Source organism: Physella acuta, unplaced genomic scaffold, assembly GCF_028476545.2.
Source record: "Physella acuta isolate Inbredline_101_S28 unplaced genomic scaffold, ASM2847654v3 ptg000115l, whole genome shotgun sequence".
NCBI lineage: Eukaryota > Metazoa > Mollusca > Gastropoda > Physidae > Physella > Physella acuta.
In genome coordinates this window covers 233,820-364,930 of record NW_026731635.1, presented here as the reverse complement: position 1 = coordinate 364,930, position 131,111 = coordinate 233,820, and the positions used below count along the sequence as shown (strand labels likewise).

Genomic DNA, 131,111 nt, shown 5'->3' with positions numbered 1-131,111 from the left:
TGGCTTACAATATAAGCCTCCTTAGGGGCAGTTTGTTTTTAAGCCTTATAATACAACGGGGGGGGGGGGGGGTTAGAGATGCCTGGAAGAAACTCTATGTAGGCCTAAGTGTTATCAATTTTATGTAATGTTAGTGCTCAATTATTTAAAAAAAAATAAAGAAAAAAACAAAATTGAATTTAATAAAATTGAGACAGCATATAAATATTTTGCTTTTATTTACACAACACTGCATCGTTGTTTGATCTTTGAAGAAAACACTGGATTTAACAAGAGAATGGGGATTTCAGTCCCTCTCACGTTCAACAAGGGAATGGGGGTTTCAGTCCCTCACAGGTTCAACAAGGGGATGGGGATTTCAGTCCCTCACACGTTCAACGAGGGAATGGGGGTTTCAAAACCTCACACGTTCAACAAGGGAATGGGGATTTCAGTCCCTCTCACATTCAACAAGGGAATGGGGGTTTCAGTTCCTCTCACGTTCAACAAGGGGATGGGGATTTCAGTCCCTCACACGTTCAACGAGGGAATGGGGATTTCAGTCCCTCACACGTTCAACAAGTGGGTGGGGATTTCAGTCCCTCACACGTTCAACAAGTGGGTGGGGATTTCAGTCCCTCTCACGTTCAACAAGGGGATGTGGATTTCAGTCCCTCACACGTTCAATTCGTATAGTTGTGATCTTTCAAGTCAATCTCAAGTGGGATTAAAATAAGCGTTTCATGAGCACGAAGGTTGTATTATCATTAGTGTCTAGGTTTTATTATCATTAGTGTTTATTTTCTCAGGGTTCGTCCGAACGTCCTTGAGAGACGTCACTTTCCTGAAGTTGAGCGTTAGTGTGATGTAATTTTATGTGTTGTGAATCTGACGATGGGAGAGGGGGATTTCGGCAAAATAGAGTAATGTCAACTATGGACGACCCATTAGTACCCGTGTTTTGTTAGCACCCGTGCTTTATGAGCATATGTATTAATACTTTAAAACACAACCGTCCCACGGATCAATATTTTGCGATGTCATTCCTGATCTTAAAGAAAAGTCCAGTTTCCAAAAACAAATGACCCCATCAAGTTCTGCCACAAACTGACCCCATCAAAAATTTCGTCATGTCTTTCCTGATCCCATAGTGGGGGTGGATTTTCCTGCTCTTGCAGGCGATGGTGAGGTCAGAGGTCGGGAAGTAGATGACCTTGTCCTTCAAGTCCTCGAACACCTGATGCTGTATGTCTATGATGAAACGGTTCAACATGTCTCCGCCGCGATAGTAGCTTTCGTTTAGGACAACATGGGGGCCCTGCATGGAAATTACTGTAGTCAACATGGGGGCCCTTCATGGAAATTACTGTAGTCAACATGGGGCCCTGCATGGAAATTATTGTAGTCAACATGGGGGCCCTGCATGGAAATTATTGTAGTCAACATGGGGGCCCTGCATGGAAATTATTGTCAACATGAGGGCCCTGCATGGAAATTATTGTAGTCAACGTGGGGGCCCTGCATGGAAATTATTGTATTCAACATGAGGGCCCTGCATGGAAATTATTTTAGTCAACATGGGGTTGAATACTTGGCTAATCAGTACCCGAAGCAGGACTACTGAAATGATTACAGTTCTAGTCAGTACTGAGGCAGGACTACTGAGATAATTACAGAGCTAGTCAGTACCTGAAGCAGGACTACGGAGATTCTAGTCAGTACCTGAAGCAGGACTACGGAGATAATTATATTTCTAGTCAGTACCTGAAGCAGGACTACGGAGATAATTACATTTCTAGTCAGTACCTGAAGCAGGACTACGGAGATATTACAGGTAAAGTCAGTACCTGAAGCAGGACTACGGAGTTGAGGTTTCGAGCCAGTAGTCGGATGATGGAGTCTCTCAGGACGAGCATGCTGTTGACGTAGGCGCTGAGGTGCTGGGAGGACAGGTGCAGGTGCAGGTTGATGATGATGATGTGCTTGCCCGTGTTGGGGATGGCGTCTATGGCCTGGCTGGATGGTACCAAGTCTGCGACGTGGTCTGTCCATCCCACCTGTAGAGATTACCACAGTTCTAGATTTAACCGTTGTGTGCGTGTGTGTGTGTGTGTGTGTGTGTGTGTGTGTGTGTGTGTGTGTGTGTGTGTGTGTGTGTGTGTGTGTGTGTGTGTGTGTGTGAGTGTGTGTGTGTGTGTGTGTGTGTGTGTGTGTGTGTGTGTGTGAGTGTGTGTGTGTGTGTGTGTGTGTGTGTGTGTGTGTGTGTGTGTGTGTGTGTGTGTGTGTGTGTGTGTGTGTGTGTGTGTGTGTGTGTGTGTGTGTGTGTGTGTGTGTGTGTGTGTGTGTGTGTGTGTGTGTGTGTGTGTGTGTGTGTGTGTGTGTGTGTGTGTGTGTGTGTGTGTGTGTGTGTGTGTGTGTGTGTGTGTGTGTGTGTGTGTGTGTGTGTGTGTGTGTGTGTGTGTGTGTGTGTGTGTGTGTGTGTGTGTGTGTGTGTGTGTGTGTGTGTGTGTGTGTGTGTGTGTGTGTGTGTGTGTGTGTGTGTGTGTGTGTGTGTGTGTGTGTGTGTGTGTGTGTGTGTGTGTGCGTGCGTGCGTGCGTGCGTGCGTGCGTGCGTGCGTGCGTGCGTGCGTGCGTGCGTGCGTGCGTGCGTGCGTGCGTGCGTGCGTGCGTGCGTGCGTGCGTGCGTGCGTGCGTGCGTGCGTGCGTGCGTGCGTGCGTGCGTGCGTGCGTGCGTGCGTGCGTGCGTGCGTGCGTGCGTGCGTGCGTGCGTGCGTGCGTGCGTGCGTGCGTGCGTGCGTGCGTGCGTGCGTGCGTGTGTTTGTGCGTGCGTGCGTGCGTGCGTGCGTGCGTGCGTGCGTGCGTGCGTGCGTGCGTGCGTGCGTGCGTGCGTGCGTGCGTGCGTGCGTGCGTGCGTGCGTGCGTGCGTGCGTGCGGGTGCGGGTGCGGGTGCGGGTGCGGGTGCGCGTGCGCGTGCGCGTGCGCGTGCGCGTGCGCGTGCGCGTGCGCGTGCGCGTGTGCGTGTGCGTGTGCGTGTGCGTGTGCGTGTGCGTGTGTGTGTGTAAGACGCGGGGAAATGACCAATCTGTTGGAGTACTGTACATAGAGGACTAGGGGTTCATTATCTCTACACTACGCTGCTAACCCGAAAGTCTCGAGTCAGAAGAACGTCCTGAGTCCACCCAGCGGGTGCTGGGAAAGTAAACGTGATAAACTCTACTTCATCTGCCGAATGAATCGTTAGGCTAAAGAGAAATCTTTAGCATTTTACTTTTAAAGAATAGATTAATGCCCACACGAACGTGAAAGGAAAAACATAATGTTTACCAAACTAGGCGGGGTAAAAAAACAGATGAAATCTGCTTCATCTGCCCAAGGACTATCAGGGCTGAAAGGGAGATTTGTTTGGCTAAAAATGTTTCGCTAAACACACATGGGCCCCCGTGATTTACATATGGAATTGTTTCGCTAAACACACATGGGCCCCCTTAGTTTACCTATGGAATTGTTTTGATAAACACACATGGGCCCCCTTGGTTTACATATGGAAATGTAAGGCTAAACACACATGGGCCTCCGTGATTTACATATGGAATTGTTTGGCTAAACACACATGGGCCCCCTTAGTTTACCTATGGAATTGTTTTGATAAACACACATGGGCACCCGTGATTTACATATGGAATTGTTTGGCTAAACACACATGGGCCCCCTTGGTTTACATATGGAAATGTTTGGCTAAACACACATGGGCCCCCTTGGTTTACATATGGAAATGTTTGGCTAAACACACATGGGCCCCGGTTATTTACATATGGAATTGTTTGGCTAAACACACATGGGCCCCCTTGGTTTACATATGGAATTGTTTGGCTAAACACACATGAGCCCCCTTGATTTACATATGGAAATGTTTGGCTAAACACATATGGGCCCCCTTAGTTTACATATGGAATTGTTTGGCTAAACACACATGGGCCCCCTTGGTTTACATATGGAATTGTTTGGCTAAACACACATGGGCCCCCTTGGTTTACATATGGAATTGTTTGGCTAAACACACCTGGGCCCCCTTGGTTTACATATGGAAATGTTTGGCTAAACACATATGGGCCCCCTTAGTTTACATATAGAATTGTTTGGCTAAACACACATGGGCCCCCTTGGTTTACATATGGAAATGTTTGGCTAAACACACATGGGCCCCCTTGGTTTACATATGGAAATGTTTGGCTAAACACACATGGGCCCCGGTTATTTACATATCGAAATGTTTGGCTAAACACACATGGGCCCCGGTTATTTACATATGGAAATATTTGGCTAAACACACATGGGCCCCCGTGATATACTATTGTTTACATATGATTGACATACGACGCTGGTTTTAAAGGGCAGCGAGTGTGGCAACCACTGGATGGTCAAGTTCCTGGCCAGGTCCACACAGAGAAGCGGCTTGTGCCAGGATGCGTGTTTAGCCTCTAGGACAACTCGACACTGGGCACGCTGAATCTCGATGCGGTAATGTCCCCTGACGTTTGAATCTCCCAAAAACAAAATCTGGCGAAAAATTGTAACATGTGAGTCATTATTTTTACATGGCTGAAACACGCCGAGGTAGAATTGACTAAAAGTATTTAAAGATTATTAGAATGCAGACAGTTTACGTATTCAAAATATCAAAAATAAGAAATTTCCGGAAATAGAAAAAGTTCCGGAACTAAAATAAATCTGAATTCTTTTCCTTAAGCAGACAAATTTCCGATTTCAGGAAGTAGACCGAAAGTAGAAAAATTTCCGATTTCTAGAAATATACAATTTCCGGAAGTAGAGAAATTTCCGGTAACATCATTTAATTTTACCTGGACGTCCTTGAAACAGCCAAGGTCATAGTTTTCTCTGACCTGACACTGCAGAGAGTGCCATCGACTCTTGTAGAAGTAGCCTGTGGGGTGGGCTCGCTGCCAGGTCTGTCGTGGGGGCAGCTGGTTGCAGGGTATGGGCGGGGTCAGCTGACTTGTGGTCACAGGTCCCGATACGGCTGAATAAGTTTGTCAAGGATTGGGATAGGTGATTAAGTTGGTTAAGTTGGTTAAGTCGATTCGAATAAAAATAAATAAATCGACTGTGTAAATTGTCTAAAAAGATGTTGCATCAAACAGATAGAGGGGTAGGCTATAAGTTAAAGGATAGGCTCATAAGTTAGAGTAGAGAAAACAAAAACAAAAATAAAATAAAAAACGAGTTGAATTTAAAGATGACCCATTGAAACATCTGAATACAATCAGATGAGAACAAATGTGTAGCCTAAACGATAGAGCTCACTGAAGACTCACACGCCTGAACCTTGATGTGTATTGCTGCATGTGTCCCACCTATTGGACCAGACCTGTGGAGGAACATTGGAACAGTTTCAAGAACATTTTCATGTCAGAGGTGGTATTTTACTGTGAGATAAGCTATCAGCAACTGATGGCACTGAGTAAATAACACTCCGTACTCATGGTAATCCACTGAGTTAGTCTAACCTCCATGGTAATCCACTGAGCTATTCTAACCTCCATGGTAGCCCACTGAGTTATACTTTATTCCATGGTGACGCCACTGAGTCATACTAACCTCCATGGTGACGCCACTGACTGACTAACCCACGACCCATACTGACGCCGCTTACTCACTTCCCTCAGCCATGTTGACGCCACTGACCTAATTACACACTACCCCCCCCCCCAACTACGGTGACGCCACATACCGACTTACCCCAACCCGTGGATGACGCCTCCCGATGACTGACTTACCCGTGCTTATTCTGTAGAAGTTTGATCTCAGCATCTGTCAAGGGAGGTAAGGCCGAGTTTTTTATCAGACGGGTGTACCTGTAGTCCCCACACCCGAGCAGCCCCCTCTTTACCGGCCTGCCGCAGTACCAGGGGGACCCGTTGAGTGACGTCAGATTACAAACCTCGTCAGGATCGAATCCCGGCAAGACGGGTGAGCTGAAGCAGGGCGTGGCCTCGCTGGCCTGAACAGATTGGTATCACAGAGTTGTAAGGGAGGGAGAACATGCTAGAAAACTTTGTTGTGTTAGTGGGTTGGTAGAAAACTATGGTGTGTTAGGTATTGGGTGAGTAGGTTGGTAGAAAACTATGGTGTGTTGGGTATTGGGTGAGTAGGTTGGTAGAAAATTATGGTGTGTTGGGTGTTGGGTGAGTAGGTTGGTAGAAAATTATGGTGTATTGGGTATTAGGTGAGTAGGTTGGTAGAAAACTATGGTGTGTTGGGTATTGGGTGAGTAGGTTGGTAGAAAACTATGGTGTGTTGGGTATTGGGTGAGTAGGTTGGTAGAAAACTATGGTGTGTTGGGTATTAGGTGAGTAGGTTGGTAGAAAACTATGGTGTGTTGGGTATTGGGTGAGTAGGTTGGTAGAAAACTATGGTGTATTGGGTATTAGGTGAGTAGGTTGGTAGAAAACTATGGTGTGTTGGGTATTGGGTGAGTAGGTTGGTAGAAAACTATGGTGTGTTGGGTATTGGGTGAGTAGGTTGGTAGAAAACTATGGTGTGTTGGGTATTAGGTGAGTAGGTTGGTAGAAAACTATGGTGTGTTGGGTATTGGGTGAGTAGGTTGGTAGAAAACTATGGTGTGTTGGGTATTAGGTGAGTAGGTTGGTAGAAAACTATGGTGTGTTGGGTATTGGGTGAGTAGGTTGGTAGAAAACTATGGTGTGTTGGGTATTGGGTGAGTAGGTTGGTAGAAAACTATGGTGTGTTGGGTATTGGGTGAGTAGGTTGGTAGAAAACTATGGTGTGTTGGGTATTAGGTGAGTAGGTTGGTAGAAAACTATGGTGTGTTGGGTATTAGGTGAGTATGTTGGCAACAATGGCTTACACAACTTAAGCACTTAATGTAAAACAATTTTCTTTGAAAAGATGTAATTGGTATTTTATAAAAATACATGCCAACATAAAACTTACATCACACAGTTCATTTTCCCACCAGATACGCAAATCCTCACCCCAATCGCCACACGTAGCCGACCCTCCCCTTAAATACAAACACAAACACACACACGCACACATACACACACACTCACACACTAACACACTAACACACGCACACACAATAACACACGCACACACACATATACACATACACACACGCACACATACACATGCACACACTCAGACCCATACATACACTAACACACACATACAGACACGCACACACACTCACACACATCTTACCACCGCGTTAAAGAAACCACCAACAATTTGCAGGTAGCTTTTAATTAACAGGTGACTCGTCAAAAGGGCGGCGAAGAATTCTCTGGAATAGACCAACTCCATGTTGATACTGGGGAGTAGATTGGACTTGTGAAGCACAAAATATTTGGAAATCTCTTGGCTAACATTTCGTTGGAAATGTAACTAAATTTAACTTCTTTAGCGACTTAAGCTTAAGTTGATTATTATTGATTAAGTTGATTATTATTCATCGGACACGATTTCTGTTTTATCTCACCTGAGTCGACCTTCCCAAGGTAGGACAGCTGTAACCAGGTAAGTTCCATTGTTCAAATCTGTCACCTGACCTGCCAGTTTGCTGTCGTGATCCAAATCCTGGAACCAGGCTCTGATATCATCGCCACCTTTGACCTTTGGCTGACCCTCCTGGTCCTTGACCTCCACACGGAGAGCGATGGTGTCGCCCACGGTGAAGGTTTGGCTGGGGATATAGCGAACTTCGATTGTTTTAAAAAAACCAAAGAGAATATCTTAAGTATTGTTAAAGAATACGTAGATAATTCTTTGTTTTTCTAATTTATCTCTTCAACCAATTACGTAAGACTATAAGTCTAGGACAAAGAAACACAAGAAAGGCAATAGCAGTATTAATTAGCCAAATCGTGTTTGACTCGCTATAGACACCTGGAGTTGAGCAAATGTGGATGACGTTAGATGGACATCTTACCTGGAGTTGAGCAAATGTAATGACGTCAGATGGACATTTTACCTGGAGCTGAGCGAATGTAATGACGTCAGATGGACATTTAACCTGGAGCTGAGCGAATGTAATGACGTCAGATGGACATTTAACCTGGAGCTGAGCGAATGTAATGACGTCAGATGGACATTTAACCTGGAGCTGAGCGAATGTAATGACGTCAGATGGACATTTAACCTGGAGCTGAGCGAATGTAATGACGTCAGAGGGACATCTTACCTGGAGCTGAGCGAATGTAATGACGTCAGATTTGCATCTTACCTGGAGTTGAGCAGAGCAAATGTGGAGTGCGGGCCACTGGACACAGCACTCAGGTCAGTGAGGGGCGGGTCGGAGAGGTAGAACCTCTCGAAGTCGTACGTCACTGGTACAGGTGGTGTTCTCAGGTACTCTGGAATCCACTGTCCACAGCTGTGGGTGGGGGGGGGGTAGAACAACATTACATGGGTGTTTGGTGTGTGGGTGAGGGGGAGTAGAACAACATTACATGGGTGTTTGGTGTGTGGGTGAGGGGGAGTAGAACAACATTACATGGGTGTTTGGTGTGTGGGTGAGGGGGAGTAGAACAACATTACATGGGTGTTTGGTGTGTGGGTGAGGGGGAGTAGAACAACATTACATGGGTGTTTGGTGTGTGGGTGAGGGGGAGTAGAACAACATTACATGGGTGTTTGGTGTGTGGGTGAGGGGGAGTAGAACAACATTACATGGGTGTTTGGTGTGTGGGTGAGGGGGAGTAGAACAACATTACATGGGTGTTTGGTGTGTGAGTGAGGGGGGGGGGGGGTAGAACAGCATTACATGGGTGTTTGGTGTGTGGGTGAGGGGGAGTAGAACAACATTACATGGGTGTTTGGTGTGTGGGTGAGGGGGAGTAGAACAACATTACATGGGTGTTTGGTGTGTGAGTGAGGGGGGGGGTAGAACAGCATTACATGGGTGTTTGGTGTGTGGGTGAGGGGGGGGTAGAACAGCATTACATGGGTGTTTGGTGTGTGGGTGAGGGGGAGTAGAACAACAATACATGGGTGTGAGTGACGTAGAAGGGGGCTTTATGTAAATGTTAAAGTAGATAAAGGAAGTCAAACTATTGGACAATCTGTGGTGAACGTGAGCAACGTTAAGTTTTGAAATAACGTAAAAAATAATGGACTTGTGAGCAGCAGACTAGTCAAGATAATCTGGCCTTGTGAGCAGCAGACTAGTCAAGATAATCTGGCCTTGTGAGCAGCAGACTAGTCAAGATAATCAGGACATTAATTGTGTTCGTGTGTTCACATGGATAAGATAGACTTAAAGCTTGAACGGAATCTGTGCTCTTGTAGTTAGGAGGAAACAATATATCTGAACTTTGAACCTCACTTAATGGCCGCTGACATCCTAGCGTGGTCCTCGTCTGCTGTGAAGCTGCCATTTAAAGATGGCCGACTGCGCCAGGCAAAATGCGATTCTCCGACAAATTGTGCACATTCCGGCAGTGCAACGGTTTTATTTAAACTCTCAGCTAGGTTGGCACGGAAATGTAGGAACTCTCTAACGTCGTGAAACTGTGTAGAAAACACCTGAAACACAGGAAATGGGTTCTATGTTTGTGGACTTGTCTGACAACAAACTCAGCTAAAAACATACATTTGCATCATCATGTGTTAATGATACTTTTACAACCGATTTCGGAAAATACTAATACCGTATTCATCACTTTATAATATTTGTCCAATTATTTTCATAAGTTATGACCACTTTAACCTGAACGTACCATATATATATATATATATATATATATATATATATATATATATATATATATATATATATATATATATATATATATATATATATATATATATATATATATATATATATATATATAATGGATTAACATTTAGGTTATTACGATTCTCAACTAAACCGTTTTCCTCAGGCATATATATTGCAGCGTTGAGTTTATTAGGCAGCAATAATGGTAGGACCCAGCCTTACCCTAACCCTACCAAGAAGATATTGAATAAGCCTGTGTAAAAAAAAACAACATAGATCTAAACAAACTTTGAAACACTTGCAAGGTGCCATGCTGTTACGGTGCGTATTTTACAATGCCATTCAGGGCGATAACTGTTATTTCTAATCGCTCTTTTAAATCCGATCCTCGCGCTCAGGTTTTCATGATCTTTATGAGTTAACTCACAGATGTCAGGTTCACTAACACGTTTTTATATGAGACAGTAGGTTCACTAACACGTTTTTATAGGAGACAGTTGGTTTACCAACATTTTTTTTTATAGAAGACAGTAGGTTCATTAACATGTTTTTATATGAGACAGTAGGTTCACTAACACGTTTTTATAGGAGACAGTTGGTTTACCAACATTTTTTTTTATAGAAGACATTAGGTTCACTATCTAGAAATCTCCATGGTCAACACGTTGTAACAACCAGGCAACGAGTTTACTGAACACTTAGTTCAGTTGATGAACATACAATGCAATGATAAGCTATAAAATATCAATGAGCTCAACTGTAAATGAGTTCAACTGTAAATTGAGCTTTTATTGAAGTTTTGAAGTCCGGTTGCACGTACCAAATTTCTAAAGAATTGGTCGGTTCTAAGATTGAGAATGGTAACAAGGGACAAGACTGGCTTGGCGTTTGCAGGGGTATCGCGAGATTCTCATGCGAGGGGAGCGGAGAGTACTAATAGACGCGATGAATATTAATGTGTGATACTTACTTCCCATTTCAACAATAAAATTAACTAAGGGAAACAACCTATAACTATTTTCATAAAAATTGGTAAAAATCGTTTAATATTCATTAAAATTAAAACACACGTTAAAATTGTTTAATTATATTTATTAAATACTTTTGTTAATTATTTATATGAAAGTGTTTAAAATATTTCATTTCAAAGATTATTTTGCTAAGAATTATTTCTCTAGATTAACAGGAAAACTGTTGCCGGTGTTCAATTATTAAATCGTAGATACGCGTCCTTAACTGACGCTACGTAGTGTCGGTATATTCCTCTAAATAAATGTTAATTTTTGGTCTATCAACTCATCTTTCACAGAGCAACCTATAGATTACTCAACGCGACTAGTATATAAGTTAACACTCTTTCAACTGGATAACATAATTTGAATCTATTCATAGAAAATGCTTCACTGTCCCATTGACTCTCCCCAATCCACCCCCCCCCCGTCTGAACGATTTCCCCTCCGCTCCCCACCCTGACTCCTGACACTTTCATTTGACCTTCACCCCTTTTACTGTTATCCCTTTCAATTTTGTATAATCACATACATGACAATTGACATCATGTAAATATTCATTATGTACATTTGCAAAGCCTTTCGTTTTCATTTGGTGTTCGAAATTATGTAAAGAATTTGATGTTGATGTACTTGTTTTAAATAGTAATTTTAAAAAAAAAATTGCTCTTTCAAAGAGATCGTTGATTCACCATTTCAATGTACTTTCTTGTTTTCTAAAACGGAGTTATTTAAATGTAAACAATGCCTGTTCTTGGATCATATTTATCGGGGCACGGGTTTACCTACACTACCGCCCACTACCATGGCGTGCTGCATGAAGCCTCGTTAATCACCCACCCCCTGAGTGTCGAGGACGGAACGTTGCGCTCTCGTGAACCTGATTACACGACCGCAGGGGCGCCGCGTAGGCCCTTAGCTCGGTTTAATCATCGAATGTCGTGTTGTAAGGCGCTCCTTAAAACTAAGGTAGGCACTTAGTGCTCGCGGGATAGCCATGGGCGCCAAATTGCACCCTGCAGAGACGCCTGATTCGATTTAGTGAGCGACTACAGCAACCTATTGTATTCATAGCCTATTGCGCTGTTTAAAATGAACGTATTGTTGCCCATCGTGACTATAGTGTATAGCATTTGATATTTTTGTAGGGGCGGTAGACTTTCTTCGGGGGGGGGGGGGGGGGGGCGGGCAGAGCTCCCCCCTCCCCAAAGAGATGCATGGAAGAAACTCTGGTATAGCCCCTTTTTAAAAACGAACGTAGGCGCCATAATGCTCGCAGGTGAGCCCGTGGCGTTTCGGGTCGCGCAATGGACGAGGCACCGGCGGTTGCGCCTGTTTCAGTTTTGCCGCTGAATATAGGCGTACCCCTTACCCGCTAAGGCAGAAATCCCGATTAACGAATGCCAAGTACAAGCATAGACAAAAAAAGGCACCATCCGGGCGCCGCCCATAAGAAAAATTACTTTTTTCCCCCAGAAATCTTCACTGGAGTATTCTCATCTACTCTCCAAAGTTTCATGGCACTCGGATGAACGGTGTCGAACCACAAGCGACTTTTATCTTTTTTTTACCATATATGGAGAAATACCGCACCCTCCCGGGGCTCCGCCCTTGCGAAATTTAAAAAGATTTTTCTTTTTTGCACAAACCTCCCCTGGATCATTTTTATCAACTCCTTAAAGTTTCACGACGATTTTTAATTATATTTTTTATCCTACAATGAATGACGCCATTAGTATTGTGTACTTGAAGTAGTTTACATATCTCAAGTTTTTTTTTTTAAGGTTTTGTTCTTACCCGTCATGATTTCTTTAAAATTAATAAAATTAGTTTAGTAGGACGCAATATATAACTTTCTATAGTTTACATAAGTTTTAAGCTCGGCTAATACGAAGCCTTCAGATATGTTGCCAGTTGTGGTTATTTCTACTGCTGGACGATACCACTGCCACGCTAAACATTTCAACTTGGCTGACAGAAAGCTTCGTGAAAATTTGTAAGCATAAGTCCCATTGTTTCATAATCATATTTTTCTAGTTGTTTCATGTGACGTAATTTTTTTGCCAGTAATAGTTTTTGTGCTACTTACATGTTCTCTAATTGTTCTTGTCACAACCATAAACACTTCTCCGGTTGCATAATTAAATAAGTGTTTCTACATTCGAACATGCCTATATTTTTATTTTCCGTCTTTAAATAAAATTTAACTTTTACATTTAATACATCCAACGTATTATTTTCCACAAAAGTTCGTATCATTAAATTCTTCATAGATTGCTGAAGATACTGATCTCATATCCTCGGAAAATATGTGAGAGAGAAGTGCACACATGGGCTTTTATATACTAGGATTGGCATTTTCAGGTTTTAAAATATAATTGTAATTAGACGTTTAGTATTATGTATAAGTAAACCATCTCAAATGAATGAAAGCATTTCAGAAAGAAGTATTGCTATTCTAAATTTGTATCAGTCCTCATAAGCCGACGATAAAAAATAATACTAAAACGAGCATGGCAAGGAAAACTGACGCTGTAAATTACGAGTCTGAGGCACACACACAATCATATCGAATGTACAGTTTTCTATCAACTATTGTGCGATTTCCTGTAACTGGAAGTGTTACTTTATTTCCGTGTGTACACGATAACTTGAGTTATTGAGTATTGTTGGACAGAATGACATGAGGTAGTGAAGATCTGTCCTGGATGTTCCAACTGGGCCTATTATTTAAATAGGTATTTAAATAATATGACAGTGGTATAAAATGAGTCATGTAATATAGTTGTCGAAAGTTCGACTTTTAACTTTTCTTCGCACTAGCTGAAAGTTGCTTAACCTATTGAACTCCCACTGTCCCAACATTGAATTTCATGAACAGCGACATCTCCCCCTACTCCGGTGTAGCGACATCTCCCCCTCCTCCCGTGCAGCAACTTTTACCCCTACTCCCGTGTAGCGACATCTCCCCCTACTCCCGTGTAGCGACATCTCCCCCTCCTCCCGTGCAGCAACTTTTACCCCTACTCCCGTGTAGCGACATCTCCCCCTACTCCCGTGTAGCGACATCTCCCCCTCCTCCCGTGTAGCGACATCTCCCCCTCCTCCCGCGCAGCGACTTTTACCCCTCCTCCCGTGTAGCGACATCTCCCCCTCCTCCCGTGTAGCAACATCTCCCCCTCCTCCCGTGTAGCGACATCTCCCCCTATCCCGTGTTGCCTACGCCCCTGGTGTCAAGGCTCTAAGATTGAAGTATGTGACAAGACTGGCATCTATTGAACTACGTATACAGTGTTAGAGCCACGGACATGGGCGTGTGGATTTCAATGTTTTACTTTGTCTGTCTTCTGTGTCTGTCCGGCTACGTTGTCTGTTGTCTGATGCTCTTCTTTGCTGAACCTACTGGATGAAAGACAGACAATAATGACAGACATTTATTTTACTTTCTGCAGAGATATTTAGGAATGTGGTGTACGTGTCTGGGTTTTAAGTAAGTAGTGACATGATGTACTCCTTTCTAATCACTGAGTTCAGTTGAAACGAAATATTTAATTTATGTATTCTTCAACATAATACATTTCACTCAAATTTAAAGTTGAAAAGTAGCAATGCATTTGATGAATAATAATTTCAAGAGATTCAGCAATATTTGAACACTATGTTGAATGTATCTAAAATATTAAAGATAATTATCTGCTACTAATTGAGCCTGACTAGGCTATAAAAATATGAGTACCTACCCAGTTCGGGCCCACAGAATGAAAAGACATATCAAAAGTAGATAAAACAAAAGAGTTCTGATTTTTACTCTCATGGCCCTACACCAAACTACGATCTAAACAATATACTCAATATTCTCATACTAACGAAACTATGAACAACATACTCGATATTCTCATTGTAACAAAACTATAAACAATATACTCAATATTCTCATACTAACGAAACTATAAACAATAAACTCAATATTCTCATACTAACGAAACTATAAACAACTAGGCATACTGCCTAGCTTCGCTTAGGTTTTTAAAAAACATTTGAGAATTTGAATACTTAATTATTTAGCGATGGATTGGGTGTGGAGTGCTTTAATAAGTTGAATTTAAACAGTAATGCTAACTTTAGAAAAGACATGTTTTTGTTCGTCATTTATATTATGTTCGTACAGAATTTTTGGAAAGTACGCAATGTATAACTAAAATGGAATTAGAACTACACAGGTTTCATGAACAGTATATCTCATAGTTTATATTACATTGCCTTTTGAAATTAATTAATTAATTTAATTAACATACTTAACTAAATTAACAACTTAATTTTGTACTAAAACAAATGCTATACTTCGTCATTTTCTGTTTCTGTTTAAAATAGTATACAATTATTTGAAAAATAATAATTTTAAAAACGTTACCTCCCTTGAAAACTGAACGTATGACGTATGTCATTGTTTACTTATATTGTTTGCTTATATAAGAAATTACGTTATATGAACATATTTAACGACTATAATGGCTGTTTATGACGGGAATAAAGTTTTTTTGTTACCCTCCATGGTCGGTCTACGACGTCACATAATATTAAGGGGATCGTTCGTCAATTTATTTATATATATATATATCTCGTATAAGGAGAATTTCACTCAAGATCATCTTTTAGCCCTCGTCGAGGGCTTTGAGTCTGACCAACAGTTTTTCCATACGGCCTAGTCATCTTTAGTAGTGTATGCAAAAACGTAGCATGATGTACAGACATTAAGTAACCTAAAAATTGTGTTAAAATTTCCCTGTTTTTCCCATAAAATACAAAGATTATATAGGGAAATACAACTGGTCAGTTTTGACCGCTTTACGAAGTTTTCCCAGATATGCCGAGTTTTTTGTGACACCCCTAGGTGTTCTTCTACCACCTCACAAAATATCAAGGGGGGTCGTCGGAGGAATTTTTTTTTCGTAATAGAGCTCATATAAAGAGAATTTCACTCGCGGTCACATTTTAGCCCTCGTCGAGGGCTTTGAGTGAAACCGACAGTTTTCCCTAAAGGTCAACCCATTGACCTAGGAGCATGCAAAAAATTAGCCAGATATACTGAGCTTAAGTACCCTAAAGTCTGCGTTGAAATGACCCTCTGTTTTTCCCATAAAATACAAAGATTATATAGGGAAATACAACTGGTCAGTTTTGACCGCTTTACGAAGTTTTCCCAGATATGCCGAGTTTTTTGTGACACCCCAAGGTGTTCTCCTACCACCTCAGAAAATTTCAAGGGGGGTCGTCGGAGGAATTTTTTTTTCGTAATAGAGCTCATATAAAGAGAATTTCACTCGCGGTCACTTTTTAGCCCTCGTCGAGGGCTTTGAGTGTAACCGACAGTTTTCCCTAAAGGTCAACCCATTGACCTAGGAGCATGCAAAAAATTAGCCAGATATACTGAGCTTAAGTACCCTAAAGTCTGCGTTGAAATGACCCTCTGTTTTTCCCATAAAATACAAAGATTATATAGGGAAATACAACTGGTCAGTTTTGACCGCTTTACGAAGTTTTCCCAGATATGCCGAGTTTTTTGTGACACCCCAAGGTGTTCTCCTACCACCTCAGAAAATTTCAAGGGGGTTCATCGGAGGAAGAATTTTTTTTCGTAATAGAGCTCATATAAAGAGAATTTCACTCGCGGTCACTTTTTAGCCCTCGTCGAGGGCTTTGAGTGTAACCGACAGTTTTCCCTAAAGGTCAAGCCATTGACCTAGGAGCATGCAAAAAATTAGCCAGATATACTGAGCTTAAGTACCCTAAAGTCTGCGTTGAAATGACCCTCTGTTTTTCCCATAAAATACAAAGATTATATAGGGAAATACAACTGGTCAGTTTTGACCGCTTTACGAAGTTTTCCCAGAAATGCCGAGTTTTTTGTGACACCCCAAGGTGTTCTCCTACCACCTCAGAAAATTTCAAGGGGGGTCGTCGGAGGAATTTTTTTTTCGTAATAGAGCTCATATAAAGAGAATTTCACTCGCGGTCACTTTTTAGCCCTCGTCGAGGGCTTTGAGTGTAACCGACAGTTTTCCCTAAAGGTCAACCCATTGACCTAGGAGCATGCAAAAAATTAGCCAGATATACTGAGCTTAAGTACCCTAAAGTCTGCGTTGAAATGACCCTCTGTTTTTCCCATAAAATACAAAGATTATATAGGGAAATACAACTGGTCAGTTTTGACCGCTTTACGAAGTTTTCCCAGATATGCCGAGTTTTTTGTGACACCCCAAGGTGTTCTCCTACCACCTCAGAAAATTTCAAGGGGGGTCGTCGGAGGAATTTTTTTTTCGTAATAGAGCTCATATAAAGAGAATTTCACTCGCGGTCACTTTTTAGCCCTCGTCGAGGGCTTTGAGTGTAACCGACAGTTTTCCCTAAAGGTCAAGCCATTGACCTAGGAGCATGCAAAAAATTAGCCAGATATACTGAGCTTAAGTACCCTAAAGTCTGCGTTGAAATGACCCTCTGTTTTTCCCATAAAATACAAAGATTATATAGGGAAATACAACTGGTCAGTTTTGACCGCTTTACGAAGTTTTCCCAGAAATGCCGAGTTTTTTGTGACACCGCAAGGTGTTCTCCTACCACCTCAGAAAATTTCAAGGGGGGTCGTCGGAGGAATTTTTTTTTCGTAATAGAGCTCATATAAAGAGAATTTCACTCGCGGTCACTTTTTAGCCCTCGTCGAGTGCTTTGAGTGTAACCGACAGTTTTCCCTAAAGGTCAAGCCATTTACCTATAAGCATGCCAAAACTGAGCCACATGTAAAGAGAGTAAGTGCCATAAAATCCGTTTTGAAATGACCCTCTGTTTTCCCCATAAAATACAAAGATTATATAGGGAAATACGACTGGTCAGTTTTGACCCATTTCCCGATTTTTCCCGGACATGGCGAGTTTTTTGTGACACCCCAAGGCGTTCTCCTACCACCTCACAAAATATCAAGGGGGGTCGTCGGAGGAAATTTTTTTTCGTAATAGAGCTCATATAAAGAGAATTTCACTCGCGGTCACTTTTTAGCCCTCGTCGAAGGCTTTGAGTAAGACCGACAGGTCTGCCCTACGGTCAAGCCATTTACCTATAAACATGCCAAAAATTAGCCAGATGTAAACAGGGTAAGTGCCCTAAAATCCGTTTTGAAATGACCCTCTGTTTTTTCCATAAAATACAAAGATTATATAGGGAAATACGACTGGTCAGTTTTGACCCATTTCCCGATTTTTCCCGGACATGGCGAGTTTTTTGTGACACCCCAAGGTGTTCTCCTACCACCTCACAAAATTTCAAGGGGGATCGTCGGAGGAAATTTTTTTTCGTAATATAGCCCATATAAGGCGCCGGTCAGTCGAGGTCAGTTTTGACCCCTTCTCCGTAGACTTTTCGGCCAACCGTCACCGGCCTTCGTGTTCTATCGCCCGAAGGCACCATCGTGCCAAATTTGACGCGCCTGCGGCGCCGGGAAGTGCCCTATCGGGCACCCGACCACTTTGCTTTATATATATAGATAAACTCAATATTCTCATACTGATAAAACTATGAATAATAAACTCAATATTCTCGTAGTAACAAAACTATGAACAATATCCTCTTCTGATATTAATAAACCATGAACAATGTTCTCAACGCTATGATATAAAAAATCTACTATCTAATCAATGTTTTCAATGCTGTGTTAAAAACAGCAAGACAGGAAAAAAAAATGTCTGAACTGAATTCTTAAGGATATCAGCCCGGCACCATGCAATGAACTTCTTTGACTCGCTGCCTTCTCCCCGTGCATATCTCGTGTTTATACAAGCAGTGTGTCAGGTATCAGTTTTTTGATATTACTCAATGGGGGTCTATTGATCCGGTGGTTGTGTGGTTGTGTGGTGTGTGGACTGTCGAATCCGGTGGTTGTATGTGGTGTGTGGACTGTCGAATCCGGTGGTTGTGTGTGTGTGTGTGGACTGTCGAATCCGGTGTGTGTGTGGCTGTGTGGTGTGTGGAAGGTCAAGTTGAGACAAGAAGCGACGACACCTGTGCACCAGCTAAATGAAAGTTTTGAGAACTCGTTTTGTATGTCGTTTATCAAAAGGTCAAAGCAATGCTAAGGCGAAATTAGTTTACGAATTTGTCGTTTTGTACTTTGTAAGACTTCTTTCCCTTCGAAATTCTCGTTAGATAATTCTATTGCTTTGTAATAGTAAAAAAAAATACATTCCTATTTATTAAAGATACCGAATAAAACAAATATAAAAAGTAATATAATAATAAGCCAAAAAAAAAAGCTCTTAAAAAGGAAATAACGTTTCATTTTTTAGGAAAAACATTAGTCGCTAAAATTTGTAATTATGAATGACCAATGTTCAATTTTCTTTTTTTTTTTTGGTGCTTTTTAGTCTTTAATATGTTGGTAGTTTGATAGCATGCAGCAGTTGTTGGTAAAGTAAATGTTGGTAGTTTGATAGCATGCAGCAGATGTAGGCAATGTAAATGTTGGTAGTTTGATAGCACGCTGCAGATGTAGGTAATGTAAATGTTGGTAGTTTGATAGCATGCTGCAGATGTAGGTAATGTAAATGTTGGTAGTTTGATAGCATGCAGCAGATGTAGGTAAAGTAAATATTGGTAGTTTGATAGCATGCAGCAGATGTAGGTAAAGTAAATGTTGGTAGTTTGATAGCACGCTGCAGATGTAGGTAATGTAAATATTGTTCTTGTTACTAAACTGCTGACAAATGTAATTAAAATCGATCATCAATTCGCAGCAAATCTCTGAAATTTCGTGATGAAATCATTTACTTCTTTTTGAGACGGAAACGTTTAACGAGTAAACAATGGATTCTTCTTCTTCTTCGTTTTTAATTGTAAAGTTGGGTGAGATTCCCTCCAACACAATTAAGTATTACGTGTCAACTTGTTATATAGACCGTTGACTCCGATTTCAGTCTGCTTTTCTTTTTAGATTTGCTTCCATAGTCTTTGACCATCCAAGAACAAACTACAAGGCAGCAGTTGTTTGATTCTAGAGTTTTCTCTCCTAGAAGAGTGGCGTAATCTACCACGGAGGTTTGCATCGGGATCTTTCTGTTCATTTGATGACCTTTCTTGTGTCGCAACACTAGACAAAACAAAAAAAATAGATTGTGTCTGCGGGGTGGGTGGGTGGTTGGCGTTAATTGCTCTGAACGCAGTAAGAAGTTCATTCTTATAAGTCATTCATGCGAAGTTGTTTAATGATGTAATGATATTTTATTTCATTTTATTTTTTTAAATTTTTTTTTAGTCTAGAAATAACTAAATACAATAACTCGTCGGTTAGTACTATATTAAATAATGCATGTTAGTTTGCTTAAACTAACCAGATATTTCAATGAAAGTTTCGCATTTTTCTGGCAATGATCAAAGCCTCTTAGTTTTTTCGGACTATCTATTATTATTATTTAAACAAATAAAAAAATCTTTATAAAAACAAGCTTTTAAATGCACTGAAAATAAGAAAACTTATTTGTTTTCTTTAATAAAAGCTTTTGTCGCTCGTGAGATCTCTTACATATTTTAGTGACCAAAATTTTTATTCTATCGTAGGTTTATAGTTGTTGTTATAGTATTTATGCGTTTTACTTTCTTTCTATCCACAGTTTGGTCATCCCGTCAAAATAGTTGCCACAACTTAGGCTACGAGAATTCAACAATGTTTGCTATAATGCTCACGTGACATAAGACTTCAGCATCCAAAAAAACAACAACAAACAAATACAATTATATATCAAAATTTGCAACGTTTTATTTACAAAAATAAATTAATTACTACTTCCATCTATCACAGACTGTACCCAACAGTACTTTGGTTATATCCTCTGCCACTTTGTAAATCGGGTGAGTGTCTTGATTCTGACAGGCGATGCTCATGTCTGATACAGGTAGATAGATCACGTGATCCTGCAGGTCTTTAAAAACATCCCTCTGGATTTCTATCATGAAAGGTCGGACAACATCGGCAAAGCTGTAGACACTCTGTCTTGTTACAATGTGAGGACCCTTGAGAGACAGAACACCGACAGTTGGACTACAGTTTTAATCGGTTTTGGTTTTACTTTTTTTATACAGAGTATAGAGAAAGTATTGTAATCGTGCAGAGAAATGTAATGAAATAGTTTTTGGTTTTACTTTCTGTATACAGAGTATAGAGAAAGTATTGTAATCGTGCAAAGAAATGTAATGAAATAGTTTTTGGTTTTACTTTCTGTATACAGAGTATAGAGAAAGTATTGTAATCGTGCAAAGAAATGTAATGAAATAGTTTTTGGTTTTACTTTCTGTATACAGAGTATAGAGAAAGTATTGTAATCGTGCAAAGAAATGAAATGAAATAGTTTTTGGTTTTACTTTCTGTATACAGAGTATAGAGAAAGTATTGTAATCGTGCAAAGAAATGAAATGAAATAGTTTTTGGTTTTACTTTCTGTATACAGAGTATAGAGAAAGTATTGTAATCGTGCAAAGAAATGTAATGAAATAGTTTTTGGTTTTACTTTCTGTATACAGAGTATAGAGAAAGTATTGTAATCGTGCAAAGAAATGAAATGAAATAGTTTTTGGTTTTACTTTCTGTATACAGAGTATAGAGAAAGTATTGTAATCGTGCAAAGAAATGTAATGAAATAGTTTTTGGTTTTACTTTCTGTATACAGAGTATAGAGAAAGTATTGTAATCGTGCAAAGAAATGAAATGAAATTTGAATCGTTTTCGCATTTTATACCTTCACACTGTAGGCGCCTATCGTAGATGGAACATAAAGGATGCATTCTGATCGTGCAGAATCTAAATCTAGATTAGGACAAACTTTAACGCTCTATAAACTTCCGGAGTCGGAAAAACATTGATTGATTTTTTTAATGTTCTAATTTTATTTTCTAATCGATTCTACTAAAAAATTAAATGTAAAAAAATTAATAATTTTTTTTATAGAAAACATGTCTATAGCCATATTGCTCTGCAAGTGTCATCCAGAGTTTCTTCCAGGCATCTTTTCCGGGGGGGGGGGGGGTCTATTCCCCCCCCCCCCCCGAAAAAAGTATACTGCCCCCCCCCCTGAAAATTTCAAGTCCCCCCCCCCCCCTCCCCGGAGAAAAAGTCTGGAAGAAACACTGGTGTCACTGTCATCTCGCTTATTGTTACATGAGAACATAAGAAAAAGTTCAGGGGAGATCACTTCCAAGCTTTTCACAAGCTGTGACTGGGGGGGGGGGAGGGGGCGGGGGGGGGGGGGGGGGGACATGTAGCTCAAATTGGCTTTTTTGTTATTGACAACTAGAACGTTGACGTTGTAGGCACACAATAGAAAAATAACCAACAAAGGCAGAACTATCTTGGCGGACTGCCGAGAAAATTGTCAGAGACAGGACTAAGTGAAAAAAAGCTTTCTCTGGGGGCTCAGGTGTCTTGGGCACAAAGCGGAAATTTGACGATGAAAGCATTGACCTGTTAAAAAATAAAACACTTAAACAACACGAACATGCAAATGTAAAACGACAAGCACATTTACCTGTAAAAAGACTAGCACATTTACATGTAAAACGACAAGCACATTTACCTGTAAAACGACTAGCACATTTACCTGTAAAACGACAATCACATTTACCTGTAAAACGACAATCACATTTACCTGTAAAACGACTAGCACATTAGGATTTCTCTGAATCAATCGATCAATGGCAAGTTTGATGTCCGTCATCATGTTGACGTAAGCACTGAGATGGTGACTGGTCAGATGGATGTAGTGGTTGATGTACACAATATGGCGGCCTGTCATGGGGATCTGGTCGATTGCGTAACTGGAAGGGATCAGGTCCTTCAGTGGGGAGGACCACTCGGTCTGGGGGTGGGGGGGGGGGGGTGGTAGAAGAGAGAACGGGGAACATTAAGGACTTTCAAAGAATATCTTAGATCATTTATTGATTCTATAAATCAATAAATAAATTATACAGCTAAATTTGCATTGTGTTTAAAATGACAACTTCTATAATTCAAGCTAATAATGTTCTGCACAAAAACAACACTATGTGGTACTCACTGAGTAGGACAAACAACACTATGTGGTACTCACTGAGTAGGACAAACAACACTATTTGGTACTCACTGAGTAGGATAAACACTATGTGGTACTCACTGAGTAGGACAAACAACACTATGTGGTACTCACTATAGGACAAACAACACTATGTGGTACTCACTGAGTAGGACAAACAACACTATGTGGTACTCACTGAGTAGGACAAACAACACTATGTGGTACTCACTGAGTAGGACAAACAACACTATGTGGTACTAACTGAGTAGGACAAACAACACTATGTGGTACTCACTATAGGACAAACAACACTATGTGGTACTAACTGAGTAGGACAAACAACACTATTTGGTACTCACTGAGTAGGACAAACACTATGTGGTACTCACTGAGTAGGACAAACACTATGTGGTACTCACTGAGTAGGACAAACAACACTATGTGGTACTCACTATAGGACAAACAACACTATGTGGTACTCACTGAGTAGGACAAACAACACTATGTGGTACTCACTGAGTAGGACAAACACTATGTGGTACTCACTGAGTAGGACAAACAACACTATGTGGTACTCACTGAGTAAGACAAACAACACTATGTGGTACTCACTGAGTAGGACAAACACTATGTGGTACTCACTGAGTAGGACAAACAACACTATGTGGTACTCACTGAGTAGGACAAACAACACTATGTGGTACTCACTGAGTAGGACAAACAACACTATGTGGAACTCACTGAGTAGGACAAACAACACTATGTGGTACTCACTGTAGGACAAACAACACTATGTGGTACTCACTGAGTAGGACAAACAACACTATGTGGTACTCACTGAGTAGGACAAACAACACTATGTGGTACTCACTGAGTAGGACAAACAATACTATGTGGTACTCACTGAGTAGGACAAACAACACTATTTGGTACTCACTGAGTAGGACAAACAACACTATGTGGTACTCACTGAGTAGGACAAACACTATGTGGTACTCACTGAGTAGTACAAACAACACTATGTGGTACTCACTGTAGGACAACCAACACTATGTGGTACTCACTGAGTAGGACAAACAACACTATGTGGTACTCACTGAGTAGGACAAACAACACTATTTGGTACTCACTGAGTAGGACAAACAACACTATTTGGTACTCACTGAGTAGGACAAACAACACTATTTGGTACTCACTGAGTAGGATAAACACTATGTGGTACTCACTGAGTAGGACAAACAAACACTATATGGTACTCACTGAGTTCGACAAACAACACTATGTGGTACTCACTGAGTTCGACAAACAACACTATGTGGTACTCACTGAGTAGGATAAACAACACTATGTGGTACTCACTGAGTAGGACAAACACTATGTGGTACTCACTGAGTAGGACAAACAACACTATGTGGTACTCACTGAGTAGGACAAACAACACTATGTGGTACTCACTGTAGGACAAACACTATGTGGTACTCACTGAGTAGGACAAACACTATGTGGTACTCACAGAGTTGGACAAACAACACTATGTGGTACTCACTGAGTTGGACAAACAACACTATGTGGTACTCACTGAGTAGGACAAACAACACCATGTGGTACTCACTGAGTAGGACAAACAACACTATGTGGTACTCACTGAGTAGGACAAACAACACTATGTGGTACTCACTGAGTAGGACAAACACTATGTGGTACTCACTGAGTAGTACAAACAACACTATGTGGTACTCACTGTAGGACAACCAACACTATGTGGTACTCACTGAGTAGGACAAACAACACTATGTGGTACTCACTGAGTAGGACAAACAACACTATTTGGTACTCACTGAGTAGGACAAACAACACTATTTGGTACTCACTGAGTAGGACAAACAACACTATGTGGAACTCACTGAGTAGGACAAACACTATGTGGTACTCACTGAGTAGTACAAACAACACTATGTGGTACTCACTGTAGGACAACCAACACTATGTGGTACTCACTGAGTAGGACAAACAACACTATGTGGTACTCACTGAGTAGGACAAACAACACTATTTGGTACTCACTGAGTAGGACAAACAACACTATTTGGTACTCACTGAGTAGGACAAACAACACTATTTGGTACTCACTGAGTAGGATAAACACTATGTGGTACTCACTGAGTAGGACAAATAAACACTATATGGTACTCACTGAGTTCGACAAACAACACTATGTGGTACTCACTGAGTAGGACAAACAACACTATGTGGTACTCACTGAGTAGGACAAACAACACTATGTGGTACTCACTGAGTAGGATAAACAACACTATGTGGTACTCATTGAGTAGGACAAACAACACTATTTGGTACTCACTGAGTAGGACAAACAACACTATGTGGTACTCACTGAGTAGGACAAACAACACTATGTGGTACTCATTGAGTAGGACAAACACTATGTGGTACTCACTGAGTAGGATAAACAACACTATGTGGTACTCACTGAGTAGGACAAACACTATGTGGTACTCACTGAGTAGGACAAACAACACTATGTGGTACTCACTGAGTAGGACAAACAACACTATGTGGTACTCACTGAGTAGGACAAACAACACCATGTGGTACTCACTGAGTAGGACAAACACTATGTGGTACTCACTGAGTTGGACAAACAACACTATGTGGTACTCACTGAGTAGAACAAACAACACTATGTGGTACTCACTGAGTTGGACAAACAACACTATTTGGTACTCACTGAGTAGAACAAACAACACTATGTGGTACTCACTGAGTTGGACAAACAACACTATGTGGTACTCACTGAGTAGGACAAACAACACCATGTGGTACTCACTGAGTAGGACAAACACTATGTGGTACTCACTGAGTAGGACAAACAACACTATTTGGTACTCACTGTAGGACAAACACTATGTGGTACTCACTGAGTAGGACAAACACTATGTGGTACTCACTGAGTAGGACAAACACTATGTGGTACTCACTGAGTTGGACAAACAACACTATGTGGTACTCACTGAGTAGGACAAACAACACCATGTGGTACTCACTGAGTAGGACAAACAACACTATGTGGTACTCACTGAGTAGGACAAACAACACTATATGGTACTCACTGAGTAGAACAAACAACACTATGTGGTACTCACTGAGTAGGACAAACACTATTTGGTACTCACTGAATAGTACAAACAACACTATGTGGTACTCACTGTAGGACAAACAACACTATGTGGTACTCACTGAGTAGGACAAACAACACTATGTGGTACTCACTGAGTTGGACAAACAACACTATGTGGTACTCACTGAGTAGGACAAACACTATGTGGTACTCACTGAGTTGGACAAACAACACTGTGTGGTACTCACTGAGTAGGACAAACAACACCATGTGGTACTCACTGAGTAGGACAAACAACACTATGTGGTACTCACTGAGTAGGACAAACAACACTATATGGTACTCACTGAGTAGAACAAACAACACTATGTGGTACTCACTGAGTAGGACAAACACTATTTGGTACTCACTGAGTAGTACAAACAACACTATGTGGTACTCACTGTAGGACAAACAACACTATGTGGTACTCACTGAGTAGTACAAACACTATTCGGTACTCACTGAGTAGTACAAACAACACTATGTGGTACTCACTGAGTAGGACAAACAACACTATTTGGTACTCACAGAGTAGGACAAACAACACTATTTGGTACTCACTGAGTAGGACAAACAACACTATGTGGTACTCACTATAGGACAAACAACACTATGTGGTACTCACTGAGTAGGACAAACAACACTATGTGGTACTCACTGAGTTGGACAAACAACACTATGTGGTACTCACTGAGTAGGACAAACAACACTATGTGGTACTAACTGAGTAGGACAAACAACACTATGTTGTACTCACTGTAGGACAAACACTATGTGGTACTCACTGAGTAGGACAAACACTATGTGGTACTCACTGAGTAGGACAAACACTATGTGGTACTCACTGAGTAGGACAAACAACACTATGTGGTACTCACTGAGTAGGACAAACAACACCATGTGGTACTCACTGAGTAGGACAAACAACACTATGTGGTACTCACTGAGTAGGACAAACAACACTATGTGGTACTCACTGTAGGACAAACAACACTATGTGGTACTCACTGAGTAGGACAAACAACACTATGTGGTACTCACTGAGTAGGACAAACAACACTATGTGGTACTCACTGAGTAGGACAAACAATACTATGTGGTACTCACTGAGTAGGACAAACAACACTATTTGGTACTCACTGAGTAGGACAAACAACACTATGTGGTACTCACTGAGTAGGACAAACACTATGTGGTACTCATTGAGTAGGACAAACAACACTATGTGGTACTCACTGAGTAGGACAAACAACACTATGTGGTACTCACTGAGTAGGACAAACAACACTATGTGGTACTCACTGAGTAGGACAAACAACACCATGTGGTACTCACTGAGTAGGACAAACAACACTATGTGGTACTCACTGAGTAGGACAAACACTATGTGGTACTCACTGAGTAGTACAAACAACACTATGTGGTACTCACTGTAGGACAAACAACACTATGTGTTACTCACTGAGTAGGACAAACACTATTTGGTACTCACTGAGTAGTACAAACAACACTATGTGGTACTCACTGTAGGACAAACAACACTATGTGGTACTCACTGAGTAGGACAAACAACACTATTTGGTACTCACTGAGTAGGACAAACAACACTATTTGGTACTCACTGAGTAGGATAAACACTATGTGGTACTCACTGAGTAGGACAAATAAACACTATATGGTACTCACTGAGTTCGACAAACAACACTATGTGGTACTCACTGAGTAGGATAAACAACACTATGTGGTACTCACTGAGTAGGACAAACAACACCATGTGGTACTCACCGAGTAGGACAAACAACACTATGTGGTACTCACTGAGTAGGACAAACAACACTATGTGGTACTCACTGAGTAGGACAAACAACACCATGTGGTACTCACTGAGTAGGACAAACAACACTATGTGGTACTCACTGAGTAGGACAAACAACACTATGTGGTACTCACTGAGTAGAACAAACAACACTATGTGGTACTCACTGAGTAGGACAAACAACACTATGTGGTACTCACTGAGTAGGACAAACAACACTATGTGGTACTCACTGAGTAGGACAAACAACACCATGTGGTACTCATTGAGTAGGACAAACACTATGTGGTACTCACTGAGTAGGACAAACAACACTATTTGGTACTCACTGTAGGACAAACACTATGTGGTACTCACTGAGTAGGACAAACACTATGTGGTACTCACTGAGAAGGACAAACACTATGTGGTACTCACTGAGTTGGACAAACAACACTATGTGGTACTCACTGAGTAGGACAAACAACACCATGTGGTACTCACTGAGTAGGACAAACAACACTATGTGGTACTCACTGAGTAGGACAAACAACACTATATGGTACTCACTGAGTAGAACAAACAACACTATGTGGTACTCACTGAGTAGGACAAACACTATTTGGTACTCACTGAGTAGTACAAACAACACTATGTGGTACTCACTGTAGGACAAAAAACACTATGTGGTACTCACTGAGTAGTACAAACACTATTCGGTACTCACTGAGTAGTACAAACAACAGTATGTGGTACTCACTGTAGGACAACCAACACTATGTGGTACTCACTGAGTAGGACAAACAACACTATTTGGTACTCACTGAGTAGGACAAACAACACTATTTGCTACTCACTGAGTAGGATAAACACTATGTGGTACTCACTGAGTAGGACAAACACTATGTGGTACTCACTGAGTAGGACAAACAACACTATGTGGTACTCACTGAGTAGGACAAACAACACTATGTGGTACTCACTGAGTAGGACAAACACTATGTGGTACTCACTGAGTAGGACAAACAACACCATGTGGTACTCACTGAGTACGACAAACAACACTATGTGGTACTCACTGAGTAGGACAAACAACACTATGTGGTACTTACTGTAGGACAAACACTATGTGGTACTCACTGAGTAGGACAAACACTATGTGGTACTCACTGAGTAGGACAAACAACACTATGTGGTACTCACTGAGTACGACAAACAACACTATGTGGTACTCACTGAGTAGGACAAACAACACTATGTGGTACTCACTGAGTAGGACAAACACTATGTGGTACTCACTGAGTAGGACAAACACTATGTGGTACTCACTGAGTAGGACAAACACTATGTGGTACTCACTGAGTAGGACAAACAACACTATGTGGTACTCACTGAGTAGGACAAACAACACTATGTGGTACTCACTGAGTAGGACAAACAACACTATGTGGTACTCACTGAGTAGGACAAACAACACTATGTGGTACTCACTGTAGGACAAACAACTCTATGTGGTACTCACTGAGTAGGACAAACACTATGTGGTACTCACTGAGTAGGACAAACAACACTATGTGGTACTCACTGAGTAGGACAAACAATACTATGTGGTACTCACTGAGTAGGACAAACAACACTATATGGTACTCACTGAGTAGGACAAACAACACTATATGGTACTCACTGAGTAGGACAAACAACACTATTTGGTACTCACTGAGTTCGACAAACAACACTATGTGGTACTCACTGAGTAGGATAAACAACACTATGTGGTACTCACTGAGTAGGACAAACACTATGTGGTACTCACTGAGTAGGACAAACAACACTATGTGGTACTCACTGAGTAGGACAAACAACACTATGTGGTACTCACTGTAGGACAAACACTATGTGGTACTCACTGAGTAGGACAAACACTATGTGGTACTCACTGAGTTGGACAAACAGCACTATGTGGTACTCACTGAGTAGGACAAACAACACTATGTGGTACTCACTGAGTAGGACAAACAACACTATTTGGTACTCACTGAGTAGGACAAACAACACTATTTGGTACTCACTGAGTAGGACAAACAACACTTTGTGGAACTCACTGAGTAGGACAAACACTATGTGGTACTCACTGAGTAGTACAAACAACACTATGTGGTACTCACTGTAGGACAACCAACACTATGTGGTACTCACTGAGTAGGACAAACAACACTATGTGGTACTCACTGAGTAGGACAAACAACACTATTTGGTACTCACTGAGTAGGACAAACAACACTATTTGGTACTCACTGAGTAGGACAAACAACACTATTTGGTACTCACTGAGTAGGATAAACACTATGTGGTACTCACTGAGTAGGACAAATAAACACTATATGGTACTCACTGAGTTCGACAAACAACACTATGTGGTACTCACTGAGTAGGATAAACAACACTATGTGGTCCTCACTGAGTAGGACAAACACTATGTGGTACTCACTGAGTAGGACAAACAACACTATGTGGTACTCACTGAGTAGGACAAACACTATGTGGTACTCACTGAGTAGGACAAACAACACTATGTGGTACTCACTGAGTAGGACAAACAACACTATGTGGTACTCACTGTAGGACAAACACTATGTGGTACTCACTGAGTAGGACAAACACTATGTGGTACTCACTGAGTTGGACAAACAACACTATGTGGTACTCACTGAGTTGGACAAACAACACTATGTGGTACTCACTGAGTAGGACAAACAACACCATGTGGTACTCACTGAGTAGGACAAACAACACTATTTGGTACTCACTGAGTAGGACAAACAACACTATGTGGTACTCACTGAGTAGGACAAACACTATGTGGTACTCACTGAGTAGTACAAACAACACTATGTGGTACTCACTGTAGGACAACCAACACTATGTGGTACTCACTGAGTAGGACAAACAACACTATGTGGTACTCACTGAGTAGGACAAACAACACTATTTGGTACTCACTGAGTAGGACAAACAACACTATTTGGTACTCACTGAGTAGGACAAACAACACTATGTGGAACTCACTGAGTAGGACAAACACTATGTGGTACTCACTGAGTAGAACAAACAACACTATGTGGTACTCACTGTAGGACAACCAACACTATGTGGTACTCACTGAGTAGGACAAACAACACTATGTGGTACTCACTGAGTAGGACAAACAACACTATTTGGTACTCACTGAGTAGGACAAACAACACTATTTGGTACTCACTGAGTAGGACAAACAACACTATTTGGTACTCACTGAGTAGGATAAACACTATGTGGTACTCACTGAGTAGGACAAATAAACACTATATGGTACTCACTGAGTTCGACAAACAACACTATGTGGTACTCACTGAGTAGGATAAACAACACTATGTGGTACTCACTGAGTAGGATAAACAACACTATGTGGTACTCACTGAGTAGGACAAACACTATGTGGTACTCACTGAGTAGGACAAACAACACTATGTGGTACTCACTGAGTAGGACAAACAACACTATGTGGTACTCACTGTAGGACAAACACTATGTGGTACTCACTGAGTTGGACAAACAACACTATGTGGTACTCACTGTAGGACAAACAAAACTATAAGGTACTCACTGTAGGACAAACAACACTATGTGGTACTCACTGAGTTGGACAAACAACACTATGTGGTACTCACTGAGTAGGACAAACAACACCATGTGGTACTCACTGAGTAGGACAAACACTATGTGGTACTCACTGAGTAGGACAAACAACACTATTTGGTACTCACTGTAGGACAAACACTATGTGGTACTCACTGAGTAGGACAAACACTATGTGGTACTCACTGAGTAGGATAAACAACACTATGTGGTACTCACTGAGTAGGACAAACACTATGTGGTACTCACTGAGTTGGACAAACAACACTATGTGGTACTCACTGAGTAGGACAAACAACACCATGTGGTACTCACTGAGTAGGACAAACAACACTATGTGGTACTCACTGAGTAGGACAAACAACACTATATGGTACTCACTGAGTAGAACAAACAACACTATGTGGTACTCACTGAGTAGGACAAACACTATTTGGTACTCACTGAGTAGTACAAACAACACTATGTGGTACTCACTGTAGGACAAACAACACTATGTGGTACTCACTGAGTAGGACAAACAACACTATGTGGTACTCACTGAGTTGGACAAACAACACTATGTGGTACTCACTGAGTAGGACAAACACTATGTGGTACTCACTGAGTTGGACAAACAACACTATGTGGTACTCACTGAGTAGGACAAACAACACCATGTGGTACTCACTGAGTAGGACAAACAACACTATGTGGTACTCACTGAGTAGGACAAACAACACTATATGGTACTCACTGAGTAGAACAAACAACACTATGTGGTACTCACTGAGTAGGACAAACACTATTTGGTACTCACTGAGTAGTACAAACAACACTATGTGGTACTCACTGTAGGACAAACAACACTATGTGGTACTCACTGAGTAGTACAAACACTATTCGGTACTCACTGAGCAGTACAAACAACACTATGTGGTACTCACTGAGTAGGACAAACAACACTATTTGGTACTCACTGAGTAGGACAAACAACACTATTTGGTACTCACTGAGTAGGACAAACAACACTATGTGGTACTCACTATAGGACAAACAACACTATGTGGTACTCACTGAGTAGGACAAACAACACTATGTGGTACTCACTGAGTAGGACAAACAACACTATGTGGTACTCACTGAGTAGGACAAACAACACTATGTGGTACTAACTGAGTAGGACAAACAACACTATGTTGTACTCACTGTAGGACAAACACTATGTGGTACTTACTGAGTAGGACAAACACTATGTGGTAGTCACTGAGTAGGACAAACACTATGTGGTACTCACTGAGTAGGACAAACAACACTATGTGGTACTCACTGAGTAGGACAAACAACACCATGTGGTACTCACTGAGTAGGACAAACAACACTATGTGGTACTCACTGAGTAGGACAAACAACACTATGTGGTACTCACTGTAGGACAAACAACACTATGTGGTACTCACTGAGTAGGACAAACAACACTATGTGGTACTCACTGAGTAGGACAAACAACACTATGTGGTACTCACTGAGTAGGACAAACAATACTATGTGGTACTCACTGAGTAGGACAAACAACACTATTTGGTACTCACTGAGTAGGACAAACAACACTATGTGGTACTCACTGAGTAGGACAAACACTATGTGGTACTCATTGAGTAGGACAAACAACACTATGTGGTACTCACTGAGTAGGACAAACAACACTATGTGGTACTCACTGTAGGACAACCAACACTATGTGGTACTCACTGAGTAGGACAAACAACACTATGTGGTACTCACTGAGTAGGACAAACAACACTATTTGGTACTCACTGAGTAGGACAAACAACACTATTTGGTACTCACTGAGTAGGACAAACAACACTATTTGGTACTCACTGAGTAGGATAAACACTATGTGGTACTCACTGAGTAGGACAAACAACACCATGTGGTACTCATTGAGTAGGACAAACACTATGTGGTACTCACTGAGAAGGACAAACACTATGTGGTACTCACTGAGTAGGACAAACACTATGTGGTACTCACTGAGTAGGACAAACACTATGTGGTACTCACTGAGTAGGACAAACAACACCATGTGGTACTCACTGAGTAGGACAAACACTATGTGGTACTCACTGAGTAGGACAAACAACACTATGTGGTACTCACTGAGTAGGACAAACAACACCATGTGGTACTCACTGAGTAGGACAAACAACACTATGTGGTACTCACTGAGTAGGACAAACAACACTATATGGTACTCACTGAGTAGGACAAACAACACTATGTGGTACTCACTGAGTAGAACAAACAACACTATGTGGTACTCACTGAGTAGGACAAACACTATTTGGTACTCACTGAGTAGTACAAACAACAGTATGTGGTACTCACTGTAGGACAACCAACACTATGTGGTACTCACTGAGTAGGACAAACAACACTATTTGGTACTCACTGAGTAGGACAAACAACACTATTTGCTACTCACTGAGTAGGATAAACACTATGTGGTACTCACTGAGTAGGACAAACACTATGTGGTACTCACTGAGTAGGACAAACAACACTATGTGGTACTCACTGAGTAGGACAAACAACACTATGTGGTACTCACTGAGTAGGACAAACACTATGTGGTACTCACTGAGTAGGACAAACAACACCATGTGGTACTCACTGAGTACGACAAACAACACTATGTGGTACTCACTGAGTAGGACAAACAACACTATGTGGTACTTACTGTAGGACAAACACTATGTGGTACTCACTGAGTAGGACAAACACTATGTGGTACTCACTGAGTAGGACAAACAACACTATGTGGTACTCACTGAGTACGACAAACAACACTATGTGGTACTCACTGAGTAGGACAAACAACACTATGTGGTACTCACTGAGTAGGACAAACACTATGTGGTACTCACTGAGTAGGACAAACACTATGTGGTACTCACTGAGTAGGACAAACACTATGTGGTACTCACTGAGTAGGACAAACAACACTATGTGGTACTCACTGAGTAGGACAAACAACACTATGTGGTACTCACTGAGTAGGACAAACAACACTATGTGGTACTCACTGAGTAGGACAAACAACACTATGTGGTACTCACTGAGTAGGACAAACAACACTATGTGGTACTCACTGTAGGACAAACAACTCTATGTGGTACTCACTGAGTAGGACAAACACTATGTGGTACTCACTGAGTAGGACAAACAACACTATTTGGTACTCACTGAGTAGGATTGAAAGGGGTTTGAGTGTGGCAGCCATTTGATAGAGAAGTTGTTTGCTTTATGTACACACAGCAGGGGTTTGTGCCACTTTTTACTGGTGGCGGAGATTACATCCGCACATCCAGATAGGCTTGTTATTGTATAGTAATGGCTGCGTCCGTTGGAGTCGCCCAGCAATAAAAACTACAAATACACAACAATACATTGAATCGATAAAAGTTTAAGATTACAATAGCAGGTGGTGTAAGGCCTACATAACATTGAAAATCCATGTAAGTAACATAATTCAAATATAAGCATTTTAAAATAATGCCAATGATCATTTCTTATTTACACATATAGATATGTAGTTAATTGATTTTTATGCAACAAAAGCAGTTAATTTGAAAATAATAAACTATGCACTTTAAAAAAAATTAGTTAATGCATTTGCCTGAAAATAGAAATTTGATTTTGTTGGCTATGCTATATAAATACAAACCGAGACGTTTTTGAAACATGAATTTGAGTTGTCCCCCTTTACACGACACAGCAATGGCTGCCAGTGACCTTTGTAAAAATAGCCGGTTGGTTCAGGTTGAGCCCAGGTGTGTCGTGGTGGTACCTGGTTACATGGTGTTGGTGGGATCAGCCGGTCAGGTGTCGGGTCTACTTTCTCACCTGGACAGTTTGGTGTTTTAGAGTAAGATGTCAAAAAAAAGGGAAAAAAATAACCAAGTATGACTTGACGGATTAAAGAGCAGATTACGTAGAGTTCACCTGTTTCTTTGATCATATGAAAAGACAGTGCAGTCAGTTCAACGTTCCTTCCGTGACCCAGACACACACCTGAGTTAGATTGACTAGGGGTCGGCTTCGGTATTTAATTAAGTTAATCTGAGATGCGAACTAGAAACATTTGGGTTATCACTCCATGAGCTCTACCCCCCAGCCACACGTCCCTTTAAAGTCTCGACTTAGGGGTCATAAATAAATGACGTCACGCTTTTTTGACGATTTTTACCTCCCCCCCTCCCCTCCGTTACATCATCGTCACAAAAAGCCAGACCCCCCTCCCCCCTAAAATGACGTCACATCTCAGCCTACAACCCCCCTCAAAATCGCAGTTGAATTTTTCTTAAAAAATAGATTATTTTTCCGAAAATCTTGTCTGAACTCTGTCAACATAGAGTATTTTAATCAATTCCTATTACAATTTATTAAAACCGTTTTCTAAAACGCAAAAAAAACGGCTAAAACTCGTTTTCTAACATTGCTTTTTTATAATGCAAAAGTGTGACGTCACACCATCTGACCCCCCCCCCCCCCACCCCCCCCCCCCCGCCACTACTCCTCCTCATCACACACCGTCACAAAACTACGGACCCCCCTCCCCCCTACAAGTGTGACGTCATTTATGGACGACCCCTTACTCCCTAGAACAATCTACTTTAAAAATGTCGCGAGTATACTATACGAAGTTGAAAGGGAGGCATCTAATCTAGGGTTACCATGAACAATTCGTACCTTTTAAATCCTTCCTTTTCAGTACAAGGAGTTGAAATCTGTCAGTGCTTATGAAACCTGAACTTTAAAAAAATTCATATGTTTGAACCTATACATAATTATATAGTTCATTTTATACGAGGTACATTATATTAAATTAAAAGATTTTCATAACATTTAAATGTTTTAATAAGAACCAACCCCATTTTTTTCTCCAAGATCGTCTGCTCCGTGTCTGTTATAGGCGCGACAGCTGCATCCGGTAAAAACCTTGTGTGTATGTAGTGAGAACAGTTCAACTCTGTCTTCACAGGGCGTCCGCAGTACCACGGGGATCCGTTTGATGACGTCAAGTTACAGACCTCCCCCTGGGTGTACCCTGGGAGGACGTCAGTGTTGTGGCAAAGGGTTGCCTCACTCGCCTGCGGGTTGTTGTGGAGAGGGTTGTTAACAACAGTCATCACATTTTAAGGGAATGTCTTTGAAAGTCTTTTTTAGTTGTAAGAGGAGTCAATTTTTTTCACCCAAAAAAAATTGAAAAAGCTTTTGTTCCGCTTGACTGAATTCGTTAGAGTGACAGAAGAATGTAGTACATACAGAGGCGTAGCGACCCTTCCCGGTGCCCGGGGACAAACTTTTCGATTTGCACCCCCCCCCTCAAGATTTCGATTTATTTTTCCGACCCATTTTGGCGCCCCCTTAGGTCGGCGCCCGGGGACATATGTTCCACCCCCCGCCCCCCTCCCCCCTTGCTACGCTACTGATTAAATATTACATGCTGTAAATAATTGATTTGACCAGTAATAGTTAAATGACGCCACATAATCATTTAGACGTAATTTGATCAAGTTAAATGCAATCCAAATACGGAAAACACTAAAGTATAGATTATCGTGGTGTTACTTGACACTGTATTTGAGTGTATTAGGTTCAAGCTGTTAATATTTGTTTTTAAACATTCATAACTTAATTCACAGTGAGATTAAATTTTGGAATGCTTTGTATCGCTTTATATTTGCGTTATTTGAACTCTAAATTTTTAGTCAGCACAATGACTGTCATTTATGATTAGGCCTACAATGCAATGATGTTATTGAGATGCGTTACCTGTGAGTTCACAAACCCCCCAACAGTTTGTCTGAAACCTTTTATCATCAGGTGACTTGTAAGCAGAGCAGTAAAAAATTCTCTGGAGTAGGTCAGCTGTACAGTGACCCTGTCAACAATAAAACAAAAAATAGAAACCTTTATAATAACAAGCTCTTGAATGCAATGAAAAGAAAACAAACTTTACTTTCTTTAATAAAAGATTTGGTCGCTCATGAGTTCTCTTAAATAAATTTCCGGGAGGGAGGGGGGGGGGGTGGTAGGCATACACTGGTAGAAATATATATTTTCTATATAAATACTATTTCGTTCGAGGGGGTTGGGAGAGGTAGACGTTCCCCGGGGAGGAGGGATGCCTGGAATAAACTATATTGATACATTGTCATGGAAGAATAAGATATCTAGAAAGTCTATGGAAGCAAAGCCGGGAGTAAAATCAGGCTGATATCGGAGTTAACGAGCCATAAAACACATAACATATTGACACGTAATATGTAATTGTAATAGGGCTTGTAAGTAGGTCACCAGCTTCTCGTTCTCGAACTTGCCATCTAGTATTTTTCAAACCAAATGTGAACATTTTGATTAAATTGATTTAAAAAAATAGAAAAATAACAAGCTGACCTAAACGTAGCTACATTATTAATATATTATTAATAGCCTAGGCTTAGCGGTAGTTATTTTTCTATTATTAGTACACTATTTTAAATAATTGTAGCATTTTGGATACTCATCGTATTTTAATATATTGAAACGAGGCTAAGAAACAAATAGCCGCCATGATTTTATTATCAATGGGGATCATGTTCACAAAAATTTCTTTAGTTCAAAAAAGTATATCTCTACCTGGCTAAGGAGATTTCAAAATATAAGCGAGAGAGACCGAGACTCACAAGTCCTATTGTGAACGAGGAAGAATGCATCAAGGCAAGTTTTGTTTGTGGTCAGGGTACAGTGTATACATTTATAGAAGCTGCAACTTTGTGAGATTCCCCTCTCACCTGAGCCGACCTTCCCAAGGTAGAACAGCTGTAACCAGGTAAGTTCCATTGTTCAAATCTGTCACCTGACCTGCCAGTTTGCTGTCGTGATCCAAATCCTGGAACCAGGCTCTGATCTCATCGCCACCTTTGACCTTTGGCTGACCCTCCTGGTCCTTGACCTCCACACGGAGAGCGATGGTGTCGCCCACGGTGAATGTTTGGCTGGGGATGGAAATGTGAAGGTTTGGCTAGGAGTGGAATTGTGAAGGTTTAGCTGGGGATGGAAATGTGAAGGTTTAGCTGGGGATGGAAATTGTTTCAAGAATGACAGGTTGTGTTAGGTTTTGAATAACAGGGTAGCAGACAAAGCGTACAATAAGCTTTTTCCCTTTAGAAAAGCTGTTAACCTTAACTATAACCTTAATCCTAACCATAATACAAACCACAATGTTAACCATTGCCCTGCCCCTTTTCCCGCCCCAATTTCTTCCCTAATTCTAGCCCTAACCATAACATATCTTAGTTATCAATTTGTTATGGACAGGGAGAAAACTCCGAATGATGGACGGGCGAGGGGGGGGGGGGGGGAGACTGCTTCTAATTTATTTTGGGATAATGTCAATCATTTAACAATTCGCTTTAATTATTAGTTTGTGTAATAAAAACAGTTTGGCTAGTGATTGCCAGTCAATTTGTTTATTTTCAAACTGAACCAAACATGAATTAAAATTTATAATTGGTTGTGAGCGGTCATCCCAGTCTAATCAAACTACACGAGTAATTCTTTTTCCAGTTAAAAATACTCATAAAATGTCATAATACTAAACATATTTTGTGTGAGATACTTTGTCTGAAATATTTTGTCTGAGACCATTTGGTCTGAGTCCATTTGTCCTGAGACCATTTTGTCTGAGACCATTTGGTCTGAGACCATTTGGTCTGAGACCATTTGGCCTAAGATCATTTATCCTTGAGATCATTTGTCCTGAGATCATTTGTCCTGAGATCATTTGTCCTGAGACCATTTGTCCTGAGATCATTTGTCCTGAGATCATTTGTCCTGAGATCATTTGTCCTGAGATCATTTGTCCTGAGACCATTTGTCCTGAGATCATTTGTCCTGAGACCATTTGGCCTGAGACCATTTGTCCTGAGACCATTTGGCCTGAGACCATTTGTCCTGAGACCATTTGTTCTGAGATCATTTGTCCTGAGATCATTTGTCATGAGATCATTTAGTCTTGAGACTATTTGTCCTGAGATCATAAGACCACTTCTCGTGGAACTGGGATGGGTCTCTGAGCTTCTCGTGTGGGGGGTATCTGTCGTCGTCCCCTCTCTTCTACTTCGTTTTTAACTGCAATGTTGGAAGAGATTTCCTCCAGCACAAATATGTCTTACGTGTCAGTTTATTGTGCCTTATATAGGCGGTTGACTGATTTCATTCAGCTTTTCCTCTTGGATTTTTTTTTTGTCCAATCAAGAACAAACTACAAAGCGGGACTTTTCGGTTTGGCGGCTATGAGCTTTACCGACCTGACAAGCTGACCCAAGTTATTCAACCTTCACCACTACACACATATTTACGAAGCGTATTCACAAGCCACATATATACATACATTACTGCTATTGCTTGCCATCACTAGATCATCGACCCCATACATTCAGCCATCAAATATGTCCGTCCATACAATATAGACTTTCACTGTACAATGAGCTTGAACGGTGAGAATTGTGACAAAAGTCATCTGAAACCTAACTTTGATGGCGTGTTATAGACGCCAGCTAAAATTGATGGCGTGTTATAGACACCAGCTAACAATGATGGCGTGTTATAGACACCAGCTAACATTCATGGCGTGTTATAGACGCCAGGTGGTGGGATGCAACAAGAACACCAGACGACACACCACAAGGCCATCCGTCACAACAAATGAAGTGAATTTATTGTAAACTAATAAAAAAAGTAGATGGACGGATGGATGGATGGAAGAAATAAACCGGGAGTGATCTCCCCTAAACTTTCTCAAATATTCTTATATAAAACAAGAGTGGACGGGAACTCGGGATATAGTTATGATTTTTAATCCATTTTAAATACTTACACTTTTAAAAATGGAATAGAAAATCTCATAGAAAAAACAATTGCGCACCAAGCGAACGCCAAAACAAAATTTACATAATAGTGCGGAATATTATTAGTACTTAATAAATTTACATGCGTTTTTTGAGAAATCGGAAATAGCGTAAATTACTACTTCCGGTCAACGGAAATTACTCAAAATTTGATAGAAGGCAGAGAATTAGATCTTTTACTTACACGTGAAATTTTATTTATCCATCTGAAATAGTACTCAAGTTATAGGCTTTCGAAAAATTCAGAGTAGAAAAAGTTCCACTTCCGGTTATTGGAAATCGCTCAAAAGTTGATACGGATCTACGATTTGGATATAATGCTTATATTTGAAATTTCATCAACCTAGCTGTAACGGTACTTAAGTTATCGTGTTTACACACACACACACACACACACACACACACACATAGACATACGGACAGAATTGGATAATCCAGTTTTTCCGACTCCATTACGCATAAAACGCCAAAAATTTTATATATTTGGATTTATAATTTTTGCCCGATTCAAATAAGTCCTCTACATCCCGGGTGTGATGAAGGACTGAGGAGTAAAACGGTGAAAACTGTCCAAATTTAATGTGATTTTTGTGTCACGATTACAAGACTTTCTCTATACTTCGTATATACGAGAAAGTAAAAATTGAAGGACATAAGAGTATAGCAAGTGATTACAGGCCCACCTGTTGTTTAGCAAGATGACTGTAGATGACTTATGACTTGAGACTTGTGTCAGGTTTTCTATGGGCGGGTCCAGCACGTACAACTTTTCAAACTCGTACAAAAAGGGCACAGGTGGTTTACTCAGGAACTCAGGTAACCATAGGGCGTGGCATTTGCTGGGGGGGGGGGGGGGGGCAAGAAGATTAAAAAAAAATTAATGTCGGACATGTCACAAAGCTGTCAGGTCTAGCTAAAACTGTGACAGGTACACGAAACATAACCAGGCAGAATGGAAAATTGAAAGACAGGTTTATAAAACGGACGGGTCCGACATTCAAAGAACATAACGAAAGAAGATGGGCTGTAAGACAATATTTACCTTTTTAACATCGAAATAACTCAAATATTGCTTTCTCGAATTCAATAAAAACTTACAGGGTTATACCGACACATGTAGGTAACAATTCTGACGGATTACATTTTCAAATTTTCAAATACTTTTGCTTTTACAAAAAAAATTCTGAAAATCACTTTTTAAAAATCGACATTTCTACAAAAAATACACCTTTTTAACTGTAAAAGACAAATCAGATAAACTTTTAAAAATTTGTTCTTTCAATTGTATTGCTATATGTATACAGAATAATTGTAGAAAATTTTGATCAATTGTAATAATAATTAAGAAAGTTATTTCACTGTTAAAATGGTTTTAAAAATTCCAAGATGAAAATGAAAATTTTCGTCCATTTAAATTTTTTTGACTTAACTCTTTGCTAAATATTATAGCATTAGGTTTAGAAATAGGAATTTTGGTTAATTTAGTTTTCATCACCCGCGATGCTAGGGCTGTCAACAAATGGAATCTCAAACTTTAACTACACGTCATGTTTGGGCTGTCAACAAAAGAAATCTAAAACGTTAACTACACGTCATGTTTGGGGCTGTTAACAAAGGAAATCTCAAACGTTAACATCACGTCATGTTTGGGCTATAAATAAAGTTCCACTCACTCTCGAACTAAAGTCATCCATGCGTGGTCTGCGTCTGCCGTAAAGCTGCCGTTTAAAGATGGCCGACTGCGCCATGCTAACCTCGGCTCTCTAGCAATTTGTGCACACTCCACCTTCGTAGCGTCCATAGCAACGGTTTTATTCAATCTGAAGGCCAATCTGGCTCTGAATTCTAGAAGTTTCTCTACACTTGAAACGGTGTCATGGCTGGGCTAGGTAATAATTAAAAGTAAGTAAAGTTTAGTGGTAGCGTACTTTATTTGGTTGGTTATTTATTTTATGTGTTGTTTTTTTTTTTTGTACTGTTCATAAAGCGGTAGTTGCGCTGAAGGTTGTTTGCTTTTGTGCGGAATTAGCACGGTAGTAATATAGGTCAAGGCAATTTCCGGAGAAGGACGGAAGAAGGAGAGGCAAGGGCTGTCGGGCTTACGTGGGCTCAACTAAAGAGAGCTGCCCTAGTACGGTGGAGAGGTGGGGCTGCAGCAGCCTTTTGCTCCCCAGGGGCTACAAAGGAAAAAGTCAAGTCAGGGACGAACGTTTTTAATTAGTTTAAACATTCAACATTTGTCGCCTATCACTCTATAATTAGTTGCTAATCTTTTATTTTTAATGCATTAGATTAGATACCCTACCCCCCACCCCCCACACACACCTTCTATGTTCGTCTTACACAAACTTTCGAAAGTAACTTTACACAATGCTGTTCATTGCGGGGCGGTAGTGTCTAAAATGAAGCAATGAATCAGCGGACGTGATGTCACATGCGGATAAAAATAGAATGGTTTATTACTCAGTACATTAGCACACGTACATGCCGGTCTTCTTCGTTTAAAGTTTGACAGAACACGTCTGCTATAAAGTTGACATCTTAAAACAATGAGCCCCAACTAAGAAGAAAAAAAAACTTTAAGGACCTGACCTGACATAGACTGTTGAAAAGTTTTTGTGCATCATGTTCGAATCGAAATTGAGATTCACAAAACTAATTGACGGATTGTGTTCGCCCTTGTAAAAAAATGTAACAAGATTAACCTAAGCCAACGAGTTATTGCTTTTTTCTGTTAGATTTATATCTCTCGCTGAACTAACAGGACTTTCGTTCGTCGTTTGCTAATTTCTTATCTTTCTATGCTTGACCTAGTTTAGCTAACTACCACCATGACAAGTTGTTGAGAACGTCACAATTAGAGCTGGTCGATTCATAAGGGGCATGCGCAAGTTTTGGGGGATTGGGTACATCATATAAATATACATACACTCACGTGTGTATGTGATGTTTGTGTGTATGTATGTTTGTGTGTGTGTGTGTATGTATGTGTGTGTGCGTGTGTGTGTCAAAAAATTGAATACGTTTATGTTGAAGAACAGAAAAGAGCAGAATGCTAAACACAAAAAGTAACACAAAACAAAACCACAATACAGAACACGACAGCAGACTAGAATGCAACACAAATTATACAGCACAAGCCAGATGCTACACAGGTGGAAACAGCTAATGTACAGATAGTGAGATACTCAAGTGGAATGACTTTAAAAAACGGCGAATCGTTTAGCCGGCGAGAGGTTACCATGTGGGGAGTCGATAAAACATTTACGTAACATGGAATTCCTCGTTCAAATAGAGTTTCTGGTAAGTCGTCTGAAATGCAGAGGCGTAGCGACCCTTCCCGGCGCCCGGGGACAAACTTTCAATTTGGCGTCCCCTTCGGGAGCAAATTTTCAATTTGCATCCCCCACCTCAAACTTTCGATTTGCACCCCCCCCCCCCCCCCCAACTATTTATAATGCAAAAATGCAGCTTAAATAACATTTTAATTTGTTTTACATCCCATTTTGGCGCCCCCTAAGGTTGTCGCCCGGGGACATATGTACCTAACCCCATGCCCCCCTATGACTACGGCTCTGCTGAAATGACACCTACATGACAAGTCATCTGAAATGAAACCTACATGACAAGTCATCCGAAATGATACCTACATGACATCTGAAATAACACCTACATGACAAGTCATCTGAAATGACACCTTCATGACAAGTCATCTGAAATGAAACCTACATGACAAGTCATCTGAAATGACACCTACATGACAAGTCATCTGAAATGACACCTACATGACAAGTCATCTGAAATGACACCTAAATGACAAGTCATCTAAAATGACACCTTCAATAAGATAAAGTCACAGACTGCTTACCTGTGTTTCCCCACTTTTCATGACGTCATCCACGTGAAAGATGTGTACAACCTTGGTGTGTACTAACACGGTGGGCGTGTCATACCTGTGACACAATGACATAGATGTCACATCAACAGAATTCAATACATACATACCTACAATATAAGTACATAACATTAATAACTATAATATAAATACATGTAACCGCACCGGTTGACACCATTTAGGGGGTGACATTAAGGCAAAAAATAGCAAAATATATACAGAAAAATGATAATTTCACTTAATTAAATGATTAATTAGAGTGAATTAAATAGTCTCTTAAGAGCAAAGTGGACTAATCCCGAAACGGGTGGAGGGGGGGGGGGGAGTGACACCATGACGTAAACTTGCTAATGATAAAGAAAACATGCAACATCCAGCTGAATTTATAACCTAATATAGATTCCAATTGTTAGTATTATCTGAGCACAGTTTAAAGCAATCACCGTGGGGGTGACGGGAGGGTGGGGGAAGTTACATAAACTCAACAATGCAATATATATGCCTGAGGAAAACGGTTTGGTTGAGAATCGTAATAACATATATGTTAATCCATAATATATGTATATATATATATATATATATATATATATATATATATATATATATATATATATATATATATACTAGCTGTATACCCGTGCTCCGCCACGCTATGGATATGGATATTACCTCAGATATGAATATTACCTCAGATATGAATATTACCTCAGATATGAATATTACCTCAGAGTTTACCGCGCTGCGCGCGGGTGCGGATTCCTGCATTGGGTCGATTATTCCTTTAGCGCACCGCTATATATATATATATATATATATATATATATATATATATATATATATATATATATATATATATATATATATATATATATATATATATATTCTTAAAGGGGGGGGTGATGACACTATTAGGTGCCGCACCGGGTGACACCCGACCTCGCTGTAGACCTCCATATTTCTTGGGATAGTTTTTTTAAACTGTTGCAGTGGTAACCATTTTTCTTGTGCTAGTTATCCCAACAGACCCCAGTGGTAGCCCATCTTTCCTGTACATTCCATCTTTCTTGTTGTAGTTTATTGGTCTCTATCTTTCTAGTGTCGTGTCTCCGAGTTGTTCTTGTATTCCAGGTTATGGCCTGTTTGTTTCGCCATGCTAGACATTGCTTTACGTGTGAGGCTTAACATTCGAGTTTTAAGCGTTTCCTATTTGGCTATTTTTGGGAGCTTTATGGATTCACTTTTAGACTATTAAAAAGACGAATACTAATTCATTGAGGTATTTTTGGCGTTTGCCAATCTTCTACCAAACAGTTCATGCATTTTTCTCTCTATACCCAACAGCGTAAGCTTGTGATTGTAGCACAATCATCGATTTGGTATATGAATTTGTTTTTTTACTAAACCAAGTTTAAGGGGAAAAAAAACTTCATTGCAATTTTTGGGTCAGATTTTATTACCCCCCTCCCCACCCCACCCCCACCCCTCACTTTGGGTCTGGTGCTATGTTCGTTCCACCCTCAGGTTTCAGCTTCAATGGTAGATCGATGTAACCAATCACATAGTTTATTTTATTGCGGGCTAATTTTAACTTACCTGTCCTTATGTTTTATGTTGTGTCTACTTCTGTCTTTTGTTTCCAAAAAATGAACGGCCCTTTGCACAATACCTTGATCATATTTTTTTCCCACTGACATAAAAGATGATATCAAGTATTGATCGGTTTCATATTTTTCAGATTAATTACAGACAATATAACAGTTCTACCAAACTAATTGTACCCTGTTGCGTGCAAGGAGCGGGTCTCCCTTTGCAGGTCTCCACTACCTTATTTGTAAGCGGTACTCCTGTCGCCTACAATTCAGGGGAGGTAACGATTAAGGCGGGTAAGACGGGAGACGGGGTGCACAAAGACAATTTACTGTAACAATAGGTGCTAAGGTCACCGCTATACAGATGTAATAATAGACTTAAAAACCGGTGACGTTATAAAACAATGTACGACTAGCCCGTGCAAACGGTGTCAGTGCTGTTCGAACAAGTTGTCTGTGCACGCACAGAATATTTTACAAATAATAAACTCAGAGGCGTAGCGAGGGGGGCGGACCGCACCGGGTGACATCATTTAGGGGGGGGGGTGACACCAAGGCAAAATAGCTGTGTTTGTTGTAGAGCTGTGTTTGTTGTAGAGCTGTGTTTGTTGTAGAGCTGTGTTTGTTGTATGGCTGTGTTTGTTGTAGAGCTGTGTTTGTTGTAGAGCTGTGTTTGTTGTATGGCTGTGTTTGTTGTAGAGCTGTGTTTGTTGTAGAGCTGTGTTTGTTGTAGAGCTGTGTTTGTTGTATGGCTGTGTTTGTTGTAGAGCTGTGTTTGTTGTAGAGCTGTGTTTGTTGTATGGCTGTGTTTGTTGTAGAGCTGTGTTTGTTGTATAGCTGTGTTTGTTGTATAGCTGTGTTTGTTGTATGGCTGTGTTTGTTGTAGAGCTGTGTTTGTTGTATAGCTGTGTTTGTTGTATAGCTGTGTTTGTTGTATAGCTGTGTTTGTTGTATGGCTGTGTTTGTTGTAGAGCTGTGTTTGTTGTATAGCTTTGTTTTTTATATGGCTGTGTTTGTTGTATAGCTGTGTTTGTTGTATAGCTGTGTTTGTTGTAGAGCTGTGTTTGTTGTATAGCTGTGTTTGTTGTATAGCTGTGTTTGTTGTATAGCTGTGTTTGTTGTATAGCTGTGTTTGTTGTATGGCTGTGTTTGTTGTAGAGCTGTGTTTGTTGTAGAGCTGTGTTTGTTGTATAGCTGTGTTTGTTGTATAGCTGTGTTTGTTGTAGAGCTGTGTTTGTTGTATAGCTGTGTTTGTTGTATGGCTGTGTTTGTTGTATAGCTGTGTTTGTTGCATTACATACTTTACAGCAAGTAGAAAAACGACCCAACAAGTAGGTGTAACATAGAGCTGTTTAGGTGTATACAATTGGTGTCATTTGCTGTTCAGCTGTTTTTATGTGTTTACTGATGGTGTCATATGTTCTACATGGTAGTGTCACACGCTGTACTACTTTTTCAAAGCTGTGTAGGATTAAGGTGTAGTTGAGGGTGGGGGGGGGGGGGGTATCTAGGTGTGTACCGAAAGGGCTAGAAAAAACATTAAAATCACATTTAAATTACTGAATCATCAACAGACGAAGTTAAGAAATAGTTAACAAGTTTATAGATTGATTTTAATTACTTTCTATATCGATTTTGCAATAACAAAATAAATATAGTGAAAAGCAAGGGATCCATAAAAAGCGCGTCCCAACTTTCAAATGGTGGTGTGTGTGTGGGGGGGGGGGGGGATATAGAATAGAGGCCAGTTGTATCAATGCAACATTGTGTTAACATACAACTTGTGTTTTGTCTGTCCACTGGTGTGCTAGATACAACAGGTACTTGTTAAAAACCTACGTTTTTCTCCCCATACATACAAGCCATATAGTTACAAGCCTCTTATATAAAAGACATATATACAAGACACATATACAAGCCACATTTTTATACAAGCCACATATACAAGCCACATATATACAAGCCACATATACAAGACACATATACAAGCCACATATATACAAGCCACATATACAAGCCACATATACAAGCCACATATACAAGCCACATATACAAGCCACATATACAAGCCACATATACAAGCCACATATACAAGCCACATATACAAGCCACATATACAAGCCACATATACAAGCCACATATACAAGCCACATATATACAAGCCACATATACAAGCCACATATACAAGCCACATATACAAGCCACATATATACAAGCCACATATACAAGCCACATATACAAGCCACATATACAAGCCACATATATACAAGCCACATATACAAGCCACATATACAAGACACACATATACAAACCACTTATATACAAGCCACATATGTACCAGCCACACATATACAAGACAACATATACAAGACACACATATAAAAGACACATAAACAAGCCACATTTATATACAAGCCGCATATACAAGCCACATATACAAGCCACATATATACAAGCAACACATATAAAAGACACATAAACAAACCACATATATACAAGACACACATATACAAGCCACATATATACAAATCACACATATACCACATAAACAAACCACATACCACATAGCCACATATATACAAGCCACATATACAAGCCACTTATATATAAAGTCACATATATACAAGACACACATATAAAAGACACATAAACATGCCACATATATACAAGCCGCATATATAAAAGACACCTATACAAGCCACATATACAAGCCACATATATACAAGCCAAATATACAAGCCACAAATACAAGCCACATATATACAAGTCACACATATACAGGCCACATATACAAGCCACATATATACAAGACACACATATACAAGCCACATATACACTGAGTATATGCATATTATATAACACATCACTAGATCATCGACCCCATACATTCAGCCATCAAATATGTCCGCCCACACAATATAGACTTTCACTGTACAATCAGCTTGAGCGGTGATAAATGACAAAAAGTACACTGAAACCTAACATTCATGGCGTGTTATAGACACCAGCTAACATTGATGGCGTGTTATAGACACCAGCTAACATTGATGGATGGCGTGTTATAGACACCAGCTAACATTGATGGCGTGTTATAGACACCAGCTAACATTGATGGATGGCGTGTTATAGACACCAGCTAACATTCATGGCGTGTTATAGACACCAGCTAACATTGATGACGTGTTATAGACACCAGCTAACATTGATGGCGTGTTATAGACACCAGCTAACATTGATGGATGGCGTGTTAAAGACACCAGCTAACATTCATGGCGTGTTATAGACACCAGCTAACATTGATGACGTGTTATAGACACCATCTAACATTGATGGCGTGCTATAGACACCAGCTAACATTGATGGCGTGTTATAGACACCAGCTAACATTCATGGCGTGTTATAGACACCAGCTAACATTGATGGCGTGTTATAGACACCAGCTAACATTCATGGCGTGTTATAGACACCAGCTAACATTGATGGCGTGTTATAGACACCAGCTAACATTCATGGCGTGTTATAGACACCAGCTAACATTGATGGCGTGTTATAGACACCAGCTAACATTCATGGCGTGTTATAGACACCAGCTAACATTGATGGCGTGTTTTAGACACCAGCTAACATTGATGGCGTGTTATAGACGCCAGCTAACATTGATGGCGTGTTATAGTTATAGACACCAGCTAACATTGATGGCGTGTTATAGACACCAGCTAACATTGATGGCGTGTTATAAACGCCAGCTAACATTGATCATGATGGCGTGTTATAGACACCAGCTAACATTGATGGCGTGTTATAGACGCCAGCTAACATTGATGGCGTGTTATAGTTATAGACACCAGCTAACATTGATGGCGTGTTATAGACACCAGCTAACATTGATGGCGTGTTATAAACGCCAGCTAACATTGATCATGATGGCGTGTTATAGACACCAGCTAACATTGATGGCGTGTTATAGACACCAGCTAACATTGATGGCGTGTTATAGACACCAGCTAACATTGATGGATGGCGTGTTATAGACACCAGCTAACATTGATGGCGTGTTATAGACACCAGCTAACATTGATGGCGTGTTATAGACACCAGCTAACATTGATGGCGTGTTATAGACGCCAGCTAACATTGATGGCGTGTTATAGTTATAGACACCAGCTAACATTGATGGCGTGTTATAGACACCAGCTAACATTGATGGATGGCGTGTTATAGACACCAGCTAACATTGATGGCGTGTTATAGACACCAGCTAACATTGATGACGTGTTATAGACACCATCTAACATTGATGGCGTGCTATAGACACCAGCTAACATTCATGGCGTGTTATAGACACCAGCTAACATTGATGGCGTGTTATAGACACCAGCTAACATTCATGGCGTGTTATAGACACCAGCTAACATTGATGGCGTGTTATAGACACCAGCTAACATTCATGGCGTGTTATAGACACCAGCTAACATTCATGGCGTGTTATAGACACCAGCTAACATTCATGGCGTGTTATAGACACCAGCTAACATTGATGGCGTGTTATAGACACCAGCTAACATTCATGGCGTGTTATAGACACCAGCTAACATTGATGGCGTGTTATAGACACCAGCTAACATTCATGGCGTGTTATAGACACCAGCTAACATTGATGGCGTGTTATAGACACCAGCTAACATTCATGGCGTGTTATAGACACCAGCTAACATTCATGGCGTGTTATAGACACCAGCTAACATTGATGGCGTGTTATAGACACCAGCTAAAATTGATGGCGTGTTATAGACACCAGCTAACATTGATGGCGTGTTATAGACACCAGCTATCATTGATGATGTGTTATAGACACCAGCTAACATTGATGGCGTGTTATAGACACCAGCTAACATTGATGGCGTGTTATAGACACCAGCTAACATTGATGGCGTGTTATAGACACCAGCTAACATTGATGGCGTGTTATAGACACCAGCTAACATTGATGGCGTGTTATAGTTATAGACACCAGCTAACATTGATGGCGTGTTATAGACACCAGCTAACATTGATGGCGTGTTATAGACACCAGCTAACATTGATGGCGTGTTATAGTTATAGACACCAGCTAACATTGATGGCGTGTTATAGACGCCAGCTAAAATTGATGGCGTGTTATAGTTATAGACACCAGCTAACATTGATGGCGTGTTATAGTTATAGACGCCAGCTAACATTGATGGCGTGTTATAGACACCAGCTAACATTGATGGCGTGTTATAGACACCAGCTAACATTGATGGCGTGTTATAGACACCAGCTAACATTGATGGCGTGTTATAGACGCCAGCTAACATTGATGGCGTGTTATAGACACCAACTAACATTGATGGCGTGTTATAGACACCAGCTAACATTGATGGCGTGTTATAGACACCAGCTAACATTGATGGCGTGTTATAGACACCAGCTAACATTGATGATGTGTATAGACGCCAGCTAACATTCATGGCGTGTTATAGACACCAGCTAACATTGATGGCGTGTTATAGTTATAGACACCAGCTAACATTGATGGCGTGTTATAGACACCAGCTTACATTGATGGCGTGTTATAGACACCAGCTAACATTGATGGCGTGTTATAGACACCATCTAACATTGATGACGTGTTATAGACACCATCTAACATTGATGGCGTGTTATAGACACCAGCTAACATTGATGGCGTGTTATAGACACCAGCTAAAATTGACGGCGTGTTATAGACAACAGCTAACATTGATGGCGTGTTATAGACACCAGCTATCATTGATGGCGTGTTATAGACACCAGCTAATATTGGTGGCGTGTTATAGACACCAGCTATAATTGATGGCGTGTTATAGTTATAGACGCCAGCTAACATTGATGGCGTGTTATAGACACCAGCTAACATTGATGGCGTGTTATAGACACCAGCTAACATTGATGGCGTGTTATAGACACCAGCTAACATTGATGGCGTGTTATAGACAACAGCTAACATTGATGGCGTGTTATAGACACCAGCTATCATTGATGGCGTGTTATAGACACCAGCTAACATTGATGGATGGCGTGTTATAGACACCAGCTAACATTGATGGCGTGTTATAGTTATAGACGCCAGCTAACATTGATGGCGTGTTATAGACGCCAGCTAACATTGATGGCGTGTTATAGACACCAGCTAACATTGATGGCGTGTTATAGACACCAGCTAACATTGATGGCGTGTTATAGACGCCAGCTAACATTGATGGCGTGTTATAGACACCAGCTAACATTGATGGCGTGTTATAGTTATAGACGCCAGCTAACATTGATGGCGTGTTATAGACACCAGCTAACATTGATGGCGTGTTATAGACACCAGCTAACATTGATGGCGTGTTATAGTTATAGACACCAGCTAACATTGATGGCGTGTTATAGACACCAGCTAACATTGATGGCGTGTTATAGACGCCAGCTAACATTGATGGCGTGTTATAGTTATAGACACCAGCTAACATTGATGGCGTGTTATAGACACCAGCTAACATTGATGGCGTGTTATAGACACCAGCTAACATTGATGGCGTGTTATAGACGCCAGCTAACATTGATGGCGTGTTATAGTTATAGACACCAGCTAACATTGATGGCGTGTTATAGACACCAGCTAACATTGATGGCGTGTTATAGACACCAGCTAACATTGATGGCGTGTTATAGACACCAGCTAACATTGATGGCGTGTTATAGTTATAGACGCCAGCTAACATTGATGGCGTGTTATAGACGCCAGCTAACATTGATGGCGTGTTATAGACACCAGCTAACATTGATGGCATGTTATAGACACCAGCTAACATTGATGGCGTGTTATAGACAACAGCTAACATTGATGGCGTGTTATAGACAACAGCTAACATTGATGGCGTGTTATAGACACCAGCTAACATTGATGGCGTGTTATAGACACCAGCTAACATTGATGGCGTGTTATAGACACCAGCTTACATTGATGGCGTGTTATAGACACTAGCTAACATTGATGGCGTGTTATAGACACCAGCTAACATTGATGGCGTGTTATAGTTATAGACACCAGCTAACATTGATGGCGTGTTATAGACGCCAGCTAACATTCATGGCGTGTTATAGACACAAGCTAACATTGATGGCGTGTTATAGACACCAGCTAACATTGATGGCGTGTTATAGTTATAGACACAAGCTAACATTGATGGCGTGTTATAGACACCAGCTAACATTGATGGCGTGTTATAGTTATAGACACAAGCTAACATTGATGGCGTGTTATAGACACCAGCTATCATTGATGGCGTGTTATAGACACCAGCTAACATTGATGGCGTGTTATAGACGCCAGCTAACATTGATGGCGTGTTATAGTTATAGACACAAGCTAACATTGATGGTGTGTTATAGACACCAGCTAACATTGATGGCGTGTTATAGTTATAGACACAAGCTAACATTGATGGCGTGTTATAGACACCAGCTATCATTGATGGCGTGTTATAGTTATAGACACCAGCTAACATTGATGGCGTGTTATAGACACCAGCTAACATTGATGACGTGTTATAGACACCAGCTAACATTGATGGCGTGTTATAGACACCAGCTTACATTGATGGCGTGTTATAGACAACAGCTTACATTGATGGCGTGTTATAGACACCAGCTAACATTGATGGCGTGTTATAGACACCAGCTAACATTGATGGCGTGTTATAGACGCCAGCTAACATTGATGGCGTGTTATAGACGCCAACTAACATTGATGGCGTGTTATAGACGCCAGCTAACATTGATGGCGTGTTATAGACGACAGGTGGTAGGATCCAATATGAACACCAGACGGCACACTACAAGGTCATCCGTTACAAGAAACGAGAGTAGAAACTGAGTTCACGTGTGACTGGTGTGTTGATGAGTTAAAAGAAACGTGTTGGCTTCAGATGTTTTTATTTGGCTGTTGTGTTGATGAGGGCTGAGTTCAAACGTGTTGGCTTCAGATGTTTTTATTTGTAGGCGAGTAAAAGGATTTCTCCCTCGTATGAATGTATTGTACGATTGAATAAAAACAGAAGCATTTATAATTATATGTGGGACAGAAACAGTGTTTTTTCCAGACTATTTTCTCGGGGGGGGGGGGGGGGCACTTGAAATGTTCGGGGGGGGCGGACTAAGATTTCCGAGGGGGGGGGGACGGATGGTCAATGTTAAAAGTATATATTTTCTATATAAATTCCATTTCGTTCGAGGGGGGGGGGGGGGGTCGGTAGACTTCCTTGTGGGGGGGGGGGGGGGGCGAAGAGATGCCTGAAAGTAACTTTGGACAGAAACTTGATTTTACTTAGACGATAATAAATAAAAACTAACAAAGTTCATTTAATTAAAAAATTTAAAAAAAAAACTTTTACCTTAGCACAAAGTAAACTACACATAGTGTCGTCACTAGGCAGGACATTATTAAATATTTTCTTAAACACACATTCCTGGTCAGCATGAATAGTCTACCGAAACATTTCACACTTTGTAACTTTGAGCAAAAGATTATCGTCATTTTTATGGCTTCTATTCCGAAAAACTAAAAAAATATTATCTTTTTTTTTAAGAGGTCTGTCGTGGATCAGAAATAAACAGTTAGTGACAAAGATTAATCCCCGTTTGGCGACATTTCTGATAGCGAGCTAGAGATAGAGAGCGAGCGAGTGAGAGAGAGAGGGGGGGGGATCATCTAGTTCTGCCTAACGCAGACGGCAAGTACAGGTAGGCTAAGTTAGACCGCGAAAGATACAGGATCAACCATAACCGTCGCCCGCCTGTTTTAGCCTATTGAAAACGTTTGCGAATTTCTCCACCATAATTTGAATTAATTTCATATCGTAACAGGTCATCACGATAAGCCAAATTCAACCCACCCCCACTCCCCACCCCCTCCAAAATTACGTCATAATTTTTCAACCATCCCTAAAATATTGTAAATGTAAATAATTTTTCAATTTCCTCCGAAAAAAAAATAGTTACGGGTTAGCTGCACTGGGTCTGGGCAGAGGAGTAGCGAGGGGGGGGGGGGGCGGAGGTGCGGACCGCACCGGGTGACACCATTTAGGGGGGGGGTGACACCAAGGCAAAAAATAGCAAAACGTATAGAAAAAACTTGAGGGGGGTGCGAATCGAAAACTTGAGGGGTGGAGGGTGCAAATCGGAAGGGTCGCTACGGCTCTGGGGGGTGACACCATTAAGTACCGCACCGGGTGACACCCGACCTCGCTACGCCACTGGGTCTGGGTATAACCTGTAACTAACTTGTAACACGCACTCATTCAAGAGATCGGTCAGGTTCAGTCGATATACTTGTCTATATATGAATAATACATAATTGTTAACAGCAGTCTTTACAAATAAATCGATTTGCCAATGGGAAAGCGGTGGTGGGGTATAATTATAATTTGGCACTCAGAACATAAAACATTTATCTAAATATTGATTGTGTTATAAATGCTTTTTTTTAAAATTGGGCTTCAAATCAGCCGTAAAAAAAAGTAATTTTAAGCCTCAAAATGATTCAGAAATTTTTAAAAAAAATTAGAATCGATGTTATAGAAGTTGAAAATCTAGAGAATTTGAAAATAAAAGTTTTGAGTTTAGGCTGCATTTTTATTTATTTTCATCAAGTCTAAGTTATAAACTGATTATCGAAGTTTCACTTTCGTAAGACAAACTTTGATTGGCTGTAAGGAACTCCGTGAACGATATTCTGAAAATCCCACTTAATTAAAAAAAATGTTTAGTAATTTGTACTCAAAACTTTGTCGATACATTTTTTAAACAAAACAAATTTCAAAATCACCAGACTTATTTCAGTCATGATTGTTGTCATTTTGTGTGATAAAATATAAACGACCAACTTGATTTTTGCCTTGTTAAAAATTATGTTCACTCAACGAGAATACTAAAACATCAAATACATCCAATCTTAAGTAAACTTAAGTCGGTCAAACAGGTTTTTATAATTATATTTATTTTAAAATCGCACCAGATTTTTAAAATATTGTAAAACCATTTCGAGACTTCCACGGCCGTCTACCTTGTTGTATTTTCTACTTTGTATTACTTTGTGGTAACTCGTCATACGAATGTCCTGACATACGAGATGTTTGAGTTACGAACTGTCGAGCGAACTAAAATTTGCTTTGACATACGAGCAAAATTTGAGATACGAGTAACCTGATTTAAAAGTTCGTGGAAAAGAAATACCCCAATAGGATGCAACTGATAGTGCATCGGAGCTATTTTAATGACACTTACCTAAGTCATTGACGAAATATTCTGAAAGGGGGGGGGGACAAACCTCTTTGGACAGGTGTGTTTTAACGACAAGCGTGGAAAAGTGGGGAAAGTGCTGAAAGCGTAACGAGAAATGCAACGGCCAGCGAAGAGCAATGGTGAAAAATAAGCGAAACTAGCAGTTCAATTATATACGGTGAAGTATGCTTACGTTTAGGGATAAAGTTTAGCGTAAAGAGTGTAAATGGTAAAAGACCAAACGAGCTTTGTATTAACAGTGTAGAGAGTTAGGGACAATTTATTGACAGTATGCGTTAAATTCAGGTACAGGTTCCTGTTCAGGTTCAGTCTCAGGATGAGGATAAAGATGAGGATGAAGATTTGGATTAGGATCACAATAATGATTACAATTAAAATTAGGATTAGGGTTAAGATTAGGGCTAGGGGTAGTCTAAGAAAATAGTATTAATGATTCTAAGCAGAGAAAATATTAAGATTTTTCAATGATTAATGACATAGCCATCTTGTGTAGCATCTACACGTTATGTAGACATTTTCTTTACCTCAGACACTTTTTTTATGTTAGAGGTAAGAAAAAACGCGCTTATGTAATGTGCCTTTGAAAGCTTATTTCCATAAATACCCCCCCCCCCCCATCATCGCATACCTCTGCCAACTTTGTTTACAGCCAAAGCCTCCGCCAAGACAAAGTACAGCTTCTGTCTACTAAGACAGACGAAGACTGCTTTTGACTGCCTTTGACTTGATGCCATCAATATAATTCTCTTCACGGGGACCATGCGAGACACCACGTATACGCAAGCCGTTACTCCCCCGCTCTCCAGGCATATCGCTACCACCCCCACCATTCTGGTGAGCTAAGATTCATCTCGAATGTACATTTGTAGCGCCGGGTCGAATTAGTAACAACTATTAGAGGCAGATAATTTAGCTTTTAAACGATTTGAAACTAAGGAGATGTAACAAGATTTGCTTGATCTTTTCATTGTTGTCCGTAAACTGTCGTCACGGACAGCTGCTTTCACGGTGGCGGGGTGGGGGGGGGGGGGGGGGGGGGTAATTGAAGGCCTCACTATTTATGAAGTACTGAAAAGTAGAAAATAAAAGAACTAAATAGCGCCGCAAGTCAGCTCGTATTCTGTATAGCTCCAACGATACGATAGAAAAGCATGAGACAAAAAAAATTCGGTCATGTTGTAAACCATCCGCGCCTGTAGGTCATGTTGATTTGACGCTTGGAAATGGAGTTGAGTTCTGGATACAAATGACATCATAAATCTAAAACTTAAGGAAACAGAAATAATGCAGTTTAAATATCACAAGTAATGATCAGAGTCAGCCGCGAATATATATATATATATATATATATATATATATATATATATATATATATATATATATATATATATATATATATAATATATGATGTTTTTATATATAATTTTCTTAGGTGTATCACTATAACAGAGAAGTATTAAGCAGGTGTGTGTGTGGGGGGGGGGGGCAAAACGATCGAAGGGACTTATATGGCAAGCAAACACTTGAATATAATTACATACTTACAACCATCACACAGCCCTTACTGTTCTGCTATCGTAAACTCAAGACTAAACACATGCTATCAATTTGGTACCTCTAAGACATCTTGAACAAATTACACGATACAAACTTTCTTGCTGGGGCTGCCGGGACGTGTTCCTATCGCCTAATTGGCTCCATTTTTATTTCAGAGTTGTCTTCCCTAGATGAGTTGCTGTCCCCAGCTAACGAACTCATCTTCCCCGGAAGTACGAGTTTTGGAGCTTCAGGTGAGCTCTGCTTTAATCTTTAGCCCTTAACGTAACAAATGTGGGAAACCTTTTTTTTTGACTAGCTTATTATTCGAAAAACTTCAAAAGATACGACATTTATGTCTCAACTATCCTTTACAAAATTTGTTTTGTTAAACATTTATGATCGCTTGGAAACTTAACGACAACATCAACAACTCAACACAAGTAACACCAACTTTAAAATGTTTATAAAAATTTTTATTCAATAAAAGAACTACTGCTGCCACCTATCACAGATTAACCCCAGCAGCACTTTGGCTAGTTCCAGCCTGACTGGGATAGTCGGGTGCGTGTCTTGATTCTGACAGGCGATGCTCATGTCTGATACAGGTAGATAGATCACGTGATCCTGCAGGTCTTTAAAAACATCCCTCTGGATTTCTATCATGAAAGGTCGGACAACATCGGCAAAGCTGTAGGCACTCTTTCTATTTGCAACATGAGGACCCTTGGGAAATAACAGATTTAAAAAATACAACTAAAACTATTTATACAATGTTGTTTGCTTTTTGACATGCTATTTTAAAAGTCACAAAGCTGAAACAGCCACTGGCGCAAGATTGTATGCGACACCCAGAACGTCGAGTGTGAGAAGATCTATCTCAACAGGCAGGACGAGCACATTTACCTGTAAAACGACTAGCACATTTACCTGTAAAACGACTAGCACATTTACCTGTAAAACGACTAGCACATTTACCTGTAAAACGACTAGCACATTTACCTGTAAAACGACTAGCACATTTACCTGTAAAACGACCAGCACATTTACCTTTGATCGACTAGCACATTTACCTGTGATCGACTAGCACATTTACCTGTGATTGACTAGCACATTTACCTTTGATCGACTAGCACATTTACCTGTAAAACGACTAGCACATTTACTTGTAAAACGACCAGCACATTTACCTTTGATCGACTAGCACATTTACCTGTGATTGTCTAGCACATTTACCTGTGAAACGACTAGCACATTTACCTGTGAAACGACTAGCACATTTACCTGTAATACGACTAGCACAATTACCTGTAAAACGACTAGCACATTTACCTGTAACTGACTTGAATATTTAACTGTAAAACTGCTAGCACATTTTCCTGTAATTGACAAGCACATTTATCTGTAAACCGACTAGCACATTTACCTGTAAAACAACAATCACATTAGGATTTCTCTGAATCAATCGATCAATGGCAAGTTTGATGTCGGTCATCATGTTGACGTAAGCGCTGAGATGGTGACTGGTCAGATGGATGTAGTGGTTGATGTACACAATATGGCGGCCTGTCATGGGGATCTGGTCGATTGCGTAACTGGAAGGGATCAGGTCCTTCAGTGGGGAGGACCACTCGGTCTGTGAAGAGGACAGGGGACATTAAGGACTTTTAGATCATGTTATAGGACATTTATTTTTTTATTTTGATTATAATGTAAATCACCAATTACTATCTAGTACTACAATCGTCACTACTTCGTGCGATACGTTTAAAAAAGCAGTTTTTGCATCTTAGACAAGCGAAAAGTGAAATACTCATGGCGCATTAGATGAACAGACCATGGGTTGCCCATGCATCCTGATCCCTAACTTGACCTTGTTGTAAAGTCCAAAGGAACCTAAGCATTTCGCTTGATACCAACTTTGGTAACAGAAGCTGCCGAAAGGAAAGCAGGTTGGGTAATCCCTTCAGCCAAGGGACACGACTCTTAGTTATTTCAGAGTTCGCTTTCCTAGATGTGCTGATGTCAATAGCTAACGAGCCTCATCTGCCCGGGGCTCGATCTCAGGACTTCTGTATCACCCGCCTATGATAAAACTAACAACACAAGCAATTCCTGCTAATAATGTTCTGCAAGCAATAATATACTCACTGAGTAGGACAAACGACAATAATTGATACTCACCGAGTAGGACAAAAAAGGGTTTGAGTGTGGGAGCCATTTTATGGAGAAGTTGTTGGCTTGATGTACACACAGCAGAGGTTTGTGCCACTTTTCGCTGGTGGCGTTGATTACATTCGCACATCCAGATAGTTTTGCTATTATATAATAATGGCTGCGTCCATTGGAGTCGCCCAGCAATAAAAACTGTAATGCATGACATATGCATGACATATACATGACACATGCATGACATATACATCACACATACATGACACAAAGATGTCACATACATGACACATACATGACACATACATGACACATGCATGACACATACATGACACTTGCATGACATATACATGACACATACATGACACATACATGACACATACATGACACATACATGACATATACATGACACATACATGACACATACATGACACATACATGACACATACATGACATACATGACACATACATGACACATACATGACATATACATGACACATGCACATACATGACACATACATGACACATACATGACACATACACGACACATACATGACACATGCATGACACATACACGACACATACATGACACATGCATGACATATACATCACACATACATGACACATACATGACACTTGCATGACATATACATGACACATACATGACACATGCATGACACATACATGACACTTGCATGACATATACATGACACATACATGACACATACATGACACATACATGACACTTGCATGACATATACATGACACATACATGACACATGCATGACACATACATGACATATACATGACATATACATCACACATACATGACACATACAAGATAAATACATGATAAATACAAGAAAATGAATGACAAAGGCATGACACATGCATTAAACTGACCACTGCTGAAGATAGTGGGAAGGGGGAACAAAGGAAGTGTTTATTTTAAATGTTTTTAGAGTGGATGTAGTTGGAAAGTTTATTTACTTGTTATATAACGTTAGAGAAATGTACCGTCAACTTAGATTTATGTTCTTAGAACTATGTTCTTAGAACTATGTTCTTAGAACTATGTTCTTAGAACTATGTTCTTAGAACTATATTCTTAGAACTATGTTCTTAGAACTATGTTCTTAGAACTATGTTCTTAGAACTATGTTCTTAGAACTATGTTCTTAGAACTATGTTCTTAGAACTATATTCTTAGAACTATGTTCTTAGAACTATGTTCTTAGAACTATGTTTTGGAGTGGATCTGGTTTAGTCGGAAAGGTTATTTACTTGTTATGCAATGTTAGAGATATGTACAGTAAACTTAAAACACTCTAGTACAGAGGTTCTAGTGGCAACCCCCTTTTATAAAAAGCAAGTGAGCCGCGACCCCATAGAATTAAAAAGTCAAAATTAGTATGGAAATTAACAAGCACTAAAATAATATCGTCTCCTAAACTTTCATTATGAATTATCTTGATAACTGTTTTAATAAGATGAGTGAACTTACATGCTATTAACTATCATCAAAATTTGCAGTTGAGTTTTTGTTAACTCAAACCTCATAGTATTCTCAACATTTGATTTATTTCTATGTTTTGTTTTTTAATTGTAGACGTGATGCAAATCTATTCTCGCAAAGATATGTAGACACAAAAGGCCCTAAAACTCAAAAGGCAATCAGTTTCATGTTTGGGTATGAATGGTGCATACTACACCAAAATGGTGCGAGCGGCCTTTAATTTAACACGGTACGTGACGCTGAATCATTCGGCCAATTTAAGAATTCATCTAGTAATTCATCGGGAATGCTGGCTACATCAAGTGAAGCAATGGGTAACGCGTCAACGCAGATTCTTCTTCTTTCAGCTCAGGGAAAAATAACGCCGTAGTTCGTTTTCAATAAATTCAAGTTGCATAGATGTGTTATCTTTATACATTTATCTTTCATACATTTTTAAAAATGTATTTACTACTTCTGTTTAGTGCAGGGGTCGGCAACCTTTTGTGACGGAAGAGCCAAAAGTTATAATTAACCAAATATCCCAGTTATTAAAGAGCCACCAATTTTTATTTCAATATTATGATATTTGATTTGGATATATATATATATATATATATATATATATATATATATATATATATATATATATATATATATCCAAATCAAATATCACAATATTGAAATAAAAATGATAGTGGCTCTTTAAAAAATGGGATATTTGGTAAATTATAACTTTTGGCTCTTCCGTCACAAAAGGTTGCCGACCCCTGGTGTAAGTCAGATGAAAAATTATTTTTTTTTTTTGTTTTTTTTTTTTGGAGGTCATAAAATATTTATTCATAATAAATTTGAATACATACAACAATGTAAAGACAACCAAAATTGGTCTTGAGAATGTTTTGATTACTTTAAAAATAAAGCAGCTATCACCGATACAAGAAGCACATTTGTGCCATGGACGGAGTACAAATAGTTCAGTAAGAATCATGATTTGAAACAAAATCTACAATTTTTTTTCCGCCTCAGACACGTAATTTTTAGCGTCAGTTGTGCGTTCGCTTTAGTATTACAGTTTTCATCATCGGCTTGTGAGGACTGATACAGATTTACAATAGTTATACTTCTTTCTTACTTGTAGCCTACTTTCATTCATTTAAGATGGTTTACTTATACATAGATCTAATACAAAACGTCTAAATATAAAGAAAAAATAAAAATTAAAAACCAACCTAAAACTGAAAATGCAAATGTGTAATTAAATGATGATTCAATGGATTTTTTTTTCTCGGCGTGCGTGGTGGGCTGGGGGGACGGGGGGGGGGGGGGGTTTAAGTAGATGAAAAATTAGTAAAGGGATATTTAACGCAGTCATGGATAATTTGTAAATAATTTAGAAAGAAACGTTTTAACTTATAAGCATTGTAAAATAATGTCTATGACTATTTCTATTTTACACATATAGATGTATAGTTAATTAATTTTTATCCAACAAAAGCAGTCAATTTAAAAATAATAAACTTTGCACTTTAAAAAAAAATAGTTAATGCATTTTTCTGACAATAGAAATTAGATTTTGTTGGCTATGCTACGAAAATACAGACCGAGACGTTTTTAAAACACGAGCTTGAGTTGTCCTCCTTTACACGACACAGCAATGGCTGCCAGTGACCTTTGTAAAAATAGCCGGTTGGTTCAGGTTGAGCCCAGGTGTGTCGTGGTGGTACCTGGTTACATGGTGTTGGTGGGATCAGCCGGTCAGGTGTCGTGTCTACTTTCACACCTGGACAGTTTGGTGTGAGTTTACACATTTAGGTTTTAACTCTCGATATTAAAAAAAAACTTTATAATTTCTTTAAAAAAATATTAACACTTGTTAAAAGAAGATTAGAGGTGGCTAAAACGTACCAGTTGTTTGGGTCCTATTTAATACAACAAAGTGCACATCAGCTTTGTTGTCGTAGTTTATGAAACCGGAGCTTGAAAAAAGCAACAAAATAAAGAAAAAAAAGTCATTTTAATTCATCGTATTTCTACACTTTGTAGGGTCGTAAGAAATATAATTATTTAATTATTTAATTTGCAAACACAATAGTTGTGGGGGCCACCTTAAAAACCTGCTAAGTCAAAGTTTAAAAAAAATAGATTAGTCTTATAGCCTTCTTAATTAAGTATTAATTAAATTAGAATACTAATTTTTTACTAAAAAGTATACATTAAAATAGATTATGTAATACTTAAGAATCAACAATCCTTTTAAAAAAATTCATTAAAAAACGTTTTAATAAAAAGCAATAATGCACTAAAAAGTAGAAAATAAATGATTTTCGTGAAATTTATAATAACACACTACTCTTTAAATTACTAGAAACAAAAGCGAGGGTCACTTTATTATCTATTGGATACCTTTACTAATATTTTGGTAGAGACCCACGCTTGTCAGATTGCTTTGTCTTCATGTCTTGACCCACGTGCCAACATTGAGCCGAATTTGAGCAAGTTAAATAAAAGCTAGTAAAAAGAGTATTTTGGTTTTACTAATTAGATGACATTTATTCTTAATACGTCTGCAGCGGAGACTGCCCTAACTTAGAGTCTAAGTTAGGGCAGTCTCCGCTGCAGACGTATTAAGAATAAATGTCATCTAATTAGTAAAACCAAAATACTCTTTTGACTTAGACCGATCCGTTTTCTCCCGAGCCAAAGATTGGCTTCTTTTCGTAAACCAATCAACATAGCTGTTTCCTTTTTTACTGTTAAAAACGTTATTCTTCGCTGATTGGTTTGGTATAAATAGTTAACCAATCGCTAGGCTTATAGTTGTACACAGACACACACTTTAATAACTGTGTCATCATTAGTGTTTGTCTTACACAGGGAGGCTGTAAAAAATGTGTATTTAAGCTTTAATCTTGTTGTTCATTTGTTTATATTTAGTAGTATTAGAACTGGACGTAGTTACATTTTGTTCAGGTTTTCAAGTAAATTTAAGAACGACCTACCCAATTTTTTTCTGCAAGATCGTCTGCTCCGTGTCTGTTAAAGGTGCTACAGTAGTATCCGGTAAAAACCTTGTGTGTATGTAGTGAGAACAGTTCAACTCTTTCTTCACTGGGCGTCCACAGTACCACGGGGACCCGTTCGATGACGTCAAGTTACAGACCTCCCCCTGGGTGTACCCTGGGAGGACGTCAGTGTTGTGGCAAAGGGTTGCCTCACTCGCCTGCGGGTTGGTGTGGAGAGGGTTGTTAACAAGAGTTGCTACTCAATGGGAAATTGAGAATTCTAGGGGATAATATAATTTTAACGCCGAAAAAAGCCAGAGGCGAAGCGACCATTCCCGGCGCCCAGGGACAAAATTTCCGATTTGCACCCCCACTCCCTCAAGATTTCGATTTGCACCCCCCTCCAAACTTTCGATTTGCACCCCCCCCCCTCAAGATTTTGATTTGCACCCCCCCCCCCCCAAACTTTCGATTTGCACGCCCCTCAACCTTTCAATTTATATTTCCAACCCATTTTGGCGCCCCCTAAGGTCGGCGCCCGGGGACATATGTTCCTCCCCCGCCCCCCCCCCCCCCCCCCTCGCTACGCTACTGAAAAAAGCTCCATTTAACTTCTATGATTAGGTGCTGATTAATTTATCCTAAAAACGAAAGCATTCACCTGTCGGGACATATTATAACAAGCTCAAAAAATTTTAAATGATAATGTGCAAAATAGTATTTGAATAAGTATTTCTTATCATTTTCTATAATCAATCATCAGACAAGCAGATTTTATCTTCACATGGGTTCATAAAAACGGGTATCATGTGATTTAGTTGCGTGCTAGATGATATGACGGTATTTCCGATTTCGTCTGGTTAAAGCAATTCAAAACATTTTTATCCTAATCATAATGGTTTTCGTGATTAAAATTGAGCGAGCTTTATATCTAGTTATCTTTGTGTTCTATCAACGTTTGTATTTGTGTGATGAAAATGCTAGGAACCCACGAATAAAACAATCTATGGTACAGTTGAGGCCGGTTACCTGTGAGTTCACAATAAAACAATCTATGGTACAGTTGAGACCGGTTACCTGTGAGTTCACAATAAAACAATCTATGGTACAGTTGGGACTTGTTACCTGTGAGTTCACAATAAAACAATCTATGGTACAGTTGAGACCGGTTACCTGTGAGTTCACAATAAAACAATCTATGGTACAGTTGGGACTTGTTACCTGTGAGTTCACAATAAAACAATCTATGGTACAGTTGAGACCGGTTACCTGTGAGTTCACAATAAAACAATCTATGGTACAGTTGAGACCGGTTACCTGTGAGTTCACAATAAAACAATCTATGGTACAGTTGAGATGAGTTACCTGTGAGCTCACAAACCCGCCAACTGCTTGTTTATATCCTTTTATCATCAGGTGACTTGTAAGCAGAGCAGTAAAAAATTCTCTGGAGTAAGCCAGGTGTATGGTGACCCTGTCAACAAAAACCACACATTTTATGGCACATATTGGCTATGTTCTATGTACATTTATATAGGAAGTTTAATTTTTTCCCCACGTTTTTTTTAACTTGCTTTCGCGTCTGTTTGTTTGTTTGTGTCTTTCCATCAAATCTTGCGATCGAAATTTCGGGCACTTCCCAGTTAGCTAGCGCGCTGAAATTTTCAGGGAAGCTTTGTTTCCGATGACAATACAATATTCAATTATTATTATTACTAAATTGATCCATGGAAAAATGTTATTGATCATTTTAGACTCCTATTGATTTGTACAAAAAAGGGACATAACCTAGTAATTGTAATTTGATAAAAGCAAGGTTCGGTACTTTCCCCCTTCTGGCTTTTCTACTTTTTAGTTCAATCTTTAAAAAATGTAATGATAATTATTTAAATTTTACTTCTAGGTAGAGGGAATACATTTACATGGGAAGTTTAAGTTTGATTTTTGTTCCAGGTAGAGGGAATTGGGAATACATTTACACGTGAAGCTAATGTTTTGACATAAGGACAACAGACAAAGATTCCCCCCTCACCTGAGCCGACCTTCCCAAGGTAGAACAGCTGTAACCAGGTAAGTTCCATTGTTCAAATCTGTCACCTGACCTGCCAGTTTGCTGTCGTGATCCAAATCCTGGAACCAGGCTCTCATCTCATCGCCACCTTTGACCTTTGGCTGACCCTCCTGGTCCTTGACCTCCACACGGAGAGCGATGGTGTCACCCACGGTGAAGGTTTGGCTGGGGATGGAAATGTGAAGGTTTGGCTGGGGAGGAAACGAAGGTTGTAGCATGTGAATCTTTTATGATACCTTAGAGCAGTGGCGTAGCCAGGATCGTCACAAGGCGGGGATTCCAATTTTTACCCGGGGACAAACTTTCGATTTGCAACCCCCCCCCCCCTCAAACTTTCGATTTGAACCCCCCCCCCCCCCTCAAACTTTCGATTTGCACCCCCCTCTCAAACTTTCGATTTGCATCCCCCTCATATTTTATATATATATATATATACCGAGGGGTCTATGGGGGGGGGGTTATGACCCCCCCCTGCCTACGCCACTGCCTTAGAGAGACTTGCATGTTACGATCAACTATCTACTAGTTGGGACGTATTAAAGAAAAAAATGGGGTTTAGTGATGCTGTTAATCTTTGTCACAAAACTGGTAGCGATCCTTGAATCTAACGAGGAGAAAGTAGTCCTTTAAAAGACGGACTTTAAAATTGAGACTTGCGCTTAAAGCAACCGTTACACTTGTGAAGATCTGTAGACGTAAGCAGCAGATAATACAGATGGACTGAAATTGTAACAAGAAGACACACTTCTGCCTGGCGCTAAGATAGACGCCGAGAAGTCATCATGAGTTTAGTCAATACAAAAAATGTGAACAACTGACAAAATTTCTGTAAGGTAATATTATTTTTGTTTGTTAAACATGAATTTTATTTAAATTTACCCCCAAAAAGGCGCCATTATCCTAAAAATGTGAATATAATACAAACATATTTGCTAATGATCCATACCAACCTGTTGTTTAGCAAGATGACTGTAGATGACTTATGACTTGAGACTTGTGTCAGGTTTTCTATGGGCGGGTCCAGCACGTACATCTTTTCAAACTCGTACAAAAAGGGCACAGGTGGTTTACTCAGGAACTCAGGTAACCAAAGGGCGTGGCACTTGCTGTGGGGACAGGAAGATTGTATTAAATGTCAGGTAGACGCTCCTAACATGTGAGATTCTTACATGCTACACCTGCACTAACTTTGTCGGGTTGTTTCTCCCAACCTGTGAGATTCTGACAAACTACACCTATGGCACCAACTTCCCAGCCAGATCTAGCACCACAACATACCCAGGTGCCATGTGTTAAAGAAAAGTTCCACTCACTCTCGAACTAAAGTCATCCATGCGTGGTCCGCGTCTGCCGTAAAGCTGCCGTTTAAAGATGGCCGACTGCGCCACGCTAACCTCGGCTCTCTAGCTATTTGTGCACACTCCACCTTCGTAGCGTCCATAGCGACGGTTTTATTCAATCTAACGGCCAATCTGGCTCTGAATTCTAGAAGTTTCTCTACACTTGAAACGGTGTCATGGCTGGGCTGATATAGTTAGGTTGTAGGTATGTAATAATTAATCTTAAGTGATATAATTAGGCAGTAGGTATGTTATAATTAATCTTAAGTGATATAGTTTGGCAATAGGTATGTAGTAATTAACTTTAAGGAATATAGTTAAGAACGTATGTAATAGTTAATCTTTAATGAGATAGGTAGGTAGTAGATAGGCAATAATTAATCTTATAACTCATCATTATCTATATATATAATTCTCTTCTGGGAGACGCTAGAAAACAAGTTGAAAGCGCGCCTAGCAGTCCTATCTCTTCCTCTCTAGGCATATCTCTATTCCCCCCCCCCCCCCATACCCACATTGCCTGGTGAGCTGTGGTTCACGCTGTTTACAAGCGTAGAGACGGGTTTAGTGACGGCTATTAGGGGCAGATAATTTAGTTTGAAACGATTTTAAACTTAGGGGAGGTAACTAAGAGGAGGCTGCTTTCACGAGGAGGGGGTTGGGGGGTTGGGGGGAAAGGAGAGTTTTAGTGTTTTAAAGCAAATCTATTTTCAGTGGCAGCATTAGTACTGTCGAATTCACAAATTATGAATTACTGAAAAGTAGAAAAAAAAAACAACTAAATAGCGGCGTATGATACGCCGCGGGTCGGCTCGTAAAATTTTTTTTCAAAAAACGTGTCTACATTCACTCCATTTAAACTCACGGAGTAATTCAATTATAAAGTCACCAACTTGGTATAAAGCTGGACTGCGGTATATTATTTCGTGAAGTTTTGTCAACCAAACAACATTTTTATTTTTAAATTCAGCTCCCCTCCCCTGCATGAGGTTACGAAACCTCTCGTTTCACTACGTTTTTATCTCTACAAACACTTTCTGTGGTGTAGGACTAGACCGCAGCAACACGCGACGGGTACGCCAGTTAATGCATAGATAAAAGCTTGCTATGATATACGTTTTTATTTACTTTTTAATGTAAGGACTTAGCTTGGAGTAATTTTAACTGATACCTATTGGAAATGGTTTTTTTTTCTAAATGACACCAGCATAACATAAAAACATGTCATTCTAAATGACACCTTCAAGGAACAACAACTCAGAACAAACTTTACCTGTTTATGGTAACCTGTCATTACGTCACCCACGTGAATAATCTGAACAATTTTGTCGATGAACAAAACATTGGAGTTGTTATACCTGTAACACAGATGTTTGATACATGGTTTAATATAACATCCACATCCACACTTCAAATTCCCCCCCCCCCTAAGAGCGTCTCCGTTTTTGACACAATTATGTTATGTTAAAATTGATTTTTTTAAATTTATGATTGAAGAAATTGATGGTGTGACTTGACTTAAGACATTTATTATATGCTTTACTATACAATAATCACATACTACTGCAATTTTGAGTTCATTTATTGATCTCAAATCAATCTTTTCTCTGATGAACAGGTATTGTACAGGTGTGTAGAGGTGTGTAATGGTGATTTTATGTCTGCCGGTGTCTTGCGGGTTTAATATTGGTTTAATGGTGTTTTAGGGATGTTACATTGCACTGGTGGTCGTTGTTTAGGTGTGTACAGATGGTGTTTTGATGGTGTACAGTTTTGATAAAAGGTGTATAGGTGGTGTACGTATGTTGTATATCTATCTTATATATGTATATACTGGTGTTTGTCATTCGATGTCCACTCACTGAATCAATATTTAAAAAAAAAAAAAACTTTACTATGGACAACAAACTGTAGCAGTACCACAAGGGGGTGTCATAGTGTTTGTTTGTTCATTGCCAGCGTGTAGTTTAGGCTCAGGCCCTGTCGGGTATTTATTTGAACATTTCATCAGCAGAAATTGTTTAACTTCATGACAGATGTTTCTCTTAGGTTTTCTGAGATCTGGGCAGATGTTTCAGTCGGTTTTTTGTTTTACGTCTTAGCAGTTTCAGTCATAGTGTACTCAAACAGATATTTCAGTCAGTTGTTTTTTTTTTGTTTTACATCTTGGCAGTTTCAGTCATAGTGTACTCAAACAGATATTTCAGTCAGTTGTTTTTTTTTTGTTTTACATCTTGGCAGTTTCAGTCATAGTGTACTCAAACAGATATTTCAGTCAGTTTTTTTTTTTGTTTTACATCTTGGCAGTTTCAGTCATAGTGTACTCAAGCAGATGTTTCAGTCAGTTTTTTTTTAATTTTTCAGTCAGGTTTTTCATGTCATGTTTCTGTAGGATTGGAGTGATGGATGGACAAATGGAAAAATGGACAAATGAACATATAGGCCTAAACAAATGGACAAACGAATAAATGGAGATATGGAAAAATTTAAAAATGAACGGATGGAAATTTTTTATAAATATGGACAAATGAACATATAAACAAATGGAAAATTGACAAATGAGCGAATGGACAAATGAACATATAAACAAATGGAAAATTGACAAATGAGCGAATGGACAAATGGGTGAACAGATGTATGAGCTGAGGGAAAGATGGTTGAATGGGGGCGGGTGTGGGGTGGGGGATGAATTGATGACGAAATGGATTTAAATTGAAGGTCAAAAAAATTAAATATTCACCTCAGCATTAAGTAACCCAAGCACAATGACGTCACCAAGCAGAAAAACACAAAATATTTCCTCAAGCGTACATTCTTCACTAGCGTTAGAAATCTATTGAAATAATCCACGGTTTCATTTCTCAAGCAAACATCTACCGTCATGTTAAATTATCAAGTAATCTTCTTGTAATAATTTCAACAAGCGAAAGAGGAAGAACGTGTTGTGTTCAGTAAAGGAAAATAAACGGACGTGTTTACAGTGAGTTATTATCGCCTTTGACATTTATGGTTTATTGGTCGTTTACACGTAGCGCACGAGACAGTGAGAGTGGGAGAGACGGAGAGAGAGAGAGAGAGAGACGGAGAGACACAGAGATAGTGGGAGGGACAGAGAGAGACAGAGAGAGAAAGACAGAAAGTGGGAGAGGCGAATAGAGATAGAGACAAAGAGGGTGTGGGAGGGACAGAGAGAGTAGGAGAGACAGAGAGAGACAGAGAGAGTAGGAAAGACAGAGAGAGTGGGAGAGGGGAGAGACGGATGGAAACGGAGAGTGTGGGAGAGACAGAGAGAGACAGAGAGAGAGACAGAGTGTGGGATAGAGAGAGTGGGAGAGGGGAGAGACGGACAGAGACTGAGAGAGGCAAAGAGAGTGTGAGAGAGAGTGGTAGAGACAGGGAGAGATTGAGAGATACATAGAGAGATGCAACTCTTTCGCAAGCAGAAATTAGGCTGCTATAGGTCATTAAAGTTACGGGCTCTCTCTTGGAAGAGCTTATACTGTCTCAAGGTCAGTAAATTACCTGCGCATTTCCGGGTGGTATTTTTGTTTCGGCCAACAATAGAGGAAGCACGCAAAGTGCTTATTGGGCTGGTAAGTTCAGCTTAAGTTAGCGTTCTCTCTCGCGTTAATTCAAGTCTGTGTATCCAGGGAGAGATAAAAGTTTTCGAACTAAATCAATTGTTGTGAATGGGATTCCCATTGATAACAAAAAACATGGCGGCTATTTGTTAGTAGGCCCCGCTTCAAGATTTAAAAATCATCAAACGTTCCAGAAATGCAACAATTGTAAAAAATTTCAACGCTGTTTTGTTCATATGGATGGGAACAAATACATGTGCATGCATTCCTGAATATAAAAGTTCTGTGGCGGTAAGTATATTGATTTTATTTCTTTTGTTGATAGTTTGTCCACGAAAGCCTAGGGGACATTACTCTGATCTAACTGTACTCAGTCTTTGCTTCGAACGAGACTCTAGCAGTGGCGTAGGCAGGGGGGGGTTAGGGGGGGTTATAACCCCCCCCCCCCCCATGTACCCCCAATATGACTACCTTTTTACGTTAAGCTACAGCTATTGACTTGTGTCGATATTATTTAGGGCTTAAACACTAAACACTTAACCTGGCAGCCTCTAGAACAACAATGTATATCATTGTGATGAGAATTGCCTGTAGAATTTAGTTATGAATTTTATTATCGTGCTAAAGTTAAGTATAATAATCTGGAACGCAGTAGGCCAAGGGAAAGTTGGCCAAGGTTAGATCAGTTAAGGAGTGTCGAATGGGGAGGGGTGGGCTACGTGGGTAGGCCTTTGTTGTCTAATATGATTGTAGTGCAACCGGAAAGCGCCTAGAAATTTAAAAAAAAACAACAACGAAGGAATTGATTATTATTCGCATTGAGGTTCTATAATGTGTATGTTTTTACTACTTCAAAACATTTGAAATTCATTTCACTAATGGCGGATGAAACAGGGAAACTGAAAACTATTTAATTTTTAAAAAGATAAGTAAACTGAAAATGATAAAGATGGCAGAGGACACAAGGTTATCAGTTAAAGGGTGTGACAGGGGGGGGGGGGGGGTGAGGGTGGGTTTGAATATGGGTACGTCTCAATTACTACCGGATGCACATCTGGCAGGAAAGCGTGGGCGGGACCCACAATTGTTGACACAAAACTTAGTGTTGGTAGATATAAAAACTGCGTAGGTGGTTAAATATAGATGTAGAGCCAGGAACCTACAGTATTCATTTTTAGACAGTCAGAAAAGAAAGACCAATAATTATTTATTTTCTTATTCGCATAGTCGTGTTTTAATGTGTATCTTTTTGATAATTAAAGCAATTTAAATTCATTTTAATGATGTCGGATGGAAAAAGGAAATTTAAAACTACTTTATTAACTGATTTCTTTACAAAGAAAAATAAAACTGAAAATGATAAAAATGAAGATGGTACTATTGACTCTCAAACTACATTACATCAAGAAATTTCCATAAATTCAGCACCTTTGACTGTTTCTTATGCAAATGATATCGGCAATTTTATCAAAGGAGTTATTACAGATGATACACGGTTGTATTTATTAGAAAACATCTGGCGTCCCGAAGAACTTTTTAAATTTCCAGCAAGCGGACAAAGAAATTTAAAGTTTCAATATTCGTGGCTACTTAGGTGGAACTGGTTGACTTATTCCAAATTACTTGATGGCGCATTTTGCAAATATTGTGTTTTGTTTAGTTTGAATTATGGTGGTGTAGGTAGTCAGCCTTTAGGTAAGTTATCAAAAATTCCATTTTCAAACTGGAAAAAGGCAACAGACAAGTTTAATGAGCACCAGCAATGTGAATATCATAAAAGAGCAATTTTACTTTCCCAAAATCGTAAATCGGTTATGGAGAAAAAAATAGAACCTATTAACATCGCCTTGAACTCATCAGTAAGTCAACAAATTCTAGAAAATCGTTTAAAGTTAGCGCCCATAATAGAAACTATAATTTTTTGCGGCCGACAAGGTCTTGCACTTAGGGGGCACAGGGATTTCGGAAATTTTCAGTTGGAGGATCCTGACGAAAATGATGGAAATTTTCGAGCTCTTTTAAGATACAAAGCCATGGGTGGAGACGAAACACTTAAACATCATCTAGAAAATTCTTCAAAAAATGCAAGATACTTAAGTCCCACCATTCAGAATGAAGTGATAAATGTGTGCAATAAATTAATTGTTCAAAAGATTGTTGCGAAAATTACTTCTGTTAAATTGTTTTCTGTCTTAGCCGATGAAACTAGTGATATAGCTGGTATGGAGCAATTTTCGTTGTGTGTTCGCTACTATGATAACGACATAAAGAAAAAAAGGGAGGATTTCCTACAGTTTGTAGGTGTAACTGATCTAACAGGCAAAGGACTTGCAAATGTTTTAATGGACACTCTAGCAAATTTACACATAGACGGTAATTTTATGATAGGTCAAGGATATGATGGAGCCGCTGCAATGAGTGGTCGACTTCATGGGGCGCAACAATATGTTGCTGAGAAATTTGATTTGGCTATTTACGTGCATTGCGCATCTCACAGTCTAAACCTAGCACTTTCTGATGCCTGCGAACTACCAGCTGTGAGAAACTGTATGGGAATTCTTAATAGTACATACAACTTTTTTAACACACCAAAACGACAATCTTTGCTTGCAAATTCAATAGAGAAATTAACACCTAAAGCATCAGCATCTCGACTTAAACGATTGTGCGCAACCAGATGGATTGAGCGTCATGAGTCTGTCAACGTTTTTATACAGCTTCAAAAAGCAACTGTTGATGCACTGGAAATTATGTCATCCTGGCACGATACAACAACTTCTTCAACAGCGGTTCAACTTTTAGGAGCAATTAGGAGTCTTGAGTTTCAAGTTTCTCTTAGAGTTATCTCAAAAATCTTTGCAATAACACTTCCTGTCAGCAGAATACTCCAAACAGAAAACTTTGATCTATCTGCGGCTCTAAAATTTACAGAAGATTCAAGTAGCCTACTAGTGAATATGCGGAAGGATGCTGAATCAGAATTTACTACCGTATTTAATGAAGTCAAAGACATTTGTGAGGACTTCGACATAGATATACTTATTCCACGTCGAGCTGGAAAACAAATTCAACGCTGCAATGTTATGGCAAATACGCCTGAAGAGTATTACAGAATAGCTGTATTTATTCCTTTCCTTGATTCGGTTATATGTCAAATAGGAGACAGATTGCTAAAACATAAATCTGTTTTGAGAGGTTTTATGTGTCTTTTACCCAATGACTCGGGTTTTACCAAAGAACAGGAAAAGAATGCCATAACACTTATGCAAAAATATGAACGTTTGATTAACAGCAGTGTCATCGATGAAAGCATTGGAGAACTGAAACTGTGGTGGCGCCACATTATTACAAGTGGAAATGTACCGCAAAACGCTCATCAAGCTTTTTTAATGTGTGACGTAAAAATATTTCCAACAGTACACAAACTACTGCAAATATTTGTAACATTGCCTGTAACAACTGCCGTTAGCGAACGCTCTTTTTCCACTCTCAGACGGCTAAAAACGTACTTGCGAAATACTACTTGCGAGGATAGACTAAATGGATTGGCATTATTAAATATTCACCGACAAATTGAAATTTTAGCGGATGAGGTTCTTGATGAATTAGCCAAGAGTCCAAGAAGACTTGAACTACGATTATAGGTAAGTAATGTTATAAGTACTTTTATCTGTTTGCTGTGTTCTAGTACTGTTATTGCGTCTATATATATATATATATATATATATATATATATATATATATATATATATATATATATATATATAAAATGCTGGAAAAAAATTGGAACCCCCCCCCCATGAGACGATCCTGGCTTCGCCACTGGACTCTAGAATTCTAGTTCTAAGAATATAATGTTCATAAATTAGAATTTATTACATCTAGATATCTAGAAAACTAGAAAAAGTATTAAGAATATGATGACTCGCACTCAGTCTACAACTTAAATCGAATCTAGATAGATATATCTAGACTCGTTATCTAGATCTAGAAATCCTGATCTAGAGTAGGTCTAAACTATATAAAGTCTAGTTTCTAGATTCAACAACTGAACTAGATTTAGATTGACTCTAGATCTAGATCTGACTCTAGATCTACCTAGATTTCTAGAATCTAGATCGAAATATTAAATACAAATCTTTAGATTTTAGATCTAAAATCATTTACTTAAACTTTTAAAGTTCAAGTAAATAAGATTAAGAATGCAGTCAATTATATAATTTTAATATTGTAATAAAGTAATAATATAGTCTAGAATCTAGATTCTACATCTAGTTTAGTTAGGCTAACCTGTTTTTAATTTTTTCAATAGATTTTAAGATCTGGATCTGGCTATTTTTTATCTACTAGATCTGTAGACGTAGAGTGTGTGTGTGTCTAGAAATCTAGATTAAATTCAGTGGCGGAACTAGAAAAAAAGGGCCACCCCGCAATAAAAAATTTTGGGCCTCATATATATATATATATATATATATATATATATATATATATATATATATATATATATATATATATATAAACTAAATACGAAAATATCAACATGGAGTACTCAATACGGGCTTGTTCGAAATTTGACAAAATTAAAATCCTTAGTTTTTAATTTTTAATTAAAACATATTACAACAACTCATCGTTTGTGTGAGTGCTATTAGTCTGTTTTGAAATTCTCTATTTCATTTTTAATGTTTAATATGGTACTTCCTATTCTACAAGGCGGTCAAAAGAATATGAAGCATGAAAGCTTTTTATGTTTAATGGTTTCTCGCCTTATGTTTGTTTTTAAGTATTTTTGTATTTATATTATTAGTTTTTAATACATTTCCTTTAATATTATGTCATTTTTCATTATTTATTTTTTTAAAATAATAATTAAGAGAAGTAATTGTTTTTTAATTTGTTTAGTGCAAAAAAAAAGTTTCTTAATTGAGAGCACACATATTTGACTATTTGCAAAAGGGAAATAAGTCATGGAAGTTGTTTGAACGTTTGCCAATCTTGCACACTACAACTCATGTAGCTATATGTTTTTCCTTTATGAAACAGCGTGTGTTAGCTACTGTAGAACATCACTACTGTAGTAGATCTGTTTTTTTTTTTGTAAAAAAAAAACAATTTTTTTTAACTATAAAAAAGTTGATTCTGGTCGGCTTTGGTCCCCTAAATGGCCTGCCCCCCCCCCCCCCCCCGCATTGCGGGGTCTGGCGGCACTGTAGTTCCGCCCCTGATTAAATTTAATTAGTATGGACTACTAGGTCTAGAAGAGCTAGATGATAGATCTAGATCTAGATCTTCATCAAGCTAGAATCAAGTTTAGTTAGTAGTTAGTTTGCCATAGTAATATTACCAAAAGCAGTAAGTAGTAAAGTTAAAAAGTATTACTAGGCCAACTACTATTTGTAATGGCCAGAGGCGTAGCGACCCTTCCCGGCGCCCGGGGACAAACTTTCGATTTGCACCCCCCCCCCCCCCTCGAACTTTTCATTTGCACCCCCACCCCTCAAACTTTCGATTTGCACCCCCCTCGAACTTTTTATTTGCCCCCCCCTCAAACTTTTAATTTGGCGCCCCCCTTAGGTCGGCGCCCGGGGACATATGTCCCCCACGCCCCCCCCCCCCCCCTCGCTACGCCTCTGGTAATGGCCAATTTAGTCTTAGTAAGTTAAAGTCAGTTGCTAACTTAGCATGAAGAGCTATAGGTTTAGATGACATTTTAGTTGGTCTACTACTAGATCTAGTAGAAGTAGTTCTACATGTAGCTCTTATTCTAGAGCAACTAGATTTAGAATAATTTAGGCACACATACAATTTTTGAGATTTATTGCCAGTTGATCTATATTTAAGAAGTAGATTTTAAATTTGGTTAAGTACTAGTCTTCTAGCTAGTTGCCAAGTAACTAGATCATGTGTAGGCTAGTCTTGGTAATCTAGAACAGGGACTATTGATTCTATAAGAGATTACTTTAGGCTCTTTATTATAAGCCCAATTATTAATTACATGATACAAAAATCATTAAGGTTACATTTAGCTGTTAATAGAGTTAAGGTCATGTCACATCAGTGTTATATTTTTTATGCTTTATCAATAAGTTATTGATCTATTGGCTACAATTCTTAGTTACCAGTAATGAAAATTAAACTAATAATTTTTTAATAGTAAACATACGGTTAACTGTAAACCAGATCCTTTAGTTTCCAGAAAGCTAAGAACCTTTACAATTTAATTTACAATAAAAGAAATCTTTATATATATATAAAACGCACATATATATTAATATCACAAATTAGTTATATACTTATTTTAATATATATATTGTAAAATCTCGTAGAAAAAAGAATTTCACACCAAGTGAACGCCAAATGAATGTGCATAATAGTGCGCAATATTATTAGTTCATTATAAATTTAAATGGGTTTTTTGAAAAATCGGAAATAGCGTAAATTAGTACTTCCGGTCAACGGAAATTACTCAAAATTCGACAGAAGTTAGAGAATTAGATCATTTACTTACATATGAAATTTCATTTATCTATCTCAAATAGTACTCAAGTTATAGGCTTTTGAAAAATTCAAAGTAGAAAAAGTACCACTTCCGGTTATCGGAAATCGCTCAAAAGTTGATCAGGATCTACGATTTTAATAAAATACTTATAAATGAAATTTCATCAACCTAGCTATAACGGTACTTAAGTTATCGTGTTTACACACAGACAGACACACAGACAGACACACAGACATACGGACAAGATTGCAAAATTATGTTTTTCCGTATCAGTGAGGTGTAAAACATCGAGATTTGTAAAAATCTCGATTTTTTTTTGCACGATTACAAGACATTCTCTATACTTCGTATATAAGAGAAAGTAGAAAAGAAAACTCAACATATTATGAGAGGATATAAGCACTTCGCGTATTTCCTCTATCGCTGAATTGACTGTCGTAGAGCAGTTAATCGAGCGATCGCTAGTCTTGTTATCTCCCCCTTTTATTATTGAATTTAGTAATCTCTTAACTAAGCATTGATGACTAATCTAATGTCTAATTAGGTTTTTAAAAATTAGAAATCTTTGCATCGTTTTCGGACACAAATGCATCTGGAAAGAAAATCTCTTCATTTGAAGTGGTTTTAAATTGAGTTACAGAATTTGCCACAGGCCCATAACAAGCAAACATACAAATTGACAAACAGACATTGTGAACTAAAAAAATCGTATAAAAAACGCTCATCTCTTTAAAGTTGTCCAGATGGGGGGGGGGGTGAAAATGTTATTGTGACCCCTCAGCACTGAATAAATATAAGTCAGGTACACAGTGAAGTGACTGTCTCTCGGGCAGATGCAAGGCTTGTGATGGAATCGATACCTGAACAAAAGGTGAGGCGTGCAGACGGGCTTGTGATGGAATCGATACCTGAACAAAAGGTGAGGCGTGCAGACGGGCTTGTGATGGAATCGATACCTGAACAAAAGGTAAGGCGTGCAGACGGGCTTGTGATGGAATCGATACCTGAACAAAAGGTAAGGCGTGCAGACGGGCTTGTGATGGAATCGATACCTGAACAAAAGGTAAGGCGTGTAGACGGGCTTGTGATGGAATCGATACCTGAACAAAAGGTGAGGCGTGCAGACGGGCTTGTGATGGAATCGATACCTGAACAAAAGGTGAGGCGTGCAGACGTACGTAGTCTGTGTGAAAGTGGGACAACAAAGACTCCTTCAAACAGGCTTTTTGTTTTAAATACATCATACATTTTTTAAACTTTTCGCATTTCTACAGTTCAATAATTAAAATAATAAATTATTTCTATGTAGAAAGTCTTAATTTAAAAAATGCATTATGTAAATTTGTATACCTGTTTATTCAATAATATATTGTTTCGTCGAATTTTTCCTTTTTTTTATTGCTCGACACGTATGCAATACGACACGTACGGAATACGATACGTACGCAATACGGTATCACGTTAGACAAACACATTAATTGACCATGTGCACCAAATATAGATTCATTAATTAATTAATTAATTAATTAATTCATTAATTAATTAATTCATTCATTCATTCATTCATTCATTCATTCATTCATTCATTCATTCATTCATTCATTCATTCATTCATTCATTCATTCATTCATTCATTCATTCATTCATTCATTCATTCATTCATTCATTCATTCATTCATTCATTCATTCATTCATTCATTAAATCATTAAATCATTAATTCATTAATTAATTCATTCATAAATTCATGAATTCATTAATTTATTAATTTATTAATTCATTCATTCATTCATTCATTCATTCATTCATTCATTCATTCATTCATTAATTAATTCATTAATTAATTCATTAATTAATTAATTCATTAATTCATTAATTCATTCATTCATTCATCCATTCATCCATTCATGCATTCCTTCATTCGTCCGTTCGTTCGTTCGTTCGTTCGTTCGTTCGTTCGTTCGTTCGTTCGTTCGTTCGTTCGTTCGTTCGTTCGTTCGTTCGTTCGTTCGTTCGTTCGTTCGTTCGTTCGTTCGTTCGTTCGTTCGTTCGTTCGTTCGTTCGTTCGTTCGTTCGTTCGTACGTTCGTTCGTTCGTTCGTTCGTTCGTTCGTTCGTACGTTCGTTCGTTCGTTCGTTCGTTCGTTCATTCGTTCGTTCGTTCTTTGGTTCTTTGGTTCTTTCGTTCTTTGGTTCTTTCGTTCTTTCATTTTTTCATTTTTTCATTTTTTCATTTTTCATTTTTTCATTTTTTCATTTTTTCATTTTTTCATTTTTTCATTTATTTGCTTATTTGCTCATTTGTTTATTTGCTCATTTGTTCATTAGTTCATTAATTTTTTTCTTACTTATTTATTTATTATTGACATTTATAACTGTCTCAATTTTTTATTTTTTTTACCGTGAAAAAATGAATTTTAAGTGCAAAACAAGTACAAAATAAATACTTCTAATTACGATAATCTTAGTATATTATTTATATATTTTTTTGTTTACATTTTCAAAAGGAGTCATTTCAGTCTGGCTTTAACTTAACCATATAAATTAAATTTCAAAGAACGGAAACCTATTCTCTCCCCTAAGTTATTCTTTAGACTAAACTTCTTCCACGTGTCGAATACTCTTTAGTTTTTTTAAATTTAAGTATCGATTTATCTTTATATCTTTGCAAGAGCGAAATACTAAACAATGGAAAATAATATAAGTGTTAAGTATTAAAACACTTTTTAAAGTACATACAATTTTAAAAACTTGCTTTCTATTTTTGCTGACGACACCTCCATGCTGGGTAACAGCCTACAGTAACATGACCAAACCTCCACATTGCCGCTGCCGAATCTGGCTACTTTACATTCACTTTAAATGTTTTCAGATATCGAGTTTTGAACTGCTAAAACTGTTCTTTGAAGGGGAGGAAACTCGTTTATTGTTTATATAAACTTCACTTGTCTGTAAGTTACCGCCTTGGGCTCCAGATTAAGCTATTATTTATCCTGTAATTAACCTTTTTTATAAAGTCTAAGAAGTATGCATAATTAAACGACAATAAAAAAAACTTTAACCAAAAGATTTTTTTTTTCAATTTTAATTTAATAAGAAAATGTCTTAGTACGAGAGTGTACTGAACAAAAGACATCAACGAAACAACTTTAAAATCATATACTTTCTAAAGAGATCAACGGAACAAACCATAAAATCATAGACTTTCTAAAGAGATCAACGGAACAAACTATAAAATCATAGACTTTCTAAAGAGATCACCGGAACAAACTATAAAATCATAGACTTTCTAAAGACATCAACGGAACAAACTATAAAATCATAGACTTTCTAAAGAGATCACCGGAACAAACTATAAAATCATAGACTTTCTAAAGAGATCACCGGAACAAACTATAAAATCATAGACTTTCTAAAGAGATCACCGGAACAAACTATAAAATCATAGACTTTCTAAAGAGATCAACGGAACAAACTATAAAATCATAGACTTTCTAAAGAGATCAACGGAACAAACTATAAAATCATAGACTTTCTAAAGAGATCACCGGAACAAACTATAAAATCATAGACTTTCTAAAGAGATCAACGGAACAAACTATAAAATCATAGACTTTCTAAAGAGATCACCGGAACAAACTATAAAATCATAGACTTTCTAAAGACATCAACGGAACAAACTATAAAATCATAGACTTTCTAAAGAGATCACCGGAACAAACTATAAAATCATAGACTTTCTAAAGACATCAACGGAACAAACTATAAAATCATAGACTTTCTAAAGAGATCAACGGAACAAATGATAAAATCATAGACTTTCTAAAGAGATCAACGGAACAAACTATAAAATCATAGACTTTCTAAAGAAATCAACGGAACAAACTATAAAATCATACACTTTCTAAAGACATCAACGGAACAAACTATAAAATCATAGACTTTCTAAAGAGATCAACGGAACAAACTATAAAATCATAGACTTTCTAAAGACATCAACGGAACAAACTATAAAATCATAGACTTTCTAAAGACATCAACGGAACAAACTATAAAATCATAGACTTTCTAAAGACATCAACGGAACAAACTATAAAATCATAGACTTTCTAAAGAGATCAACGGAACACACTATAAAATCATAGACTTTCTAAAGAGATCAACGGAACAAACTATAAAATCATAGACTTTCTAAAGAGATCAACGGAACAAACTATAAAATCATAGACTTTCTAAAGAGATCAACGGAACAAACTATAAAATCATAGACTTTCTAAAGAGATCAACGGAACAAACTATAAAATCATAGACTTTCTAAAGACATCAACGGAACAAACTATAAAATCATAGACTTTCTAAAGACATCAACGGAACAAACTATAAAATCATAGACTTTCTAAAGAGATCAACGGAACAAACTATAAAATCATAGACTTTCTAAAGAGATCACCGGAACAAACTATAAAATCATAGACTTTCTAAAGAGATCACCGGAACAAACTATAAAATCATATACTTTCTAAAGAGATCACCGGAACAAACTATAAAATCATAGACTTTCTAAAGAGATCAACGGAACAAACTATAAAATCATAGACTTTCTAAAGAGATCAACGGAACAAATGATAAAACTAAAGACTTTCTTAAGACATCAACGGAACAAACTATGAAATCATAGACTTTCTAAAGACATCAACGGAACAAACTATAAAATCATAGACTTTCTAAAGACATCAACGGAACAAACTATAAAATCATAGACTTTCTAAAGAGATCAACGGAACAAATGATAAAACTAAAGACTTTCTTAAGACATCAACGGAACAAACTATAAAATCATAGACTTTCTAAAGAGATCAACGGAACAAACTATAAAATCATAGACTTTCTAAAGAGATCAACGGAACAAACTATAAAATCATAGACTTTCTAAAGAGATCAACGGAACAAATGATAAAACTAAAGACTTTCTTAAGACATCAACGGAACAAACTATAAAATCATAGACTTTCTAAAGACATCAACGGAACAAACTATAAAATCATAGACTTTCTAAAGACATCAACGGAACAAACTATAAAATCATAGACTTTCTAAAGAGATCAACGGAACAAATGATAAAACTAAAGACTTTCTTAAGACATCAACGGAACAAACTATAAAATCATAGACTTTCTAAAGACATCAACGGAACAAACTATAAAATCATAGACTTTCTAAAGACATCAACGGAACAAACTATAAAATCATAGACTTTCTAAAGAGATCACCGGAACAAACTATAAAATCATAGACTTTCTAAAGAGATCAACGGAACAAACTATAAAATCATAGACTTTCTAAAGAGATCACCGGAACAAACTATAAAATCATAGACTTTCTAAAGAGATCACCGGAACAAACTATAAAATCATAGACTTTCTAAAGAGATCAACGGAACAAACTATAAAATCATAGACTTTCTAAAGAGATCACCGGAACAAACTATAAAATCATAGACTTTCTAAAGACATCAACGGAACAAACTATAAAATCATAGACTTTCTAAAGAGATCAACGGAACAAACTATAAAATCATAGACTTTCTAAAGAGATCAACGGAACAAACTATAAAATCATAGACTTTCTAAAGAGATCACCGGAACAAACTATAAAATCATAGACTTTCTAAAGAGATCAACGGAACAAACTATAAAATCATAGACTTTCTAAAGAGATCACCGGAACAAACTATAAAATCATAGACTTTCTAAAGACATCCACGGAACAAACTATAAAATCATAGACTTTCTAAAGAGATCACCGGAACAAACTATAAAATCATAGACTTTCTAAAGACATCAACGGAACAAACTATAAAATCATAGACTTTCTAAAGAGATCAACGGAACAAATGATAAAATCATAGACTTTCTAAAGAGATCAACGGAACAAACTATAAAATCATAGACTTTCTAAAGACATCAACGGAACAAACTATAAAATCATACACTTTCTAAAGACATCAACGGAACAAACTATAAAATCATAGACTTTCTAAAGAGATCAACGGAACAAACTATAAAATCATAGACTTTCTAAAGACATCAACGGAACAAACTATAAAATCATAGACTTTCTAAAGACATCAACGGAACAAACTATAAAATCATAGACTTTCTAAAGACATCAACGGAACAAACTATAAAATCATAGACTTTCTAAAGAGATCAACGGAACACACTATAAAATCATAGACTTTCTAAAGAGATCAACGGAACAAACTATAAAATCATAGACTTTCTAAAGAGATCAACGGAACAAACTATAAAATCATAGACTTTCTAAAGACATCAACGGAACAAACTATAAAATCATAGACTTTCTAAAGACATCAACGGAACAAACTATAAAATCATAGACTTTCTAAAGAGATCAACGGAACAAACTATAAAATCATAGACTTTCTAAAGAGATCACCGGAACAAACTATAAAATCATAGACTTTCTAAAGAGATCACCGGAACAAACTATAAAATCATATACTTTCTAAAGAGATCACCGGAACAAACTATAAAATCATAGACTTTCTAAAGAGATCAACGGAACAAACTATAAAATCATAGACTTTCTAAAGAGATCAACGGAACAAATGATAAAACTAAAGACTTTCTTAAGACATCAACGGAACAAACTATAAAATCATAGACTTTCTAAAGACATCAACGGAACAAATTATAAAATCATAGACTTTCTAAAGACATCAACGGAACAAACTATAAAATCATAGACTTTCTAAAGAGATCAACGGAACAAATGATAAAACTAAAGACTTTCTTAAGACATCAACGGAACAAACTATAAAATCATAGACTTTCTAAAGAGATCAACGGAACAAACTATAAAATCATAGACTTTCTAAAGAGATCAACGGAACAAACTATAAAATCATAGACTTTCTAAAGAGATCAACGGAACAAATGATAAAACTAAAGACTTTCTTAAGACATCAACGGAACAAACTATAAAATCATAGACTTTCTAAAGACATCAACGGAACAAACTATAAAATCATAGACTTTCTAAAGACATCAACGGAACAAACTATAAAATCATAGACTTTCTAAAGAGATCAACGGAACAAATGATAAAACTAAAGACTTTCTTAAGACATCAACGGAACAAACTATAAAATCATAGACTTTCTAAAGACATCAACGGAACAAACTATAAAATCATAGACTTTCTAAAGACATCAACGGAACAAACTATAAAATCATAGACTTTCTAAAGACATCAACGGAACAAATGATAAAATCATAGACTTTCTAAAGAGATCAACGGAACAAACTAAAAAATCATAGACTTTCTAAAGACATCAACGGAACAAATGATAAAATCATAGACTTTCTAAAAACATCAACGGAACAAACTATAAAATCATAGAATTTCTAAAGAGATCAACGGAACAAACTATAAAATCATAGACTTTCTAAAGACATCAACGGAACAAATGATAAAATCATAGACTTTCTAAAGAGATCAACGGAACAAATGATAAAACTAAAGACTTTCTTAAGAGATCAAATTGTAATCGGATACTCTAAAGCTTGAACTCAGCGATTCACTAAAGGATTCACTAGCCTAAATCTCATATACAACAACCTAATACAAATCTACTGTTACACATTTTTTATATTTCTAAAGTAAAAGTAAATTATTGTTCTGCTAAATGCCATATTTTGTAATTATGCTTAAACATCTTTCAGGTATTTTATAATTTTATTTTTTTTAAAATTTCGATTGTAGTACAATTCTTTGTTAAAACATTTTATCGTAAAACCAAAGTAATTTTTCAAAACATAATTTTACCGTAAAACCATACTTTTTTTCAAAACATTGTTTTACTGTAAATCAAATTATTGTTCAAAACATCATTTTACCGTAAAACACTAAATATTTAAGCGTGAAGTCTACGCTGAAAAATATACACTGGCATTAATACATTTTCAAAGTAAACCAAAATTGGATTTTCAAAATTTATAAGTCCAAAATTTTAAATATTGAAAGTAGCGCTTGTGTGATGGTTTGTCGAGAAATTTTTTTTACGTTAAGATTTTGTTTGTAGCGTATGGTGTATTTTTGGATGTAGTATCTGGTCAATTGTTGGATGTAGTATCTGGTCAATTGTTGGATGTAGTATCTGGTCAATTGTTGGATGTATTTTCTGTTCAATTGTTGGATGTAGTATCTGGTCAATTGTTGGATGTAGTATCTGGTCAATTGTTGGATGTAGTATCTGGTCAATTGTTGGATGTAGTATCTGGTCAATTGTTGGATGTAGTATCTGTTCAATTGTTGGATGTAGTATCTGGTCAATTGTTGGATGTAGTATCTGGTCAATTGTTGGATGTAGTATCTGGTCAATTGTTGGATGTAGTATCTGGTCAATTGTTGAATGTAGTATCTGGTCAATTGTTGGATGTAGTATCTGGTCAATTGTTGGATGTAGTATCTGGTCAATTGTTGGATGTAGTATCTGGTCAATTGTTGAATGTAGTATCTGGTCAATTGTTGGATGTAGTATCTGGTCAATTGTTGGATGTAGTATCTGGTCAATTGTTGGATGCAGTATCTGGTCAATTGTTGAATGTAGTATCTGGTCAATTGTTGGATGTAGTATCTGGTCAATTGTTGGATGTAGTATCTGGTCAATTGTTGGATGTAGTATCTGGTCAATTGTTGGATGTAGTATCTGGTCAATTGTTGGATGTAGTATCTGGTCAATTGTTGAATGTAGTATCTGGTCAATTGTTGGATGTAGTATCTGGTCAATTGTTGGATGTAGTATCTGGTCAATTGTTGGATGTAGTATCTGGTCAATTGTTGAATGTAGTATCTGGTCAATTGTTGGATGTAGTATCTGGTCAATTGTTGGATGTAGTATCTGGTCAATTGTTGGATGCAGTATCTGGTCAATTGTTGAATGTAGTATCTGGTCAATTGTTGGATGTAGTATCTGGTCAATTGTTGGATGTAGTGGCTGGTCAATTGTTGGATGTAGTACCTGGTCAATTGTTGGATGTAGTATCTGGTCAATTGTTGGATGTAGTGGCTGGTCAATTGTTGGATGCAGTATCTGGTCAATTGTTGGATGCAGTATCTGGTCAATTGTTGGATGTAGTGGCTGGTCAATTGTTGAATGTAGTATCTGGTCAATTGTTGGATGTAGTATCTGGTCAATTGTTGGATGTAGTGGCTGGTCAATTGTTGGATGTAGTACCTGGTCAATTGTTGGATGTAGTATCTGGTCAATTGTTGGATGTAGTGGCTGGTCAATTGTTGGATGTAGTGGCTGGTCAATTGTTGGATGTACCAGGATATGGCTGCAGGACGATTGGATTTTTCTCTCACGCGTTTAAATCTGTTGTGTTGATTTCCTTTACTGTCTTGTACCGTGTCATGTTGTATGTGTTGTGTGTATTGTGTGCAGAGTGATACAAATGGTTGTGTATGTCGTCGTAGTTCTTTTACGTCCCGCTTTTCAAAGTTGTATACTCCGTGAACCTGGTAAGTAAAAAAAAATACGAGAGTGTAAAATTCGAGGGTTTAAAATACGAGAGTTAAAAGTACAAAAGTTTGAAATATGAGAGTTTAAAATACGAGAGTTTAAAATACAAAAGTTTGAAATATGAGAGTTTAAAATACGAGAGTTTAAAATACAAAAGTTTGAAATATGAGAGTTTAAAATACGAGAGTTTAAAATACGAGAGTTTAAAATACTAAAGTTTGAAATATGAGAGTTTAAAATACGAGCGTTTAAAATACAAAAGTTTGAAATATGAGAGTTTAAAATACGAGAGTTTAAAATACAAAAGTTAGAAACATGAGAGTTTAAAATACGAGAGTTTAAAATACAAAAGTTTGAAATACGAGAGTTTAAAATACGAGAGTTTAAAATACAAATGTTTGAAATATGAGAGTTCAAAATACGAGAGTTTAAAATACAAAAGTTTGAAATATGAGAGTTTAAAATACGAGAGTTTAAAATACTAAAGTTTGAATAATGAGAGTTTAAAATACGAGAGTTTAAAATACAAGAGTTTGAAATATGGGAGTTTAAAATACGAGAGGTTAAAATACAAAAGTTTGAAATATGAGAGTTTAAAATACGAGAGTTTAAAATACAAAAGTTTAAAATATGAAAGTTTAAAATACAAGTTTAAAATACAAAAGTTTGAAATATGAGAGTTTAAAATACGGGAGTTTAAAATACGAGAGTTTGAAAAACGAGAGTTCAAAACATTATAGTCATGTTAACAGTTGCTTTCTGTTACTAAACTATGAAATATTTTTAAGTAGATTCCACCAATTGTTGAAACTAAAATAGTTGACATATAAAAAGAATTAATCTTCAAATAGTAAACCTGAAATCTGAAAGTTGGTTTAGAATATTAGTTACCAAAAAAAGTTTACCTAATTTTCTTCCGCTACTTTCAACGCCGTTTCCATAGCTAAATTTACTCAAGTCTCACCCCCCCCCCTTTTCTGGCGGTCACGTGGATCTGGGGAAAGAAACATGTTTACAGTTTGTGATTTCAATAGAACAACTACAATATGTTACTTGGTGTATTAATTTAAACAAACTTCACTTCTACCTAAAAGAATCTCAATCAAGTTAACTTTTACCAAATAATCACAAAGACTTTACTTCTACCAAATAATCTCACAAAACTTTTCTCTACCTAAATAATCTCACCAAACTTTACCTACCACTTACACATTATAATTAGGCCCATAAATAACTCTAATACGTCAAGAATCAAACAACGAGTTACCTACCCTTTTATCGGCCAAGCATGTTCTAATTGATTCCTTTCTCCAACCTAAGGTTTATCTTTTGTTTACATTTGATATCTCACTCTGTCGTAAGCTTTTTGGTTCCCTCTTTATCACCGAGTATTTATACACCGGGTTTTTAGTCACGTGATTTCCAAGTTTAGCACATTTTTTTCCCGGAAGTAAAATATGACTCAAAGTTTCAAAGACTCAAAGGAAACGAAACTCGGTCATTGAGACGTGAACAATTTTAAAAGGGGGAGATAAGGGTGTAGGGGGGGGGGGAGTGCTAAAATTGATTCATATGAAAATGTTGAAGATTGCTTTAGGGGGGAGTTTTGAACGATGTGAGGCATAGTTTATAGGATAGGAAAGTGGAACCTCGGTGTTATTTATTTCACGATAAAAACACTGATTAAAAACACAGATGAAAACACTGACTAGTACAATAAAAGTTATGTCCCATGCCCATGTCTAAGTTTAAAATAGTAAGAAGTCAATTTGGTAAGAAATTCTACAAAGACACACAACTTAGATACTTTATATAATGTCAAAACTCAAGAATCAAAAGTTCATCTTTATTCTATTATGTATATGTTAGTGTACATCAAATGAAACTTTAATCTGATTCTGTATGTTTGTGTACATCGAACTCATTTTAAATCTAATTCCATTGCGGCTGTGTACATCCAACTCAACTTGAACCTGACTTTTTATGTTTATGTACATTAGTTCACGAGGGTTGAACTCTAGGGTTGAACTCCATAGTTGAACTCTAGACTTGAACTCTATAGTTGAACTCTATAGTTGAACTCTATAGTTGAACTATAGTTGAACTATAGACTTGAACTCTATAGTTGAACTATAGTTGAACTATAGACTTGAACTCTATAGTTGAATGCCGTCATGTAAGCCAGCAAATCTTCTGCCACTATTTTCATCTTAGCTGTGTTGTGTTCTGACTTGATGCATGTGGGATCACCTGAAATGTACACATTTCTAAAGTAACTTCACATCTTTATGCAATGAACACATCTCTAAAGTAGCTACACATCTTTATACAAGGTACACATTTCTAAAGTAACTTCACATCTTAATATAATGTACACGTTTCTAAAGTAACTACACATCTTTATACAATGTACACATTTCTAAAGTAACTACACATCTTTATATAATGTACACGTTTCTAAAGTAACTACATATCTTTCTACAATGTACACATCTCTAAATGATGTATAAGAAGTGCAAGAAATGAAGTTTACGGATATGATGGATAGCAGACTTACTATCTGTAGGAAGGGGCAGAGTTACCTCCCCACTGCTGGTCACCTCTTTAACAGCCTGTATATAAGTTGACCAGCCAAGTTCTAGACACAGGCTAAATGGGTTTGGTAGAGTCAGTTGTATTAACAGGGAGCCCTAAAAGAGAAATTTTTAAAAAACCTCAAAAAAAACTACAAATACACTTGTTATAAAATGTAACAAATTCGGCGAACAAACATTACGAATAATATCTTAATTACCCTGAATAAAAAAAATAATATATTTAAAAAGTTTACATTCATGTACACAACATGTACCTCATGTACACAACATGTACCTCATGTACACAACATGTACCTCATGTACACAACATGTACCTCATGTACACAACACAGACAACACAAAACTTACTGTTGGATAGTGCCAGTCAATCTCCCCAGCAGCACAAGTGGTAGAAATGTTCAACACGACATTGTCTCTGTAATGGACATATTCAACACGACATTGTCTCTGTAATGGACATATTCAACACGACATTGTCTCTGTAATGGACATATTCAACACATTGTCTCTGTAATGGACATATTCGAGACGACATTGTCTCTGTAATGGACAAATTCAACACGACATTGTCTCTGTAATGGACATATTCAACACGAAATTGTCTCTGTAATGGACATATTCAAGACGACATTGTCTCTGTAATGGACATATTCAACACGACATTGTCTCTGTAATGGACATATTCAACACGACATTGTCTCTGTAATGGACATAGTCAACACGACATTGTCTCTGTAATGGACATATTCAACACATTGTCTCTGTAATGGACATATTCGAGACGACATTGTCTCTGTAATGGACAAATTCAACACGACATTGTTTCTGTAATGGACATATTCAACTCGAAATTGTCTCTGTAATGGACATATTCAACACGACATTGTCTCTGTAATTGACATATTCAACACGACATTGTCTCTGTAATGGACATATTCAACACATTGTCTCTGTAATGGACATATTCAACACATTGTCTCTGTAATAGACATATTCAAGACGACATTGTCTCTGTAATGGACATATTCAACACATTGTCTCTGTAATAAACATATTCAACACGACATTGTCTCTGTAATGGACATATTCAACACGACATTGTCTCTGTAATGGACATATTCAACACATTGTCTCTGTAATAAACATATTCAACACGACATTGTCTCTGTAATGGACATATTCAACACGACATTGTCTCTGTAATGGACATATTCAACACATTGTCTCTGTAATGGGCATATTCAACACGACATTGTCTCTGTAATGGACATATTCAACACGACATTGTCTCTGTAATGGACATATTCAACACATTGTCTCTGTAATGGGCATATTCCACACGACATTGTCTCTGTAATGGACATATTCAACACGACATTGTCTCTGTAATGGACATATTCAAGACGACATTGTCTCTGTAATGGACATATTCAACACGACATTGTCTCTGTAATGGACATATTCAACACGACATTGTCTCTGTAATGGACATAGTCAACACGACAGTGTCTCTGTAATGGACATATTCAACACATTGTCTCTGTAATGGACATATTCGAGACGACATTGTCTCTGTAATGGACAAATTCAACACGACATTGTTTCTGTAATGGACATATTCAACACGAAATTGTCTCTGTAATGGACATATTCAACACGACATTGTCTCTGTAATTGACATATTCAACACGACATTGTCTCTGTAATGGACATATTCAACACATTGTCTCTGTAATGGACATATTCAACACGACATTGTCCCTGTAATGGACATATTCAACACGACACTGTCTCTGTAATTGACATATTCAACACGACATTGTCTCTGTAATGGACATATTCAACACGACATTGTCTCTGTAATGGACATATTCAACACATTGTCTCTGTAATAGACATATTCAAGACGACATTGTCTCTGTAATGGACATATTCAACACATTGTCTCTGTAATAAACATATTCAACACGACATTGTCTCTGTAATGGACATATTCAACACGACATTGTCTCTGTAATGGACATATTCAACACATTGTCTCTGTAATGGGCATATTCAACACGACATTGTCTCTGTAATGGACATATTCAACACGACATTGTCTCTGTAATGGAAATATTCAACACATTGTCTCTGTAATGGGCATATTCAACACGACATTGTCTCTGTAATGGACATATTCAACACGACATTGTCTCTGTAATGGACATATTCAACACGAAATTGTCTCTGTAATGGACATATTCAACACGACATTGTCCCTGTAATGGACATATTCAACACGACACTGTCTCTGTAATTGACATATTCAACACGACATTGTCTCTGTAATGGACATATTCAACACGACATTGTCTCTGTAATGGACATATTCAACACGACATTGTCTCTGTAATGGACATATTCAACACATTGTCTCTGTAATGGACATATTCAACACATTGTCTCTGTAATGGACATATTCAACACGACATTGTCTCTGTAATGGACATATTCAACACATTGTCTCTGTAATGGACATATTCAACACGAAATTGTCTCTGTAACGGACATATTCGAGACCACATTGTCTCTGTAATGGACAAATTCAACACGACATTGTCTCTGTAATGGACATATTCAACACGACATTGTCTCTGTAATGGACATATTCAACACGACATTGTCTCTGTAATGGACATATTCAACACATTGTCTCTGTAATGGACATATTCAACACGACATTGTCCCTGTAATGGACATATTCAACACGACATTGTCTCTGTAATGGACATATTCAACACATTGTCTCTGTAATGGACATATTCAAGACGACATTGTCTCTGTAATGGACATATTCAACACATTGTCTCTGTAATGGACATATTCAACACGACATTGTCTCTGTAATGGACATATTCAACACGACATTGTCTCTGTAATGGAAATATTCAACACATTGTCTCTGTAATGGACATATTCAACACATTGTCTCTGTAATGGACATATTCAACACGACATTGTCTCTGTAATGGACATATTCAAGACGACATTGTCTCTGTAATGGACATATTCAGCACGACATTGTCTCTGTAATGGACATATTGAACACGACATTGTCTCTGTAATGGACATATTCAACACATTGTCTCTGTAATGGACATATTCAACACGACATTGTCTCTGTAATGGACATATTCAACACGACATTGTCTCTGTAATGGACATATTCAACACATTGTCTCTGTAATGGACATATTCAACACGACATTGTCTCTGTAATGGACATAGTCAACACGACATTGTCTCTGTAATGGACATATTCAACACATTGTCTCTGTAATGGACATATTCGAGACGACATTGTCTCTGTAATGGACAAACTCAACACGACATTGTTTCTGTAATGGACATATTCAACACGAAATTGTCTCTGTAATGGACATATTCAACACGACATTGTCTCTGTAATTGACATATTCAACACGACATTGTCTCTGTAATGGACATATTCAACACATTGTCTCTGTAATGGACATATTCAACACGACATTGTCCCTGTAATGGACATATTCAACACGACACTGTCTCTGTAATTGACATATTCAACACGACATTGTCTCTGTAATGGACATATTCAACACGACATTGTCTCTGTAATGGACATATTCAACACATTGTCTCTGTAATAGACATATTCAAGACGACATTGTCTCTGTAATGGACATATTCAACACATTGTCTCTGTAATAAACATATTCAACACGACATTGTCTCTGTCATGGACATATTCAACACGACATTGTCTCTGTAATGGACATATTCAACACATTGTCTCTGTAATGGGCATATTCAACACATTGTCTCTGTAATAAACATATTCAACACGACATTGACTCTGTAATTGACATATTCAACACGACATTGTCTCTGTAATGGACATATTCAACACATTGTCTCTGTAACGGACATATTCGAGACCACATTGTCTCTGTAATGGACAAATTCAACACGACATTGTCTCTGTAATGGACATATTCAACACGACATTGTCTCTGTAATAGACATATTCAAGACGACATTGTCTCTGTAATGGACATATTCAACACATTGTCTCTGTAATAAACATATTCAACACGACATTGTCTCTGTCATGGACATATTCAACACGACATTGTCTCTGTAATGGACATATTCAACACATTGTCTCTGTAATGGGCATATTCAACACATTGTCTCTGTAATAAACATATTCAACACGACATTGACTCTGTAATTGACATATTCAACACGACATTGTCTCTGTAATGGACATATTCAACACATTGTCTCTGTAATGGACATATTCAACACGACATTGTCCCTGTAATGGACATATTCAACACGACACTGTCTCTGTAATGGACATATTCAACACGACATTGTCTCTGTAATTGACATATTCAACACGACATTGTCTCTGTAATGGACATATTCAACACATTGTCTCTGTAATAGACATATTCAAGACGACATTGTCTCTGTAATGGACATATTCAACACATTGTCTCTGTAATAAACATATTCAACACGACATTGTCTCTGTCATGGACATATTCAACACGACATTGTCTCTGTAATGGACATATTCAACACATTGTCTCTGTAATGGGCATATTCAACACATTGTCTCTGTAATAAACATATTCAACACGACATTGACTCTGTAATTGACATATTCAACACGACATTGTCTCTGTAATGGACATATTCAACACATTGTCTCTGTAACGGACATATTCGAGACCACATTGTCTCTGTAATGGACAAATTCAACACGACATTGTCTCTGTAATGGACATATTCAACACGACATTGTCTCTGTAATAGACATATTCAAGACGACATTGTCTCTGTAATGGACATATTCAACACATTGTCTCTGTAATAAACATATTCAACACGACATTGTCTCTGTAATGGACATATTCAACACGACATTGTCTCTGTAATGGACATATTCAACACATTGTCTCTGTAATGGGCATATTCAACACGACATTGTCTCTGTAATGGACATATTCAACACGACATTGTCTCTGTAATGGAAATATTCAACACATTGTCTCTGTAATGGGCATATTCAACACGACATTGTCTCTGTAATGGACATATTCAACACGACATTGTCTCTGTAATGGACATATTCAACACGAAATTGTCTCTGTAATGGACATATTCAACACGACATTGTCCCTGTAATGGACATATTCAACACGACACTGTCTCTGTAATTGACATATTCAACACGACATTGTCTCTGTAATGGACATATTCAACACGACATTGTCTCTGTAATGGACATATTCAACACGACATTGTCTCTGTAATGGACATATTCAACACATTGTCTCTGTAATGGACATATTCAACACATTGTCTCTGTAATGGACATATTCAACACGACATTGTCTCTGTAATGGACATATTCAACACATTGTCTCTGTAATGGACATATTCAACACGAAATTGTCTCTGTAACGGACATATTCGAGACCACATTGTCTCTGTAATGGACAAATTCAACACGACATTGTCTCTGTAATGGACATATTCAACACGACATTGTCTCTGTAATGGACATATTCAACACGACATTGTCTCTGTAATGGACATATTCAACACATTGTCTCTGTAATGGACATATTCAACACGACATTGTCCCTGTAATGGACATATTCAACACGACATTGTCTCTGTAATGGACATATTCAACACATTGTCTCTGTAATGGACATATTCAAGACGACATTGTCTCTGTAATGGACATATTCAACACATTGTCTCTGTAATGGACATATTCAACACGACATTGTCTCTGTAATGGACATATTCAACACGACATTGTCTCTGTAATGGAAATATTCAACACATTGTCTCTGTAATGGACATATTCAACACATTGTCTCTGTAATGGACATATTCAACACGACATTGTCTCTGTAATGGACATATTCAAGACGACATTGTCTCTGTAATGGACATATTCAGCACGACATTGTCTCTGTAATGGACATATTGAACACGACATTGTCTCTGTAATGGACATATTCAACACATTGTCTCTGTAATGGACATATTCAACACGACATTGTCTCTGTAATGGACATATTCAACACGACATTGTCTCTGTAATGGACATATTCAACACATTGTCTCTGTAATGGACATATTCAACACGACATTGTCTCTGTAATGGACATAGTCAACACGACATTGTCTCTGTAATGGACATATTCAACACATTGTCTCTGTAATGGACATATTCGAGACGACATTGTCTCTGTAATGGACAAATTCAACACGACATTGTTTCTGTAATGGACATATTCAACACGAAATTGTCTCTGTAATGGACATATTCAACACGACATTGTCTCTGTAATTGACATATTCAACACGACATTGTCTCTGTAATGGACATATTCAACACATTGTCTCTGTAATGGACATATTCAACACGACATTGTCCCTGTAATGGACATATTCAACACGACACTGTCTCTGTAATTGACATATTCAACACGACATTGTCTCTGTAATGGACATATTCAACACGACATTGTCTCTGTAATGGACATATTCAACACATTGTCTCTGTAATAGACATATTCAAGACGACATTGTCTCTGTAATGGACATATTCAACACATTGTCTCTGTAATAAACATATTCAACACGACATTGTCTCTGTCATGGACATATTCAACACGACATTGTCTCTGTAATGGACATATTCAACACATTGTCTCTGTAATGGGCATATTCAACACATTGTCTCTGTAATAAACATATTCAACACGACATTGACTCTGTAATTGACATATTCAACACGACATTGTCTCTGTAATGGACATATTTAACACATTGTCTCTGTAACGGACATATTCGAGACCACATTGTCTCTGTAATGGACAAATTCAACACGACATTGTCTCTGTAATGGACATATTCAACACGACATTGTCTCTGTAATAGACATATTCAAGACGACATTGTCTCTGTAATGGACATATTCAACACATTGTCTCTGTAATAAACATATTCAACACGACATTGTCTCTGTCATGGACATATTCAACACGACATTGTCTCTGTAATGGACATATTCAACACATTGTCTCTGTAATGGGCATATTCAACACATTGTCTCTGTAATAAACATATTCAACACGACATTGACTCTGTAATTGACATATTCAACACGACATTGTCTCTGTAATGGACATATTCAACACATTGTCTCTGTAATGGACATATTCAACACGACATTGTCCCTGTAATGGACATATTCAACACGACACTGTCTCTGTAATGGACATATTCAACACGACATTGTCTCTGTAATTGACATATTCAACACGACATTGTCTCTGTAATGGACATATTCAACACGACATTGTCTCTGTAATGGACATATTCAACACATTGTCTCTGTAATGGACATATTCAACACGACATTGTCTCTGTAATGGACATAGTCAACACGACATTGTCTCTGTAATGGACATATTCAACACATTGTCTCTGTAATGGACATATTCGAGACGACATTGTCTCTGTAATGGACAAATTCAACACGACATTGTTTCTGTAATGGACATATTCAACACGAAATTGTCTCTGTAATGGACATATTCAACACGACATTGTCTCTGTAATTGACATATTCAACACGACATTGTCTCTGTAATGGACATATTCAACACATTGTCTCTGTAATGGACATATTCAACACGACATTGTCCCTGTAATGGACATATTCAACACGACACTGTCTCTGTAATTGACATATTCAACACGACATTGTCTCTGTAATGGACATATTCAACACGACATTGTCTCTGTAATGGACATATTCAACACATTGTCTCTGTAATAGACATATTCAAGACGACATTGTCTCTGTAATGGACATATTCAACACATTGTCTCTGTAATAAACATATTCAACACGACATTGTCTCTGTCATGGACATATTCAACACGACATTGTCTCTGTAATGGACATATTCAACACATTGTCTCTGTAATGGGCATATTCAACACATTGTCTCTGTAATAAACATATTCAACACGACATTGACTCTGTAATTGACATATTCAACACGACATTGTCTCTGAAATGGACATATTCAACACATTGTCTCTGTAATGGACATATTCAACACGACATTGTCCCTGTAATGGACATATTCAACACGACACTGTCTCTGTAATGGACATATTCAACACGACATTGTCTCTGTAATTGACATATTCAACACGACATTGTCTCTGTAATGGACATATTCAACACATTGTCTCTGTAATGGACATATTCAACACGACATTGTCCCTGTAATGGACATATTCAACACGACACTGTCTCTGTAATTGACATATTCAACACGACATTGTCTCTGTAATGGACATATTCAACACGACATTGTCTCTGTAATGGACATATTCAACACATTGTCTCTGTAATAGACATATTCAAGACGACATTGTCTCTGTAATGGACATATTCAACACATTGTCTCTGTAATAAACATATTCAACACGACATTGTCTCTGTAATGGACATATTCAACACGACATTGTCTCTGTAATGGACATATTCAACACATTGTCTCTGTAATGGGCATATTCAACACGACATTGTCTCTGTAATGGACATATTCAACACGACATTGTCTCTGTAATGGAAATATTCAACACATTGTCTCTGTAATGGGCATATTCAACACGACATTGTCTCTGTAATGGACATATTCAACACGACATTGTCTCTGTAATGGACATATTCAACACGAAATTGTCTCTGTAATGGACATATTCAAGACGACATTGTCTCTGTAATGGACATATTCAACACGACATTGTCTCTGTAATGGACATATTCAACACGACATTGTCTCTGTAATGGACATAGTCAACACGACATTGTCTCTGTAATGGACATATTCAACACATTGTCTCTGTAATGGACATATTCGAGACGACATTGTCTCTGTAATGGACAAATTCAACACGACATTGTTTCTGTAATGGACATATTCAACACGAAATTGTCTCTGTAATGGACATATTCAACACGACATTGTCTCTGTAATTGACATATTCAACACGACATTGTCTCTGTAATGGACATATTCAACACATTGTCTCTGTAATGGACATATTCAACACGACATTGTCCCTGTAATGGACATATTCAACACGACATTGTCTCTGTAAATGACATATTCAACACGACATTGTCTCTGTAATGGACATATTCAACACGACATTGTCTCTGTAATGGACATATTCAACACATTGTCTCTGTAATAGACATATTCAAGACGACATTGTCTCTGTAATGGACATATTCAACACATTGTCACTGTAATAAACATATTCAACACGACATTGTCTCTGTAATGGACATATTCAACACGACATTGTCTCTGTAATGGACATATTCAACACATTGTCTCTGTAATGGGCATATTCAACACGACATTGTCTCTGTAATGGACATATTCAACACGACATTGTCTCTGTAATGGAAATATTCAACACATTGTCTCTGTAATGGGCATATTCAACACGACATTGTCTCTGTAATGGACATATTCAACACGACATTGTCTCTGTAATGGACATATTCAACACATTGTCTCTGTAATGGACATATTCAACACGACATTGTCCCTGTAATGGACATATTCAACACGACACTGTCTCTGTAATTGACATATTCAACACGACATTGTCTCTGTAATGGACATATTCAACACGACATTGTCTCTGTAATGGACATATTCAACACGACATTGTCTCTGTAATGGACATATTCAACACATTGTCTCTGTAATGGACATATTCGAGACCACATTGTCCCTGTAATGGACAAATTCAACACGACATTGTCTCTGTAATGGACATATTCAACCCGACATTGTCTCTGTAATGGACATATTCAACACGACATTGTCTCTGTAATGGACATATTCAACACATTGTCTCTGTAATGGACATACTCAACACATTGTCTCTGTAATGGACATATTCAAGACGACATTGTCTCTGTAATGGACATATTCAACACATTGTCTCTGTAATAGACATATTCAACACGACATTGTCTCTGTAATGGACATATTCAACACGACATTGTCTCTGTAATGGAAATATTCAACACATTGTCTCTGTAATGGACATATTCAACACATTGTCTCTGTAATGGACATATTCAACACGACATTGTCTCTGTAATGGACATATTCAAGACGACATTGTCTCTGTAATGGACATATTCAACACGACATTGTCTCTGTAATGGACATATTGAACACGACATTGTCTCTGTAATGGACATATTCAACACATTGTCTCTGTAATGGACATATTCAACACGACATTGTCTCTGTAATGGACATATTCAACACGACATTGTCTCTGTAATGGACATATTCAACACATTGTCTCTGTAATGGACATATTCAACACGACATTGTCTCTGTAATGGACATAGTCAACACGACATTGTCTCTGTAATGGACATATTCAACACATTGTCTCTGTAATGGACATATTCGAGACGACATTGTCTCTGTAATGGACAAATTCAACACGACATTGTTTCTGTAATGGACATATTCAACACGAAATTGTCTCTGTAATGGACATATTCAACACGACATTGTCTCTGTAATTGACATATTCAACACGACATTGTCTCTGTAATGGACATATTCAACACATTGTCTCTGTAATGGACATATTCAACACGACATTGTCCCTGTAATGGACATATTCAACACGACACTGTCTCTGTAATTGACATATTCAACACGACATTGTCTCTGTAATGGACATATTCAACACGACATTGTCTCTGTAATAGATATATATTCAACACATTGTCTCTGTAATAGACATATTCAAGACGACATTGTCTCTGTAATGGACATATTCAACACATTGTCTCTGTAATAAACATATTCAACACGACATTGTCTCCGTAATGGACATATTCAACACGACATTGTCTCTGTAATGGACATATTCAACACATTGTCTCTGTAATGGGCATATTCAACACGACATTGTCTCTGTAATGGACATATTCAACACGACATTGTCTCTGTAATGGAAATATTCAACACATTGTCTCTGTAATGGGCATATTCAACACGACATTGTCTCCGTAATGGACATATTCAACACGACATTGTCTCTGTAATGGACATATTCAACACGAAATTGTCTCTGTAATGGACATATTCAAGACGACATTGTCTCTGTAATGGACATATTCAACACGACATTGTCTCTGTAATGGACATATTCAACACGACATTGTCTCTGTAATGGACATAGTCAACACGACATTGTCTCTGTAATGGACATATTCAACACATTGTCTCTGTAATGGACATATTCGAGACAACATTGTCTCTGTAATGGACAAATTCAACACGACATTGTTTCTGTAATGGACATATTCAACACGAAATTGTCTCTGTAATGGACATATTCAACACGACATTGTCTCTGTAATTGACATATTCAACACGACATTGTCTCTGTAATGGACATATTCAACACATTGTCTCTGTAATGGACATATTCAACACGACATTGTCCCTGTAATGGACATATTCAACACGACACTGTCTCTGTAATTGACATATTCAACACGACATTGTCTCTGTAATGGACATATTCAACACGACATTGTCTCTGTAATGGACATATTCAACACATTGTCTCTGTAATAGACATATTCTAGACGACATTGTCTCTGTAATGGACATATTCAACACATTGTCTCTGTAATAAACATATTCAACACGACATTGTCTCTGTAATGGACATATTCAACACGACATTGTCTCTGTAATGGACATATTCAACACATTGTCTCTGTAATGGGCATATTGAACACGACATTGTCTCTGTAATGGACATATTCAACACGACATTGTCTCTGTAATGGAAATATTCAACACATTGTCTCTGTAATGGGCATATTCAACACGACATTGTCTCTGTAATGGACATATTCAACACGACATTGTCTCTGTAATGGACATATTCAACACGAAATTGTCTCTGTAATGGACATATTCAACACGACATTGTCCCTGTAATGGACATATTCAACACGACACTGTCTCTGTAATTGACATATTCAACACGACATTGTCTCTGTAATGGACATATTCAACACGACATTGTCTCTGTAATGGACATATTCAACACGACATTGTCTCTGTAATGGACATATTCAACACATTGTCTCTGTAATGGACATATTCGAGACCACATTGTCTCTGTAATGGACAAATTCAACACGACATTGTCTCTGTAATGGACATATTCAACACGACATTGTCTCTGTAATGGACATATTCAACACGACATTGTCTCTGTAATGGACATATTCAACACATTGTCTCTGTAATGGACATATTCAACACGACATTGTCCCTGTAATGGACATATTTAACACGACACTGTCTCTGTAATTGACATATTCAACACGACATTGTCTCTGTAATGGACATATTCAACACGACATTGTCTCTGTAATGGACATATTCAACACATTGTCTCTGTAATGGACATATTCAAGACGACATTGTCTCTGTAATTGACATATTCAACACGACATTGTCTCTGTAATGGACATATTCAACACATTGTCTCTGTAATGGACATATTCAACACGACATTGTCCCTGTAATGGACATATTCAACACGACATTGTCTCTGTAATGGACATATTCAACACGACATTGTCTCTGTAATGGAAATATTCAACACATTGTCTCTGTAATGGACATATTCAACACATTGTCTCTGTAATGGACATATTCAACACGACATTGTCTCTGTAATGGACATATTCAAGACGACATTGTCTCTGTAATGGACATATTCAACACGACATTGTCTCTGTAATGGACATATTGAACACGACATTGTCTCTGTAATGGACATATTCAACACATTGTCTCTGTAATGGACATATTCAACACGACATTGTCTCTGTAATGGACATATTCAACACGACATTGTCTCTGTAATGGACATATTCAACACATTGTCTCTGTAATGGACATATTCAACACGACATTGTCTCTGTAATGGACATATTCAACACAACTTTGTCTATGTAATGGAAATATTTAAGACGACATTGTCTCTGTAATGGACATATTCAACACATTGTCTCTGTAATGGGCATATTCAACACGACATTGTCTCTGTAATGGACATATTTAACACGACACTGTCTCTGTAATGGACATATTCAACACGACATTGTCTCTGTAATGGACATATTCAACACATTGTCTCTGTAATGGACATATTCAACACATTGTCTCTGTAATGGACATATTCAACACGACATTGTCTCTGTAATGGACATATTCAACACATTGTCTCTGTAATGGACATATTCAACACGACATTGTCTCTGTAATGGACATATTCAACACAACTTTGTCTATATAATGGAAATATTTAAGACGACATTGTCTCTGTAATGGACATATTCAACATATTGTTTTATCTATAGTACCACATGTGTGGTTAGCATAAGAAACATTAATGATGTGAGATCACTTCATAAAATAAGTACAATGATAATTACTGAATTTTGGCACAAGATAGCTTTGTTCACTCACCATACCACGATATAGCTTTGTTAACGTACCCTGTCATTAGATAGCTTTTTTAAATCACAGCACTACTATGTTAACTTACCCCATTAATAGATACCTTTGTTAACTCAACATGCCACTAGACAGCTTTGTTAACTTACCCCATTACTAGATATCTTTGTTTGACTCACCATACCACTAAATATATTTGTTAACATACCATACCACTAAATATCTTAGTTAACTCACTATACCACTAAATATCTTTGTTAACTCACTATACCACTAAATATCTTTGTTTGACTCACCATACCACTAAGTATCTTTGTTTGACTCACCCGACTGTTGTAAGGCGACACGGATCATTAAATGGCAGCATTGGTCCACCCAACGAGCTAGCCAACAAAGTCAGGACAACGGTCAGCAGAAACATGGCGGATGTGCTGACCGAACTGTGTGCTGTCATGTCAGGATTCAGGCAAGTGGTGGACAGGTCATGACTGTGTTGCACGTGGTCACGTGATGAGGTGAAACTGGGTCACATCTTTGACTTTTCGTTTAAATTCAGTATGTAATTTAATTGATTTGAGACTAAAGTATTTTAGATAAGAATGTTTTTTAAAGAAAAGAAAAAAAAACGCAATGACTAAAGCAGTGATTATTGTATCTAGAAAAACATGTGTGTTTTTTATATTGTGTTTCATTCTAAAAATCACCGGCCTAATTTATTTAAACAAACAAAAAGTGACTCACTTGCTAGATTTGATTTTTTTATTGAACATAATCTTTAGAGAATTGACAAAATTTGTAAGCGTTTCAGTGTTAGTATTGTAGTTAGATAAAAACCTAATTCTTGAGTGTGGTCAGTTGGTCCTGCTATCCAGTTCAGCTGTAGGTGGAGTGGTCAGTTTGTCAAGTCTGGCATTGGTGTTGTAGGTGGAGTGGTCAGTTTGTCGTGTCTGGCATTGGTGTTGTAGGTGGAGTGGTCAGTTTGTCGTGTCTGGCATTGGTGCTGTAGGTGGAGTGGTCAGTTGGTCGTGTCTGGCATTGGTGTTGTAGGTGGAGTGGTCAGTTTGTCGTGTCTGGCATTGGTGTTGTAGGTGGAGTGGTCAGTTGGTTGTGTCTGGCATTGGTGTTGTAGGTGGAGTGGTCAGTTGGTCGTGTCTGGCATTGGTGTTGTAGGTGGAGTGGTCAGTTGGTCGTGTCTGGCATTGGTGTTGTAGGTGGAGTGGTCAGTTGGTCGTGTCTGGCATTGGTGTTGTAGGTGGAGTGGTCAGTTTGTCGTGTCTGGCATTGGTGTTGTAGGTGGAGTGGTCAGTTTGTCGTGTCTGGCATTGGTGTTGTAGGTGGAGTGGTCAGTTTGTCGTGTCTGGGGCTGTAGGTGGAGTGGTCAGTTGGTCGTGTCTGGCACCACAGTGTACAAGAAGGTCGTCCAGTACAGCTGGGAGTGGAGTGGTCAGTTGGTCGTGTCTGGCACTACAGTGTACAAGAAGGTCGTCCAGTACAGCTGGGAGTGGAAGGCGTGCATCAAGAGCTCGGCTTGACCTTTGACACTGGTGGTACAGGTTGGGTCACCTGAAAGCAAATGGAAACATTAGACGGTAGCCAACTGACCAATGGCATTAGCGACTGTAGCCAACTGACCAATGGGCTGGACGTATAGGCATGGTGCAGCAGAGTTTACCAAGATGGTGGCTAGACTTTAAACTAGAAAGTATAATTTTTAAAGGCATCGTACTTCACATGATAGACTATACGGCAGAGTTTTTAAGGCATCTTCTGAAGGGGGGGGGGAGAGGAAGTGCCCTCTCACCCGAAGCACATCCACGACCACCCCCACCCACTACCCCCACCTCCAAAATTACATAGAAAATACATCCACGACTAGTGTCCGCTCCCTGGAAATTCAAACCTCCCTTCCCGAAAGTTTCAAATGCCCCCCCCCACCCTCCACCCACGAAAAAAAAACAACTGAAACTTAACAAATCAACTAAACGTGAAACCGACAGTATAAAACACAGACGACAGTGCTAGACTCACCTACAGACCTACCTACAGACTCACCTGCAGGCGGCAGTGCTAGACTCACCTGCAGACGGCAGTGCTAGACTCACCTGCAGACGGCAGTGCCAGAGGTTTGCTCACTCCCCCCGTGAGTTCTGTGATACCTCCCAGCATGGACACACCTGTAGACCTCGCCTCAATACAAAGCCGGAAGTTCTGCCCAGGTAACTCGGCCGACAGGTTAATGGCACCCTGACACCAGACACACACATTCCATTGTTTATATTTTTTTATAATAGGACAGGTTAATGTCACCCTGACACCAGACACACACATTCCATTGTTTATATTTTTTTAATAATAGGACAGGTTAATGGCACCCTGACACCAGACACACACATTCCATTGTTTATATTTTTTTAATAATAGGACAGGTTAATGGCACCCTGACACCAGAAACACACATTCCATTGTTTATATTTTTTTAATAATAGGACAGGTTAATGGCACCCTGACACCAGACACACACATTCCATTGTTTATATTTTTTTAATAATAGGACAGGTTAATGGCACCCTGACACCAGACACACACATTCCATTGTTTATATTTTTTTAATAATAGGACAGGTTAATGGCACCCTGACACCAGACATACATTCCATTGTTTATATTTTTTAATAATAGGACGAAAAATTCAAAAGATCAAAACTAAACATAGGTCTTATGTTTTAGAATGTCAAACTATCAATGAACTCCCTATGAAATGGAACACATTTTCCTTAATTGAGTGGCCGGGCTTTTTGTTAAGTCATATCAGCATAATTTTTAATATGGCTTTAGTAAGGTCACACCAAACGTTATTTATTTTTTACTTCTTAGTGCATTTTTTCATTTGTGATGGGTTTTTTGTGTGTGTGTGTGTGTGTGTGTTAATTTTGAATACAATATAAGGCTATTTTCCTCAAAAAAAAATGGTTTATGTGAGAGTTATTTTCCACTTTTTATTCGTTCGAAATGAAATTGACACTGCGACTAGAAATTATTTGCTTTCAAATCCTTCCGGTAGCTTGTAATATCTAAAATTGAGTTATCTGCCCCTATTTAGCGCGTATTCGAAGATAGGGCAGGAAATCAGCCAACCATGAACAGAGCTCATCATAGACGGCCCTCTAATCAAGCGATCGCTAGTATTTTATATTGTTATCTCCCCTTTTATTATTTTATATACTAATTGAATATAGTAATTTTTAAATTAAATTGTTTTTCAAATTAGATTGAAAATTAGATATTCTTGCATTGTCATTCAAGATCTACCGCTGTACCGAATTTTAGCAATATCAGACAACGGGAAGTGGGGAAAATTAATATTCCAAGATTTGCTTAGCCACACACAAACAAACACACACACACACACACACACACCTACTTAGTGAGTTAAATAAAAGCCTTTAAACAAGAATAAAATATCAATCCGTTTTAGAATTGGCTACGATGTGTTAATTAATTAAACGTGAAACCAATTAGAACTACCTGAGGCCAGTCCCAGTCTACCTGACCAGACTTGCAGCCCGGGGGGATGACCAGGTACATCAAAGGTTCCGCTCCATCGGGCTGGTTGCTGGAAAACAATTTTAAAAGTTCCAGAAAAAGGGGTGCTCACAAATATACAGGTGTTGACATAAAGTTCAATCACGCGAGACGCTGAGGTCTATGCTTAACAATTGATGTAAACACTACATCCTATAATTTCTTAACTAAGGCACTCTGCTAAAAGGTTTTAATCTAAGCACTTTGCCAAGTTACCTGTAAACATTAGTCAAACGACACGGGTCAGTGAGCACGGCGGCTTTTGCATGATAGCACAAGGCAAAAGATAAAATGAACACTAGAGTTGTCTCCATTGTTTCGCTCGTCAACGGTGAGTTATGTCCCTGGATCTCTCAACAGCTAAATGTGTTGGTTCAATGTCAGTTGTCTCGCAGGATCTCTCAACAGCTAAATGTGTTCGTTCAGTGGGAGAATCCTACACGGTGTGTACACTGAGATTGACACAGCTCACTTTGTCGTACACAAATTTACACACGGCCCTACAAACGTCACTAAAGTCAAGTGCGCATGACCGACAGGAAGTGTAACATGTCACAAAAAACAGTTTAGTTTACCTGGCCAACAGTGACCTGGTCAAGAGATACAGGGGTCTTATTTCTTTAAACTTTTGTCTTATCTCTTAAACATTGGTCCACTTCTGGAATTTCACAACGTCATTGACAATAACATGCGAATAACATGCGGGATGAACACTGGAATTTCCAGAGACTAAAAAGATAGTATATGTAGCACACACATACGACTATGGTCTGAGATATGTCTAGAGATGGACCCCAGTTTAAGTAGTTTAACCTAATGTGTACGTATATTCTCCCAAAAATGCCATGACCACCCCCCTCCCACCCCCCCCCCCCCCACCACCAAACACTGAAACAAGTTGGTGCTTTAGAACCTCACATTTGAGATAAAAATGGCTTGTTATATATTCATTAGAGTCAATTACAAAAGCACATATCGTTTTAAAAAGAGAATGTGTAAAGTAATTGTGTTAACATACAGCCTGCGGATAACTTTTCCAACAACCAGCATTTGGCTAAATGTACTTCTCAAGTAACTCTAACGCTGTATCGTACAACATTGCTCGATCGGCGCTTAACTGGACACCTCAAGGAAAAAGGAAGCGGGGAAGGCCAATGGAGAAATGGAGGCGTACGGCAGGGAAGCAGCTGGCAGAGGCAGGGCAGTCATGGGGGACAAATAAAAGTGGAGGGAGCTTTCTGTACGCCCCCATGTGTCTTGGGCACAAAAAGTAAAGCATGTTGATGTTGAAACTCTTTAATAAAAAATAAAAATTTAACCTTCGAATTTATTTTTAACTTGAATAAAACAAAACAAACATGTTTTAAGATTTCTTAATAGAGCTGTTTTATTAAAGCTGTAGAAACATTGTAGTCTTTGATTGGACGATCTGGTTGGGACGCTGACCAATCAGCATCTCCCTGACACCACATGACTTGATCACGTGATGATCACCTTGTAGTTGAACCCTGTCATGTACAGAACCACCTGGATTGAGTTGACCATCAGCTCTACGGTGCTGTGGGCAGACGTGGCACACGACTCAACACCTGGGTTAGACCAAAAGATCACGTGATTTACATATCCAATACAAACTTCGGCACTTTAAAAAAGTTAAAATGTATAAAGACATTGGAAATCAAATCTCAATGAAAAGTAACCGTACACGACTTTGCTATACAAATAGAGACGGCGTTTTTTTTTTTTAAATTATGCCTTAAAAGATGGCGTCGCCTGTTTATTTACGTCATCACAGCACTACCCTCAGTGCACTTTTATTGAACTAATTCATAGGACCAGCCACAGGCAATCGTTCATGTATTGGTGTAACAAAGCGATAGTCTAGAATATAAGATTGATAAGTTTCTACCTCCTGTTCCATGATGGAAGGGGGGGGGTGACATTTAGGCATAAGAAATCATATTATTTTATTTAAGAGATATTGCTGCACATTACCTTACAACTATCTCATTGTCTCATCTTAATGTCGTAACTGCACTACCTTAGGCATGAAACTATCACCATATTTTTAACAATGATTTATAGTTAAAATTACTTTAGACTTTAATATCCCATAAATATTTACCTTCTCTGGGTAAAGGTAACTCAACATCCCTCCCCTCTGTGACGTCCTTGACCCCTGTGACTGCCGTCGTCGGGGCAGCCTCAAGACACAGGGAGAAAGTTTGTCCAGGTAGATTTAGTCTCAACTTCATGTAGCCCTGAAATTATGGAACACAGGTGTATCAAACAGCTTCAGATACCCTTGGAGTAAAGAACCACAGGTGAATCACAACAAACGCATCCCAAACAAAATACAACACTGACCTTTGGACTACTCCAGTTCACGAAACCGGAAGTACAGTTTTTAGGGACGTCCACTTCAACTATTTGTTGACTTGATGCTCCAGGGTTGCTGGGAAAATGTATCAGGAAGTATAAGAATGTATAAGAAACAATCTTACAATATAGTCTAATACCGTCATTGTCATACATTAGAAAGTATAGGAATGTATAAGAAACAATCTTACAATATAGTCAATACCGCTGAATTATTTAGATTTTAGGGGTAGGGTGGCTAGCTAACTGTAAAACTATATGACTTCCACAAACTTTTAACGATACAGTCAATATAACCGTGATACAATGAGAAAAGTTTTAATTTCAATTTTACGTTTAACCCTTTGTTTCGTCTTTCTTTGCAAGAGTCGCACATACGATACTTAGTGGGTTTTTTTAAGTGAATATATTATATTGACGACTTTAGCAATTTGATATATTTGATTTATAAACATAAATGCAGTTTGATGTAACATTTAAAACTTAGAAAGTGGTTATTGTCTTACTTTCTTAAAAGAAGTTTTTTTCAGTGTGGTATGTGTTACCACTCACCTTCCTGCCAAGATGTTGCAGCCATTGATATAAACAGCCCCGGCTGTACCGACAACAGCAGCCAAACAGCAAAGAACGATCACCTGCATGATGGTCTACTGTCTTACAGCCTGTAGCTACTGGCACTACCACACACGGTTTGGAATAAAACCTTTCTAGCTAAAGTAGCTGTAGCGTAATGACTGGTCAGGGGAGATTGTTCGGGAATATAAGGAGAGATAACTCGGATGTGTTCTATGTAAATGTGTTGGTCTCGTGTTCTTGTTGTTGTTTTTTTTATAACTCTTCACTAAAAAAAATCAATTATTTTTTTCTATTTCACAACAAGTCCAGAGAGAGATAAAATATTTCCTTCGCTTCATTGGCGTAAGGTAACTGCAGGTCAAAAGGTCAATAAGGAGCTCTACAATAACAGCAGGTCAAAAGGTCAATAAGTAGCTCCAACAATAGGCCAAACACACGAAACAACGGAACACATTGTTATTCTTTGCGTCACCATGGCCCAGAGGCGTAGCGATGGGAGGGGGGGGGCAGGGGGGGCATATGTCCCGGGCGCCGACCTTAGAGGGCGCCAAAATGGGTTGGAAAAAGTAATCGAAAGTTTGAGGGGGGGGGGGGATGCAAATCAAAAGTTTGTCCCCGGGCGCCGGGAAGGGTCGCTACTCCTCTGCCACCAATATCAAACCCATACCTAAACCACAACTAACCAATTCATAATCCATACCTTAACCATACATTGTAATCTATACCTAACCCATGTGTATTTTAAAAAGTTAATTTTAAACGAGGGAACTTAAATAAATGTTCGCAGTCCTTTTCTGATCGAATTTTTACCACGCCAAGCTTGTCGCAGTTCGCAATGTCTGGTTGTCGGGTTGTGTTGTTGTTTGTTTGTCTGTTTGTCTGATTGTTTATTTCTCTCATTGTTAGGTTGTGTGGGTGAAAGATAGTCTGGTTGTCTTGTTGTCAGGTTGTGTGATTGTTTGTCTGCTTGTTTGTCTAATCCACCACGATTGATATGTATGTATGTATGTCTACACATTTGATTTCAACACTGCTCACTTACTCTACACATTTGATGCTCACTTAGTATACACATTTGATGCTCACTTAGTATACACATTTGATGCTCACTTAGTCTACACATTTGATGCTCACTTAGTCTACACATTTGATGCTCACTTAGTCTACACATTTGATGCTCATTTAGTCTACACATTTGATGCTCATTTAGTCTACACATTTGATGCTCATTTAGTCTACACATTTGATGCTCATTTAGTCTACACATTTGATGCTCATTTAGTCTACACATTTGATGCTCATTTAGTCTACACATTTGATTACAACACTGCTCACTCAGTCTACACGTGGTCACTGAAGACAGGTGCGCATGACCGGTTCGTGTTTCACTGGTCAGCAGTGACCCTAGGTCAAGAAGCAGAATCTGGGGTCTTATCTCTTCAAACTGAATTCTTATCTCTTCAAACTGAATTCTTATCTCTTCAAACTGAATTCTTATCTCTTCAAACTGTTGTCGTATCTCTTAAACTTTGGCCCATTTCTGGAATTTCCTGACGTCATTGACATCTGCCACACCATGACATTCGAGATAAACTCTGGAATTTCCCGACATCTAACTCACAATAACAAACCTGAAGAAATCTGGAATTCCCGAAGACTAAAGAGACTAACAATGCTGCACATACAGTCTACAGACATCAGTGTTGTGGGATGTGTAGTTGACATAGACAGAAGTGTTGTAGGATGTGTAGCTGACATAGACAGAAGTGTTGTATGCTATGTATTTGACATAGACAGATGTGTTGTATGCTATGTAGTTGACATAGACATATGTGTTGTAGGATATGTAAATGACATAGACAGATGAGTTGTAGGATGTGTAGTTGGCGTTGACAGATGTGTTCTTGGATGTATAGCACACAGACACAACTGTTTCATCCCATTATGTTTTATGTGCACAAATACTCTCCCAAAACAATTTTTTTCAGTGATCGTTGTCTAACAATACGATAGTACCTAGATCTATATTATATGAAATACAAATATGACATTTCGCTTCAGTACCTAGCCACACAAAAGTATATAATGTATGCACATGTGAATTATCAACCCCACCCACTCGACACACACACACACACACGCACACAAAGAAATACCGCGACAAATGTAGGTACTATAAATTATTCTTAAAATCACATTTTATTTTTAAAAACTGTTTCATATTACTTTATTAGCAAAATGTGAAAATTCGTGTGGAGCTTCATAGACAGAACTTATAAGCCAGTTAACACATTCATTTTGTCTTTGAACAAGCTGTCATTTTGCTAAATATAAGAAATAAAGAATAATCAAAGCCAGCGTTACAACGTGTAAAATATACCTTACAAGTCAGAAAAGTCGCAATATGTCACATCCATTTCAGTATTATAAATTAATTTTCGAGTTTATTTAAACCACTTTTGAAAAATACTGATTATGTGTAAGAATGCATGCATTCTATTTCGACTGAAGTTTGATAATATTTTGCGACTGCATTATCACTGGTACACAAAATCTACGTCTAGTCAGCTGATGATAACACTTAGCCTTGGTATACTTATCATTCCCTCTGACCGACACTTCTCCATCATATTGTTACCTTTACACCATGTATTCCATCAAGCTTGCATTTATTTCTAAACATTTGATATGACTGTAATTTATTTTTGTTTGGCCTGTTATGTTCTAAATGGCAACACATTTTGGAATCAATAATCACACGAAAAGACACATTGTATTTACACGAAATGGGTTACTTTAAAATAATTTCCATATCTTTGTCATAACCAGTTGGTCATTATTTTTTTAAGAATTGTAAATTATACAATATAATCAACATCCAACGCGTTCCAATGGTTTTTATTTTTCAAACTTGAATAAAACAAAACAAACAAGTTTTAAGATTTCTTAAGAGAGCTGTTTTATTAAAGCTGTAGAAACATTGTAGTCTTTGATTGGACGATCTGGTTTGGACGCTGACCAATCAGCATCTCCCTTACACCGCATGACGAGATCACGTGATGATCACCTTGTAGTTGAACCCTGTCATGTACGTCTGCCAGCTGGGTGAGCTGACCATCAGCACTACGGTGCTGTGGGCAGACTTGGCACACGACTCGACACCTGGGTTAGACCAAAAGATCACGTTATTTAAACATCCAGTACCAACATCAGCACTTACACTGTTTTTAAGTTGAATTTACAAAAATACTGAAAGTGGTAAATTAATATTAAAATAAAAGTCTCAAGACTTTATCCAACATGACATAGCTAGATAAACGGCGTTTTCTTGAAAACTATTCCTGAAACGTTGTGGGTCGCCTGTTCAAACACTATCCCCCACTCCCCCCACCCACACAACTCTATACCCCACGCCCCACAACCCTATCTCTCCCCCACCCAACACAACCTTATCCCCCACGCCACACAACCCTATACCCCACCCCAAACGTCCCTATCTCTCCCCCCTTCACAACCCTATCCATCACCCCACACAACCGTATCTCTCCCCACCCCACACATCCCTATCTCTCCCCCCACACCCCTTCCCCCACCCCAAAAAATCCCTATCTCTCCCCTCCTTCACCCCACAAAACACTATCCCCACCCCACACAACCCTATCTTACCCCCACCCAACACAACCGTATCCCCCCCCCTTTAAAATATATACTAGTGGTCTTTTTATTGACCGCAACTAATGTATAAGACCAGACTCAAGTTAAAGTTAATTATGTTAACAGAAACAACAGATCACATTCAGACAGCAGAATTGAGGTCAAGAAAAGATCATGATGAAATATGACATTAAATAATAATTTTCGCCCACTTTCTTTGGGGAGGGGTTGGCCTTTATTTTATCTAAGTGTAATAACTGCAACTAGAACTAAAACTAAGACAGTAATCCATGTTAATATCATAGCTACTGGTATTTAAACATTAAGCAATATCAGTATTTACTAGCAAATTATCCATAAATCTAGATGAGACATCAAACAACTATTTTTACCAAAGATGTTTGACTACACATACCTTCACTGGGTAGAGGTAACTCAACATCCCTCCCCTCTGTGACGTCCATGACCCCTGTGATTGACGTCGCCCAGGCCGCCTCCAGACACAGGGAGAAAGTTTGTCCAGGTAGATTTAGTCCAAGCTTCAGGTAGCCCTGAAATTATGGAACACAGGTGTATCAAACATGTAGCCTCAGCTACAGGTAGACCTGAAATTATGGAACACAGGTGTATCAAACATGTAGCCTCAGGTAGCCCTGAAATTATGGAACACAGGTGTATCAAACATGTAGCCTCAGGTAGCCCTGAAATTGTGGAACACAGGTGTATCAAACATGTAGCCTCAGGTAGCCCTGAAATTGTGGAACACAGGTGTATCAAACATGTAGCCTCAGCTCCAGGTAGCCCTGAAATTATGGAACACAGGTGTATCAAACATGTAGCCTCAGCTTCTGGTAGCCCTGAAATTATGGAACACAGGTGTATCAAACATGTAGCCTCAGCTACGGGTAGACCTCAAATAATGGAATACAGGTGTATCAAACAGCTACAGGTAGCCCTGGAATAATGGAACACAGGTGTACCAAACAGCTTCAGGTAGCCCTGAAATTACGGAACACAGGTGTATCAAACATGTAGCCTCAGGTAGCCCTGAAATTACGGAACACAGGTGTATCAAACATGTAGCCTCAGGTAGCCCTGAAATTACGGAACACAGGTGTATCAAACATGTAGCCTCAGGTAGCCCTGAAATTACGGAACACAGGTGTATCAAACATGTAGCCTCAGGTAGCCCTGAAATTACGGAACACAGGTGTATCAAACATGTAGCCTCAGGTAGCCCTGAAATTACGGAACACAGGTGTATCAAACATGTAGCCTCAGCTACAGGTAACCCTGAAATTACGGAACACAGGTGTATCAAACATGTAGCCTCAGCTTCAGGTATTCATGAAATGACGGAACACAGGTGTACCAAACAGCTTCAGGTAGGCATGAAGTTACGGAACACAGGTGTACCAAACAGCTTTAGGTAGACCTGAAATTACGGAACACAGGTGTACCAAACAGCTTTAGGTAGACCTGAAATTACGGAACACAGGTGTACCAAACAGCTTCAGGTAGGCATGAAGTTACGGAACACAGGTGTATCAAACAACTTCAGGTAGGCATGAAATTACGGAACACAGGTGTATCACAATAAATTATAACCTGATGTGTATCTACGCAGTACTTAAGCCAATGCATACCCAACCCTGACCTTGGGATAGTTCCAGTCCACGTCACCGGAAGTGCAATTTTTAGGGACGTCTGCTTCAACTATTTGTTTATCTGATCCTCCCAGGTTGCTGAGGAAATATTTTAGGAAAATATGTTTAAGATACACGTATCAAATTATCAAATACCGTGACTGTCTTAGTACTGTAGCTTAGTTTCTAGTTTGGGGGAGGTGGGTGAGTAATGTGATGAATATTACAAATGCAGTTTTCATGTGTGAATTGGCGAAATTAATTAGCTGTTGTATTTGAATGTCAATTACGGGTTAAAGTCTTGCTATTTTAAATAGATGAGTCGTAAACACAATCGCCCACTCACCTCCATGTAATAATACTGCAGGCATCACCGTAAACAGCCCCGGCTGTACCCACAACAGCAGCCAAACAGCAAAGTAAGATCACCTGCATGATGATCTTGTGTCGTAGAGCCTGTAGCTACATGTACTAACACACAATGTTTGGAATGAAACTTTTTAAACTTAAGTAATGATTGACCAGGGGAGATTATACGTGAAGATAAGGAAAGATAACTCGGATGTGGAGTAGGTAAAGGTGTCAGTCACGTAGTTTTTTTTAAATTCTTAACCAAATGATGAACTTGTTTCTTTATATTATTCAACCATAAAGCCCAGAAAAAGAAAGATAAAACATGTTCTTCTCTTACTAAGCATAAAGTATCTTTTAGAGAAATAACTACAGACCTAAAGTCAACGAGGTTGTTTGTAAGGTGACAGGACAAATGATCTCAGGACAAATGGTTCAGGGACAAATGATCTCAGGACAAATAGTTTAGGGACAAATAATCGCAGGACAAATAGTTCAGGGACAAATGATCTCAGGACAAATAGTTCAGGGACAAATGATCTCAGGACAAATAGTTCAGGGACAAAAAATCTCAGGACAAATAGTTCAGGGACAAATGATCTCGTGACTAAGAGTTCAGGGACAAAAAATCTCAGGACAAATAGTTCAGGGACAAATGATCTCAGGACAAATAGTTTAGGGACAAATAATCGCAGGACAAATAGTTCAGGGACAAATGATCTCAGGACAAATAGTTCAGGGACAAATAATCTCATGACAAATAGTTCAGGGACAAATGATCTCAGGACAAATAGTTCAGGGACAAATGATCTCAGGACAAATAGTTCAGGGACAAAAAATCTCAGGACAAATAGTTCAGGGACAAATGATCTCATGACAAATAGTTCAGGGACAAATGATCTCAGGACAAATAGTTCAGGGACAAATGATCTCAGGACAAATAGTTCAGGGACAAAAAATCTCAGGACAAATAGTTCAGGGACAAATGATCTCAGGACAAATAAGTCAGGTACAAATTATCTCAGGACAAATAAGTCAGGTACAAATGATCTCAGGACAAATAAGTCAGGTACAAATGATCTCAGGACAAATAGTTTAGGGACAAATAATCTCAGGACAAATAGTTCAGGGACAAATGATCTCAGGACAAATAAGTCAGGTACAAATGATCTCAGGACAAATAAGTCAGGTACAAATGATCTCAGGACAAATAAGTCAGGTACAAATGATCTCAGGACAAATAGTTTAGGGACAAATAATCGCAGGACAAATAAGTCAGGTACAAATGATATTAGACAAAATATTCCATCCGAAATATCCCAGACAAATATTCCAGAATAAATTATCTCAGACAAAATATCTCACACAAAATATCACAGACAAAAATAAAATATCTCTGGACAAATGATCTTCGACTAATACCTTTCATCACCTGTTTTTACTAAACCAATTTATTAATTAAACAAAGCCAGGGTCCACTGAGTGAAAAATCAGTTTTAAAAAACCAGTTACCCCACCCAACCTGAACTACTCCCACACACACACGCACAAAACCATATTTTTACGTCAGTGCTCACCACAGTAACAGGTTCACACCAGAGATTTATTTTTAATTCTGCTGGTCTGTACATTTCTTGATATTCTTCCAAGACAATCCACTTCTTGCCAGTTACTTCTCGGCTGTATGTCTCCTGTCTCTTTAAGTCTTCCCTTTGTTACGTTTCTCTTGGGATTTCCAAAAGTCGTTGCTGGAATATTTTCTTACTTCATACACAGTACTTGGTCCATCAAAACCATTTTTTTTTAAATTACTTCTGAATTGTCTTCCATTTCCATTTCTCTAACCAACTTTTCGTTTCAGATGGATTGGGCTAGTGGGTGCTTTTTATAATTCAAAGACACTTCTTACTTTGGAATAAATCCCAACTTAAAGAAATGTTCACAAAATGAAGGACGAAGTATTTATTAATTGAGAACACTTTTTTTTAAAATTGCTTTCATTTTCATATTAAAGGTTAACCATAGCAAGCTTTTACTTAATTTGCAATGTCAAAATTTGAAAAAAAACTGTTAATGGCACGATTTTATCTTTCTTTCTCAAAACTTGCTTTTCCATTAGTATAGCATAGCTTTAGACTAATTACTTATTAATATGGTCGTTAATTTTTAAAAATCTAAAAACAAGCTACTATATAAAATATTTATTTTTATTTTTATTTTGGTCGCTTCTTGAATTTTAGAAAAGATAATCATTAGATAATATTTAGACAAACGATTTTCTTTATAGTTATTTAAATAGTGGTGCATTATTATATATTGAAAGTAAATAATTTATTTTCTACTTTCTTTTTGTGCATACCTATATAAAAGCTTTTTGTTATAAAATTTAAAAGTTATTAATCTAATTCATTAAAAATCATGTAAAATTACAAAAATAAATGCTTATGTTTGAAACTGCGATAAATCTATTGGTGTTTGAAAGAACTTGTTACATCACTTGTATAGTTCTAGTTCTAGTTAGCTGATGCTAATACTAAGTTGGTATAAACTTGTCAGTCCTTCAATCAAGCTGACAATTCTCGCAGCATTTTTTAACCTCCAGTATTCCAGCAAGCTAGCATCTATTAAATAAAATTGATATGACCCTCGGACAGTTTTGTTTGGGCTTTTATGCTAAGAATTTTACCAATTTTGGAATCAATAATCACACGAAATAATACATTGTATTATCTTTAAAATTGTACCTTCACTTTTTAGTTCTTAAGGATTATAAATTCTTCAATAAATATCAAAATTTTAGGTGGATAATTTTTTTATTTCAAAAACTTGAATGAAACAATATACAATTGTAATATTTCTTAAAAAGAGCTATTTCATTAAATCTTTAGATCCACTGCGATTGGACAATCTGAAAGTAGCGCTGACCAATCAGCATCTCCCTTACACCGCAAGACTCGATCACGTGATGATCACCTTGTAGTTAAACCCGGTCATGTACGTCTGCCCGTGGGGTGAGCTGACCAGCAACTCTACGGTGCTGTGGGCAGACTTGGCACACGAATCGACACCTGGGGTAGACGAAATTATCACGTGATTTAATACGTATACCCTGCACCAATATCAGCATATTTTTTAAAGGTTGAAATGTGTGCATGTAGGCTACTTGAAAGTCTAAATGTGTACAAACAGGCTACTTGAAAGTCTATCAAAAGAATAACAGCTCAAAGAAAAGTAATCTAACATGACTTTGCTACACAAATAGACATGGCGTTTTTTTCAAAAGTAATCATGTTCTTAGATCGTCCTTACGGCATTATCCACTCACCTTCCCCCCCCCCCCTTCCCCGTCCCAGAATACACGGGAGGGTGGGGGGTAAGGGGCTTTTTAAATTGAATTAAAGTTGAACTAATTCATGGGACCACACATAGGCGTCCGTTCATTTGATTAACAGAAACTACAGAATGTATGGGTACAACAATGCAAACATTGGGAATATGAGATTGTTTGATAAATTTCTACCCCTGTTGTAGGATGGGGGGGGGAGGTCGGTTGCCATTCAGGCTTAAGATATCATATTATTTTATTTTAGAGTTATTGCTGCACATTGATTTAAATTATCAATTGATTGATCCATGTATCATTACACTACCTTAGACATCAAACTATCACCATATTTTAAACTATGATTTATAGTTCAAAACTACTTTAGACTTTATAAAAGCCCACAATATTTACCTGCACTGGGTAGAGGTAACTCAACATCCCTCCCCTCTGTGACGTCCTTGACCCCTGTGATAGACGTCGCCCAAGCCTCCTCAAGACACAGGGAGAAAGTTTGTCCAGGTAGATTTAGTCTCAGCTTCAGGTAGCCCTGGAATAATCGACCAAACTTACATCACAATAAACTCACATGTATCCCCAACCGTTCAATAATATAGCCATTAACCAATGAACCCTGACCTTGGGATAGTTCCAGTCCACGTCACCAAAAGTGCAGTTTTTAGGGACGTCTGCTTCAACTATTTGTTTATCTGATCCTCCCAGGTTGCTGAGGAAATATTTTAGAATGTTTTATTTATAGCAGTCTTATAACATTGTCTAATACCGTGATTGTCATACAATCGCTGACATATTTAAGTTTCTATGGCAAGGGGAGCGGTAGAGGGCTTAAATAACTGTAAAACTACAAAATTTCCGCATAATTTTAATGATTAACGCCTTTCAATCGAACTCGGCTTTGAGCGGCTCTCTTTATTGGCACCCACGTAAGCCTCATCTTCTACCTTCCTCCTCCAGGACCTCCTCGGCCAGCCTACTTTCCTCTTCTAGTGGGGATTCCAGTCTAAAGCTTTCCTCTCGTTGTTGTCCTCTCCCCTTCTCACGGTATGCCCAATCCATCCCCATTGGCTGGCTTTAATATCCCTGTCTTTCGACTGTAGTTTGGTGTGTTGACACCGGTCTTTACTTGACATTTTGTCTGGCCATATTATAGTGAGAATCTGTTGTAAACATCTGTTTGTGAACGACTACAGCCTCTTTATATTCGTTTTGGTAACCAGGTCTTTGGGCCATACTGCAATATTGCCTTAACGTTTGTCTTGAAGATTCTTGCTCTGACAAGGCTGTGCAATTCCATATTGGGTGTACTGGGTTGAAGGCACATCTGGCCTTGTTGATACGGCTTTTTATGTCCTCGTCTGCACTCTTAACATTTTAAACTTACAAACCAGTTTTTCTGTGTTGTATTTGCTAAAAATAAATGTCAGATGATGGTGAGTTTAAACAGCAATTTACCACTCACCTTCCTGTCATGATACTGCAGGCATCACCGTAAACAGCCCCGACTGTACCGACAACAGCAGCCAAACAGCAAAAAAAGATCACCTGCATGTTGGTCTACTGTCGTAGAACCTGTAGCTACTGGCACTACCACACAAGGTTTGGAATGAAACTTTTTTAACTTAAGCAATGATTGACCAGGGGAGATTGTACGTGAAGATAAGGAAAGATAACTCGGATGTGGAGTAGGTAAAGGTGTCAGTCACGTAGTTTTTTTTTGTTTTTTTTTTCAAGCTTTTATTTAGTTCGCAACGTCTGTTTGTTTGTTAGTTAGTTAGTTTGTTTGTTTGTTTGGTGGGTTTGTGGCAAATACTGTAACTTAATTTTGACTCACTTCTAATGCAGCGATTTCGTTCAAACTTTCCAGATATGTTCCACTTCAATACAAGTCTATCTATTTTTAATTGAATGAGATGTTTAATTAGTTATTAAAAATTAATTACTGTAATCAATTACAAAACGGGAGACAACTAGCTAGATACTATCACCTGTCTGGTGAGCTGTGGTTCACGAGAATGTTTACAATCGCAGAGCCGGTCGATCTAGTGAAGGCTATTAGGGGCAGACAATAAAGTTTTTAAACAATTTGAAACTTCTGTAAAAACAAATTATCTCAGACAGTCATATCAAAGGACAAATGATCACAACGACAAATGATCTTAAACAAAATATCTCACATCACCTGTCTTTACGAAACCAATTTATTATCTAAACAATGCCAGGATCCACTGAGTAAAATCTAGTTTTAAAAAACCAGTTACCCCACCCAACCTGAACCACTCCCTAACACACACGCACATAACCATATTTTTACGTAAGTGCTCACCACAGTAACAGGTTGACATCAGAGAATTATTTTTATTTCTGCTGGTCTTTACATTTCTTGAAATTTCCCAAGACAAATTACTTCTTGCCAGTTACTTCTCAGCTGTATGCCTACTGTCTCTTTAAGTCTTCCCTTTATTACGGTTTTTAGGGATTTCCAAAAGATGTTTTTTTTAATTTCTGACGGTCTTTACGTTTCTTGAAATTTCCCAAAGACAATCCACTTCTTGTCACTTACTTCTCTGCTGTAGGCTTTCTCTAAGCCTTCCTTTCTTTTAACGTTACCCTTGCGGTATCCCATTTAGTGCCGTTTGTGTTTTGACAGATTTCTAACCAACCTTTCCCAAAACATGTATTTCTATCGCTAATCCATACTGTCTCGTCTTCAGTCTTTAGCAAACCCATTCCTCTAAAATGTACAATTTCTTTGAAATATTTGTGTTGCTTTGTGTGGGTGTGTTGAAACCTAAAGTTGTCGATTTTATAAAGGCTTTATTTTTGTTTACTGCTAAGGGTGATCAGGATACGTTCAATCAATGAACTAATTTAAAACTCACTTTCCCTCATTGATTGAGTCATTAATTAGCAAAACGTCAGCTAATAAACTAAACTCTGAACCAAGCGTGTTTTCGGGTTCTAAAATGAGACAACGCTAGCTCCCAAGTATCCCTCACTGTGTTGTGCTGATAAATTTTGCACTGTAAAGCCCAGTAATTTGTACATCCAGTTTGTGTTTATTTCACGAGTCAATTTTTATTAATCTCAAATTACACTTGGACACAAGATCTCGATGCTGTCAAGGAAACCCTAAGTTCAAGGTTGTCACTCAGTAACCCGGAAGTTGAAAGAGGTCATGTAGTACAACGTGTCAGAAGCAACCACTCGGAATACAGCCTCGTTGTGGACAGATTTGATACAGGTGGGGTGACCTGAAGACACCAATCAAATTATCTCTAATTATCACAGTCTAAACATGAGCGGAACAAAGGAAACTAAACATTTAAAAGAACTAAAATTTAAAAAAATTCACCCTCTCTTGGAAGGGGCTGAGCGTTCTCCACCCCAGCGGTCACCTCTACCACCCCTTGAATGTTTGTTGACCAACCCTCCTCCAGGCACAGCGAGAACGACGTGTTGGGTAACGACAGCCTGACCAACACAGAGTCCTGTTGATAACAGACGGATGATGATAATGGTGATGATGATGGTGATGGTGGTGGTGGTGGTGGTGATGATGGTGGTTATGGTGGTGGTGGTGGTGGTGGTGGTGGTGGTGGTTATTTGTGGTTATGATGGTGGTGGTGTGGATGATGATTGATGATTAATGATGATGGTGGTGATGTTGGTGGTGGTGGTGGTGATGATGATGATTGTGGTGGTGGTGATGATAATGATAACGATGGTGGTAAATATGGTGGTGGTGATGATAAAGATGATAGTGGTTGTGGTGGTGATGATGATGGTGATGGTGGTGGTGATGATGATGATGGTGGTAGTGGTTGTGGTGGGAATGATGATGATGATGGTGGTGGTGATGGTGATGGTGGAGGTGTGATGATGATGGTGGTTGTGGTGGTGGTGATGATGATCATGATCATGATGGTGGTGATGATGATATTGATGATTATCATAACGATGGTGATTAGGATGATAATAATTGTGATGATGATGATTATGATGACGATGGTGATGATGATGATGATGACGAGGAGGAGGAGGAGAATGATGCAAGCACGTTATTTATTTGTGGGATGATGTATGCACGGAAGATCGTGATGAACAATCTCCTAAAACCGGAAGTGATCTTCTTACTCTCGGGTAGTGCCAATCAATTTGGCCAACCTTGCAACTGTTTGGGATGTTGATGACCGCGTCTTGCCTGTAGGAGATGTAAGCTCACGTGATACATGCACGATGGTTGATTATAAAACACGGGCACAGATAAATTTTACAATTAATTTCACAGAGGTTATTGAAACAAAATATCTTCGCAGTTTTTTCCCCACTTATTAAGTCATTAACGTATCGTAAACAATGTTTATCTTTAGGAAAAGATTCAACATTAAAAGCAACGTTGATTTATGCACTTACAAAAATGTAAGTGTCTTAGTTTTTAAAATCAACTAGGCCTATTTATAACTAGTTACTGCTTTAGTTAAACCAATTTTTTTTTAAATTGTTTTATTGCCAACGTTAAAAAAAGTATTTATTAACTTTTGATCTCGATTTGTTTGTTTCAGGCACAAAAATAAGTTGGCACTATATTAATAATTGCAAAATTGGAAGTTAAAGCTTTTTAAACCCTTTATATAAGAAATATATCTTTTTAAGAGTTACAAATTTTAGTAGAATTGTATCAGCTAAATTCCGTACCCAACATTTGTTATCCAGCACGGATCTCCATATTCGAGTGCCGAGACACCCACTGATACAGCCAAACACAGAAACAATCCGGCGGTCAAGGAAAACATTTGAAAGTATTTGGCCTGTTGTAAAACACAAGTGCTGGTTGAATGGTCCGAGTGTGTCCTGGTGTTTGTGTGTGTGTGTGTTTGTTGATTTTTTTTTTTAGTTGTTTACGAGTGGCGAACGTTAGCCCATAGACCCAGAACTGTGGGTGATAGAGTGGCGAACTGTGGTACAGAAAGATTGTGTGGGCTAGATTAACTGCTGTCAATTTCACTAAATGGGTCGATCGGGAGTCACTCAATGGGTCAATCGGGAGTCACTCAATGGGTCAATCGGGAGTCACTCAATGGGTCAATCGGGAGTCACTCGTGGAAAATTAACTTGTTAATAAGGTTTTCTAATTGTTTGGGTTCTAAAAAGAACGAATTGTGTCCCTTCTTTTTTATCATTTTTATTCTGCGATATGTTTATGTGAAGGGAATATTTTAAACATAATCTGTTACCCACATACCACTGAACCCTCACAAAAAAGCTTTCACACAAACCTTTGTCTATTCACAAAGCACAATAACCTAATTAGAATCTTTACATACATATTGACATTTCACACTCACAAAATACCCATTATAATGTGATGTAACTGTTCCATACACACCAATTATTACATACTGTGATGTAACTGTTCCATACACACCAATTATTACATAATGTGATGTAACTTTTCCAAACACACCAATTATTACATAATGTGATTTAACTTGTCCATACACACCAATTATTACATAATGTGATGTAACTGTTCCATACACACCAATTATTACATACTGTGATGTAACTGTTCCATACACACCAATTATTACATAATGTGATGTAACTTTTCCAAACACACCAATTATTACATAATGTGATTTAACTTTTCCATACACACCAATTATTACATACTGTGATGTAACTGTTCCATACACACCAATTATTACATAATGTGATGTAACTTTTCCATACACACCAATTATTACATACTGTGATGTAACTGTTCCATACACACCAATTATTACATAATGTGATGTAACTTTTCCATACACACCAATTATTACATAATGTGATGTAACTGTTCCATACACACCAATTATTACATAATGTGATGTAACTTTTCCATACACACCAATTATTACATAATGTGATGTAACTGTTCCATACAATTATTACATAATGTGATGTAACTGTTCCATACAATTATTACATAATGTGATGTAACTGTTCCATAAACATCAATTATTACATAATGTGATGTAACCTTTCCATACAATTATTACATAATGTCATGTAACTGTTCCATACACACCAATTATTACATAATGAGATGTAACTGTTCCATACACACCAATTATTACATAATGTGATGTAACTTTTCCATACACACCAATTATTACATAACTTATCTATAAACCACCCAGCCCACGTATCTCCCCTCTCCACACCTTAACAAAATTCAATGCATCCTCCTCAGAAACTGTAGCAACTCCTGGTTGTATATTATGTTTCAATAAACCGGGAGTGATCTCCCCTAAACTTTCTCGAATATTCTTTTATAAAAAAAAAACAGGGGATGGGAACTCGGGATATAGACATGAATTTTAATCCATTTTAAATACTTAAACTTTTTAAAATAGAATAAAATCTCGTAGAAAAAAGAATTACACACCTGTGAACGCCAAATAAAACGTGCATAATAGTGCGGAATATTATTAGTACTTAATAAATTTACATTCGTTTTTTGAGAAATCGGAAATGGCGTAAATTAGTACTTGCAATCAACGGAAATTACTCAAAATTTGACAGACGGTAGAGAATTAGATCTTTTACTTACATATGAAATGTCATTTATCTATCTGAAATAGTACTCAAGTTATAGGCTTTTGAAAAATTCAAAGTAGAAAAAGTACCACTTCCGGTTATCGGAAATCGCTTAAAAGTTGATCAGGATCTACGATTTTGATAAAATACTTATATATGAAATTTCATCAACCTAGCTGTAACGGTACTCAAGTTATCGTGTTTACACACAGACACACACACACAGACATACGGACAGAATTGCAAAGTCCAGTTTTTACGACTCGATAACGCATAAAACGCCAAAATGTTAATATATTTCATTAATATTTGTATTTATAATTTTTGCCTGATTAAAATAAGTCCTCTATACTCCGGATGTGGTGAAGGACTGAGGAGTAAAACGGTGAAAACTTTCAAAATTTCATGTTATTTTTGTGCACGATTACAATACTTTCTCTATACTTCGTATATACAAGAAAGTAAAAAAGGGTGTGTGTGAGAGAGTAAGAAAAGTTTTAAACATAAATTAAACCACAGACATCGCTACATGCACTGTCTCTGTACCACGACATCAAACACAACAATTCTTGAAATAGTTGACACATCTTTTTATTTACTTTGTCAAATAATCTTATAACAAGAATATAAACAGAACAACAATGTTAAGCTATGAAAGTCTGGGTTCTCAGAAAAAAATGCGCAATCGGAAAACTGCGAAAACAGAAAAATGCGCAAATACAAACTAATTATACTAATACACGTAAATTTTATTTTGCCATATGTCAGGGAAATATGTTTTATTATTCTATAATGTACATGTAATCATGCTTTGTTAATGTCTATAAATGTTAGGTTTTAAAATACAAAAATGCCCTTGCACAGTTTTCCGTTGAGCTTCTTTCCGATCATTAAAATTTCGACTGTATTATCCAATATCTGTATTAAACTAGGCTGGCAATATCGCATAATCGAATACCTAGTATACTAAACCCGAGGCACGACCTTGTAATCGAAGCCGTTCATGTACATGAGGTGACTGGGCGCCTTAAGCTGCAACTCCGTAACGCCATTCGAGGCGACAGCACAGGAGGGGCTTTCTGTGGACAGGACATGGGCTTGGTTACTTGGTGGGCTGGGATATCAGGTCTTACAATACATAGTGCAAATATGGTTTGTAGTTTAGTACCTACAGGTTGTATCATGACCAGAGTTTCTTCCAGGCATCTCTTCGGGGGGGGGGGGGGGGGGGGCCTCCCCCCTCCCCCCCCCCCCCCCCCCCCGAAAAATTTTTACCGCACCCCCGAACGAAATGAAATTTATATAATTTATATAGAAAATATATACTTTTAACAGTGTCCGCCCCCCCCCCCCCCCGAAGAAAGTCTACCGCCCCCCCCCCGAAAATTTCAAGTGCCCCCCCCCCCCCCGGAGAAAAAAGTCTGGAAGAAACACTGATCATGACCTACAGTTTGTGACAGGACCTACAGGTAGTGACAGGATTTACAAGTTGTGACAGGACCTACAGGTTGTGACAGGATTTACAAGTTGTGACAGGACCTACAGGTTGTGACAGGATTTACAAGTTGTGACAGGACCTACAGGTTGTGACAGGATTTACAAGTTGTGACAGGACCTTCAAGTTGTGACAGGGCCTACAAGTTGTGACAGGACCTACAAGTTATGACAGGACCTACAAGTTGTGACAGGACCTACAAGTTGTGACAGGACCTACAAGTTGTGACAGGACCTACTGGTTGAGACAGGACCTTCAAGTTGTGTCAGGACCTATAAGTTGTGACAGGACATACAGGTTGTGACAGGACATACAGGTTGTGACAGGACCTATAAGTTGTGACAGGACCTACTGGTTGAGACAGGACCTACAAGTTATGGCAGGACCTACTGGTCTAGACATGACCTTCAAGTTGTGTCAGGACCTACAAGTTGTGACAGGACCTACAAGTTGTGACAGGACCTTCAAGTTGTGACAGGACCTACAAGTTGTGACAGGACCTTCCTTTAAGTTGTGACAGGACCTTCAAGTTGTGACAGAACCTACTGGTTGAGACAGGACCTACAAGTTGTGACAGGACCTTCAAGTTGTGACAGGACCTTCAAGTTGTGACAGGACCTACAAGTTGTGACAGGACCTTCAAGTTGTGACAGGACCTACTGGTTGAGACAGGACCTTCCTTTAAGTTGTGACAGGACCTTCAAGTTGTGTCAGTACCTTCAAGTTGTGTCAGGACCTACAAGGACCTACAATTTTTGTCAAGACCTGCAGGTATGAACTTACTTTCTGTGGGTAGATCTAGCACCTGGTTACGCCCATCTGTGACGTCCTTGACCTCTGTGATGTAGGTCGCCCAGCTCTTGACAATACACAGAGAGTAGCTCTGCCCGCTGAGTGAGAGCACCAGATGCAGATAGCCCTGGGACAGGTACACCCGGTTAGGTTTATTAAACACAACTTGGGTGTGGTAGTGTGTGTGGGGAGAGGGGGTAGTATGTGTGGGGGGAGGAGGAGTATGTGTGGGAGGGAGTGGGGATTAGGTTCTAACTCTTGACATGTTGATATATTTTAAACATGTATGTGTGAAGACAGGATTATGGTATTGTGACGTCACACGTTGTTGACCATGAACATTAGGCTTACGTAGTATGTCATTAATCTTTAAAACTGTGACGTCAAAAATGTCTTCATTTAAAATGTGTATTTAGTATAACACATTCGACCTATCTCTATGATATCAAGACATTATTTTTAAAAGATGGTAATTTTTTTTTAATGGTGGCGTCACAAGGGGGTGCGGGGGTGCGCACCTCACGACAAAAAAATGTAAAATTTACTATCAAAATAATGCAAAAAAAAATTTGGAGGGGGGGGGGTGGAGTGTCACCCTCGGTTACCGCACCGGGTGACACCCGACCCAGTGACGCCACTGATCCTTACTTTTTACTAAGTTTTAACTTTAATTAAGAAACGAAAGCTGAACATTCTAACCATTGGGTAGCTCCAATCTACGACACCGGAAGTGCAGTTCTGTGGTATTTCCAGCTCTGTCGTTTGGTTAGGCTCCATACCGAACTGGCTACAGACAAAATCAACACAAAAATAATTGGGGGTTTTCTTTGCATGATTACCCCCCCCCCCCCCTAATAGTTTGCCCCTATATAAACCTTATAACCTATTGAGTAGGCCTATTATTTAAAAGTATCAAACTAATATACCTGATCGTTCCTAAATTACATTGGTCATCAAAAGCAGCCTGCGTGCCGACCAGAAGAAAACTGAAGACGATGAGCAGCATGGCTGTCGTGTGTACGAAAGACCAGATGGACGCTACAAGCTACTCAAGCACGGCACAGGGCAGGCAACTCTTCTCAAACTAATTTTATCTGAGTTGATTTTTTTTTAATTAAAAGTGCTGATAAGAAATCCAAATCGCAGAAAAGTGCCATTGCTTGTTTTTAACCAAGTTATTAGACCAGTGGTTCTTAACATATTTTGGAGGCACCGAACTCCACCAGCTTCGAATGCGCATTTTCAAATTCAAAACATAGGTCTATATTTTACTGGTACACAAAATGAATCTTAGATCAACATCACTGTGTTCAAAGAACAGAAAATATTAAAATATAATTTTCACAAAAATTATTTTAAAAACATAGCAATGAATGTTTACTGCAAATCAGTGTGACTTCTGCCGTACCTTTCAGGCGCCAACTCTGAAATGCACGGCTTCACAGTGAATTTAGCGAGCGTTGTGTTCTTGCATTTTACATCTCCTTGTAGCTTAGGAAAGTGTGTATATATAATATTGAATCTCCAAATAGTCAAATAGTATTTCTTACAGATGCTAAATCTGTCCTGCAATCCCTAAAAAATCCAGAGTCGTATACTCAATTACTTAGGACAGCACTAGAAAGGCTAATATATACCTGCAGCAGGGTGGCCGGAAAGAACCGAAAAGGAAAAAAGCGCAACGGAAAAAAGCGCAAAACAAAAAGCGCAACGGAAAAAAGCGCACACGGAAAAAAGCGCAAAGAAAATAAACCGGGAGTGATCTCCCCTAAACTTTCTCGAATATTTTTATATAAAATAACAGGGGATGGGAACTCGGGCTATAGACATGATTTTTTAATCCATTTTAAATACTTAAAGTTTTAAAAATAGAATAAAATCTCGTAGACAAAAGAATTGCACACAAGTGAACGCTAAATAAAAAAGTGCATAATAGTGCGCAATATTATTAGTACTTTAAAATTTACATTAGTTTTTTGAGAAATCGGAAGTAGCGTAAATTACTACTTCCGTTCAACGGAAATGACTCAAAATTTGACAGCAGGTAGAGAATTAGATCTTTTACTTAAATGTGAAATTTCATTTATCTATCTGAAATAGTACTCAAGTTATAGGCTTTTGAAAATTTCAAAGTAGGAAAAGTACCACTTCCGGTTATCGGAAATCGCTCAATAGTTGATACGGATCTACGATTTTGATAAAATACTTATATATGAAATTTCATCAACCTAGCTGTAACGGTACTCAAGTTATCGTGTTTACACACGGACAGACAGACAGACAGACACACAGACACACAGACATACGGACAAGATTGCAAAATTATGTTTTTCCGTATCAGTGAGATGTAAAACGTCGAGATTTGTAAAAATCTCGATTTTTTTTTGCACGATTACAATACTTTCTCTATACTTCGTATATACGAGAAAGTAAAAAAGCGCACACAGAAAAAAGCGCAAAGAGAAAAAAGCGCAAACAGAAAAAAGCCCCCAAAAAAAAAAGGCACACAGAAATAGCGCAAACATAAAAAAGCGCAAACGGAAAAAAGCGCAAAGAGAAAAAAGCGCACACGGAAAAAAGCGCAAAGAGAAAAAAGCGCACACAGAAAAAAGCGCAAAGAGAAAAAAACGCAAACAGAAAAAAGCGCAAACAGAAAAAAGCGCACACAGAAAAAAGCGCAAACAGAAAAAAGCGCAAACGGAAAAAAACGCAAACAGAAAAAAATCGCATACAGAGAAAAGCGCAACCAGAAAAAACACAACGAAAAATGTGCAAAAGAGAAATTTAGCACAAAGACCATATGGACTAGATGACACATTTGGTTATACATGACTGTTAGGGCTGCTGTGAGAGTGTCGTGTTTGATCACGTGATCTACTGCCATTTAAAGCGTACCACTAACATCTGCATTCCCATCACCACGATACAGGCGATAAT

General features: G+C 38.3%; 8 protein-coding genes across 8 annotated transcripts; all 8 read right to left on the bottom strand.

Moving 5' to 3' along the window:
- Positions 1-20,571: 20,571 nt before the first annotated feature.
- Positions 20,572-70,790, bottom strand: LOC131934668 (uncharacterized). Its single transcript, XM_059290751.1, has 23 exons — positions 70,613-70,790; positions 69,146-69,230; positions 67,846-68,057; positions 67,483-67,638; positions 66,494-66,697; positions 65,827-65,935; positions 64,459-64,679; positions 63,365-63,435; positions 63,061-63,239; positions 59,977-60,159; positions 59,219-59,428; positions 58,289-58,518; positions 44,291-44,375; positions 42,096-42,307; positions 41,106-41,261; positions 38,305-38,508; positions 37,304-37,412; positions 36,398-36,618; positions 36,218-36,279; positions 35,193-35,371; positions 34,712-34,894; positions 22,431-22,640; positions 20,572-20,802 (listed from the first exon to the last, which is right to left on the bottom strand). The coding sequence occupies exons 1-23, from the start codon at positions 70,753-70,755 to the stop codon at positions 20,572-20,574; spliced, it is 3,855 nt and encodes a 1,284-aa protein (XP_059146734.1). The 5' UTR covers positions 70,756-70,790.
- An 18,541-nt stretch (positions 70,791-89,331) lies between these two features.
- Positions 89,332-104,292, bottom strand: LOC131934680 (uncharacterized). The gene is made up of 4 exons (XM_059290764.1): positions 104,099-104,292; positions 90,445-90,511; positions 90,057-90,189; positions 89,332-89,749 (listed from the first exon to the last, which is right to left on the bottom strand). Exons 1-4 carry the CDS (start codon positions 104,224-104,226, stop codon positions 89,619-89,621), a joined length of 459 nt encoding a protein of 152 aa, XP_059146747.1. The 5' UTR covers positions 104,227-104,292; the 3' UTR covers positions 89,332-89,618.
- A 225-nt stretch (positions 104,293-104,517) lies between these two features.
- On the bottom strand, positions 104,518-107,878 carry LOC131934673 (uncharacterized). Its single transcript, XM_059290756.1, has 4 exons — positions 107,570-107,878; positions 107,297-107,384; positions 105,875-106,016; positions 104,518-105,335 (listed from the first exon to the last, which is right to left on the bottom strand). The coding sequence occupies exons 1-4, from the start codon at positions 107,665-107,667 to the stop codon at positions 105,217-105,219; spliced, it is 447 nt and encodes a 148-aa protein (XP_059146739.1). The 5' UTR covers positions 107,668-107,878; the 3' UTR covers positions 104,518-105,216.
- An 836-nt stretch (positions 107,879-108,714) lies between these two features.
- Positions 108,715-110,489, bottom strand: LOC131934685 (uncharacterized). Its single transcript, XM_059290768.1, has 4 exons — positions 110,285-110,489; positions 109,721-109,808; positions 109,479-109,614; positions 108,715-108,942 (listed from the first exon to the last, which is right to left on the bottom strand). Exons 1-4 carry the CDS (start codon positions 110,371-110,373, stop codon positions 108,833-108,835), a joined length of 423 nt encoding a protein of 140 aa, XP_059146751.1. The 5' UTR covers positions 110,374-110,489; the 3' UTR covers positions 108,715-108,832.
- Positions 110,490-113,242: 2,753 nt separating this feature from the next.
- LOC131934678 (uncharacterized) lies at positions 113,243-116,078 on the bottom strand. The gene is made up of 4 exons (XM_059290760.1): positions 115,955-116,078; positions 115,620-115,707; positions 114,378-114,513; positions 113,243-113,470 (listed from the first exon to the last, which is right to left on the bottom strand). The coding sequence occupies exons 1-4, from the start codon at positions 116,041-116,043 to the stop codon at positions 113,361-113,363; spliced, it is 423 nt and encodes a 140-aa protein (XP_059146743.1). The 5' UTR covers positions 116,044-116,078; the 3' UTR covers positions 113,243-113,360.
- A 2,742-nt stretch (positions 116,079-118,820) lies between these two features.
- Positions 118,821-120,906, bottom strand: LOC131934684 (uncharacterized). Its single transcript, XM_059290767.1, has 4 exons — positions 120,762-120,906; positions 119,921-120,008; positions 119,696-119,831; positions 118,821-119,027 (listed from the first exon to the last, which is right to left on the bottom strand). Exons 1-4 carry the CDS (start codon positions 120,848-120,850, stop codon positions 118,918-118,920), a joined length of 423 nt encoding a protein of 140 aa, XP_059146750.1. The 5' UTR covers positions 120,851-120,906; the 3' UTR covers positions 118,821-118,917.
- Positions 120,907-122,335: 1,429 nt separating this feature from the next.
- LOC131934674 (uncharacterized) lies at positions 122,336-124,242 on the bottom strand. Its single transcript, XM_059290757.1, has 4 exons — positions 123,998-124,242; positions 123,437-123,503; positions 122,655-122,790; positions 122,336-122,553 (listed from the first exon to the last, which is right to left on the bottom strand). The coding sequence occupies exons 1-4, from the start codon at positions 124,093-124,095 to the stop codon at positions 122,447-122,449; spliced, it is 408 nt and encodes a 135-aa protein (XP_059146740.1). The 5' UTR covers positions 124,096-124,242; the 3' UTR covers positions 122,336-122,446.
- A 2,220-nt stretch (positions 124,243-126,462) lies between these two features.
- LOC131934681 (uncharacterized) lies at positions 126,463-129,254 on the bottom strand. Its single transcript, XM_059290765.1, has 4 exons — positions 129,101-129,254; positions 128,874-128,961; positions 128,166-128,301; positions 126,463-126,966 (listed from the first exon to the last, which is right to left on the bottom strand). Exons 1-4 carry the CDS (start codon positions 129,178-129,180, stop codon positions 126,854-126,856), a joined length of 417 nt encoding a protein of 138 aa, XP_059146748.1. The 5' UTR covers positions 129,181-129,254; the 3' UTR covers positions 126,463-126,853.
- Between the last annotated feature and the right edge of the window lie 1,857 nt (positions 129,255-131,111).

What these genes read in the sequence shown, in the direction of transcription:
- LOC131934674 (XM_059290757.1), bottom strand. Translation starts at nt 124,095, where the DNA reads ATGTTTTCCTTGACCGCCGGATTGTTTCTGTGTTTGGCTGTATCAGTG. An exon ending in TGCTGGATAACAAATGTTGG is followed by an intron (nt 123,504 to 123,997) that starts GTACGGAATTTA and finishes CATCTCCTACAG; the next exon opens with GCAAGACGCGGTCATCAACA. An exon ending in TCAGCCCCTTCCAAGAGAGG is followed by an intron (nt 122,554 to 122,654) that starts GTGAATTTTTTT and finishes TGGTGTCTTCAG; the next exon opens with GTCACCCCACCTGTATCAAA.
- LOC131934681 (XM_059290765.1), bottom strand. Translation starts at nt 129,180, where the DNA reads ATGCTGCTCATCGTCTTCAGTTTTCTTCTGGTCGGCACGCAGGCTGCT. An exon ending in TAGATTGGAGCTACCCAATG is followed by an intron (nt 128,302 to 128,873) that starts GTTAGAATGTTC and finishes TACCTGTCCCAG; the next exon opens with GGCTATCTGCATCTGGTGCT. An exon ending in GCTAGATCTACCCACAGAAA is followed by an intron (nt 126,967 to 128,165) that starts GTAAGTTCATAC and finishes TCCTGTCCACAG; the next exon opens with AAAGCCCCTCCTGTGCTGTC.
- LOC131934684 (XM_059290767.1), bottom strand. Translation starts at nt 120,850, where the DNA reads ATGCAGGTGATCTTTTTTTGCTGTTTGGCTGCTGTTGTCGGTACAGTC. An exon ending in TGCAGTATCATGACAGGAAG is followed by an intron (nt 120,009 to 120,761) that starts GTGAGTGGTAAA and finishes ATATTTCCTCAG; the next exon opens with CAACCTGGGAGGATCAGATA. An exon ending in TGGACTGGAACTATCCCAAG is followed by an intron (nt 119,832 to 119,920) that starts GTCAGGGTTCAT and finishes CGATTATTCCAG; the next exon opens with GGCTACCTGAAGCTGAGACT.
- LOC131934668 (XM_059290751.1), bottom strand. Translation starts at nt 70,755, where the DNA reads ATGACGGTAGATGTTTGCTTGAGAAATGAAACCGTGGATTATTTCAAT. An exon ending in GTCATCTTGCTAAACAACAG is followed by an intron (nt 38,509 to 41,105) that starts GTGGGCCTGTAA and finishes TTCCATCCCCAG; the next exon opens with CCAAACATTCACCGTGGGCG. An exon ending in GAAAAGGAAGGATTTAAAAG is followed by an intron (nt 35,372 to 36,217) that starts GTACGAATTGTT and finishes CAAACTGTCCAG; the next exon opens with GTGAGAAAGTAGACCCGACA.
- LOC131934685 (XM_059290768.1), bottom strand. Translation starts at nt 110,373, where the DNA reads ATGCAGGTGATCGTTCTTTGCTGTTTGGCTGCTGTTGTCGGTACAGCC. An exon ending in TGCAACATCTTGGCAGGAAG is followed by an intron (nt 109,809 to 110,284) that starts GTGAGTGGTAAC and finishes ACATTTTCCCAG; the next exon opens with CAACCCTGGAGCATCAAGTC. An exon ending in GTTACCTTTACCCAGAGAAG is followed by an intron (nt 108,943 to 109,478) that starts GTAAATATTTAT and finishes GGTCTAACCCAG; the next exon opens with GTGTTGAGTCGTGTGCCACG.
- LOC131934678 (XM_059290760.1), bottom strand. Translation starts at nt 116,043, where the DNA reads ATGCAGGTGATCTTACTTTGCTGTTTGGCTGCTGTTGTGGGTACAGCC. An exon ending in TGGACTGGAACTATCCCAAG is followed by an intron (nt 114,514 to 115,619) that starts GTCAGGGTTGGG and finishes CCATAATTTCAG; the next exon opens with GGCTACCTGAAGCTTGGACT. An exon ending in GTTACCTCTACCCAGTGAAG is followed by an intron (nt 113,471 to 114,377) that starts GTATGTGTAGTC and finishes GGTCTAACCCAG; the next exon opens with GTGTCGAGTCGTGTGCCAAG.
- LOC131934680 (XM_059290764.1), bottom strand. Translation starts at nt 104,226, where the DNA reads ATGACAGCACACAGTTCGGTCAGCACATCCGCCATGTTTCTGCTGACC. An exon ending in TTGACTGGCACTATCCAACA is followed by an intron (nt 90,190 to 90,444) that starts GTAAGTTTTGTG and finishes TTTCTCTTTTAG; the next exon opens with GGCTCCCTGTTAATACAACT. An exon ending in TCTGCCCCTTCCTACAGATA is followed by an intron (nt 89,750 to 90,056) that starts GTAAGTCTGCTA and finishes TGTACATTTCAG; the next exon opens with GTGATCCCACATGCATCAAG.
- LOC131934673 (XM_059290756.1), bottom strand. Translation starts at nt 107,667, where the DNA reads ATGGAGACAACTCTAGTGTTCATTTTATCTTTTGCCTTGTGCTATCAT. An exon ending in CGTTTGACTAATGTTTACAG is followed by an intron (nt 107,385 to 107,569) that starts GTAACTTGGCAA and finishes ATTGTTTTCCAG; the next exon opens with CAACCAGCCCGATGGAGCGG. An exon ending in TAGACTGGGACTGGCCTCAG is followed by an intron (nt 106,017 to 107,296) that starts GTAGTTCTAATT and finishes GTCTGGTGTCAG; the next exon opens with GGTGCCATTAACCTGTCGGC.